This window comes from Saccopteryx bilineata, chromosome 6 (assembly GCF_036850765.1).
Source record: "Saccopteryx bilineata isolate mSacBil1 chromosome 6, mSacBil1_pri_phased_curated, whole genome shotgun sequence".
Lineage (NCBI taxonomy): Eukaryota > Metazoa > Chordata > Mammalia > Chiroptera > Emballonuridae > Saccopteryx > Saccopteryx bilineata.
In genome coordinates, this window is record NC_089495.1 from 128,183,941 (window position 1) to 128,292,181 (window position 108,241).

The window sequence follows — 108,241 nt, forward strand, 5'->3', positions numbered from 1 at the left end:
TGGGACTGAGAACCTGAGAGTCAGAACCCCTCTGCTCTTAGGGGTAAGAACTCCCAGAGCTGTGGTAGAAGCTGAGTCTTAGATGCTCTGGTCACTCTACTGAGACCACCCCCCTGGCCAGTGAATGGAAGACCAGGGTGGAGTTTTCTGGCCCCAGACTCAATCCCTGGGGGTCTTTACCTCATTAGTCATTAGGCAGGACCTGTCCACCTCTCAGCACCTCTGCCTCATCCCACCCTCCCCATGCTGAAGGGCCTTCCTAGGTGCTGGCCTGCAGCTGACTTGAGGTGCCTGAAGTGTCAGGGACCCTCAGGACTGGCCACATTCCAGAGCTGGGAGAAGGAATGGCATGAGGACAGAAAGGCTTTCTTGCATTTGGAGGATATGGGGCCTCTGGGTGTCACAGGAGCATTCCGAACATGCCAGCATACGCTTGCTGTTCACAGTATAGGTGAGGGAGTGTAAGGGAAAGGTCAAGTTGCTCCAGACCCTCGGGTAGGCCAGCATCAGCTCCTCTTCAGCTCTCCCAGCTGCTGGCTTGGCTACGCCCTAATGAGCTCCAAGACTGCTGGTCCCCATCTGTGCAGCCTGCTGGTCCCCAGCACCCACTGCAATAGTGATTTCAGGCCAGCGTGACCAGCCTGCCATGTGACCTTGGGCCCACCCTCCCTCCCTCCCTCCCTCCGACCCTGTGATCCGGGCACGTGGCCTCTGGGGAGGCAGAAACAAACCCTCAGATCTCGCCCCTGGGAACCTGTCAGCGCCAGTGACATCAAAGGGGGCAGCAGGCCCGCGGGGCACGAATGCTTCTCTTAAAGGACCACGCCATGTTTTAATTCAAAGCAGATCCTGGGAACAGCTGTCAAAACTCTCGCTTGGAGAAAGGACGAGGCAGGCAGAGCTGGAAGGTGGCTGTTCCTGCCCTCTCCAGACCCCACTGCATTTGCTTCTCAGAGCTGATAGGAGGTCAGGTGGGGACTGAGCTGAGTGTGGTATGGCAGAGGAACCATTGCCCTCTACCTGGGAGTCATGGTCCATTTCTCAGAGGAGAACACTCAGGGCTGAGCAGGAGCCCCAGTCAAGGACATTGATAGTTCTGCCCACTGTTGGGGAAATCAATAGTGTGATCTATCTTACATATGTGAGTGTGAGTTTGAAATTCTTATCTGCCCAGGTGTCTGTCCTCCCTACAGACCACCAACTGAGACCTGATGTAGGACAGATCCATGCACAGGAGTGGGGTGGGGAGGTATGAGGGTCACTGACCATCATAAATTTACTTGATGGTGTCCTGGCATTGTGACACCAGGACTAGACAGCAGGTTTGTCTTGGGTGGGAGGAAGAGGGCAGATGAAGAAAACAACTGCCTGAGGAGCCTTGTGACATGATGTCAAGAGGGGGACAGAACAGGCTCAGGGCTCAGAACTGGGGGAATGGCTGCCTGTGATGTCCTGCATGGCTCCAGCTCCCTAGGAAGTCAGAATGTGGCTGCTCTGATTTTCAGATGAAGAACAGAGGGCCAGGCAGGCAGGAGGTATTAAAGCTTAGTTTGGTGCAGGTAAGGAAGCCTAGACCTCATGCCCTGACCACACCTTAGGGTACTGGACACTGCAACATCCTACATTACCTCCCATAGGGGATACTGTGTTTAGAGGTAGTGTGTTGTGGGGTAGGGAGTGGAGTTGGAAGTGGTCCTGAGCGGAGTCGTGGGGGCTGCAGTGAAAAGAACAAACAAGGGTACATCCAATGTCACCTGTTGTGTAAGAAGAAAAGAGGAAGAATCTACATCTGTGTCCCTGTAACATCCTGAGCATCTGTTCATCTTTATAAGAACAAAGGCAGGAAGGCCCTGAAAGAAGATGGTTTCCTGGGGTGAGTGGGAATGGGCAAGGAGGGGGTGATCTTTTCCTGCTACATCTCATCTTGTACTGATCACTTTTGAATCAAATAAATATTTTACATAATCACAATATAACATTAAATCAAGAAGAATGAAAAAGATCTAAATTCAGTAATAAGTGAACCTAACTGTTCAGAAATAAATTAACCTATATATCAAAATAACATGACCATACAGAAAAAGAAAATAATTCAAATAACTTTTGAATGCAATACCCTGATTTTCTTCAGTGGGGTATATTCTGAGGACAAAAATAACTACCAAGAGATCCTGACATTTCCTTAGTAGGTCTGTGGTTAGTAGTGGGATTGCTGTAGTAATTCCAAATTCTGAAGCTATTTGGAGGGTATTTGGGAATAGAGCAAATAAATATATTCATGTTACTGAAAACAAGGGTTCTCACTGTGGGGAAAGGGATATTTGGATGAACTGTGTAAATTTGCCATTTTTTAATATAAAAAATGGTGGAATATTGACAATTTCATGCAATTCAACCAAATACAGATATGGAATGAGGGAAGCTTGAAGTGAAAGATATTCTGGGTCAGTGGTCCCCAACCCCTGGGCCACGGACCAGTACCGGTACGTGGGCCATTTGGTACTGGTCCGCAGAGAAAGAATAAATAACTTACATTATTTCCGTTTTATTTATATTTAAGTCTGAACGATGTTTTATTTTTATTTTTATTTTTTTCGATGTTTTATTTTTAAAAAATGACCAGATTCCCTCTGTTACATCCGTCTAAGACTCAGTCTTGACGCTTGTCTCGGTCACGTGATACATTTATCCATCCCACCCTAAAGGCCGGTCAATGAAAATATTTTCTGACATTAAACCGGTCCGTGTCCCAAAAAAGGTTGAGGACCACTGTTCTGGGACATTCAGGATATTGGTTTGTCCCTAGGTGGGCCTGGGAAGCAGAGGCATCCCAGCAGCCTTGAGCATGCTCAGCTCCAGACTTTAGCTTCTAAATCCCACTACCCTCTAAAGGGATGAGGGATGGGATAGGGAACCTCCTCCAGGATGCAGAAGTGAGAAAGTGCTCAGAGTATAAAAGAAACATGCCAGAAGTGTGGATGAAACCCAACAAGCTCAGGGGTGTCCTTGCAAACTCAGAGACTGAGCATAACCATACAGGATTGTCTGAACATAAAAATTCCTAATGAAAAGTGAGTCATGCCTGACTAGGCGGTGGCGCAGTGGATAGAGCGTTGGACTGGGATGCAGAAGGACCGAGGTTCGAGACCTCGAGGTCTCCAGCTTGAGCATGGGCTCATTTGGTTTAAGCAAAAAAGCTCACCAGCTTGGACCCAAGGTTGCTGGCTTGAGCAAGGGGTTGGTTACTCGGTCTGCTGAAGGCCCGCAGTCAAGGCACATATGAGAAAGCAATCAATGAACAACTAAGGTGTCGCAACAAAAAACTGATGATTAATGCTTCTCATCTCTCTCCCTTCCTGTCTATCTGTCCCTGTCTATCCCCCTCCTCTCTCCTCTCTCTCTCTGTCCCTGTAAAAAAAAAAAAAAGTGAGTCATGGCAGGTAGTCACATGCTAGGTCTATAGCTTCCTTGACAAAAGTCAGTGTTTACGTCAAGTGAGCCTGGCTATGGTCTTTGTGCATCTAAGATAACATATCTTTGAAATTGTCTACTGGCTTGTGCATCTAGGGTAGCATACCTTCGAAATGTCAGAGTGATCTCCTTTTCCAGATCCTCAGGGCACACCCAGAGCAGAAGACCACAGAATACGTCATTGTCATCTTGCTGCCCACATACCATCTCTATGTGCTGTAAAGGTTATTAACCATCCTGTACCCACCAGTGTAAAAGTATGTCTCTCTTTATCCAATTCTAGAAATTTCCTCTCTTTGCTTCCTCCTGCCTTCTTAGTCTACTATTGATGGATTTCATGTAGCCTTTCTTGTGTCTCCTTCTTGATTCTGATGTATAAAATAAGCTATAAAACTGCCAGTCTCGCCTGACCAGGTGGTGGCGCAGTGGATAGAGCGTCGGACTGGGATGCGGAAGGACCAGGGTTCGAGACCCCGAGGTCGCCAGCTTGAGCACGGGCTCATCTGGCTTGAGCAAAGAGCTCACCAGCTTGGACCCAAGGTCGCTGGCTCCAGCAGGGGGTTACTCGGTCTGCTGAAGGCCCACAGTCAAGGCACATGTGAGAAAGCAATCAATGAACAACTAAGAAGTCGCAACGCACAATGAGAATGTGATGATTGATGCTTCTCATCTCTCTCCGTTCCTGTCTGTCTGTCCCTGTCTATCTGCCTCTGTAAAAATAAATAAATAAATAAAATAAAATAAAAATAAAAAAAATAAAAAAAACTGCCAGTCTCAGGCCTGACCAGGCGGTGGCACAGTACATAGAGCATCAGACTGGGACACAGACAACCCCAGTTTAAGACCCCAAGGTCACTGCCTTGAGCGTGGGCTCATCTGGTTTGAGCAAAGCTCACCAGCTTGAGCCCAATGTCGCTGGCTTAAGCAAGGGGTCACTTGGTCTGCTGTAGCCCCACGGTCAAGGCACATATAAGAAAGCAATCAATGAACAACTAAGGTGTCACAACGAAGAATTGATGCTTCTCATCTGTCTCCCTTCTTTTCTGTCTGTCCCTATTTGTCCCTCTCTCTCTGTCTCTCTCTCCCTTTGTCACAAAACAAAAAATAACTGCCAGTCTCCAGGGCATTTTCTCCACCCACTGAGACTTTTCTTCTTGTCAATTGTCATCAGTTTGGTGCAAATACACTCATAAAAATTATTTTTGGACATTTCTTATATCGACAAAAGGAGCAGGAAAGGAAAGAGTGAAGAGGGGGGAATATTAGCTCAGAATGTGATATCAGTGTTAGATTTCCTAATGTTGTGTGACAGTTTGGTGGTTGTATGAGAGCATGGCCTTGTTCTTAGGAAATGCACATTAAAATATTAATTGGAAAAAAATTAATTGGCCATCTGACCTGTGCTAGCTCAGTGGATAAAGTGTCAACCTGGAATGCTGAGGTTGCCTGTTCAAAACCCAGGGCTTGCCTGGTTAATGCATACATGGAAGTTGATGTTTCCTGCTCCTCCCCATTTCTCTCTCTCTCTCTCTCTTTCCCTTCTCTAAAATGAATAATAAAAATCTAAAAAAAAAAGAAGGCCCTGGCCAGTGTGCTCAGTGGTAGAGCATTGGCCCAGCATGTTGATGTCCCAGGTTTGATTACCGGCCAGGGCACACAGGGGGAAGTGCCCATCTGCTTCTCCACCATTACCCCTCTTTTTTCTATCTCTCTTTTCTCCTTCCGCAGCGAAGGCTCCTCTGGAGCAAAGTTGGCCTGGGCACTGAGGATGGCTTCATGGCCTCCACCTCAGGCACTAAAATGGCTCTGCCCCAGGTGAGCAGAGCATCGTCCCCTGGTGGGCATGCTAGGTGGATCCTGGTTGGGCACATGGTCTGTCTCTCTGCCTCCCCACTTCTTGCTTCAGAAAAAGACAAAAAATAATAATAATAAAAGAAAAAAGAAGTAAGATGGTTGTTTAAAAAAATTATTGGACAAGGCATATGTATCTAACTTACTCTGAAACTGTTCAGGAAAACGTTACATATACGTGGAGAGGGAGATGAAAAGCAAATGAAGCATCAGGTAAATGATGGTGAGTCTATCCCAAAGATACACAGGAGTTCCTGGTACAGCTCTTCTAAGTTTGAAATAACACAAAAATAAAAGTCACCTGCCCCAGCCTGACCTGTGGTGGCGCAGTGGATAAAGCGTCGACCTGGAAATGCTGAGGTCGCCGGTTCGAAACCCTGGGCTTGCCTGGTCAAGGCACATATGGGAGTTGATGCTTCCAGCTCCTCTCCCCTTCTCTCTCTCTCTCTTTCTCTCTCTCTCTCCCTCTCTCTCTCCTCTCTAAAATGAATAAAAAAAAAAAAAAAAAAAGTCACCTGCCCCATAAAAGGAATACAGGAACCAGCTCAAAGAGGGGCTCACTGGCTAAATTTGGATCAATTTGAGCATCAAAAAGAATAATTGAATGGAAAAGAACCTATGAATTCATATGTTTTTTATTGATTGATTTTAGAGAGACAGAGCAGTATTTCATTAGTTGTCCAACTTAGTTGTGTATTCCATGAATTAATACTAATATTTAAGAATTCCATGAATTCATATTACCATTAAAGGAGGGAAAGCATTTCTTCATCTTTTTTTACTGAATTTATTGGGGTGACACTGATTAATAAAATTATGTAGGTTTCAGGTGTACAATTCTATGCTACATTGTTTCTATATTAGCATTTCTTGACCCCAAAAAAGCCTATTAAATATAGAAGGAATGATAAAATTGGAAAGTCATGATTTTTTTTTGCAACCATAAATGTAATGATGAATTCAGGCAAGGACCATGCATTAATAAATCTGTTGGGTAAGTAGTTACTGAGAAAACATCGTATTAATGGCTTATTCACTCTACACAGGGGACTTTGACCCTGGAAGAATCTGTTAGACCAAGTGTTTAGACTTCAACTCATCTGCACCCACCAATGAGACAAACTGATCTCCTAGGTCTCCTGACAGGTTGTCAGCTGTGCCGCTTCACCACCCTAGATGTTTAACCCCAGAATAGGGTCAGACAGATTTAGCCTGCAGAAGATTCTGGAGGAAACAGGTCTGGACTCTCCAAAAATGCCAGTGTTGTGAAAAATGAAAACAAACCCAAGATAGACAGACTGAGGCCAATTAAAAGAGTATAAAACCGATGGCCAACAAACCAATGTGACAACCAGCTCTAAAGGACCAGTGGGGACAAGGGAACTTCTAATGCAGGGTGTGTATTAGATATTATTTTTATATCCACGACTGTTTGGTTGTTGGGCATGGGGAAGGGTTACAATTACCTTGTTGGGTGTAGGAGGAGGTCTTCATGTTAGGAGGTGCTTCACTGTTTGGAGGGAAAGTGCCTGGACCTTTTCAACATTTTTTTTTTTTTTTTTACAGAGGCAGAGATAGACAGGGACAGACAGACAGGAACGGAGAGAGATGAGAAGCATCAATCATCACTTTCTCGTTGTGCGTTGCGACACCTTAGTTGTTCATTGATTGCTTTCTCACATGTGCCTTGACTGTGGGCCTTCAGCAGACCGAGTAACCCCCTGCTGGAGCCAGCGACCTTGGGTCCAAGCTGGTGAGCTCTTTGCTCAAGCCAGATGAGCCCGTGCTCAAGCTGGCGACCTCGGGGTCTCGAACCTGGGTCTTTCCTCATCCCAGTCCGACGCTCTATCCACTGCGCCACCACCTGGTCAGGCTTCAACATATTTTAAATAAATATACGTACAAATAGAGATATGGAAAGAGAAGCAAATGTGACAAGATATTGACAGTGCATTTCATGAAGGTGCAGAGATGAGTTGAAATATTGGAGTTTATTGTATTAAATTTTAGCTTGTGCCTTACCTGTGGTGGTGCGGTGGATAAAGCATCAGGTTGGAATGCTGAGGTTGCAGGTTCTAAACCCCAGGCTTGCCCAGTCAAGACACATAGGAGAAGCAAATACTGTGAGTTGATACTTTCCTGTTCTTCCTCCCACCTCTAAAATCATCAATAAAATCTTAAAAAAAAATTTTTTTTAGCCTGTTTGTAGGTTCTATTGCTTAATTGAATTTTTTTTTGTATTTTTCCAAAGTTAGAAGTGGGGAGGCAGTCAGACAGACTCCTGTATGAGCCCGACTGGAATCTACCCAGCATGCCCACTAGGGGGAGATGCTCTGCCCATCTGGGGCATTGCTCCATTGTGGTTGGAGCCATTTTAGTGCCTGAGGTGGAGGCCATGGAGCCATCTTCAGTGCCCAAGCCAACTTTGCTCCAATGGAGCCTTGGCTGTAGGAGGGGAAGAGAGAGAGAGAGAGAGGAAGGAGAGGAGGTAGGGTGGAGAAGCACATGGGTGCTTCTTCTCCTGTGTGCCCTGACCAGGAATCAAACCCAGGACTGCCACATCCTGGGCCTACACTCTACCGCTGAGCCAACTGGCCAGGGCCGCTTAATTGAAATTTTTATTGTGATGATTGTAGAATCACATATTCATATGCAGAGTGACACCTTCTGTACTTTGCCCACTTTCCATACAACAGTAACATTTGGCAAAAGTATAACACAATCTCACAACCAGGATGGTGATGTGAAGATAGTCCACCATCCTCTTCCTAGTTATCCAGTTCACTTGTCCTCACTTGTGTGTGCAGAGTTGTACACAGTCTTACCATGACTGGGTTGCTGTGTCAGACCCTGAGAGGCCTCATCTCCACCAGAGTCCCTGGTATTGTCCTTGGTGGAACCACATCTGCTTCACTCCCTCCCCTAACCCTACCATCAGGATGGGCTTCTCAGTCCGCACACTTCCCAGGTGCTGTGTCTGTGCTCCGCTCCTCTTGCTGGCTGAGTGCTGTTCCATGTGTGGGTGGGCCATGCTCACCTGCTAGAGCATAGCTGGACTTACTTCAATTTGGGGCTGTTACAAATAGAGCTGCTATAAACATTAATGTAGAGATCGTCTGCTTTTTTCTTTTTTTTTTAAGATATCAGATTTGGAAAGAAAAACATGAGCTGCATAAAGAGCTGAGTTGCACAAGCACTCAGGTAGATTCCCTTTTATGGCCTTGCAAACCTGCTGAAGATGAATTATGATCTCAGAGTCACCTCCAGGGTCTCTGCTGTGATCATGGCCTGGAACCCAGGCAGCTCAAGCCTGGAATGAAGCCCTGAGCAAAGGTGTCAAGTTGCAGGGAGGGCTGGGGAAAGCAAACCCAGAGAGGTAGCTTTCCAACAAGAGTGAACACATGGTCCCCAACTTGCAGGTTCTAGCTGCAGTTAGAAGGTTAACTTGTCAAGGGGCAGGCGAGGGACCTTCCTGATGTTGTGGGGTGAAAGTAGTGCTGGTGTGCCCAGCCACCTGAATTTTTGGCTCTAGCCTGAAATAAAAACCTGTCCAGGCCCTGGCCGGTTGACTCAGTGATAGAGCGTCGGCCTAGCGTGCGGAGGACTCGGGTTCGATTCCCGGCCAGGGCACACAGGAGAAGCGCCCATTTGCTTCTCCACCCCTCCGCCGCGCTTTCCTCTCTGTCTCTCTCTTCCCCTCCTGCAGCCAAGACTCCATTGGAGCAAAGATGGCCCGGGCGCTGGGGATGGCTCTGTGGCCTCTGCCTCAGGCGCTAGAGTGGCTCTGGTCGCAACATGGTGACGCCCAGGATGGGCAGAGCATCACCCCCTGGTGGGCAGAGCGTTGCCCCTGGTGGGCGTGCCGGGTGGATCCCGGTCGGGCACATGCGGGAGTCTGTCTGACTGTCTCTCCCTGTTTCCAGCTTCAGAAAAATGAAAAAAAACAAAAAAAAACAACAAAAAACAAAAACAAAACAAAAAAAACCCTGTCCAAGGGAGACCTCAGAGAAATTTATAGTTGTTTCCTGCCTCTGGTGGCTTGTCAAGCTGTGTGTCAAGCACACACAAGTCCCCATATTCATCCAGAGGTCGTCTCTAGACTGGTTTCCACAGGCACCTCACGGGGTCTGGGTCTGTCCTGCCTGGTCTTCACCAGCTCTGGCCCAGCCCAAAGGATACCAAGGGGAGGCAGGTCTGCCCTGCCTCTCCCACCTCCCACTGCTGGGGTGCCCTGCAGCCACCCAGCAAGACCCAGCACCAGGAGATGACAGTGCATTTGTGGGGACTGAGTGTCGTCTCCCCATCAAGGGTCATTATTATTATTATTTTTGGTAGTTTTCCGAAGTTAGAAGCAGGGAGGCATACTCCCTCATGTGCCCGACTGGGATCTACCCAGCATGCCCATTAGGAGGCGATGCTCTGCCTATCTGGAGTGTTGTTCCGCTGCGACCATAGCCATTCTAGCGCCTGAGGCGGAGGCCATGTAGCTGTCCTCAGGGCCCAGGCCAACTTTGTTTGCTCCAATGGAGCCTTGGCTGTGGGAGGGGAAGAGAGAGATAGAGAGGAAGGAGAGGGAGGAGGTTGGAGAAGCAGATGTGTGCTTCTCCTGTATGCCCTGACCGGGAATCAAACCTGGGACTTCCATACGCTGGGCCGACCAGACAGGGCCCAAGGGTTGTTCTTGTGACATATGTTTGGTAAGCACCTGTCCTATGCCAGGCTCTGCTCTGAATGTCAGTATGGTGGAGGGCCAGGCAGATGGGCATGTTGGAGTGGAGACAGCCAGTAAACAAGTGAGCAGGCATGAAAGGCCTGTCCCAGTGCAGATGAGGCTCTGGGGAAACACCCACAGGCCGGTGTGCTCAAGAGGCTGGGCTGGGGGCAACTTGGCGTGCAGGGGAGCCTGACTGCCACAGAATGACTTATGGGGTCCTGATGGGTTTGAAGGATGGGGTTGGAAAGCTTGACCAGTCACTAGTCAGAAATGCCCCAAGGGTGTCTGCTTCAAGGCCCTCTGTGTCCCGCTAGACATATGTGAGCAGGTAGGAGTAGACAGGAACAGGCAATGCAAGAAGGGGCAGGCAGGTCAGTGGGTCCTGTTTCTGAGCTGGTGCAGATCTGGTAATTGTCAGTGAGGGAGCTTGACCAGATGACCTCCACAGTGCCCCCCACATGAAATCTCTATCATGCATGAGGGAGTCTGTGCTTGTCAGTATGTGGGTGCCCATGAGGTAGATGTGTCACCTACACGAAGGCAAATCAGCACTCACACAGGAGGGCTGGTAGGATCCCATACACGCCTCCTCCCGCCCTCTTACAAGCAAGTTTCGCCAAAGGGTTTAAGATCAGGGGTCTCAAACTCGTGGTGCGGCCCACCGAACAATTTTGTGCGGTCCGCAGACTAATCCACGAAGTTCAAAATATTTTGGATAAAATTAAGTAAGCCTAGGGGCCTACTTGTATTTTTCATTTCTCTAGTATCCTAGCTAGATATTAGCTTAGTTAACAGCAGTTGTGATGCGAACTACAGTTTCTGGTCGTTTTGTGACACTGAGTAAACTGCATGTACGATTGTGCTTGTTGTACTGATTTTTTTTTGTTTTCAACTGCAGTGAGAAAAGTGTTGCGTAACAGTCGCCTTTTGTAGACCTAGTGCGGCCCGCCGAACGGCTGTGATCTTGCTCTGCGGCCCACATGCTGAGTTGAGTTTGAGACCCCCTGGTTTAGATGCTGGTAGAGTGAGCCCGGAACTAACAGTGTAGAACGCTCATCTCAGACTTTCGCTGAATCTGCACCCCCCCCCCCCTCCGTCTGGGGCTATCCCTTCACCTTCACACCACCCCAGGTACCAAGGTGACTACAGGGGACTGGGAGCACGAGAAAAAAGAGGGTAGGGAGACGGACAGTGCAACTCAGGACAGGCCGGTAGCAGTGGCCTGAAAGAGACAGGGAGTCCACGCTCGGTGCGCTCGAGTCCTGCACAGCCTTCTTCCTCTCCCGGCCGTCGGTTCCCCGAGGTGGTGCAAGGGCAGCGGGCCGGGACCTGAGGTCGTGCGCGGACAATTGAGCAAGGGTTCAGGCCCCTGCTGCTGCGCCGGGGTCGCAGCTAGGACAGGGGCGGAGCCTGGAATCAATGGGACGGGGGCGGGGCCCGGGCGTGCCCGGAAGTGCACGCCAGACCTGCTCCCGGACCCGCCCCGCGACCGCGTGGTTGTGCGTTCCGGCTGTTGTGCATAAAGTTGTTTGAAGGTGAGCCGCCTCTGGCGGGTCACGTGAGCGGAACATGGCGGCCCCAGGAGGCGGCGGTGGCTCTGCGGTGTCGGTGCTGGCCCCGAACGGGCGGCGCCACACGGTGAAGGTGACGCCGAGCACCGTGCTTTTGCAGGTGCGGCTGCGGGCGGCTGGCGGGGGCTGCGGCTGTGGACCGGGGCGCTGCGCCGGTCCGCTCCTGCGGTTGGCCCGGGGTGGAGGGGGGCTCGGGGCGGGGCCTCGGCGGAGCCCGAGGCGGCCAATGAGCGGCCTTCTGGCGAGGCGGGTCTTCCCACTTCCGGGATTGTGTCTTGCTTCCCGGGTCCCTGCGTGGCAGGGGGCGGGCTGGCGAGTCGGCTTGGCACTTACGCCACCCCCATCGAGTCCGCGGCCGGCTCGAACCTGCTTCCAGGGTCCCCGGCCGGAGTCCCCATCCCGGTGCGTCCTCTGGCCGATGTCCGCAGTGGTTGGGTGTGCCGGTCTTTGCGCTTGCAAATTAACTTGCTGAGTCACTGTGCACTTTCACTGGGGCAGGTGGTTGAGCCCGAATCCATTATATTAAAAAAGTTGATTGGGCTTTGCTGTTTCGGGGACAGTGTTCACAATAGAGTCTGCGTGAAGGACACAGAAACGCGGCTCCCGGGACCCGCTTGAGCTCGCAGTGTGGAGTTGGCTCTCAGGGAAGAGGGTGAAACCCTGCAGGCGCGGAGCCCAAGTTTGGACTTTTCTCTGTGGATGGGAGTGGGGTCTGGAGTGTGTGTAAGAAGATGTATGTGGTGATGGTATGTTGGGGATTGGCCTGGAGGCTATCCAGCAGAGCTGGGGTGACAAGTCAGGCTCAGTGGGGGTGGGGACAGTGAACAGGATTTGTGGATGAGGCATGTGGAGTTGTTGAGGTCCATCATGTGGCCTTACTAGTCTTTGTTCTACAGAGCCAACTGGCCCTCTGAGAGATGGACTCTTGTTAGCTGCCTCAGTACCATTGTGCCTGGCAGCCCAGCAACCAGCCCAGCCATAGTGGCTCACACATCCTCTCATCTCACCTCTAGGTTCTGGAGGACACGTGCCAACGGCAGGACTTCAACCCCAGCGAATATGATCTGAAGTGAGTTTGCTCTGGCCAGGCTTCTAAGTCCATTCGCGTACCTCCCCCAGGGGCTTAAACCTATAAAAGTTTGTCTTCTCACAGTTAAATGCCACAAGCCCCAGTCAAGCTGTTGAATTGCTGAATTCTCTGGAGCAGGGGTAGTCAACCTTTTTATACCTACTGCCCACTTTTGTATCTCTGTTAGTAGTAAAATTTTCTAACCTCCCACCGGTTCCACAGTAATGGTGATTTATAAAATAGGGAAGTAACTTTACTTTATAAAATTTATAAAGCAGAGTTACAGCAAGTTAAAGCATATAATAATAATTACTTACCAAGTACTTTATGTCAGATTTTCGCTAAGTTTGGCAGAATAAATCTTTTTTTTTAAAGGTTGAATTGTTTAATTTTATTTATTTTTTACAGAGACAGAGAGTAAGTCAGAGAGAGGGATAGATAGGGACAGACAGACAGGAACGGAGAGAGATGAGAAGCATCAATCATTAGTTTTTCATTGCGCGTTGCAACACCCTATTCATTGATTGCTTTCTCATGTGTGCCTTGACCGCGGGCCTTCAGCAGACCGAGTAACACCTTGCTGGAGCCAGTGACCTTGGGTTCAAGTTGGTGGGCTTTTTTTCCTCAAACCAGATGAGCCCACGCTCAAGCTGGCGACCTCGGGGTCTTGAACCTGGGTCTTCTGCATCCCAGTCTGATGCTCTATCCGCTGCGCCATTGCCTGGTCAGGCGGCAGAATAAATCTTTATAAAACAACTTACTATAGTTAAATCTATCTTTTTATTTATACTTTGGTTGCTCCACTACTGTTCACCATGAAAGCTGGAACGCCCACTAGTGGGCGGTAGGGACCAGGTTGACTACCACTACTTTAGAGGTTTAGTGGAGGACACTTCCTGCTTGTTCTAGCATCTAGTGGGCCCAGCATCCCTTGGCTTGTAGCCACTCATCCCAAACTCTACCTCCTCCTCACATAGTCTTCTCCATGTGTGTTCTCTGTTCTCTCCTCTCTCTTACAAGGACTGGTGGTCTTGATTCAGGATGATGTCATCAATTAAATCTTAAAAGTCACTGTTTCTGAATAAGGTCACAGTCATGAGTTCTGGGGGTTAGGATATAAGTGTATTTTTTTTTTTTTTTTTTTTGCATTTTTCTGAAGCTGGAAACGGGGAGAGACAGTCAGACAGACTCCCGCATGCGCCCGACCGGGATCCACCTGGCACGCCCGCCAGGGGCGATGCTCTGCCCAACAGGGGGCGATGCTCTGCCCCTCCGAGGGGTCGCTCCCCTGCGACCAGAGCCACTTCAGCGCCTCGGGCAGAGGCCAAGGAGCCATCCCCAGCGCCCGGTCCATCTTTGCTCCAATGGAGCCTTGGCTGCGGGAGGGGAAGAGAGAGACAGAGAGGAAGGGGGGGAGAAGGAAATGGGCGCTTCTCCTATGTGCCCTGGCCGGGAATCTAACCCGGGTCCCCCGCACACCAGGCCGACGCTCTACTGCTGAGCCAACCGGCCAGGGCCATAAGTGTATTTTTTTTAAGGGCCACCATTCAGCTCATTGCACAGGGTTTTCATACATTTGGTTGTGTAAGTTCCTGGTGGAGTTCTTAGGGCAAGAGGAAGTTGTCATGGAGGAAGTGGTCATGGAGAAATGGTGAGAAACCTGCACTCTGGCTGGAACCTGGCAGCCTCACAGCCCCTGGAGCTACTTGCATGGGTCTCTTCCTATAGGCATTTTCCCTATAGAGAGGGCAGACACAGATTCTCAAGGGTTTAAAATAAAGAAAGGATTGGAACTTCGCATTGGTGGGTGGGGTCTTCTGTCCCACAGGAGGAGCTTTTCACCTTAGTGGTATGTCTTCACAGTATGACTATCCTCACGTTGGGTACAGAAAAACTTGTAGTGTCGGAACCTGCTTTCTTGGTCCTTGCCTGTGCTATGTCTTGCACGGAGCTTTTGTAGAGGCAATTTTAAGTAGAGATGCCCTTATGTCACCCCAGCTCCTTGCCTCCTGCCTGACCCCTAGGAATCTCAGGGCCCATGTTCCATGCTAGGTCATCCTCTGGCTTCCTGTTACAGGGTATACCTTGTCCTCCCTCCACCTGTCTGAATCCTTGGCTGGTTTTTGGTTGTAGCCATCAGAATATTGGGTCTCTTGCAGCCTTATCCATCTTTCTCCCGTCCCTCTGCTGATTGTACAGCTAACTCTTGAAGAGCGTGGGTCCACTTACACAAGGATGTTTTTCAATAAATGCCTGTGCTGTTTTTTTTTTCATGGTTGAGAGTCCGCAGATGTGGAGAGCCTGCTGCATTGATCTGTGCCACTTCATAAAAGGGACTTGAGCATCTGTGGGGGTCCTGGAACCAATCCCTATCAGATACAGACAGGCAACTGTAGTGAAGTGTTTGGAGAGTCAAAATTTATACGTGAGATTTTTGACCAGGCACCTCTAGCCCTTTTGTTGTTCAAGGGTCAACTGTAATTTGTTTAGAAAGTGCTGCCACTGCCAGGGAAGGCAGCCTCATGTGTGTTTGCATGCCTGCGCCACCTTCCCCTCTTCTTTAGGTGCCCAGCCCTCCTGCCATAGATCTGCCATCCTGCTTTGCACTTGGCATTGACATTGTTGTGTGAGTTCCTGGCCACATATCAAAACTGCCTCTTTCTCACTCTTCTGACTGCTTGTGCCTTATAAACAGTTCATGTTCAGAAAACCACGTTTACAGCAGTGTGCTGGCCTGCATGACACCAGGTGACGACTCTGTATTCAAATCTCCAACGATCTCTTGGTAGCGCCATAGTTTTTCCTTAAACTTCCATAAAAAATAGAGCTCAAATCTGACTTTTGAGCAGCATAATTCCCTTTTTCACTCCTCTTGTGATTCACTTTCTGTGTCCTTCATAAGCAAGGCCACACTGTGGTGGTGGTCTTACAGACACCTGCACACAGCATTTCTCAGACCTAGTGCTCTGTAGGGTAAATGGTGGTGGTTCTCTTGGGGGTTCTGGGAGAAAAGGGGTTTGGGTGGAGAGGGACCATGGTCAGGAAGACTCCAGGGTCGCCTGGCCCAACCCTCCCTGCCCATAGGTGAGGCATTGTTTGGATCTTTGAGTCCTGACCTCTCTCCTATCTCTCTTCATCTCAGGAGCAGCAGTCTGACTCCTTGTTGGTCCACAACCAACATGTGATCCAAGCTGGACATCAGGTCCCAGTTTTGCCTTTGGGTGACTAGGCTACCTGTTGGTTTTTCTCACCTGAGTTTCTTGTTGTGAAGCAGGCTGAGCATGACCCTGGCCTGGCCTTCTGGGAGTGCAGGCTGCCCATAAAGACCTGTAGCCGAAAGTAAGTAAATTAAAAAAAACAACCCATAGGTCTCAGGAAGGCCCAGGGATTCTTGCCCTTCTTTCCTGCCCTCAGATGTTACCTGTCCTGACTCATCTGACCTCATCTTCCCAGTTTTTTTTTTTTGTGTTTTTTTTTTTTGAGAAACTACTGGTTTGGACCCAGGATCTCTGGGCACAGGGATCAGAGGAATGCTGTAGGCCACCCTATTGTCTGAAGGCCCACGCTGGCCTTTTTCTGATTGGTTGGGAGACTCAAAGCTGCCAGATCCCTGTGCAGCGGCTAATATGTGCAGGACATGGGCAGAGAGACTAAGGGTCTGCTCTGGGTCGAGGACCTAGCTTTGTAAACTGGGTATGGCAGTTTCAGCCCACATTCCCAGATCCCAGCTGTGTGGCAGCCTGTTACACTGAGGATTTCAGGACAGTCGTTCTATGGTTCTCTGGGACCTATGCCTCCTGTCATGGGGGTTGTGGCCCTGCCTCTTGGTAGCTGGAAGCAGGAGTGATGGGAGCTCGTCCCTTTGGAAGAGTGAATGTGATGGCTAGACTGCTTCTGGGGTGCAGCTCTGGTCGGTTAGTTTCCTCTCCTCCTGTGTACAGACCTGTGTCTGCTCACTAGTTCTTTCCCTTGCAAGATCTGCTATAGTCAGGGACTCTCTTCTGTCTTTAGGCCGTATCCCCATTTTTGTAGTCGGAGGGGCATTGGCCGGGGATGCTGCAGATAGCACTAGACAGGCTGCGTTAGGACCCAAGAGGCAGCTATAGGCTGTGGTCTGTGTTGCAGGTTTCAGAGGAACGTGCTTGACCTCTCTCTGCAGTGGAGGTTCGCCAACCTGCCCAATAATGCCAAGCTGGAGATGGTGCCTGCATCCCGTAGCCGCAAGGGGACTGGGAACATGGTAGGTATCCAAGGCAAGGAGGTGGTACCGCTGCTCTTGCCCCTTTCATGTAGGCTACAGACTGTAGGGTGCTGCACCAGCTGGGCTGCTGGGGGCTGGACGGTGTACCCCACACCCTAATTGCCTCCTCTGGGTCGGGAGAGCCACTTTCTACTTTGGTGATTGGAATGAGACTTCATTCTTGAGGCTGAGGTTATTATTGGAGGTTAATTGTGCTGCATCCATCTCAGTGTGTGAGCAGCGTTTGCCCAGCCTGATGGTTCTGGCCATAAAGTTGTCACGAGTGTGGGAGCCTGCAGAGCTTGGTAAGGCCTTGAGTATAGTCTCTGTTTGGGAGGAACCCCAGGTTGCTCTGACCAACCTTGCTGGGACATCCTCAGCACCAGCCTTCCAGCAGATCACAGAACGAGGCTCCAGAGACCGAGGGAGACCAGCGCAGAGAGCCACCCTCTCTGCTCTGCCAGTCCTCACTCAAGTGATTCCTGTTGAGCCAACCACGAGGGAGGTGATACGCGTTTAACTGAGGGACAAGGAGGCTTGGGCCCTGGGGCGCTGGTCAGCTCTCTAGAGTTGAGGGACTGACCCTAACACACCTTTTTCCATTACAACCACGGTTCTCAAATTTTTGTGTAGAAGGAACCCTGACCTTGAGAGGAGGGTGGAATTGGGAGACATAGTTCACACAGGGCAGCTCCCCTTTGTTTTAAGGGGGTTTTTTTTGTTTGTTTTTTTTTGAGAAACCCCAAGTTTATTTGTTCATTTCTTGCATTTGAAATACTCCTCGATGACATCCTTTGCCTGAGATTCTTTGCCATAGTCCTTATCAACCACACAACTGCAACCAGCCACTTTACGGGGTTTTCCCTTTCTGTCGATTTTACAGAGGCCTACCCATTCCCCTAGTTTCTTGTTGTCAACCTTAATTAGGTTGAGCTGGTGCTCAGCACAAAGGGCCTCTACCAACTCGACATGCATAGGCTCATCACAGTTGGATGATCACATAGGCTCATCACAAAGGTGGGCTTGGCGCTTGTCTAAGGCTTTGGCAGCTTCACGAATTCCGCGGGTTAGGCCATCGTGGATGAGGGCGGTCTTCAGCACCGCTTGTAAAGCAGTATAAACGTCCATTACACCTCCAGCAGCAATGCCTTTCTCACCATGGTGGTGGGTTATGGGTGGAGCCGAATCTTGAAAGCACCCAAGCTTCCCCCTCCGCGCAGCTCCGCGGCAGCAGGGAAAGAGCTGTTTTAGGTTTTAATGTAAATGTGTACTTGTAGGAGAGGCCCTTGACCCAAGTAACAGGCCTCACCACGACTTAGTGAAAGATGGGCCGAGCCATCGTGAGTGGGCCAGCAGAGTGCTCTGGTCGGACACTTGCCTCTGGGGTCAGCATGCTAGTGTGTCGTCACTTGGCAGAGGGACCAGAAAGGAATTTTTCCCCTTTTGGGTTATAGACTTGTGTCCCAAGTCTACATGTATAGTATTAGGGGCATAATTATTACAAATGGACTTACAGCAGCAATGGGCTTATTAATGAAAAAATGTTTATAGCCTGACCAAGCGGTGGCACAGTGGATAGAGCATCAGACTGGGATGCGGAGGACCCAGGTTCGAGACCCCAAGGTCGCCAGCTTGAGCACGGGCTCATCTGGTTTGAGCAAAAGCTCACCAACTTAGACCCAAGGTTGCTGGCTTGAGCAAGGGTTACTTGGTCTGCTGAAGGCCCACGGTCAAGGCACATATGAGAAAGCAATCAATGAACAGCTAAGGTGTCGCAACAAAAAACTGATGATTAATGCTTCTCATCTCTCTTCGTTTCCGTCTGTCTGTCCCTATCTATCCCTCTCTCTATAAATAAAAATAAACTTAGTATTTAAAAAAAAATGTTTATAAAACACAACGTATTAGTATTTTATGACTGTGTAACAAAGTGTCCCAAACCTAGCTTCTTGAAATACAACATTCAAATGTGTGCAGAAGGGACAGCACTGTCTTGCAGCGGTCTGTCTTCCATGCACCTCCAAGACCCTGGGAGCGCTCCTGCCCCTGCCAGGTCATACCTGGGCCCAGCGTGGAGCACTGCTCCCCGCACCTCAGCCTCTCTGTCTTGCTCCTCAGGTTCGCATCGCTCTGCAGCTGGATGATGGTTCCAGGTTGCAGGACATTTTCTGTTCAGGCCAGACGCTCTGGGAGCTTCTCAGCCATTTTGCACAGACAAGGTGAGTGTTGGGGAGTGGCTTCCAGCTGTGCCTGCCACTGCATGGTGACTCTGTGGTTCTGGTGCAGGATTGGTCTGAGAGTAGGGGCTACCTGTTTGTTGTCCATGCCTGGCAGGTGCTGGTTGCCAGCAGTGCATCTTTCTGACTGGTTTTCCTGGTGTGACTGCTTGGCATTTCTCCTTGCACCTTGTGGGGGACCTGAGAGGCTCTTGAGCTGTGAGGGAAGTGGGTGGTAGGTGTGACCAGTGGTGTCACAGTAAATAGAACCTTGACCTGGGATGCTGAGGACCCAGATTCAATACCCTGAGGTAACAGGCTTGAGTGCAGGCTCACCAGCTTGAGTGTGGTGTTGCAGGCCCTGCAGGATCATCGACATGATCCCAGAGGTTGCTGGGTTGAAGGCCAAAGGTTACTGGCTTGAGCCCAAGGTTGCTGGCTTGGCTTAAGATCCCCAGTCAAGGCATGTATGAAAGGAAAACAGTGAACAGCTAAAGTGACATAGCTATGAGTTGATGCTCCTCTCCCTCTCTATCTCCCTTCCTGTTTTTTTTTTTTTTTAATTTCTGAAAAAAAAGAAAGAAATGGCAGGAGAGTGGGGATAGCTCTTAAAGGAAAGTGAGTGACTGCAAGAGGAAGTGACTAGGGAGTGTTTATAAAGCACAAGGCTCCACACCCCATAGGTTGGACAACCACGTGAATGTTTGTCATTAACATAGGAGTGTTGTGCCCAAAGTCCCCTGCTTCCTTTCTTTTTTTTTACAGGGACAGAGAGTGAGTCAGAGAGAGGGATAGACAGGGACAGACAGACAGGAACGGAGAGAGATAAGAAGCATCAATCATTAGTTTTTCATTGCGCGTTGCAACACCTTAGTTGTTCATTGATTGCTTTCTCATATATGTGCCTTGACCGTGGGCCTTCAGCAAACCGAGTAGCCCCTTGCTGGAGCCAGCGACCTTGGGTTCAAGCTGGTGGGCTTTTGCTCAAACCAGATGAGCCCATGCTCAAGCTGGCGACCTCGGGGTCTCGAACCTGGGTCCTCTGCATCCCAGTCCGACACTCTTTCCACTGTGCCACCGCCTGTTCAGGCTCTTTTTTTCTTATAAATAGGTCATATACCTCCCTAGAAAGTCCCTCAGTGTGGTTTCTGTAGCCATGCAGGCGGATTGTGTGGGGGCTGCTCAGCTGTGTACCCAGTCACCAGTTCTGTCTGTCACTCCACAGACAGGGTCTGTGTGTACCCCAGTTCCTCCCTGGGGAATAAATCCTGGAGGCAGAATTGCTGGCCCAGCAGTGAGGGGCGTCCCAAAGTTTCAGCTACCAAAATTCCAAGCCCAGCCTTTCTTTGGAATTTGCTATTTGGTAGAGTTCACTAACTGTGAGGCATGTTCCCATGAGGATGGGCAGGTGACATCAGCCCCATAGTGATGGCCAGGTGCCCGATTGGCTGGTGGTACTTTGTTGGGGCCAGGCAAGAGCTGGTCAGCTGCCTGCCGCTGCAGGGACCCCACTGGTGGGGGGGTACAGGGGGCTAGCTTTTCTTTCTTGGTATTTGGGGAAGAAGTGAGCATCCCAGAGCAAGTGGTGTGCAGATCTTGGTGTGAGTCATTGCAGGCAAGCAGGGCACCCGGGTCCACTGTTGCTCAGGGTGAGTCCTTTGCACAGGGCTCAGGGTGGGTGAATGGTGGTCTAGCCCTGACCCCTGCATTTGGGCTACTGATTGGCCACTTGACATACCACGTGAGCCACATGTGCATGCTTTAGAGGTAGTTAAGAATTTTCTAGGCCCTGGCAGGCAGCTCAGCAGTAGAGCGTCAGCCTGGCATGTGGAAGTCCCGGGTTAGATTCCTGGCCAGGGCACACAGGAGAAGTGCCCATCTGCTTCTCCACCCTTCCCCCTCTCCTTTCTCTCTCTCTCTCTCTCTCTCTTTCTCTTCCCCTCCCTCAGCCAAGGTTCCATTGGAGCAAGTTGGCCCTGGCCCTGAGGATGGCTCCATTGGCCTCTGCCTCAGGGGCTAGAATGGCTGCGGTTGCAACAGAGCAACACCCCAGATGGGCAGAGCCTCGCCCCCTGGTGGGCATGCCGGGTGGATCCGGGTTGGGGGCATGCAGGAGTCTGTCTCTCTGCCTCCCCACTTCTCACTTCAGAAAAATACAAACAAAACAAAAAAAGAATTTTCTAATAGCTACATCTAAGGAGAGTAAAAACATGGGCAATTTATTTTAGGAATTTGATCGACTCAATATATCCAAAATATTACTCTGTGAACATATACATAAACAGAAAAGATGAGATATTCTGCATTTTTTGTGGTAGTTTTTGAAATCTGCATTCGTCTTATCTAGAGGAGGCCCCACCTTGTAGGTTGCCATACATGAGCTCAGTGTCCATGTAGAGCTGGCAGCCACTTCAGATGGCATTGGCCTGGACCTGGACTGGCCAGTCCTCTCCTTCTCGGGTGTTTACTGCAGGGAGGGCCACCAGGCAAGGGACTCTGGACAAGCAACCGCAGGCTGCATTGTCTCTGAAGCTCTAGGCCCCCTGCTCTCAGCCCAGATCCACAGCCAAGCCCATGCTTAATCTCACCACTATTCATCCACTGAGTAAAATCAGGGATTCGAGTGTCCCTGGGAAGGGTAGCCCATGCTCATTCTCCCCTGGGATCACACTGAGGTGGGTTTGTGTGCCCATCTAGGGCCTTGTAAGAGGCCAGAGGTATAGATGTCAGGGTGTCCACTCAGAGTTCCTCTTCTTTCCTTGGGAATGCCAGAGGCCACTTTCTGTCTGAAACTGTCCCCACTCTGTTTGCCTTGGAGGAGAAAGCTGGCTCTGCAGGCCTCGACTTTGCTCCCTTAACGTTATCTCATCTTCTCTTTATGGATGGGCTGCTGTGTGGTGGTGGGTGAGTCACCTGGCCCCTTGGGATGTGGCCTCACCTGAGGTGGGCCTCTCTGTGGCAGCAGGAGTCCCTCTTGAACCTGAAGTCACAGCTTTGGGTTTGGGTTGGTTCTTGGTCAGACCCAAATAGGTGACAGGAACAGAAGGGGCTCCAGATACTGGTTTGCCCCCAGATGGCCCGAGTGAACAATGGCCCACACTCATGGGGACAACATGTTTTGTGGTGAGTGAAGAACATCTCTAAAGCCATCAGCAGCAGCTCTGCCCTGCCTGGCCGTCCCTGTTGCCCCCGCCTGACCAGGGAGTACATCTGCTGACTGTAGACAGAGCAAGACCATGCTTGTCCTCGCCAGCCATTGTTCCACCAGGCTGGGTGGTATCTGGGGAGTGGGGGCAGGTAGGCTCCCACAGAAGCTCCTACAGAAGCTTCTCATGATGCCTGGGGCTCTGTCTGGGTCCAGGGCACAGGGCTCCTTAAGAGGCCCAGCTCAGCCCCCTTGGAGACATTTGGGACTTTAGTGAGGGTACGTGAGGAATGGCTCCTTGATGAGCTGGAATGTCCCCTGGGTCCACTGTACTGAGCTGGAGAGTTCTGCTAATTGGCCAGGAAGGTCTGGAAGTGATTGCGGCCTCCCCTCCCCTCGCTTGTTTACAGGCTCTCCCTCAGATCTACTAGGAATCTGATCCCTCTAGAGGAGCCGCACATCAAAGCCAGGCTGGTGTTTGATGTCCAAAGGCCTCTGAGGGCAGGAGGCAAGCAAGGGCAGGAGGCAAGTGAATCTTTGCCCTGTTTGTGATTTGTGGTCCTGCTGGCATTGGGTCCCTGGGGAAGGATTGCAGTGGGGTGTCACTCTGGCACTTTGAGGTCTTGTACTTCCCTGAGACCTGGGGTCCCAGGCCCTTTCGGGAGTGCCCTGACCTGCTGTTGCTCTAGTTGAAGCTATCAGCCCAGATCTCTCACTTCTATGGGGACCTCCAGAGGTCATGAGGCTAGTAGTGCCAGGGCCCCAGCAGGAGTAAGGCCACACCTCTCCCTGGGGCCCCACAATTGGCTCTGGATTGTGGGTCTCAGCCCTGTACAACATATGTAAGCAAAAGTTAAAAGCAAACAAGAAACAGCAGAACCCACGCGAGAATATCGCAGAGACCTGTCAGGTTCTCAGGAAGCCCAGTGCACAGTGTATTATAGTCAGCCAGGGGTGTTGTGCTTCTGGTCTCCAGGTTCGTCCATGTCCCCGCGTCCCAACCACATCCACATGGGCATTTGAGCCATGAAGACATGAGACAGGGCAGCGCTTCGTGGCCTGAGGCCATCCCCAGCCTCCTGTTCTATGGGCTCAGCCCCTGGGACTCGCCTCTGGAGGAGAAGGGCTGGTTGATGATTGTATGTCAGGAAATGAAGGAGTAAACTACCCCTGTGGTTGCAGGACTTGGCCCACTTGCAGCTGGTAACCTGGTGGTTGGTGTGAGCCTGAGTAGTGCAAGTTGGTGTTGGGCATTGTGCAGTGTGTGCATTTGCACAAATATATGTGTGAGTCTGCACGTATATATGCATGTATGTGTGTGCAGATGTGCACCTGCACACTCACCATCCTTTGAGCTCATCCAGCTGTGCTCTGGGGGGCTGCTCTGCCCCATCTTGGGGTCCAGTTTACGAGAGGAGAGGATGTCGGTGGCTGGTATGGTGTGGATAGATAGATGCCCGCTGCCTTCTTACTGGAGAACATGGCTTCCAGGGTAAGAAGTAGGACCATCTGGCTCTTGGTGACCTGGGTGACAGCGTGGAGGGCTGTAGAGGTGGGGCACTGGCTGTGTTTGCTGTTTCCCAGACAACAGAAAAGTCTGTGGTACATCTGTGGTTTTTCCTGCCCATTTGGCCCACATGGCCCCTATGTCCAGCCTATGTGTGACTCAGTGCTGAGGTGCTCAGATGGCCTGGCTGCACCAGCATCTTGAGCCCTGCATGGACTTTGGTTTTGCTTTTCTTGTTTATTGGTGACAGTGATTTTAGGGGCACTTGAGAACCCTCTTTGTGGCCCTGTCCTGTTTGACCATGTAGGCATCTGGACACGGTTCACAAGGAGGTACCAGCAGCACCCTCCCCAGGTCACAGCTCTTCAGGTCTCCCAGCCTGGGTGCAGGTAGCAGGCGCAGTCCCAACATGAGGCTTCTAGGGAAGACTTTAGCCCCGTTTGTCCTAGGGTTGCCCGTGGGGTCTGGTGGGAGGGGATGACACTTGGGGTATTTATGGCCTCCAGGGTCTGGGCCTCTGTCCTCAGTCACTTAGTGGATCAAACCCTGAGCTGCTCCTGACACTTCTAGCCTCATAAAGGATGGCTTCATATAAAAGCCCAGATATCTATTTATCTTTCTCTCTCTCTCTCTCTCTCTCTCTCTCACACACACACACACACACACACACACACACACACACACATGGACTCTCATTCCTGACCCTGGGCAGAGGTGACAGTGACCTGAGGCTCATTCCCCCTTCTCTGTGTCCTCCCTGCATTTCATGACTGGAGGCCGCAGGCCGGTAGGAGACTCCTAGGCTGTGTGCTGATGGCCCATGGAAAAGGCCTCTGTGGTGACTGTGTGGTACTTGGGGTGCCTTCCTGAGAGCATGGTGTCCCGCACACCAGCGACTGGCTTGTGATGTCCTTTCCTTTCCTGCAGGGCATGTCTGGAGCAGCTGTGGGAGGCCAGCCCAGTCTGCGTGTACATGAGGGATGAGGTAGGCACTGTGGCCCCACCCGCCTGGCCTGGGCCCACTGCCTGCTCCCATCACTACGCCAACCTAGCCCGTTTTCCATTCTGGAAAACTCACTCTCCCTCTACCCGCCTTCAAAGCAGCGAGTGGGGAGGGATGCTCTGAAAGCATGATGTGTTTCATGGAAAAAAGCAGAACTCTGGCTCTGCTGGAACTAACCACGGCTGCCGACTGCTCCCAGAACCTCCCTCAACGCCCTGTTTGTCTTCTCAGCTTCTCTCAAAGCCCAAGAGTCACAAAAGTGGTTTCATTTTAATAAATATTTGCTTTGCTCTGTTTTGATCTTTTTCAAAACTGAGTGCAGCATGGTGTAGGCCCAGCCTGGCAGAGGCCTTGCCTGTCCCCGCCTGCCTGCCTGTGATGGGGACCCTCCTGGCACTTGGTCCCCTAGCTCACAGGGGCTTTTTGTTTCGACCCTGGCCCAGTGCCCTTTCCTGGCCTGGGTTGGCCACTGTCCCCAAGGGGCCCCGGGAAGCCTTGGTATAGGTGAAACATGCCCACCAGGGCTGTGAGTGGAAGGGACTGGGGGGAACATATCCTCCCATAGAGGACACAGACACCTGGGCCTGAATGAGGGCCATTATGGTCAGTGCAGCCATCAGAAGGCTGGTCAGTTGGCCAGATGCAGCTAACCTACACCTGAACCCTGCCTGTTCAGGCCTCGGATGGGTCGGGTCCAGCAGACAGATCCAGATCTGGGAACAGGTGCTCAGGTGTAGGTTAGGCTTCAGGAAGCGGGACTAAGACTTCAGGAACCAGCTGTGTGAACCTCTGGTGTCAGTGCTCAGGCTAGGTGCGGTGGGGTAGGTGGGTTTGGCTGGTAGGCAGGGCCTGTGTTGCCTTCCCATGGATCAGTACGAGGCCTTGGCCCAGGCAAGGCGGGAGAGCTTTGTTAGTAAGGGGTCAGCAGATGTCCTGGGCACTCCTGTCCTATTTCCTTTTCACAGGTGACTGGCAGAGCCGCCTTGCAGAGCACAACGCTGCAGTCCCTAGGCCTCACTGGGGGCAGCGCCATCATCAGGTGGGAGCCTCTGAGTCTTGTTTTGTAAAAGACATTGGGTCTCAAAGGAAAAGAACAGGAAGTGTGGGATAGTGAAGGACATGTGGCCTTAGGGTCTTGCTCCTTGACCTGAGGCCACTGCTGGGGTCCTCCCACCTGTGGGGATGGTGGGGGATTTTGAGATACATGTGTGGAGTTTCACTCTCCTTTGGGCCCCTCAGGTTTGCCATGAGACGATGCGACTCCACTGTCAAGCAGGAGCCTGGGGTCTCCTGGAGCAAAAGTCCAGGAATCCCAACCTCCTCCCTTTCGGCTGAGCAGGCAGCTGGTAGCCCTCTGCTTCCCTTGGATTCTGCAGGACTCAGCCGGGGCGATGTGAGCCGTCAGGACGAAGCGGTCTCCTTAGAGGCTGGCTGTGTGGATGGCCTGGGCCCAAAGCCAGCAGATGCCTGGGCAAACCAGATCTCAAAGGAGCCCACACCTGGCCCCTTTGTGCCTTTCTCTGGAGGGGGCCAGCGCCTGGGGGGCCCCTGCGGGTCTGTGAGGTGTCAGATACCACTGGCAGCCAAATTGCCTAAGTCCTTCTCCAGCCCCGGAGGCCCCTCCAAGCCGAAGAAGTTGAGGCCTGGCCAGAAACCCCTGCCAGAACCAGAGCCAGAGCCAGAGCCGGTAAGTGGTGAGCTGGGCATGGGCGGGGGGGTCCTTCCTCAACCACACCTGATCTCTAGGCCGTCAGCCTGAGCGCAGCAGGCTCACTGGGCATGGTTTTCATCTTCTTAGGGAAGTGATCTTTTGTTTTTGTTTTGTCTTTTTTTTTAATAACTGATTTTAGAGAGAAATGAAGGGGGAGAGAAAGAGAGGAGAGAGCGAGAAACATCAATTTGTTGTTCCATCCACTTTTAGGCACTCATTAGTTTCCTTTTGTATGTGCCCCAACTGGGGATTGAACTTGGAACCTTGGCGTATTGGGACAGTGTGCCATCCAACTGAGCTACCTAGCCAGGGTTTGTTTTGTCTTAAATCAACTTTATAGTGGCACCATTTTAGGTGTAGTTTGATGGGTTTTAACACATTTATGTGCCCCTGTGACCCCTGCCTACCTGATGGCCCTCTGCATTGGTGTGGGGACTCAGAACACTCCTGTCCCAGGTGGTGCCTTGGAGCTGTTGTTCCTTGTCTCTGCCAGAGTTACTGGTTTTGACATGAAGGTGGCTTGGGCACTGGCTGTCCCATGCCACCTTTACTCCTGAGCCACATGTCCCTACAGATTGTCTGCTATCTCCACTGCTAGCTGATGGGTGTGTGGGCAGGCAGAGCAAGTCCGACCCAAGCAGAGGGAGGTGGAGAGCACAAGCTGGTAGGGGGCATTTACTGTCCACCTTTGCATGGAAATCTCTGACTGCCTACCGTGCAGCACACAGGCCTGTTGCCTCCTGTCTCATCAGCTTTTAGGGTATAAGTTACTGCATAAACACAGCTGCCAGCAGTGAGTGTTAGGCCAGTTTAGTTTTTTAAATTATTTATTGACTTAGAGAGAGAGACATCAATTTGTTGTTCCACTTATTTATGCATAATTGGTTGTTTTTGTGTGTACCCTGACTGGGGATGGAACCTGTAACCTTGGCATATCGGGATAATACTCCAAGCAGCTGAGCTACCTGGCCTGGGTGCACTGAGCTAGTTTTTTAGGCTGCATATTGTCTTCTTCTTTTTTTCTAAGTGAGAGAGAGGAACAGATAGGGACAGATGGACAGGAAGGGATAGAGATGAGAAACACCAGTTCTTCGTTGCAGCACCTTAATTGTTCATTGATTGCTTTCTTTTTTTTTTTTTTTTTTTTTTTAAATTTTTATTTGTATTTTTTTGTGTGGCAGAGACAGGGAGAGTCAGACAGAGGGATAGATAGGGACAGACAGACAGGAAGGGAGAGAGATGAGAAACACCAATTCTTCGTTGTGGCTCCTTAGTTGTTCATTGATTGCTTTCCCACATGTGCCCTGACCAGGGGGCTACAGCAAACCAAGTAACCCCCTGCTTGAGCCAGTGACCTTGGGCTCAAGCTGGTGAGCCTTGCTCAAACCCGATCAGCCCGCACTCAAGCTGGCGACCTCAGGGTCTCGAACCTGGGTCCTTCACATCCCAGTCCGACGCTCCATCCACTGCGCCACCACCTGGTCAGGCGATTGCTTTCTTATATGTGCCTTGGCTGGGGGGCTCCAGCCAAGCCAGTGACCCTTTGCTCAAGCCAGTGACTGTGGCTCAAGCCAGCGACCTTGGGCCTCAAGTCAGCAACCTCTGAGCTCAAGCCAGCGACCATGGGGTCATGTCTATAATCCCATGCTCAAGCTGGTATATCCGTGCTCAAGCTGGAGACCTCAGGGTTTTGAGCCTGGGTCCTCTGTGTCCCAGTCTCAAGCTGGTATATCCGTGCTCAAGCTGGAGACCTCAGAGTTTTGAGCCTGGGTCCTCTGCGTCCCAGTCTCAAGCTGGTATATCCGTGCTCAAGCTGGAGACCTCAGGGTTCCTCTGCGTCTCAGTCTGATGCTCTTATCCACTGAGCCACTGCCTGGTCCAGTAGCATATTACCTTTTTGATACCAGATCAGTCTTTTTTTTTTTTCTTTTTTTCTACAGAGAGAGAGAGTCAGATAGAGGGATAGATAGGGACAGTCAGACAGGAATGGAGAGAGATGAGAAGCATCAATCATCAGTTTTTCGTTGAGACACCTTAGTTCATTTTTTTTTTTTTTTTCATTTTTCTGAAGCTGGAAACAGGGAGAGACAGACAGACTCCCGCATGCGCCTGACCAGGATCCACCTGGCATGCCCACCAGGGGGCGATGCTCTGCCCATCCTGGGTGTCGCCATGTTGCGACCAGAGCCACTCTAGCACCTGAGGCAGAGGCCACAGAGCCATCCCCAGCGCCCAGGCCATCTTTGCTCCAATGGAGCCTTGGCTGCGGGAGGGGAAGAGAGAGACAGAGAGGAAAGTGCGGCGGAGGGGTGGAGAAGCAAATGGGTGCTTTTCCTGTGTGCCCTGGCCGGGAATCGAACCCGGGTCCTCCGCACGCTAGGCCGACGCTCTACCACTGAGCCAACTGGCCAGGGCCAGTTGTTCATTGATTGCTTTCTCATATGTGCCTTGACCGCGGACCTTCAGCAGACCAAGTAACTCCTTGCTTGAGCCAGCGACCTTGGGTCCAAGCTGGTGAGCTTTGCTCAAACTAGATTAGCCCGCGCTGAAGCTGGCGACTTTGGGGTCTCGAACCTGGGTCCTTCCGCATCTCAGTCTGATGCTTTATCCACTGTGCCACCACCTGGTCAGGTGATACCAGATCAGTCTTTGAGCGCTTTTGACTCTCTTGTCACCCACTTATCCTCAAGTCTCACATCACCCTCTCCACTTCTCTTACCGCACACCAACTAGGGTGGTGGATGGTGATGCTGAGCAGGCAATAACAGGTTAGGGGAGCATAGCCCCCAGAGCAATAGGACCTCTAAGTGCGCTGCTTGAGTGGACTGTCAGTATCCAATGGCACAGCCCCTAAGGCCATCTCTGGTCCATTGTGGGTCAGACCAGCTTCCCCCAGCACCTGCTCTGGCCAGCTGCAGCCATGTGGGAACTCCCGAGAGGGGACAGGGCTATTGGGTCCGTCCTCACCCTGGGCGGTGGTGCTGGTCTTTCTCCCCAGAGCACTCTGGAGCTTTCTCCATTGGTTTCCATGAGTCACACAGCAGAGTGTCTGTGGGCTTCTTTGGGAACATGCAACCTAGAAGTCGTGCTTTTGGGGACCCTCTGTCTGTTTCCTCAGCAGCTCACAGATTCACCTTGTTATAAATAAAGACTCAGTACGATTTCCCTCCCTGGGCAGCCCTGAGCTCCACTGCCTCCCACCCAGAGTCCAGCTTAGCAGGCCTCTGCTCAGCCTCTGGCTTGTGGCTGGCTCTAAGCATTGGGAACACCAAGAAAGAGACCTTACCATGGGACCAGCCTAGCTTTCCAGCCTGGGCTACATGTCATCACCTGAGCAGTCCCTAGAAGATGCACAGGTGTGGGTCGGCATCACCCTGAGACCCTGCTGCTGTGTCTGTGCCTAGGGCTCAGGCTCACCACCTTCCTATGTGTGCCCTTCCAACCACAGTGGCTCCACCCTCTGCATTGTAGCATTCTTAGAGTGACATGAAAGCTGGTTAGAATAGCCTAGCCCTACAGTGGTGGGGGAGCTTATCTGAGATGCTGTTGGTTTATACTCGCAGCCTTGCTCATCTCCCTTATTACCATTAGGAGCTTCTCAGTTTCAGCTGTGACCCCTGCAAATACTGTCAGTTTTGTCTTTATGTCTTTCTCAATTTTTTTCTTGTTCTCTGATGTTTGTTGAATAGCACTTATTTTAATGGGCATCCTTGTCTTTTTTTCCATCAGTCATTTTTAAATTATTTTATTAAAAACACTTTTTTCCATTGATTTGAGAGAGAGGAGAGAAGAGACAAAGGGGGGAGGATAAAGGGAGAGATAGAGAGGAGCATCAACTCATTGTTTCACTTAGTTCCATTTAGTTGTGTACTCACTGGTTGCTTCTCATACATGCCCTGGCCAGGGATCCAACCCAGCTATGCTCTGTCTACTTAGCTACCTAGCCAGGGCATGGGCCTCCTTGGCTTAACCTTGATGTTAAAGGGAGTAGCCAGTAATTTTTTTACTGATTTTAATTTATTATGTTTTCTTTGGGGGGGGTTGTATTTTTCTGAAGCTGGAAATGGGGAGAGACAGTCAGACAGACTCCCGCATGCGCCGACCGGGATCCACCCGGCACACCCACCAAGGGGCAACGCTCTGCCCACCAGGGGGCGATGCTCTGCCCCTCCGGGGTGTCGCTCTGCTGCGACCAGAGCCACTCTAGCACCTGGGGCAGAGGCCAAGGAGCCATCCTCCGCACCCCAGCCATCCTTGCTCCAATGGAACCTCGCTGCGGGAGGGGAAGAGAGAGACAGAGAGGAAGGAGAGGGGGAGGGGTGGAGAAGCAGATGGGCGCTTCTCCTGTGTGCCCTGGCCAGGAATCGAACCCAGGACTTCTGCACGCCAGTCCGATGCTCTACCACTGAGCCAACCGGCCAGGGCAATTTATTATGTTTACATAGATTCTAGTGTTGCCCCGAATGCATTCCCCCCCCCCCCCCCCCGTATTCCCCTCAACATCTCCCTTGTCCACCTCCCCAGGTAGCCAGTAATTTATCTTTGAAGGATTATATGAGCTATGAAAAGCTTTTTTTTGTTGTTGTTTTTTGTTTTTTGTATTTTTCTGAAGCTGGAAACAGGGAGGCAGTCAGACAGACTCCCGCATGCGCCGGACCGGGATCCACCCGGCATGCCCACCAGGGGGCGATGCTCTGCCCATCCGGGGCTTCGCTCTGTTGTGACCAGAGCCACTCTAGCGCCTGAGGCAGAGGCCAAGGAGCCATCCCCAGCGCCTGGGCCATCTTTTGCTCCAATGGAGCCTTGGCTGCGGGAGGGGAAGAGAGAGACAGAGAGGAAGGAGAGGGGGAGGGGTGGAGAAGCAGATGGGCACCTCTCCTGTGTGCCCTGGCCAGTAATCAAACCCGGGACTTCCGCATGCCAGGCCGACGCTCTACCACCGAGCCAACCGGCCAGGGCCTGAGCTATGAAAAGCTTTTACCAACCTGTTTCTATTCCTAGTTTTCAAAATTGTTTTTATCATAAGTAGGTGTTGAGCTTTATAAACTGCTTTTTCTACATGGAGATAATTTTATGCCTTCTCTCCTCTTAATGAGTTAATGTGGTGAGGTTTGAGCCATTCTTGCATTCCAGGGGTTAGTTCAGGTTCAATGTATGCTTCCTTTTTTAGCTACATTGTTGGTCTTGGTTAACTAATGTTTCAGTTCAGAGTCTTGCCATGTTTATAAGTGAAACAGACTACAGAGGTCACAGTGCTAAAGCCTGCTCACCTGCTCACACACCTGGGGAGGCTAGAGGGTCCAGCACAGGGGTACCTGTGCCAGCTGGGGTGGGGGACTCAGCTATGGAGTGGAACCTGGGTCTCTGCAGAGGGGCAGGTGGCCAGACTTGTTCACTCCTGCTCCCCACACTACCGTTGGTATCCCTTGCTTGAAGGACACAGGGGAGGCATGGGGGTGAAGCCAGTCCTGAGTTCCATGACCATTTATCCTGGTGTGGTGGTGGCAGTTTTGTCCTAGCTCTTTGGGGATGCTACTGTCTTCTTTGCTGATGCTTGGTCCACATTAGAAATTAGTATGCATCCCCAATTCTATGGTCTTTGTCATTTGGGCTCAGAATCAGTAGCTGAAAGTAAACCCATGTGGTGAGGTGAGCTATGCTGGGGAACTGACTCCGTCTGGGCTTGTTCTTCCTGGGGGGCCCTGGGGCTAGGACTGGCTGTCTCTTCTCTAATCGAAAGGCACAGGGGTTTAATGGAGTGGGGCCCTGGCTCCCCCTGACCCAGGCAGGCCCTGGTCTGCATCTCTTGGGAACCTGCTTGTGGCCCTATAGGCATCTGGGGGTAGCCTGAGCTTGTGCTCAGCAACCAGTGGATGGTTGCTGTCAGGGCCCAGGATCCCAGTGCATCCCTTAGCAGTGACCCGGGGCCCCAGGCAGGAGGTGGTCTGCCTGGCTGCCAGCAGCACTGCCTTTGATCTGGGAGCCCCAGCAGCTGGTTGGTAGTGGAGCATCCCCCACCCGCCTCCTCGTGCCTCCTGTCACTAACAGCCACACACCCAGAGGGCCGGCTGGCCACATGGTGTCTGCTTTGTGTCCCTTTTCAGTGCTGGGGGAGGGGAGCAGGGGACAGAACAGAACTTTTGGGGGAACTTCAAAGGTACACTTTAGTAATCAAAGAGTTCCTAAGTTTCCCATTAATGTTCTGCCTGTGTGTGGTGTTTGGATTTAAATAAAGAGTCTAAAGAGACAGGATAAAATATAGACAGGTCCTCAGCTGAGGCCCAGGATGGTTTACAGACCCAGGCGGCTCTTGCCTTTGATGTCAGAACATTAATTATTAGAAGGTAGTTTAACTGGCCATCAGAACCCAGGCTTGGGAGAAGCTGGGGCTGCCTGGCGGCCCCTGGCCTGTCCTTTGAAGTCCTTCCCTGGCCCAGGAGGCTGCCCCGCAGCTCTGTGTACACCAGGGTAACCATCCCAGCAGGCGCTCCTTACACAGCTGGCACAGGGTCCCTGATCAAAGGCCCTGTTCTCCTGGGCAGGACTGGTGGCTGACAGTGGTCTCTCTGCGCCTGTCACCCTCCAGGGGGTGGTCTCCCCACCCTCTCAAGACCTGGACCGGGGCACTTCCTCTGCACCTTGTACTCTGTATTAGTACAGTTGTCAGCCTTACCTCTGGCCGTCCACTCCCTGGTTCACAGGCAGGGGCTGGGAGGAGCTGGCCAGACCAAGAGTAGTTCTCGCTGCCTGGCTGCCCTCCTCCTCTCACCAGGCCACCTGCCATGACATCCCCTGGCCCTCAAGAGCAAACCCCACTGCCCATCACCTGTCAGCACGGGATTTTTGTGGGTGCCCTGGGCTCTGGTCACGGTCCAAGCAATCCGGGGCACAGCATGACCTCAGTCGAAATGCCCACTGGGGTTTGTTGGCAGACAAGACAGCATTTTTTGAAGCCCAGTGACAGGCAGGTACCCTCCAACCATCTGTCCTCCTCTCTCTCAGATGTGACTGAGCTTGGGGAGAGACGACATCCAGCCTGCCACCACAATGGAGAATGGGCATGCATGGTACCCCTGGAACCACCAAGCTGCCTACACAGGGCCAGGTGGCTTTCTGCAGATGGGGCAGGGAGTCCTGGTTTGCAGGCCCCCATCCTGACTGGGTCTGAGGGGTTCTCTGCAGTACTTGCACACCTGTGGTCTGGTGTGAGTGGGCTTACTAACCTTGGACTCTCATCACAGCTCTCCAGGGGCAACTGCCAGACCTGTGGATGGGGAGACCCTGCCCTTCACTTCTTTGCGGGTGTATGACCTTGATCCACAGTGGCACGCCCAGCCACACCACAGGCATGTGGAAACTTCACATGGGCCACTGTTGTAGCCAGTGTTTAGCTACTCTGTGCTCTTCTTTTTCCAAAACTTCTCTCATTTATTCTGCTTGGGAGGGTGGGTGAGCCACTTAGTGCTGGCTGTGGCTGGGGGGCCTGTGTGTGTTTTTGAGCTTTGTGTCAGAGCCTTATATCCAGGGCAGTCCACCTGCGTGCTATCTTGAGCTCTAGTGCCTGTCCCTGCCCGCTCACCATGGACTGTGTAGTGTCTACTCTCCGGCACACCCTCCAGGAGCGGCTGGCTCTGGGAGTACTGGGAGGTTTGGCCTGTGTCCCTTATGTAGTGATTCAGTTAAGCTCCAAGCCTCAAGGGGAAACACTTAGCATTCCCTGTTAACCAAACCATTGTCAGAGGATAGTCTGGCTGGAGAGAAGGAACAGGAACTCTCACAAGGAAGCTGGAAAATCTGGGCTTGAGGTTACCTCCAAATAGTTTTTACATTTTTTCTCTGGGTATCATTACGTCCTGGAAAGTTACTGTTAAGAAAATGAAACCTCAGTGGGCAGCAAGGCCACCTCTGACATGAGAGACCCCTGTGTGCCCAAGTGGGTTTTCAGCCACTCGTGTGGTGGCTGCTGGAGTGTGCCCACCTGACTGTTCAGAGACCGTTAGGCCCACATCTCAGCCTGGTGCCCTGTCCCTCGTCCCCTTCGTGTCTGGCCCCAGCTGTGCCTTCAGCACAACGAGCATGCTGTAGGGCTATAGTAGCCAGTGCTCTCATGCTGTGCTCCCTTCAGGTCTCCCCCGGGGCACAGTCAGCGTGGCAGGGACTCTTTCTAAAGGCACCTGTGGCCGTCTACAGCTGGAAGTTGGTCACTGAGCCCCCACCTCTAAATGGCCTGGGTGTTAGTCCAGCGTTTGTCCAGTGCTGACCCATCACTCAGTGTCTTCTGTGAACATCAGCAAGGAAGATGTTCCTGTCTCTCCTGTTTGCCCCTGAGCCCCTGGCTGTGTTCATCTAGGTGCAGATGGCCGTCCACTGAGGAGGTGATGTCAGGTTCTCAGTAGAGGTACTGTGCTCTGTGTGCTGCACTAGCAGTCGCTGGAGTGGACCTGCAGATTTTAGGCTGCAAGGGTCAGCTGTTGGGAGTGCCGAGAAGGTTCTGGGCTCCATCATCATTCAGAGCATGCAACCCCCAGCAGCCCTGGGCACCAGCCACAGTGCTCATCCTGGGGCCCTTCCCAGATCCCAGGGCCATGGCCCTTGGCCAGCACACAGGAGCTCACTCCTGGTGGTGAGGGCTCAGGCTGTGGCTTTCCCTCATGGTTGCTGCTTTTTGCATTCTTTTTTGTTAATGATGTCTCATCTAAGACCTCTGTTCTCCAGCCAAAAGCATCTCTGTAAATTCACCTTGATGGGAGCCACGTAACCCTGCCTATGACCAGGGAGCGGCTGTTACAGAGGTGGCACATGGGGCCAGTTTGCAGGCAATTTGGCCCGGCAGAGACAGTAAGCAGGGCCTGGGCTTGACCTCCTGCACCCTGTGTGAAGCTGTCGGACCAACCCTGCCTCCCTCACCTCTCACTGCCATTGCAGTGGAAGCGCTATCTCCTGGGAAGGCCAAGGTGAGGGTATGAAGTTTCCTGGCTTCTCCCTTGTCATTTGGTGGTACGGTGACATATCCTGCCAGCTTAGGCACTGAGTCACATCTGTCCGTGAGTTCTTGTGGGACAGGGGCCTGATTGGGGCCAGGACATGTCAGCAGCTCTGGGACTCGGCTGTGCCCTGCAAGTGCCTGGGAAAGGGTGAGGCCAGAGTTACCATGTGATCCCTGGGCCTGGCTCCACTGGCCGTGTCCTGGGGTCGAGGATCTATTTGCATGGACAGGCTCCACTTGATACCTTGGGCTGCTCATCACCCAATTGCTATCCTTGGGGTGACTCATGGGCCTGGAACTTTCTGCTAGAGCACCCGGGGCTTGGCACTCATGTACACAGCTGTTCCCAGCTCAGGCACATCCACGTCCTGCCCTCGCCCTCCCCCGGGAGCCCAGGCATGCTCTTGGCCCTTCTGGAATGTAGGCGCCGTGGCTGTCGGGGGCAGCCCGGCGCCTGGCATCTTGTTATAAAAAGCTCCGGTGTAGACTGCCCATGGCGGCTGCAGAAAGGTTGTGGCTTTTAAGGGGCAGCCTTAAAAGGCCTTGGCCAGCCATCTACATGTTCTGCTGCCCAGGCCTCAGCCAGCTCTTCCTGGTGACTATGACATAGCACTCTGAGACCAGAGGGGCTTCCTGGCTGAGCCCACCTCCCTTCACCCAGGGAGAGTGCTTATGAAGCATGATACCCTATGTGCTTGGTCACTGCAGGGACCTGCCAGAGTGCAGTCAAGACATTGGGTGTGGCTGGGTGAAGGGAAGCCCTGGAGACCCCTGGCGGGTGCATTGGGATCCCTAAACACTGAGTTGCTTGGGCCTGGCTATCCTAGGGCAGTAAGTGACCTTGAGTGCTGGTGGAGCTATGGCCAGGCCACGCTGCATGAGAAGGGATGATCCAAGAGCCTGCCAACCCCATCCTGTTCCCCCATGTGAGAAACAGGAGGTGAGATGACCATGCTGTGGCGAGGGCGGGGCCGGCAGGGACGGAGGACAGGACAGCATCCTGCATGGCCCTTCCCATGATGGCTGTCAGCCCTTCTGTGTGAGTGAGGGCAGGACCTGGTCTGGACACTTCCATCAGGCCAGCCCCAAGGGCAGCCTTAGTGCTGCGGAGGTGCCCCCATGCTCGGTACAGTTACCCACCTGGAGGCACCACAGGCAAAGCAAGCCCTGCCTTATTGTTTCCATTGACTTTGCTGCCAATTAGGAGTGACGCTGTCCCTCCCTGTGTCCCCAGGGTGGGCAGATGCAGGGCCAGGCGGCTCCCCTGGGGAGGGGAGGTAGGGTCAGCCTGGCTGTGGGGCCAGCAGCTGGCAGGTTTTTGCCAAACCTCTAATTTGGGGGCTGCCATTTCCTGTGCCCTCCCTTGGAGCCCCTGATGTGGCCTCAATCAGGGCACTGTTCCCTAAGCTTTTGGGAACCCTGATGGCAGGCACATCTCATGGAGACAGGAAGTGAGCAAGTTGCTGCTGGGGGAGGCTGGCCCTGCCGACCTGCCACTCACCCTACTTCCCACCCAGTAGGGATAGAGCCAAGACTTGAGGGTCAGGTGCCCTGCTGGGGAGTGAGGGTCCAGCATCAGTGCCACTGAGCAGCAGGCACAAGGGAGAGCCTCCAGTGCTGGACAGCCTACTGTCCATGCTCCATGCTGGAGACCTGGCCTTGGCCATAGACTGATGGGTGGGGCCTGGGCTTGGCTCAGGGGTCTATATAGCTGCTCCAACTTCAGGGACTGGGTGACCCAACCCCAGGTAGCCGGGCAACTGGGCCCCTTCTGGGACCTCAGCCATGCCCTCTGCCCAGCAGCCAGTGGACCGGGACCCCGTGGTGTGCCACCCTGACCTGGAGGAGCTGCTCCAGGTCTGGCCTGCAGAGCCACCTGAAGAGTTCTTCGAGGTGACCGTGGACGATGTGAGAAGACGCTTGGCCCAGCTCAAGAGTGAGCGGTGGGTGTGCCCCCAGCCCCTCTAGTGTCTCCCTGCTTCTACTTTAGGTCCTCAGTGCCCACACCCATGGTAGCACCTTGGTGGGTGCAAAGCCCAGGCAAGGGTGCAGAGTCCTGCCCTGTCCAGCTCATATGGGGCCTCCACTCTGGCTAGCGAGACCCAGGACCTTGACCCAACCCTTCCACAGGAAGTGCCTGGAAGAAGCCCCCTTAGTGACCAAGGCCTTCAGGGAAGCTCAGAAGAAGGCGAAGCTGGAGCAATACCCTAAGGTACTGGAGGGCCTGGGGTGTCTGTGTGGTTGTGAGCTGGAGCCTCTCATGGCGACTGCAGTGCACATGCCACTGAATGTGCTCACTTGTGCTTCACCTGTGCCTGCACATCCTCGGTACATTTCATCACTTAAATGATGAAAACGAAGGTCAATATGTTTTTACAAATGCACGTGGGGGATACATGACTGGTCCTCACACCCAGCCTGTGCTCACAGCTCTTGCCAGGAGTGTGGGGGGACGGCAAACACCAGGGCAGCTGGCACTTCTACTTGCTCTAGTTCTGGCGTCTGCCTCCCGGGATGGGGCCCTGGTATGCAGTGGTCTCCCAGAGCCTGGCCCCAGCTCTGGATGTCCTGGTGACAACTCCACTTCTCCTGGCCTAGGTGGTCCTGAGGGTCCTGTTCCCTGACCGCTACATCCTGCAGGGCTTTTTCCGCCCCAGTGAGACAGGTAAGAGGCCTCATTTGGGTGTCCAGGAGGGCTGGGGACCCTTCTGAGCCCCTCCTGATCTTTCAAAGCTATAGACTCCCACTAGCTGGCCCCTGGGCTCAGGGAGGTGTTTTTGTTTTCTTACAGAGACAGAGAGTCAGAGAGCGGGATAGATAGGGACAGACAGACAGGAATGGAGAGAGATAAGAAGCATCAATCATCAGTTTTTTGTTGTGACACCTTAGTTGTTCATTGATTGCTTTCTCATACGTGCCTTGACTGCGGGCCTTCAGACCGAGGAACCCCTTGCTCGAGCCAGCGACCTTGGGTCCAAGCTGGTGAGCTTTGCTCAAACTAGATGAGCCTGCGCTCAAGCTGGCGACCTTGGGGTCTCAAACCTGGGTCCTCCACATCCCAATCTGACGCTCTATCCACTGCGCCACCGCTTGGTCAGGCAGGAGGTGGATGTTTTGATGTTGCTGTTACTGTCTGTGGAGCAGGTAGCATACTCTGAGCTTGGGTGTGCACAGGGCCAGGGCCAGCTCATATCAGATGCTCATTAGCCCAGCCGGGCAGTGACTGGCCCTGTCCACCCAGAGGGAGGTGGACCGAGAGCACCTCACATCCAACTGCAGAGGCTTTGTCCTGAGGTTATAGCTCACCTGGAAGAAAAAGACCAATATCCCCAATTCTGGCAGGGCAAAAGGCAAAGGGAATGATGTTTCTGTAGGGTGGGACCCTGTGGATGTCCTGTCACGGGTATTATAGAACAAACTTGAATTCTCATTCCCAGAGCTTGGATTGGCCTGAGAGTGGGAGTAGTATTCCAAATGCCTTAGACCAGGGTTCTCAAACTCGCGGGCCGCATGCGGCCCGCCAAACAATTTTGTGCAGCCCGCAGACGAATCCACGAAGTTCAAAATATTTTGGATAAAATTAAGTAAGCCTAGGGGCCTACTTGTATTTTTCATTTCTCTAGCATCCTAGCTAGATATTAGCTTAGTTAACAGCAGTTGTGATGCGAACTACAGTTTCTGGTCGTTTTGTGACACTGAGTAAACTGCATGTACGATTGTGCTTGTTGTACTGATTTTTTTTTGTTTTCGACTGCAGTGAGAAAAGTGTTGCGTAACAGTTGCCTTTTGTAGACCTAGTGCGGCCCGCCGAACGGCTGTGATCTTGCTCTGTGGCCCACATGCTGAGTTGAGTTTGAGACCCCTGCCTTAGACTGAGGCGGCCAGACTGGCCCGGGCTGGCTGCAAGGCCCCCAGGCTGGCTGGGCCTACAGGGTAGAGGGCACCTGCACAGATGTTGGACCCAGCCTGTCCCATCCCACAGTAGGCCAGTTCTGGAGCGCATCTGTATGGAGCCCCTGGGAACCCTGTTAGCCCTGTCTTTTCTCTGCAGTGAGGAACTTGCGGAACTTTGTGAGGAGTCACCTGGGGAACCCTGAGCTGCCCTTCCACCTGTGTGAGTGCTGCTCCTATACCTGCTCATGCTTCCCAGTTCCGAGCTTTTCCTATAAAAACAGCATGGGGCAGGATGAGTCTGGGGATGAGGGGAGTTGGGGAAGGTAGTGGCTTTTGCCCCAATTTGGTGTCCCTGCAGCCTCTGCTTCCAGTCTGGCCTCCCAGCCTCTGAGAGCTCTCGGGTAGGGGGTGCTGGTCTTTCTTGGAGAGCATCTGGGGGTGAGGGCTAGGGTCCCTGCATGAGTCTGCTCCAGGTCACTTCCCGCACCCAAACCCCTCACCAGGGTTTTTGCCACAGCAGAGAGGTGGGCAGAGGGTTGTGGGCTGAAGGTTCTTCCAAAATACCCCCAGCTGAGGCTGTATGGGCCTTGAGGCCTCTCTTCTCTGGGGAGCAGGGGCAAGGCCTTCCTCATGAAGACAATGATCTCTTCACAGTCATCACTCCTCCAAAAACCATCCTGGATGACCACACACTGACCCTCTTTCAGGTACTGGCTGTCTTGCTTTTGTGGGGGCTGGGCTACTGGGGCCACTCTGCAGGGTGAGGTCAATGTCAGAAGATGGATGCTTTGTGGATGCCGACTGAGGGTACACAGTGCCTCTAAAGTTGGCCCTGCGACTTCCCAGCCTCCTCTGCTTCCTGCCCTGAGGGGGTGGGCTCAGGGGCTGCTAAGCTCCCTACCCTGGGTCTGGGTGAGCAGGAGCCCAGAGGCAGGGCAGCTGGGGCAGTTACTGAAGGGTCATGGGTCAGAGACCTCACTATAAGTGGCTGGCTATCCACGAGGCCCCTGGGATGCCAGCTGCTGGGAAGGTGTGGCCCTGGGTTCAAGTGTCTGCAACTGACCTGGTTCCCTGCCTTTCCTGTGCTGGGCCCTTTCACATTGGGCCCTCCTGACCCCCCTGTCAGCCCCGGAACTCCTGGTGAGGGTAAGGATGAGGGTTAGGAGTGTTGATCCAGCACCCTGCTGGGCTGCCTTCCAGAGCCAGGAGGAATGTCCTGTCCCTTTGCCTGGGAGGGCAGCCTGGGGCCTCCCCAGCCCCAGGCCTAATGGTTTCCTCTTCAAAGTCTCTTCAGATATTTTAATTACTAACAGAGGCCAGCCCTTGTTAAGTGGCCCGCAGGCCCTGCAAGGTCTGAGTTGGGGCTGTCCAGTTGTGGGGAGATGGGACAAGACCAGGCAGAGAGCTGGATGCTCACCAAGGAATAAAGTCAAAGTGGCGGGAGCCCAGCCTGGGCCCCTCCTCAGCCCCAGGATCCCTGAAGGTACTGAGTCTCTTTCCTCCCTCCCCACCATTTTCCTCCCAGCCAGTCTGTTGATGCACACTGGATTTGGAAGGTGCTTTGGGATGGAGGGGGACCAGCTCCCTGACCTCTTGCAATTAGGAGCCCTGGGTGCTGCCTGTCCCGCCCATTCGGCCTGATTCCTAGTGACACTCTGCCCTAAGCTACCGGCAGCCGTCTCCTTTCATCCATCAGCTTGGCCTGTAGCTGCAGGGCCTCCAAGAGGGGTGGCAACACTACCCAAGATCACAGCTGGCAGGACTCAGAAAAGGAAGCCTCCCACCCTCCCTCGGGTGAGCAGCGCGGAAGCTCCGCTTTCATGTCCCTTGGCAGGGCTGCCCTTTGGCTGCCGCCTGCCTGGGAGGCTGCCTGGGGGCCTGCCCCATGTTCTAGAGAGTGACAGCTCAGGGTAGGTGTAGGGGATGGCAGCCCAGCTGCCCTGTCTATAGGACCAGGAGTGTTTGGTGGGAGAAGCTGGGGGTGTGGAGGAGTCGTCAGTGGGCAAAAAGTCCCCCAGTATCCCATATCAAGCCTACTTCCTGGGCCTGAGCCCTCTTTGGTGCTGGTGCTGCCCCCACCCACCACCTTGTTCTGGACCTAGGCATCATTCTGAATGGCTCCTGAAGACCCCATCACAAACTGTGCTGATCCCCTCGGCCTGAGCAGAGGGGTAGACCCTTCCTGCTCATGGTCCTAATGGTCTGTGCTGTTCAGTCACCACTGTTTGGTTGGGATCTCAGAGATGCAGACCAGTGGGGAGGGGACTTTTGACAGGTGCCAAGAGGAGGCATCAAGCCTTGCAGCCCCCAGATGGCCCTGCCCCACTGGGAGGGATTAGATGAGGTCCTGTGAAATAGCAACATGTCATCACATGAGGTGCTGTGAGGGTGGTCCCAGCACCTGGTAGTTCTGGCCGTTCCGCTGAGTCAGGGTCTGGCCACACTGGGAACGGTTGGGCACTGTCCTCCCCATGCCCTCTTCCTGCTCCCCCCTAGCCATCCCCCAAGGGATTTAGGGCAGCACGTACCAGTGAGGCTTTGACTGCAGTGTCACAGTTGGGTTTTCAGGGTGTTACAGCCCTTGTTTGTGTCCCTCAGTTTTGGCTGTGGTCTGTGTTCCTGGGCCTGGCATTTGAAGTTTCTATTAATACTCCTTATTGCGACTCCCAGAGCTCAGAATTGGATCCGGAGCTCGGAGTTGCTCAGTTGACAGCTATGGCCCCTGCACTGAGGGCTAAGAACACAGATCCTCAGGTGGGGTCATTGCCCTGCCTTGGCCAGCTTTGGGACTGCAGCCATGGTCCTCAGGTGCAGAAGTCGATTGGGGGCAGGTTGCAGGATGTTGACACTGAGGGCTGTGGGGCATTACCTGCAGCCCTGATTCTGTACCACAGTCCAGTCTTCTGCCCTGGGGGCCTCCAGAGGTGTGTCTGGGCTGGGTGACCCAGCCTCATCACATACCTGTGCAGGTGTGGTCAGTTTCTGAGCAGAAACCCCTTGCCACCCCACCCCCCCCACCCTCCCACAGATGGGGGCTTAGGAGAGATGCAGTTTCTGGACTTCCAGGGAGGGATGTGGCACCCTGATGCAGAGCCCATCTGGCAGGAGGGGCCGGCCCAGTCAGGGAACCTGTGTATGGCTTTTGGGGTCTTGGCTGGTGTACTCATAAAGGCAGCAGACCTGGGCAGTACCTCTCAACGCAGGACTCCCAGTGCAACTTGGTTCCAGGAGCCCCCACTGCACATGCTAAGAGTCCCTCAGAGCTGGTCTCCATCTAGCTGCTCTGTAGGTCTAGGTTCTTCCCCTCAGCCTGAGGGCAGCCCACCTGGCTGCCCCTACAGACCCCCAAGCCCTATGTTCTTTAGGCAGTACAGTTGAGGGAGAGGAGTGCAAGGTTCCCTGAGTAAGGGCTGGTGGCCACCCTTGCCTCATAGGCCCCTTTGGCCATCTTCTTTTCCTGTACCCACACCATGCAGTTCTGACCTGTGGGCCTACTGCAATCTCTTAAGATGTGGGGTTGGGGGGTATCCAGGCCTAATTGCTATCTTCAGGAGGGGGAAGAGATGATTAAAATGCCAGTGCACGCAGTACAAAAGCTTCCTGTTCAGCTGGTGCTTGGGGCTGGCCCGAGAAGTCCCCTGTGGTCCAATACCCCAACCTGGGCTTGGTGCCATAAGAGGGGCCACAGCCTGACCTGTGCTGGGGCAGTGGATAAAGCGTCAACCTGGAACACTGAAGTCACTGGTTTGAAACCATGGGCTTGCCTGGTCCTGGTACATATGGGAGTTGATGCCTCCTGCTTCTCCTTTTCTCTTTCCTCTCTAAAATAAATCAAGTCTTAAAAAAAAGAGGGGCCAGAGCTTCTGGGGGTTGGGCAGTGGAATCCACTGTTGGGAGGGGTTGCTGAGTGCCTCCAGGTGCAGCCTGCACAAGGCCACCATGGAAGTGGGGTGCAGCCCACCCTGCCCCTCCTACGGGTCTCTGCCTGTGGTATTCACCTGGCTCCTGAGCTCCCCTCTGCCCTCCCTGCAGGCAAATCTCTTCCCTGCTGCTCTGGTGCACTTTGGAGCTGAGGAGCCAACAGGTGAGCAGGAACCCCTAACTCTGCTGATCACTACCAGCCCCCAGGGTACCAGCAGAGCAGCCTCAGGGAAGCCCAGAGGAAGCCGAAGCTTCCTCTGATCTGGAAGGGAGACCCGGGGCCTGACACCCCCTCCACATACACACTACTCCTGGGGGGCTTCAAGACAGCCTCCTGCCCAGTTCATGCCCCCTCCCAGAGCAGAGCAGTTGTGGGTGGATTCCCCTTTTCTTCCTCCATGACCTGAAGGTGGGCTGGGCCTCCTGTAGGCCTCTACCTGGAGCCCAAGCTACTGGAACATACCGTCTCCCCATCTGCGGCCAACGTCCTGGTGGCCAGGTGAGTGCCTGAGGCAGGTGGGAATGCCCAGGGGTTTGGGACAGCTCACGGCTGCAGTGCCTGCAATCGTGTGCCTTGGCCTCTACCTGCAGGTGCATGTCCAGGGCCACCATGACCCCACCCTCACTGCCAGTTTCTGACCCTGCACCCCTTGAGTCTGAGGCAGCTGCTGAGCAGGATGCAATGGGGCCCCCTGAGCCCAGCTGTGGGACAGCCCAGCCCTTGAGAAGGGATCTGGGCAAGGTGCCTAAATGGTTAAAGCTGCCAGGTACTAGGGGTGGTGTGTGTGTGTGGGTGTCTCAATGGGAGGGGCTATTGGGCAGGATCCCAGGGTCCCCAGTTCACCCTAGTATGTTGCATTGCAGCCAGCAAAAGGTGAGAGCTGTCAACAGAGCTGCACACTCGGCAAGTGACAGGACCGCTCCCTGAGTGCAAATAAAGACTTGAGCCATCATCTGAGACCCTCCTGTTGTCTTTCTCCAGAAAAGGGCCCCTATAATCCTGTCCTGGCCACCTGCTTACCCAGAGATCCCAGGCACAGGCCTCCAGTCCTTCCTGATCCCGGAACTGGCCAATCCTGCAGCCTGGCTGGACCTTCGTGTGGCCAGGATCCCCTTGCTGCAACCGTGTTCTCATTAACAAGGGCAGGGCACAGGTGTCCTCTCGTGGCTGCTTCCTCTGAGAACACAGTGTGGGGACAAGAGCCTCCAGGCATGGCCTGACACAGGAGGGCACCCTAGCCCCTAGCATGGAGGGGAGGAAGGTGTTCCCCATCCTATAGGGTGGGGCTGGCAGGGCCTAGCCTGGGGTTTCCTGCATGCCCTCACCATCTGAGGCACTTCAAAGTGGCTGTGGGGCACGGTTTCTGGCACTTGTCACCAGCGTCTCTCTTCAGGTCTAATTATCTCCACATGTTCCCAGCGCTTTGAAGCCCAGAGACTCCCTGAGGGTGTGAGGGAGGAGGGGGGGGGGCAGAGGCATGGAAGGGGTACAGGAACGGGCCAGCGTGCCAAATTAGGAATGGAGGGCTTGTCTCCCAACCCATGCCATCCTCGGGTGTGGGACGGGTGATCCTGGCAGATATAAGGGCTGAGGCTGCCTCACAGGTCTTTCCAAGGCTTTTCTAGTCCCCACGGCAAGTGAGAATGGGCTCAGTGCAGGGTAGCTTGTCCCACCTGGATGTACCTTTCCAGAGGGCCATGGGCTGTGGTTGTGTGTCCACAGTTGCTTGGCCCAGAGCCCTTTAGGTGTTTTCCATTTTGGGTACTGTTGAAGCAGCTTTTGGGTAAAGGGATGTGGGTGCTGCAGGGTGGGGTGAAGTTGGGGGTTGGGTGAGCCCTGGAAGCCCCGAGCACAGCCAGACCTAAACCCTGCTTCTAGTGGGTCCCAGGCAGCAGTCTCCAAGGTGAGTGTGGCTGACCTGCCAGTCCCTAGCACTGCTATTGGTCAAGGATGGGCCTGGCAGCTGGTCTCCAGGTCCCACCCACCCAAGCATCCGCCACCAGCAGGCCCTTCCCACAGATATTTCTGGGCTTGCCTGCCAGCCAGTGGCAGCCCCACAACCAGGCTGCCCCAAGACAGGAGCACCATCTCCAGGCCGGTGGCCATGTGCATGTGCTTGGATCTCACCAGCCTAGGGCAGAGAGCACACAAATGCTGTTCTGTCCTTTCTCAGCTTTGTGTTCTTCCTACCAAAATGGATGGGGGCCTTGGCCGGCTAGCTCAGCGGTAGACCGTTGGCCTGGCATGTAGAAGTCCTGGGTTACATTCCTGGCCAGGGCACACAGGAGAAGCACCTATCTGCTTCTCCACCCTTTCCCCTCTCCTTTCTCTCTCTCTCCCCCTCCCACAGCCAAGGCTCCATTGGAGCAAAGTTGGCCCAGGTGCTGAGGATGGCTCCATGGCCTCCATGTCAGGCACTAGAATGGCTCAGGTTGCAACAGAGCATTGCCCCCTGGTGGGCATGCTGGGTGGATCTGGGTCAGGTGCATGCTGGAGTCTATCTGCCTCCCTTCTCACTTCAGAAAAATACAAAAAATAAAACAAAAAAAGATGGATAGGGGGATTTGGCTTTGAAGCAATTTGACTTTGGGTGATTGAAGGCAACATGGAGGCTTCTCCTGAGAGAGACTGCTTTGAATTTATTGGTGTTGCTCTGTAAAAACAAACTTACAGCTCAGGGAGGCATCTTCTGACAGAGCATTGCATGGTTAGGAGGTTACACACCAGCTTTGAAGTTATTGGCAGGACTGTGCAGCTCGGCTTGTCAGTAGAGAACATGGCCCCCACTTCTGCCACACCATGGTCCCTCCAGGCCATCAGCAGAGCAGAGGAGGGCCTGAGATACAACAGCACATTTGCTGGGACCTGGCCCAGGTTTAGGGCAGGAGGAGCACCTTGGGGATCAGCAGCGTCTTCCCTGTCTATAGCCAGAGGCCACAGAAGACACAGGGCTGGGTTGTGAGACAGGTGGCCTTGGTGAAGGTGGAAACCCCTAGAAGTCCAGAAGCTGTGGGGAGAGGAGCACTCAGCCTGAGTGTCAGCTCACCCTCACACCTCAACCTGACCCTGCTCCCAGAGGGTTGGGCAGGGGACAGACACCACCAGGGCCACCTACCAGCTGAGGCAGCACCTTCTCCAGCTGGTTCACATCTACACAGGCCAGGTCCTCTGCCTGGGACTGCTGGACACTGCGGATAGCTGCTTCTAGCATGACACAAGGAAAGTGAGAGGTGTATGAGGCTGGAGGGCCTCAGCTGCAGCTGTTCCCCTATGTGTGCCAGCAGCTCAGAAAGCCAGTGGGGCCTCTGAAACGGAGCTTTCCAAGGACACAGCCTAAAAGGCGCTTGTGGGAAAATGGGAAAAACATACATCCTGGTTTTCCCACTGGGAAGTGAAATGCAAAAGGGACCACTCACCCAAGACGAAGATCTTCAGCAACTCCGCCATGAGCAGCAGTGCATCCCCGCTGACTGCAGGGTGGAGGGGAACAGATCAGGGCACCTGCTCCAGCAACCTTGGCCAAGGGCTGCTATCTCCCCCACCCCACCCTACCCCCACTTCCTTCTTGGCTCATTCTTACACCCAGGCCCCCATAGAGCTGGCAGCCCCAGCCACCCTGTCCTGCCCCCAGGCTGGTGCCCACACCTTTGGTCTTGTCGTCCTTGAAATGTAGGTGCAGCAGCTTGCTCACCAGTTCCTGAGGGACCAACAGGACAGTGACTCACAGGCCCTGACCCTACCCCTACCAGACTGCTACAGATCCCTTAGGCATTTAGTTCTGGATGAGTAGTAGTTGTGATTTCTGGCATAAACACCCCGTTTCCTAGGGCCTCTCCCAAGGTGCGAAACTGGGTAGATGGTGGGAAAACCTCCCTGTGGATGCCTCTAAGACCAGAAGTTAGACACAGGTGATAGACAGGTGGGAGCAGCCCAGGTGCCAGCCAGCCCATCCCTCTGGGACTGCAGTCTTCCAGGATTCCAGGGTAGTCTGTGCTCCACCTCAACCCTAGGCCAAGACACCACCACCCTCACTGTGGCCTCCTCATAAGTCTGTCCATGCCAACAGCACCAAATAGTTTGTGGCAGACCCTGCTCTGGGTGCTGGGTCAGCTCTATCTGCGATCTCTCCCTGCAGCCTATGACTGTAACAGGATGGGCACTGTGAGTTTGGGGCCAAGGAACAGAGCTCGGGTGTATTTGTGGGGCTTCCTGACACACATGAATGGGACATGGGTGGTTCCAGGCCAAAACTCAAGGCAGGGGCTTAAGCCCCCAAAGGATGAGGCTAATCTGCAGAGATGGCAGCTATGGACAGAGATGGATTCTGGGGATCAGGGACTCAGGAGCTCAGGTTGGCACATGTTGAATGAGGGACACACATCAGACACCCAAACAGTGCAGCCAGGTAGGGGGGCTGGAAGTGAGAGAAAGGCCTTCCAGAAGGTTGGAACTGGCCATGAGGATTTGAGACATAGCCAGGTTGCCCACAATAAGGGCCAGCAGGAAGAGGCTGCAAATCAGAGGCTAGCAGAGTACCAAGAGAAGTGGGAGGACAGTTGTAGCAGGCACCCAGGAGCTCAGAAATGGGGTGTCTTATAGTAATGGTGAGAAGGAACCACCAGACCTCCAGTCTTAGCCACCGGAGGTCACAGAGCTTCACCCAGCATGGCTCAGCAGAGGCCAGGATAAGAGTGGAGTGGACACCAATGATGCCAAAGTTCAAAGGATAAGAACCTCAACCAGCCTGATCTGTGGTGGCACAGTGGATAAAGCATCAACCTGGAAATGCTGAGGTCGCCGGTTCGAAACCCTGGGCTTGCCTGATCAAGGCACATATGGGAGTTGATGCTTCCAGCTCCTCCCCCCTGTCTCTCTCTCCTCTCTCTCTCTCCTCTCTAAAATGAATTAAAAAACAAAACAACAAAAAAAAACCTTAACCAGTCTCTAGGGGAAGCCATAACAGCCTCACTCTCCAAGTGGAGACCATGTAAGCTTGGTGCCACCTGCTGGTCTTGCTGCTTACCAGGTAGGTACCAGGAAAGGCCCAAAAGGCTCTACTGCAGTGGTTCTCAACCTGTGGGTTGCGACCCCAGCGGAGGTCGAACGACCTAAACACAGGGGTCGCCTAAAGCCATAGGAAATACATATTTTAAAAATGTATGGGTCGCAACCCATAGGTTGAGAACCGCTGCTCTACTGCCTGACTTGCTCCAGTCCAGGAAGTGCTAAATCAGCCTCTGTTGCATAGGGGGCTGCTGCATGGAGCTGTCCCAACCACTAAAGGGGTTAGCACCAACAGGGACTGATAGTTCCCTAAATAAGTGACACAAACAGGAGGGCAGGATGGGACCTAAAATGCATTCAGCCTTTGCCCCACTTTGAGTGAGCACACAGCCCTTCCCTCTGTTACCGTCACCTGAAATAGCCCTGTTCGTGGGCAGTGACCACAATCCCAGCGCTAGCCAGAGTCCTTGACTCGACTCTAGAGCTATCCAGGTTGGCATGATGGAGAGCAGCCTGCCCCCCTCTCCAGTTGTTATAATGGGGGGATTCTCACAACCACCCTGCTAGGTCATCCCTGCCTCCATGACTTTCACTTTTAGATGATTAACACCTCTGGGCCAGGGCATAGCTGCAACTCTGGGTGATAAGGGGGACTGAGGCAGGTGAACCAGAGAGAAGTCCCCCATGCCTCTGCAAGGCTGAACCCCCCACTAGGGGCTGGGGAAAAACAAAAAGTACTCATAAGGGTCTGAGATCCTCTCTCCCTCTCTTCCCAGGTCACAGAGGCCCACAGATCCTCCTAGTGTACCTTTCTGATTCAAGGGCTCAGTGCCTCCTCACCTTAAGGCAGGGCAACAAAGCGAGAGTCCCAAGTGACTCCCATTCGCCATCCGCTTTTGCCAGGTGCAGAGCAATGCGTGAGGCCCGTCTTCCTCTGTTCCTCCCCAGTAACTACACTCGAGTTTAGCCAAAAGTCAGAGAAACGATGTTTCTCCACTGTCATTGGGGGGGGGGGGGTACTAGAACCCATCTCCTAAGGTGGTTGGGTACTATTATATATAGGTTAGTGTCTGTATCGAGAGCATATAACAATGCCCGACTGTGCCAGGTGTTACTAAAGAAGAACTTATAGAGCTCCACACCAGACTGAACCTATACAAACACGTGCTGTTCAGACATGCAATTTCAGCTGGGCTTCTTCAGCTTGGCTCAGGTTTGAAGGAAGCACAGGCTCGCATAATAAGAAACAAGCAGGGAGAGAAGCTTTAGGGCCTAAAGTTTAGGCTGTGCAGCGACGTGACAGTATCCGCGAGCTGGGCGGACCCGTGCCCTACACCAAACGGTTTAGGGAAAGTCCCACCAACTCCCCAACATCAGGGCGGGCGGGGAACGAGGCCCAGGCTCATCTCCGAGGCCTCCTGCATTTCCGCCCGCACGGCGCCCACCTCTTCCGGGCCTCTCCTCCTCTTCCGCTACCCGGCCGCGAGACCCCACCCGGAGAGCAAAGGGCGCGCGGGTTGCCGTAGGAGACGGATTCCTGCGCCCAAAAGACACACGGGTGCAGCGCTGGGGCTGGCCATGCGTTCGCATGTAGGTCAAGCGTGGGGACCAGCCGTAATAACCACCGCCGCACGCCCTGGGTAACCCCGCACTGCGGACCTCCGTGCAACCACCGCCCACCCTCTTTCACCTTGCGGAAGCAGGCACCGGCTTCCTCCATGACCGCCGCCGTGGCGCGCGCTTTTCGGAGTCCCCCACCTCCAGCCACAGCCACCCCACAGCCCCGCCTCTGCCCCTCCTAATGAGTCTGGAGCGCGTTGCCTCGGCTCCTCGGGCTGGCAGCCCGCGGCTGCACGCGCCCGGCCCTTCGCCCTCATTGGCCAGTGTCGAGTGCTTTCCTCCGCAAAGCTTTCTGGGAGTTGTAGTTTCCGTTGTCTTTCCCGGCGCGCCCTGCGCTTCCTGGATACTGAGGCACAGCGGGGGCTGTGTAGATCACAGCCGGCTGTGAGGGTGTGGTATGTGAGGGCTGGAGCCTGGCATACGCTCGGCCCCCGGACTCCCCGGGCGCAGGCCGCATGCTTGGGAGAGTCCTTGGCCACCCCACCGTCCTGGGGTCTCCCACCTGTAGAACCCACTCAGTTTGCTACTGGTTCTTCAGCTGTCGAAGTCGGACCTGGGGTCGTGCCCTACACGGAGCAGCCCGGCCTCTCTGTCGGCCCCTAGGGATAGGAGCCCCGCGCCCCCTGGCGCACGGTGAGGCCTGGCTCTAGGGGTGCGCGGAGGCAGCTCTACTGGCAGCCCAGGGACATGGAGGAGTTCCGGCGGTCCTACAGCCGGCTGTGTAAGGAGAGTGGGGCTGAGCCCCAGGAGACCGTGCTGCAGCAATTGCACGAGCTGCCATGGGGCCGGATGGACCTGGCTACGCAGAGCCTGACCCTGGACACCTGCAGGGCCCTGGGCAACCTGCTGCAAAAAGAGACACAGCTGACGGAACTGATCCTGAGCGACTGTATGCTGAGCGAGGAAGGTGGGCGCGAGGGCGGCAGGGCCTGGGAGCCCTGGACACCTGAGTCAGGGTTGGCGTCGAGCCCTGTGCCTCAGGGCGGGCTCTCCTCGCTTTGTCTGCTCACTGATCCATTGCCGCACACTCTCAGATCCTCAGTCCTCTATGAAGAACTCCGTCTCGCCTGTCTCCTCTTGGGCTCTGTAGTTCAAGCAGCAGTCTTTTTTTTTTTCTCATAATTTTATTTATTGACTCGTGAGAGAGGACAGAAAAGAAAGAACAATATCAATTTATTATTAGACCTTTCTGTGCACTCACTGGTTGATTTTTGTATGTACCCTGACCTGGGATGGAACCTGCAACCTTGGTGTTTCGGGACAATGCTCTAACCAACTGAGCTACCCGGTCAGGGCATCAGGGTCGCTTATTGAAGCCTGGGAGCAAAGGGCAATGTCTCTTTGTAACAGAGAAACCTTAGGAGTGTCCCATGGTGCTGGTGAGCATGAGCATTGGTGGCCTGGCTTCACACTGGGCAGCAGAGGTTGTAGATGTTTCAAATGTGGCACAGTGAGGAGGTGACTTGCTTATGTCATGACTAGTGTGTTTGGGTAGGTGTCCTAAGATGGGGTTCATAGGATGAGCCCAGGACCCCAGGGGCAGAAAGTGACTGCCCTACCTCCTTACAGGGGCCACATTACTGCTCCAGGGGCTGTGTACCAACACTGTCCTGCGGTTTCTGGATCTGAAGGTGAGGGAATGTACCCTGTGAGGGGGAGGCCGTGAGTGTTCCTGGGACCTGGGGCCTGGGCACTGGCTGGAGACAACATTGGGAAGTACTTTTGGCGCACATTACTTTGCACTGTTTTCTGGTGGTCTCAGGCGTGTGTGTATGTGTGTGTTCTGAGGGTGGGAATGTGAGTTCCAGAGCATTCCCATAAGTAAACTGAGTGAGTCTGCACCAGGAGGTCCACCTGCCCAGAGCCTGGCCTCATCCACTGCCTGACCAAGGCCCTGCGGGGTGTGCATGAGCCCAGGATGAGGGGTCTGCCTCATCCTGTCCTAGGGCAACAATCTTCAGGCCACAGGGGCCAAAACTTTGGGGAAACTCCTCCGACAGAACAAGTCCATTCAGAGGTAAGGTGGTGTCCCGGCCCCTGCCCTCCCCTAGCTCCCTCTTTCTCTGCATGGGTCAGCGCTGGCCCCTGAGGACTGGATTTTGCCACCTCAGCATTCATTCCTTCCCACTGGTTGTGCATGTTTCCCGTCCATTTGTTGGGATTAGTCAGGTACAAGTTACTTACGTGGCTCCAAACTTCTTGCTGGAGACCCCCTTCAGGCCTATGATGCCCTCCTCAAGACCCCCCTGGACCCTGTGGGAGCAGGGTGCTCTTTGGCCTGTGCACCTTAGCTCTACCTTCCCACAGCCTTACCCTGGAGTGGAACAACCTGGGAACTTGGGAAGATGCTTTTGCCACCTTCTGCCGGGCCCTAGTGGGCAATGACGCCCTGCGCCAGCTGGACCTCCGTAACAACCAGATTAGCCACCAGGGCACAGAGGAGCTGGCCCTAGCCCTAAAAAGCAACACTGGTCTCCAGCAGCTAGGTGAGGCCAGGCAACTTGCCACCCTAGCCTTTCTACTACTTCTCTTGTCCTATCCTGGAAGCTGGGGGTCAGGTGGGGGAAGTGGGATAGGGGAGATGGGGTGAGCCACACTGGGGTGCTGCTCTATTGTTGATCCCCCAAAGGAAGTATCCGGACTAGGCCAGTTCCCAAGATGATAAGAGATTTCCTTCCAGACCTCCGCTGGAATAACATTGGCCTCCTGGGGGGCCAGGCCCTGGTGAACTGTCTTCCCAGCAACAGAACCTTGCGGAGACTGGAGCTGGTTGGGAACAACATCCCTAGTGACGTTCTCAGAGCTGTGGGTATGGGTACACTGTTTTGAGCAGGGCATGAAGCTGATTCTCTATGACAGGCCCAGTTTCTGAGGGAGGGGATGTCCCAATGGCAGCCTTGATGGAGCCTGGTTGATGGTGGCACAGTGGATAGAGCATAGACCTGAGACGCTGAGGACCTAGGTTCAACCCTCAAATAAATAAATAAATACAAATGGAGAATGATGGCCCTGGCTGGATAGCTCAGTTGGTAGAGCATTGTCCTGGTACACAAAGGTTGCAGGTTCAATCCCCAGTCAGGGCACATACAGGAACAGATCGATGTTTTTGTCTCTCTTTCTCTCTAAAATCAAATAAAAAATAAATGTTTTAAAAATAAAATAATAATTTTAAAAAGACAGTAAAGAGTGAGAGCCACCAATCCTGGAACCTACTCTTTTGATTCTTAGATCCCCTGAGGGTAGTTACCCATTTCACAGATGAGGAAGTTGAGGCTGTGTGGCTTGGGGCCTTGCTCTGATGGCTGTGCTGCTGCTTCAGGTAGCATCAGCCCTCATCACCCCCGATTTCATGGCTGTGCACATGAGCTATGTGAGAGCAGCACCATTAAGCCAAGCCATAACCTACATGGTCACCTCCCATTGGCGATGCCAGTATCTCAGCCCCAGATCTAGCAGAATACTCTGTCACTCCTGGTAGCTCCTTGTCCTGCCAGCCACTTGAGGGACCGAGCTTGGGCTAGAACCCTGCACAGCTCACCACCTCCTGCTGGGTCTGCCTCACCTGTGTCATCTCCAGCTTTGTTCTTGGCCTGCCTCTGGGGTTACCTCAGCTATTGTAATCACTTCTGACACCACAGCTGCTTTTGGCTGGTCCCTCTGCAAATGCTGTTTGGATCTTCCCAGAATACAGGAGCTAAACATAGTATTCACCTCTTAAAAGTTATACAGTGGCCTTTGACCTTTGGGATGGAAGGCAGATGACCCTCTCCATGTGTGTCCACCACCACATACCTGGCACCTCTTGGGCTCTTGGCCCTATTGTTGCCCCCACACCCACACTGAAGCTTTCACCCCTGGTGTCCTAGAGTCTACATGTTTTGTGGGGTGAGATACTGCTTTGCACAGTTCTCATTCTTAGACTGCTGGCTTCTAGGCACAGGTCTGGGCTGCCTATTGGCCACTCCCAAGGCTGAATAGCCCCTGGTGGGTAACTCAGTTTCTTCTGACAGAGCAAGCCATGGTCTACAACCAGGACCGGGAGGCCACCTTCCGGGAGAACCAAGCCCGCATCCATGTGCTCAGCAAGGAGGTGCAGCACCTCTGGGAAGAGAAGTCCAAGCAGGTGAGGATGGTGCCACCTCTGACACACAGCCTTGTCTTACCCCAGCCTGGCTGTGTGGTTGAAGGGCACTCTATTCTTAGCTTCTGTTCCCTGGTCACCTTTCCTTCCTCTGGGCTCTGGACCCTCTCCAAGAAGTTAACACCAGGCTCAGCACTTGGTTTTATGATTTGACCCCATTTGGCCAAGTGAGCAGACTTACCCTGTGCAGGAGCCATGCTCCCCCTGCAGTCATGTGCCTGGGTGGATGTTGCATCATCACTGCCCTGTCTGCCTGACGGGAGTGGGCCCTGACAGGGCTCTGGCCATCTCTGTTCCAAGTTTTTGGACCCGGTGGAGACAACTGATAAGCAGCAAGAGGAGATGGTCCAGAGCAGCAGGTGAGAGCAGCCGTGGACAGAGCTGGGGCTTGGGTGGGGTACCCCAGGTCCTGATTGTGGCTCTGGCCTTGGGGGTGGCCTAAACTGAGTCTTATTACCTGCGTACAGATAAGGTTGTAGCATGTGCTTTCTGAGGACGTTGGCTCAAGGTTGCAGGCAGGGCAGGGTGCTGCTCCAGGGCCAGAGAGCCGGGAGAGGGGTCCTCTGGCGGTGGGTTCCTCAGACTCTCCTCTCTGCCCACAGGACATCAACAGCACGTGTGGGGCAGCTTCAGGAAGCTCTAAATGAGAGGCACTCCATCATCAATACCCTCAAAGCCAAGTGAGTGGATGGAGGGCAGGAGGCTGCACGGCTGCAAGGGTGACTTCAGAGCACTTTAGAGACATGGCCACAGGACAGAGGAGAGTGGTTACAAACAAGGACCCGACTTGTGGTGTATAAAGAGGGGGGAAACAGCTGGGTGAGAACCCTAGGAGGTTTTTTGGAAGAGGTGAATAGCAAGCAGCCTGGCAAAAGTGAAAACAGGAGGTCTTTGCTAGGCAAGGTGGGGCTCATGGAGGAGTCGGGGCAGACCTGGCCCTTCCCTCCTTGCAGGCTGCAGATGACTGAGGCTGCTCTGGCTCTGTCAGAGCAGAAGGCACTAGACCTGCGGGAGCTCCTGACCACTACAGACCAGGAGCATCGGAGCCTGGTTCAGAAGCAGGCCAAGGATCATAGGCTGGAGCAGCAGGTGAGTGGGCAGGGAACCAGGTGCAGATGAGCAGGCAGTATCTGGTGGCAGGTAGCCAACATGTGGTGCCCTTCCCCATCTCACCCCTAGGAAGCTGCAGAGCGGGAGTCTAAGTTGCTCAAAGACTTAATTGCTGCCAACGAAAAGAACCTGCTTCTGCGAAACCAGGTTATGGGAGTGTGGGGTCAGGCCCCTGGGAGCACGGGGTGGGCATGGGGCTGGGCCAGAAGTTCCCTCTTGCTGTGCTGACTTTCCAGGTGGATGAGCTGGAGCAGAAGGTGAAGTCACAGCAGGAACAGCTTTTCCTGACCAGGGAGGAACTGACTAACACATCGGCTGAGCTGAAGATGCGGGTTGTCCAAGCCGAGGGTGGGCATGTGCAGGCCTTGGGATCTTGAGATGGGAGTCCAGGGACGGGCCAGTGAGAGTCCTGGGAAGAATGGACCCCAGAGGAGCCACTTCACAACTTCCCCTGTGCTTCTAGAGCGCCTGGAACTGGAGAAGAGAAGGTCGCGGCAGAGCCTGGAGTACTTGGAGCAGCTGCGCAGCAAAGAGGTACTTCCTTCATGGCATCATCTGGCTTCATGCTCTCCCCACTGTCCTCCCTGGGCCTGTAAATGCCTTAATGTTGCCTGGTGTCCCCAAAGCATACCTCTGGCCAGCATCCCTTACCCTCCTGTGCTGGGTGGCAGCCTTCCACCAGCCCCAGCAGATGCCAGACCCAGAACTTCCTGATAAGTCTCTAGAAGGGACCCCAACCGCACTGGAATCCTAACTGTTCTGGGATGTGCCCTCCATCTTTGCTTCCTGAGAAGCCACTCGGGGCAGCCCCTTGGAAGGAACAGGGTGCCCAAGATTTGCCTGCTCTCCAGAGTCAGGATCCCATGTAGGGAAGGCTAGCCATTCTGACAGCCCTGTCACTGCCCTGCCCCTGGACAGGTGGAGCACATGACTCGCCACCTGGAGGAGAACGAGAGGGCCATGGTAGAGAGGATACAGAGATTAGAGGCTGCACGGCTGGCCTTGGAGGAGGTGAGCACATGCTGGGCTGTCTGAGTGTCCCGTCTGTGTTCTTGGCCTCATCGGGCTTGCCTTAAAGATACACCCATAAGACCAGAGGGACTTAGTAAGGTGGCATGGGGGTCCCTTGGGTGTAGAATCCTTGCGTACTGAGCAAAGCTTTTGGGGTTGGTGGAGGGGCCAGAAGCACAGGCTCTCTGGGTCTCTGCAATACAGGAGCTGAGCCGAGTGAAGACGGTGGCACTCAGTGAGCGCATCCAGGCTGAGGAGGAGCTCATCAAGGCCAAGAGCCAAGTTCGCCTGGAGGAGGTATGTCTATACCAGGGGTCCCCAAACTTTTTACACAGGGGGCCAGTTCACTGTCCCTCAGACCGTTGGAGGGCCAGACTATAAAAAAAACTATGAACAAATCCCTATGCACACTGCACAAATCTTATTTTAAAGTAAAAAAAACAAAATGGGAGCAAATACAATATTTAAAATAAAGAACAAGTAAATTTAAATGAACAAACTGACCAGTATTTCAATGGGAACTATGCTCCCCTCACTAACCATCAATGAAAGAGGTGCCCCTTCCGGAAGTGCAACGGGGGCCGGATAAATGGACTCAGGGGGCTGCATGTGGCCCGCGGGCCATAGTTTGGGGACCCCTGGTCTATACTCTATAGCCGTGGCCAAAAAAGAACCCAGCCCATTGCTCGCAGCACCCACCAAGGGGTAGGGCCTGAGGTGGCAAGACTGGTGCTATTTCCTGGCTCTACAGAGGGAGATGGGAGTTGAGGGGGTGCGAGGGGACAGGTACAGAGGGTAGGAAGAGTCAGAGAAGAACGTTTGTCCTATCAGCACATCTGGCCCCCTCCTTGTTTGACCCTCCACAAAGAGCTATTGCTGTCCACCTCCAAGTGGGGAAGGGTTTGACCATCCATGCTACAGAGGATGGAGTCAGCCTGCGAGATAAGGGCAAGGAGTAGGAGGGGGTGCCCCCCAAGGTGCATTCAAGTTGGGCCCCTTCAGAATAAATGTAATGACAGGGAAGGTGTGCTTTCCACATTGCAGTTGAAAGCCCCCCTGGTTGGAAGGGTGGCACTCTTCACAAGCATGTCACTGCATGTTGAACTCATGGCCACACCCCAAAAACAGCAGGCAGGTTTCGCACCCTGATGCTTACCAGACTCTCGGTGCCCACAGCAGCAGCACCTGGCTCACCTGGAGGAGAAGCTGCGGCTGCTGGCTCTGGCCCGGGACGAGGCGCAGAGCACCTGCCTGCAGCAGAGGCAGATGGTGGCCGAAGCCCAGACGCAGGCCAGCCAGCTGGGCCTGCAGGTAGAGGGCCTGAAGCGGCGCCTAGAGAAGCTGCAGCAGGTAGCTGGGGCTTTAAGGGCCCTCGGGGGTGCCTCTGGCCCCCAGCTGCCATCTCACCCACCATGCCTGGCAGGAGCTGAGTAACAAGGACCAAGAAAAGGTGGCTGAGGTGACTAGGGTGCGGGTGGAGCTCCAGGAGCAGAAGGGCCACCTGCAGGCTGAGCTGACAGCCCAGGAAGCATTGAAAGAGAAGATGGCAGCCCTGGAGCGCCAGCTGAAAAGTAAGCTGAGCCCCAATCCCCGACACCAGCTCTGCAGGACCTTTTCTCACTGGGTCATCAACGGGCAGCTGGGCTGGAGAGCTGAGGTTGGCCTAGGTCTCAACTCAGAGGTGCTGATGGGAGGCTGTGTCCAGGGGACCCTGAGCAAACCTCATCTGTCCTCTGGATGCCCAGACAGCACCTAGTGTTCCTCACTGAACTTCCTCCTCTGCAGTGATGGCAAATGACCACCGGGAGGCACTGCTGGACAGGGAGAGTGAGAACGCCTCTCTCCAGGAGAAGCTGCGGCTCAAGGAGGCAGAGGTTGCTCGGATCAGGGATGAGGAGGCCCAGAGGGCCCGCTTCCTACAAAATGCTGTCCTGGCTTATGTGCAGGGGTCCTCTCTGAGGGCCCTGAATCCCCAAAAGTGAAGGGAGGCAGAGAGACTCCAGGAGTGGCAGGGAGGTGACTCTCTGCCACTAGGGACAGGCTACCTGGGTCTGGGTGTACTTGGACAGAGTGTACAGCTGGTAACTTGAAAAATAAAATCAGTGCCAAGATGGGTTGACTTCTGGTTGTTGCAGCTCATCACCCAGGTACCTGACCAGGTGATTGCTGAGCCTGACTGAGCAAGAGGACTGGAGTAGCAAGTTCCCCAGCCCCTGCCCCACTCCTTCCTCCCAACCTGATATACATGTGCCTGAGAAAACATGCCTATGATTGTAGGAACTCGTGGGAGCAGAGCCTGAGCTTGCCCAGCCCTTCAGGTGTTTCACAATCACCTTTTACAATGTAACCATGAACAGAACCTGTTTTGAAATAAAGAACTTTTGCACTTTGTGATACATTTTGGGCTCTGGGACTTTCTTCCATAGCAGCCTGTGTTTCCAACTTCAGCAAGGCCTCAGGAGACCTGCCCAGCCCTACAGAAAAGATCCTCCAGGGTACTGCTGGTCTGTCCCTCCTAAGGGATGGCTGTCAGGTGAGGACACTCTAGCAAGGCAGGAGAGCCTGACCAGGCAGTGGCACAGTGGATAGAGCGTGGACTGGGATGCCAAGCACCCAGGTTCAAGACCCCGAGGTCGCCAGCTTGAGCGCGGGCTCATCTGGCTTGAGCAAAAAGCTCACCAGCTTGGACCCAAGGTCACTGGCTCGAGCAAGGGGTTACTCGGTCTGCTGAAGGCCCATGGTGAAGGAACATATGAGAAAGCAATCAATGAACAACTAACGTGTATTAAAAAAACTCATGACTGATGCTTCTCATCTCTCTCCGTACCAGTCTGTCCCCATCTATCTCTCTCTGTCCCTGTAAAACTAAAAAAATTAAAAGGCAGGAGAAGCTGGGAACACAGGCTGGAGCTGCCGACTTTCCGGGGACCCTGATGATTGCAAACACCCAAGTTTTCACCAGCTGTCTCCTGGCTGAAGGGTGGGCAGGCCCTGGGAGAGGTCTCCCTAAAAGCAACCACGTGCACACAGGCCACCCTATGCATGTGCAGGTAGGTGGGAATAGCCTGCTTGCTGTTGTCCGTTGCCCGGGTTCACCGGAAGCCACCGTGCACCCAGCCTTGCACCTAACCAGAGCAGGGTGGGGAGGCCCTGGGCGCAAAGAAAGGTCCTGCTCTCACCAGATTTCACTGGAAAGCCCGCGCCTGCCACCAGCCGCGCTCGGCTGTCTCCGCTCCCGGCGCTCGGCGGCGCTCGGCCGTCTCCGGCCTCTCGGCTTGGCGATCGGCTCGGGTCCGCTGCCGCTGCGGTGCGGGCATTTCTCCGCAGATCACTGGCGGCCGTGCCCGCCCGGCCCGCGCCCATGCAGGCCATCAAGTGCGTAGTGGTCGGCGATGGGTGAGTGCATGGCGCAGAGCCGCGAGGCAAGGGTCCCTGCCCCGGCCGGGCACAAGGCTTGGGAGTGCGGCTGGGCAGAAAGCGCGGTGGGGTGGGGTCCTGGCTGGTCACGGCTAGGTCTCCAGCCAGGCCCACCTGATGCTGCGGGGCCCAGGCCCGGTAGCCCCTTGGCCTCTCATCTGGGCTGAACTCTCAGCTGGCCCCTCCCTCCCTGCCATCCTCCCAGGGTGGTGGGAACTCTGCTCTACCCAGCTGGCACCCACCTCTCTGCCCTCGGAGCCAGAGCCGTGAAGCCCACCTGCCCTAGCCTTCCTCCCCCCAGCCCTAGGTTGCTGGGGATCTGCTGCCCTGGGACCCCAGTACCCACCCCACCCACAGCACCCTAACTTGGCTGTGGCTCTGTGGGAGGGGACCATCCTTACTGGGCAGAGGGGCTGAGGCGGCCTGGGAGCAACGTGGGCTTGCCCTCCATCCACAGCGCCGTGGGGAAGACCTGCTTGCTGATCAGCTACACGACCAACGCCTTCCCTGGAGAGTACATCCCCACCGTGTGAGAGAGGCTGGTAGGAGGTCTGGTGCCAGGCCCCAGTGACAGTGTGGTCTGGGCTTGCGGATGGATTGGAGATGTGACAGAGCTCCAGTCCTGTGTGGGCCTAAAACCCCAAGGTATATACTGACCCTTCCTCCCACCCCTGCAGTTTTGACAACTACTCAGCCAATGTGATGGTGGACGGGAAGCCTGTCAACCTGGGGTTGTGGGACACTGCTGGGCAGGAAGACTACGACAGGCTTCGACCACTCTCCTACCCCCAAACAGTAGGTGGTAATGGGCCAGTACCAGAAGCTGGGTGGCTTGGGGGTCCCTGAGATCCTGTGACGGGTGGGGGAACACAGGGGCCTCCTTGACCGCTTCCACCTGGGCCCTCTCCCCCTTCTCCCTAAGGATGTCTTCCTGATCTGCTTCTCTTTGGTGAGCCCAGCCTCCTTTGAGAATGTTCGAGCCAAGGTAGGGCAGGGCTATGGGGAGGTGTCCAAGGGGGAAGGGAATGCCTAGAGAACTTGCCCTGACAGGTTGGCTAGATCTTGCATAGACAAATTGTACTTTGGAGGCAAAGGAGATGCCTGTTCTATTTGGTGTGGGGTCTACAGGTGGGAGGGGTGGGAAGAGGGTAGGGCTGGGGCAGAGGTGGTGAGTAAGGCTCTCAGAGAAGGAAAGGGCTCTGGCTGGGGGGCCTTGAAGCTTCCTGGCTGGGTATTCTTGTCCCCAACCAAACCTAGTGGTCACCTGTGAAGCAGGAAGGGCTAAGCATAGGTCTAGGAGGCATGAGGAAGGGGCTCTGGGATAACCACAGCCTGCTCCAGGACAGGCTCAGGGAAGAAGTCCCTGAGGGATAGAGGTCAGAGCCTCCATCCCCACAGTGGTACCCAGAGGTGCGGCATCATTGCCCCCACACGCCCATCCTCCTGGTGGGCACCAAGCTGGACCTTCGGGATGACAAGGACACCTTCGAGCGGCTGCGAGACAAGAAGCTGGCACCCATCACATACCCCCAGGGCCTGGCCATGGCCCGAGAGATAGGTGAATGAGCTGGGCCAGGGCTGTGCTGATCCCCCCACTTGCACTTTGACCCCCTCACTGCCCCCCTCACTCTCCTCCCCCTTGATTCCCCCAGGTTCGGTCAAGTACCTGGAGTGCTCAGCCCTTACTCAGCGGGGCCTGAAGACCGTATTTGACGAGGCCATCAGAGCTGTGCTCTGCCCACCCCCTGTGAAAAAGCCAGGGAAGAAATGCACAGTTTTCTAGAGCCCAGTGTCTGGGGACAGCCCTGCCCCTGCCTATTTGATGTTGTGTTGAACTGTCCTGTGTCTGAGTCTGCTATGGGAGTGCTATGGGTGGGGAGGGGAAAGAAACATGGCATGGGCTGGGGCAGTAGGGTCCTGGCCACTGCCTCCCCTATGGGGGCATAACTCCAGCCTGCCCTGGCCCCTATGGGAGGCCAGGAGGGAGCAGGGTCTCCCTCAGGCTTCAGGGGTGGGTCCAGGGCAGCCCCAGGATGGGCTTCCCTGACAGGGGGTGGGGGGTGTTCTGTCCATGTGCCCGGGATGGGGTACCCGTTCTTATTTTATAAATAAACATTCTCTACTAACATCTCCTGCTTGCCCCTAAACCCCCAGCCATGGTCCAGAGGCGGTGAACTTGCCCCAACACTCTGGGCAAAAGGAGAGAAAAGAGCCTGCTGAGTTGTCTCCATCACCAAAGTAGGTGGCCCAGATTGAAGTTGGGGGCAAGTGTATTTAGTCCCTTTTGGAGGAAGAAAGCCCAGCATGCTGACTTTGGGCATTTGGAAGGGGCACACACAGAGGATCAAGGTGGTTCCGCTCCAGCCCTCCTAGGTGTGGTAGGGTACAGTCAGCACTCAGGCCATGGAGCTGTCTGTCTAGGCAGCCTCCTCCACAGCTCACCCCACCACCCAGGGTGGAGAACACTGAACTGAGTCTGCAGAAGGACCAGGGCAGACAAAGGTATGGAGATCAGGATAGTGTGGTGGAGAGGAGGGATGGTAGATGGGCATTGCTGAAATCAGAAACAGTGGGGGATGAGAGGGCACCCAGTGGTGACTTGGGAGAGCCCAGGAGTCATGGTACAGGGACTTGGACTTCACCCTCCAGGTTACAGTGCACCAAAACAAACAGACACATGATTAGAAGGCCATTCTTAGAGAGTGCTCACTGGTCTACAGAGCCAACTGCAAGGCTTTCAGGAATTTTGCTACCCAGTTGTTAAATAGCCATTATTAATAACTATAGAATCTTAGGATGTCTGGAAGGTCCCGCCTCCTAGCCTCTACCAGAAAGTTGGCATGTCTGAAAATAAAAGCCAGGTTGTCACCTGGCCTGGGACATGCAATTAGTGGCTATCTCCCCACCTGGGACTCATTTCCACACCCAAGCCTGATCTCTGCATCTTCTGGTCACTTACCGGCAGCCTAGGAGTCAGTGTGCAGGCTGAACAGAAGAATAGTGTTTATTGGAGGGATGGGCATAAGAGATGGACAGGGCTCAGCATAGAGTAGGGCTATGTGTGGGTGGAGGGGGTTCAGGTGGCCAGAAAGCCCCCATCCACCGGAATAGTAGAGCCTGTGGTCATACTGCTCTGGTCACTCAGCAGGAAGAGGATGCTGTCCACCACGTTCTCCACCTCTGCAGGCAGGGTAGGGGTCAGAGAGTGGAGGAAGAGGGCTGCCCTACATCCTTCCCTCCTTCCCCTTATGCAGGCAGGTATAGGAGCTCCTGGTGCAACTCCAGTAGGCCTCTCAGCTGACTCACCAGCAAACCTGCCCAGTGGGATACGGTCCAGCATGGTCTTGGCCTTCTGGGGGTCACTCCAGTTAGCCTTGCCCATGGGTGTCATCACTACTGTGGGGTTCACTGCATTCACACGGATCTGTGCATGGGACACATGGGGGTCAGCTAGGTGGGCTGGGGAGCCCTGGGCACACTGGCTGTGTGACGGGAGGCACCCCAGCGGGCTCACCTTGTGTGGCCCAAGCTCCAGAGCCAACACTTTGGTCAGCATGTCCATGGCACCCTTAGTGGCACCTGTAAGGAGGGTCAGTATAAGTGGAGCCTGGGCTGGCTATAAGCTGGGGTTGGGGTTGGAGTAGGGGCTGGGCTCACTCACAGTATATGCTGTGGTTAGTCAGTGCACGCTGTGAGGCCTGACTGGACACATTCACGATGGACCCTGGGGTTCCACGAGCAATCAAGCCCCGGGCCACGATCTGGAATTACAGAGGGAAAATGAGGCAGAACTAGTGTCATCAACCCAGTTCCACTTCTGACCTGAAGGCAGCTCACCTGGGACACCTGGATAACAGCCCGCATGTTCACATTGAAGGAGCTGGAGGCAGATGGATGAACCCTGGTCAGTGACGGGGGCTTGCTGCAGCAGGGGACAACCCTCCCACCCAGGGTTCCCCCACCTCCACTGGCTCACATGTCACACGCCTCTTTGGTGACCTCCAGGAAGGGCTGCAGCAGCGCCACGGCAGCATTGTTTACCAGCAGGTCTATAGGGCCCACGCCAGCCAGCGCCCTCTCTGTGGCCTCCCAGTCACCCAGGTCCACGCACACGGGCTTTACACCAGGGCACTGTGTGTACATATTGGGTGGTGGGAGCACAGCCACCAGAGTCTCCATGACTGAGCAGGGGCACAGCAGGTCTCTGCCCCACGAGGGAGAGGGGCTGGGTGTAGATGAACTTTCAGACCAACAGGGAGAGGGATCAGGGGTCCCAGAGGTGCCAGCCACTTTTTGGGGGCTCAGAAACCCAGGCTGCTGAGGAAGACAGAAGGGGAGTTAATGTGGTCTCTGAGCCAATGAACAACTCAAGAGCTTCCGGCCAGGAACCTCTGGACAGTCCACTTCCTCCCTGCCCCCAGCGCCTCTGGCAGGCCTGCAAAGCAGCCATTTCTGCTTCCTTTCAAGCCCAGGGGGCGTTGCCATTCTCTCGGCCACTCGGTAGCCCACGGCGTCCGCGTGCCCTGAGAGGGGTTGCTGAGGGTCTTTGGTCAGCCCCGGGACCTGGCGCTGGCATCTCCGGCCCATCCCCGGGCCCGCCCGCTGCACGCTGGGCCAGAACAGGGCGGCGCCTACCTCGCGGACCAGACTGTCCAGGTCGCTCTGAGTCCGGCTCACGGCCACCACCTGCACACCCGCGGCGTGCAGCGCCTGGACCGTGCTGCGCCCGATGCCTGCGGGGAGTGTAGCTCAATAAGGGCCCCCCGCCGCCAGCAGCCATCCCCGGCCACCCCTGGCCGCCCCAGGGTGCCGGCCCACCTTTGCCCGCCCCGGTGACGAGCGCACGGCGGCCTGCGAGCCCAAGCTCCATAGCGGCGTAGCTCACTGTGCTTGCGGTCGCCCAACTGCGAGAGAGACCGGAGGGCTTAGGCTCTGGAAAGAGCGGAGCGGGGCGGGGCCGGGCGGGACAAGCTGAGGACGGGGACATTCAAACAGCGGTCTCTGCGTGGCGATTGGCCAAAAGGAGTGGGTGAAGCCGGGGCGGGGCCGGGCCCTGGGGACCAGTTTTGCCAACTGCCCAGTGGCGACCCATTCCAGGGGGGTGGAGGCGGTTTAGCGGGTCCCTGCCAGCATTTTTTTCCCTGACAAGAGGATTACAGTATTACGTAGAACCAGATGTCGTAATTAATAACACGGAGAACTCAGGGATAATATTTATTATTTTGTTTCTGAGAAGAAAAGTTTGGCAAAACGGACCGCATGTCCGCCCTCCCCAGAGCTCGGAGTGACTCACTCGTGATGCTCAGAGGGAAAGGGTTTGGACAACCAATAAACCTAGAGAAGAATCCAATGCCGACGAAGTTTCACTTTAGCCTCAAAGGGTATTGAACCCCAAAATCAGCCCAGCCAACCCACAGAAGGCCACCCATACTTTATTTTTATTTATTTAATTATTATTATTCTTATTTTAGAAAGAGACAGAAAGAGGAAGGGAGAAAAGCATTTATTTATTCCACTTATTTATGCACTCATTGGTTGCTTCCCATACGTGCCCTGATTGGGGATCCAACGCACAACCTTGGCATTTTGAGACAACCGACTGAGCAAGGGGCGGAGCGGAGGAGGAGAGGACCAGGGGCTGCCAATAGTTAAGATACCAGGGGACTTTTTTGTGTGGGCGTGGTCACGTTATGGAAGCTGGTCAGGGGCGGGGCCCGGCGTGGTGGCCTTACCATGCTGGAGCTTTAGGAGGCCAGGTATCCCGTGTCCACCAGGATGCTCGAGCCGCTGGTGGAGGAGCTGCAGTCGCTGAGCAAGAACAGGATGCTGTTGCCCTGGCTGGTTGGCTCAGTGGTAGAGCGTCGGCCTGGCGAGCAGGAGTCCTGGGTTCGATTCCCGGCCAGGGCACACAGGAGAAGCGCCCATCTGCTTCTCCACCCCTCCCCCTCTCCTTCCTCTCTGTCTCTCTCTTCCCCTCCCCGCAGCTGAGGCTCCATTGGAGCAAAGATGGCCTGGGCGCTGGGGATGGCTCTGTGGCCTCTGCCTCAGGCGCTAGAGTGGCTCTGGTTGCAACAGAGCGACGCCCCAGATGGGCAGAGCATCGCCCCCTGGTGGGCATGCCGGGTGGATCCCGGTCAGGCGCATGCGGGAGTCTGTCTAACTGCCTCCCCGTTTCCAACTTCAGAAAAATACAAAAAATAAAAAATAAAAAAGAACAGGATGCTGTTGACCAAGTTCTCCAGCTCTACAGCGAGCAGCTGGCGGGGTCAGCGCCGCCCTCTAGGCCGCCCCAGCTGCGCTTGCCGGTCCCCTGCAGTCCCGCTAACCTGCAAATCTCCTCAGTGATGCACCTTCAGCTTCCAGATTAAAAACCGGATCACTCAAGCTTTGCTGGCTCATGCCAGTCCTGGGGCCTTTGAATGTGCTCATGGGGACTGGGAAATTCTCACCCTTTCAGGAAGGATGTCAAGAGATACCTCACACCATATATATATTTTCCTGGAGAATGGGGATTGAAAAGACTTAAGACTGGCAGCCCTACCTTCCCTGGACACTGTGCTGGTCCATCTGGTCTCTGGACTATCCTTGTATGGCCAGCAGTTGGTGGGAGCCAGCATCCTGAGCTGACCACATGGAGGACAGGGTACTCCAGGTCAGATCCTGCCTGGGACTCCCCACTCCCCACAGGGAGTCCAGTGCAGAAGCAGGCACAAGGAGGTCCTTGCCTCTGGGGTGCCTGTGGGTTCAGCACCAGGCTCTTTCTGCCAAAAGCAATTTCTCTGTGGTGGGGCACTTGAGCTGGTGGACACCACAGAGGAGGGGTCCTGCAGAGTGTTCTTTGAGGAGCTAGGGGCCAACACCTGCATACCACTTTCCTCAAGTCTTGTGGGATGCACTGCCCTGAGTGGGAATGTAGAATCCCAAACCACAATCTTTCTAGTTATTTCCGAGTTGTTTCTTTTTTTATTTATTTTTTATTGATTGATTTTGGAGAGAGAGAAGGGGAGGGAGAGAGAAACATAGACTTGTTGTTCCACTTATTTATGCATTCATTGGTTGATTCTTGTATGTTCCCTGAGTGGGGGTTGAACAGGCAACCTTGGCACATTCAGCTGATGCTCTAACCAGCTGAACTCCTGGCCAGGGCACTGAGTTGGTTTATTGATTCTTTTCTTCACTGGTGAGTTGGCCATGCTGCAGGGGCCCAGAGTCTCCTGAATACCCTGCCCCCACAGAACAGAATTAAAGTTTATGAGTGGGGGTAGGAGAGGGCCTGTATGTGCATTTCCCCTCTGCCAAGAACTAAGTTCTTCTGGGTCAGGAAGTGCTCCTCCAAGCATAAAGGCTATGTGGGTAAGTATAAGGTGATGCCCTTGGGAAAAGCCACTCCACCTCCTCCCTGGGTTAGGAGTGGGCAGGAAGATGGGCAGGGAGGCAGAGGTAGAGAGGGGCACCAAGCATTCTGACCATAAATTGTCACCCTGTGCCCCACCCCCCCCATCCTCACCATGGGATACTGAGGCCCCATACCGCTCATGGATCAGTACTCAAGGGGGAATTTCTCCCAGCTTGCAGACACAGCCTCGTGCACTAAGTCCCAGAGCTGAGGACCAGGTGGTGGATCCAGGCTAACTTTCTAGGGGTAAGGACTGTTTCCTTTTCTGCAGGCCAGGTCACTGGATGCTCAGCTTCTTCTGTCTACTGCTCCCATGCCCCAGTCTCTCTGTCACATGGAGAGGGTGAGCCTTCCTCCAGCATGAAGGTATCTCTGAGGAATCCAATGACCCTTCATCCTCGGGAGTTGGTTCAGATACAGTTCTGTCTTCTCAGGTCCCACTGAACCCTTCCACCAGCTAGTGCCTCCTTGTGGAGCTGGCCCCTTGGAACAGGGTGGAACTGTTGTAAAGTACTGCAATCCGCGGGTTACATAGAGACACCAGGCAGATTACAGAAGAAATTTGAGGAGTTTATTAATTATCCAGCTAGCTAGCTACACGGGGCACAATCCCAAATCATAGAAAGTCCCTACAGTTCTGTGGCTGATTTTATAGACCAAATCACATACCAGTTGGGGTGGGTAAGGAGGGGCTCATGATCCCCTTGTCTAGAGGTATACCTTACTCTCATGACTTTAAGGTGGGAGGGTTAGTCAGATTGTAGGAATTCTTTTTTTTTTTTTTTTTTTTTTTTGTATTTTTCTGAAGCTGGAAATGGGGAGAGACAGTCAGCCAGACTCCCGCATGCGCCCGACCGGGATCCACCCGGCACGCCCACCAGGGGCGATGCTCTGCCCCTCCGGGGCGTTGCTCTGTTGTGACCAGAGCCACTCTAGCGCCTGGGGCAGAGGCCAAGGAGCCATCCCCAGCGCCCGGGCCATCTTTGCTCCAATGGAGCCTCGGCTGCGAAAGGGGAAGAGGGAGACAGAGAGGAAGGAGGGGGGTGGGGGGTGGAGAAGCAAAAAGGCGCTTCTCCTGTGTGCCCTGGTCGGGAATCGAACCCAGGTCCCCCCGCACACCAGGCCGATGCTCTACCGCTGAGCCAACCAGCCAGGGCCAGAGTGTAGGAATTCTTAATTAAGGTACATAAACATTCTTTTCTAAAGGCTTTTAAGAAAAAAGAAGTGAAAGGATTCTTAGATAAGTTCTATTTTCCTTGCTCTGTAGTTAAATTATGACTTATCTGACCCAGTTGTCTTCGCAAGCCAGGAAGCTCCCGCATTCTTCTCTTTCCTTTCTCCACAGAAAGAGGGGGTAAGAGGCCTGACTTTTCCTCTCTAAAATGTCATTGCTGGCCTGACCTGTGGTGGCGCAGTGGATAAAGTGGATAAAGCGTCGACCTGGAAATGCTGAGTTGCCGGTTCGAAACCCTGGGCTTGCCTGGTCAAGGCACATATGGGAGTTGATGCTTCCAGCTCCTCCCCCCTTCTCTCTCTCTGTCTCTTCTCTCTCTCTCTCCCGCTGTCTCTCCCTCTCCTCTTATTTATAAATGAATAAATAAATAAATAATTTTTAAAAAGATTTAAAAATAAAATAAAAAATAAAATGTCATTGCTAGTACTAAGTTTTACAGTTCCTTGACACCTTATCACAGAACAAGTTAAAAAACAGACTGAGATGTACAACACACTGTCCTTTCCATTAACTAGAAATGTGTGCGCTATCACGACACTTGCTTCCACTGGTGACGATGTAACTGGTACCTAGACTAGCACTCCCACTGTAAGTGCTCATAGCGCACAATTGACAAATGTACTGGTAATTGTCTTCAGGAAATGGATAATCAGCAGCATGAGACTTTCTTTTCTGAAGGATGGCTGTAGGAAAATGGCCGGAGATCATGCTGTCCTGAGACAAGTCTTTGATGTGGACTCTAGAACACCAAGTCTTGCGGGAGCAGAACACTGCCCTGGCAAGCACTGATAAGATTATTTAAAGGAAGCAGCTGATCCTTATAGCCTTTTCCCTGCATACCTGAGAGGTATTAGTTCTGCACCTGAATCCATTCTAGACTAATTTGACCTAGGCTCTGCTAATTTGCTTGATGAGTAAAGAAACAAATGAATAGGATGAGGCTGCAGAGATCTGGGTTCTCAGTCCTAGAGGCTGGGAGTCCTCTGCACCCATCTTTTCTCTGTTGTGTCTTGTGTTTTTTAACTCCTACAGCGCCTTCCTTTCATGCATACCCATTGCCAAGCTAGTCTTAGCAGATGGCAACCCCTGAGATGAGACACTCAGACATCCTACTTGAGATAACACCTCCACTCAGGGGCCGGAAGCCAGTGTCCAAGCAGAACCCATGGTCCTTCCAAGCAGGGGAAGCAGATCAGGGTTTGGGGCAGCCACAGGGTCAGGAATCTTTAGGGCACAGCATTGGAGAGGAGGAGGTTGTGTCCATCCATGCTGCTGCCCCTCGCCAGATCTATGGTAACCTGAGCCTGGGTCTCTTCCAGATATGAAAGTCAAGACTGGCTTCTTCTGGGAACATTTATTTATTTATTTATTTATTTATTTATTTATTTATTTTCTGAAGCTGGAAACGGGGAGAGATGGCCCAGGCCATCTTTGCTCCAATGGAGCCTTGGCTGCGGGAGGGGAAGAGTGAGATAGAGAGGAAGGGGGGTGGGGTGGAGAAGCAAACAGGCGCTTCTCCTACGTGCCCTGGCCGGAAATCGAACCTGGGTCCCCCGCACGCCAGGTCGACGCTCTACCGCTGAGCCAACCGGCCAGGGCTGGGAACAATTATTTGAATCAAAGTGGAAAATTAATGGTTTGAGAGTTTATAATCAGAATCCAATGATATAAAAGGGTAGTGGTGTGACTGCTTACTTAGGAGAAAAAAGCTCTAAGACCTGAGTAAATGTACATGAACTTAGACCAGAAGAGATAAATGTAACAGGCTTAGCTCATAAACCCATGGCAAAACCTAGCCTCAATACTGAGAGGTACCATTTCGTATCTAAAAGTGCACTTGATGGCGCTGGATGTGGTAAGGCCAGTTGACAGAATGGACAGAGGACAGACACAATTCCCCTCCCAGAGGCCTAGCCAGAAATAAGTCCTTGAAGAAGAGGCCGTGTGTGAAGAACCAGGTTCTGAATAATAACCCAAACACACTTTCTGTTGGACACAAGATCCTCCATGTGCCCTGCCATCTAGGACACTGTGTCACGGGCAGGGCCTGCGATAGGCCCAGAAGAAGGGAAATCTTTATGTGACATTAAGGGGACAGGACATAAAGCCCCACTTGGCCATGAATGGGAGAGCCAAGTGAACCACAGGGCCACGTGGACGCGGGATGCAGGCTGTGGGGAGAAGCTGACAGCTGATGCACCCTTGTGCCACAATCACCTTTCCTTGTGGGTTCTGTTATTGTTGCAGTGATGTTTCTCCAAAAAGTTTTAAGACCGCATTCTTAGAACTATTGTTGAGATGAGGCTTTGGGCTTGCTAAGACTCACTGCCCTTTACACATCTTGACCTCCGCTGTGGGAGACTGCAAGCTGGCAGTTTAAGGCTTAGCCAAAGGCTAAGTTCTTGCCCTACCCCTCCACATTGGCTATGAAGCTGAGTATTTTTTTTTGAAGCTGAGTATTTGTATTCATCCCATCCCCCCAATTTACTTGCTTGTTTAAATTGCTAGAAACAATTTACATGCCCTTCTTATCACCCTTTGTTCTGATGTTGGTTGATTTTAGTTATGCAGGGTGGAGGGTTTTCTGCACTTGGGAGAATTCTTGGGTTGCCTTGGAGATGTGTGACTTTGTATCGGAGAATTCCTTATTTGCATATGGCTCTGCACTATATAATAAAGCAGAGGGGTGGGGTAGGCTTTGCTTTGGCTCTTAGGAGCTAGCTGCCTGCATTGCAAAGAGACCTCCTGATCCCATCCTTTTTCTCTTTGAGTTTATTTCTTCATTCAGCACCATTCTCATGCAGGACCTAGACAATTACTAGCTGCGCTGGTCCGTGGCACTCCACAATTTCTCTTTCAGCCCAGAGCCTGACAGAGCAGAGTCAGAGGCCTTTCCTGTGCTCCCACAGCTCTCCGCCCAGTACCCCATGTGCTCTTGGGGCGCTTCTTCCTCCTGACTAGAGCGGTGAGTCAGACAGAAACCAGCAACGTGGATGCCAACCTGCTGACTTTTTTGCCCAACCTGCACTCCACACACATATCTGCACACGTTTACAGCCATACACACACGGCTACAGCAATACACAAACAGAGCCATGTACACACCCTCATCTATATACACAGCCCTACTCACGCCTGCGCATGCCTACATGACCATGCATATGTGTACACATGCACACCCACATACACAGCTTACACACCCATATATACACATGTATACATACCCATATCCATAGACATGCAGTGTACACAGACATGCATACCCACATATATAGCTGCTTGCACACATTTGTACAGCCACACACACGTGCAACCCCCTGCACATATACATATGCACGCATGCACACACACATACAAAGTTCTGCGACATGTTGAAAAAGCAAGCCTAATACATAGGAAAGCCACCTCCAGGAACAAGGTTGGCCCTGGTTCCTCACTTCCTGCAGGACCTCCCTGGCTTTGTGCTTCAGCTTACACAGAAGACCCCAGGCTGAGTTAGGCTGAGCTGGCAGGGCTAGAGCCTTCCAGTGAAGGAGCTGGGTGCTGGTGGTCTGTCCATAGCTGAGAGGCCAGGAGCTCTTTGGTCCATTGAGACAAGCCAAACAGAAAGTAACAAACAAACTTTTATTCACTTATTGCAACAGTTTAGCAAGAGGCCAGGGAGGGGCTGCAGGCCCATCCACTCCTACCTCCCTAGCAAGGCACAGGCAGGTGGGTCAGCACAGGTGAAGAGGGCTGGTTCCGCTGCAGGGGGCAGGGGTCACACAAAAGGCAACTGTTTTGTAGGCTTGGAACCAGGGAGAGAAGACCAGTACTGAAAACTGAGTCAGGATGGAGAAGAGTGTCTTAAAGGGCCCAGTAAAAAGGTCTGGCTGAGGAACCTGAGAGGGCCTTGGCCGAGGGGTCCCCCAACAAGGTGGCCTCCACATAGAGACAACCAAAAGCATGATGGCCTGGAGGCCTATTCTCAAGTATTGCTGCCCAGTGACCAAGTTGCCCAACATGGAACGAAGCCAGGTGTGGGGAGGGAAGTTCCCCCAAGAAGCCTACAGGTAAAGTCCCTGAGAAGGATCTCATGTAGGACCCTGGCCTGGACCCCACTCCTCAGGGCTTGGTCTGCCTGGAGTCCCCTCTCCAGCAGTATGAGCCCTGGGCACTGGATGTCAGCACCCCCCTCCCCAGCCCCAGACCTGAGAGGAGACCTTCCCAGTGGAGGCAAGCCTCTGGGATTGGACTTGGGAGGAGGGGCAGCCTGCATACTGGTTTGGGCAAGGCAGACAGTGCTGTCCTTGCTCCCCAAAGTGCCTGGTCACCTGGGCCCACCAGGGGCTGTGTGGGAGCCTGTAGGCCAGACCTTGTCTGTTGGCTGCCACATTTCCCTGGATGTGGCTGTGACCGCTTGAGAGTCAACTGAAGCCAGGCGGGGGCAGGCTTGTTCAAGAGCCACCCCTGGGTCAGGGGTTGAAGGTCACTGATAGGCGAGGTCACCCTGCTTCTGCACAGGACACCAGTTCGTGTCCGGGTAGAGAAGACAGTGGACAGACTTAAACCTGAGAAGGGGGATGTGGAGTCAGGGCCATGGGAGGGGCAGGCTGGCTCCAGAGCTCCCCACAGCTCACTCACCGTGTGGGGTCCTGTTGCAGGCTGAAGCCTCCGGCCATGTTTACCACATTACGTGGGTTCTCAGGACCCCCATAGCTCAAGGTCACCTAACGGGAGAGGAGAGTGACTCACTCTCTAGCTACCACCCATTCACCTTAGGATCTAGCCAGGAGAGGTCCTCTGGGTCCCCTGAGTCAGGTCTGAATAGCAATGAAGGATGACAGGCTAAGCAGCATGGCTAGCATAGAAGCTACCACAGGAGAGCAGCTGGTGCTCACTGCCACAAACTGACTCAAACTGATTCACTGTACCAGCAGCTTGGTCTGTGACTCCCACCACCACCCAGACCACTGCCCACTGCCTGGCTGCCCTGGGCCCATCCACCTGGGAAAGCACAGTGGCTGCCCTTTGTAATTGAGCCTCCACATGAGACTGGGTGACCCTACCACACTTGGAACCCATCCCAGCCACTTGTGAATCCCTCTGAGCCCTTATTCAGCTGGGAGACCTTCTGGCCCAGGCCACTTGGACAACTGCTGAAATGCCAGGGAATGCTGGGGCCGCACCTGCTGGAGCACAGTGTTGGGTGGCAGCCGCCGCAGGTTCTCCAGGTGAGAGTGAAACAGTGAGCTGTGCCTCAGGCGAGCACCCAGCAGCCCTTCCACAATGTAGCCCACCGTGCAGTCATCCGGCAGCCGCACCCGTTCGGCTGTGCTCATGAAGCTGCCCAGGCTAAAGAGTGGGTACTGATCAGTGCCTCTTCAGTGTTCAGTAGCCCCTCCTCAGGCAGCCAGCACCCCTGCAGTCCCCCTCACCTGGCCCATGGACTCATCTTGAGAGCAAGGCCTCTGCTTAGGCAGAACCCAGCTCCGCCGGTAGCAAACCAGAACTTGACAGTGGTCACCTGGGGAGAAGGGAGCTGCCAGTCAGAGCTCCTCACCCTGACTCTTGGTCTGGACACCCCAAGTATCGTCCATAAGCCACTCCTTAGCAGCTCCTGGTCCAAGCAGCAGAAGCTCTCTGGGGTATAAGGGATGACAGGGCTGCTGCCACCTGTGATCCTAACCCTTCCTGTAGAGCCTCCTGACCAAGGTCCTGAAATGCCCCATCTGCGTGGATCAAGCACCTGCCCCTCCCCAGCCCCAGTGCTCACGGTTCCACCTCCCTGGACCCTCTCAGTGGCCTCAATGGGGTGGTCCAGGCTGGGACGCCCCAGGTAGACATCCTGGCTGGGTGAGAAGGTGGATAGCAGCTGCAGCAGGCTCTCAACATTCACATAGTTGTCATCGTCAACGTGGCAGAACCACCTAGGGGTAGGGGCAGTATCAGCATTGGCAGGCTGACTCAGGTGTGTGGCCCTGGGTTCCCCAAGGGGGTGCAGACACCACATACTTGCGTCCAGACTCGATGAACTTGTCATACTCCACTGACATCTTGCAACACAGAGCCTGCCGGGTGTGCACAGCTGAGCAATTGGTGTTGATAACATGATTGCCTGCCAAGTCAGAGGAATGGGAGACACATGAGGACCTGGGTGAGACTTGCCGCCAGCCCACCCCGCTGAGGTCAGGGCAAAATGTGGCTGTCTGGTAGGCTCCGGCCGCCTTGCTCTGCTCAAGGCCCCAAAGCCAGGTCCAACCACAGCCCTGGTGTGGCCTCACCAGCTGAATCAGTTGCTGACCTCTATGGCCCAGGCAAATAACAATGCCTGGAATACCATGAGTAGACACCCACCAGGAAACTGGCCTGAGGTGTAACCGACCTGACCGGTGGGGCTTCTTCAGTGTACATGGAAAGGTAAGACCCTTGAAGTCTGCCGGTGGCCAAGGGAGGTAGAGCATACCTGGCAGGGTAGGGCCCCGGATGCTGCCCTCTACCAGCAGGTTACCTTCAGCAGATGACTTAGCTCGCTTGAGCCTTTGTAAGCAGTAGGGGAATGTGTGGTACTGAAACGAGGACTGTATGAAGAGGCCGTTGGGCACACTAGCTGGGCTGGGGGACATTTACCTCCCTGGAGCTGCAGGTCAGGGTCTTCCTCATCCGTGAAGATGAAAGTCTGGGGAGAGACCACCTGTAAGGCGTAAAGAAGGGCTAGGCCCCAGAGGGGGAGTGCGGCTGCAGGGGACTGCAGGATGAGTGTTCCCAGGCCATGCCTGGGTTTGGACGTGCAGTCCGGTGGGAGGCAAGGAGAGGGTAGTGTCCCAGCTCCAGCCTGCTGTCACCCTCAGCATGTCCAGTGCGGTCGGGCCCCGGCCTGCGATCACAGAAGTTTCTGGTCTCGGCCCATGGCAGCTAGGAGGATCACCCGCCTGGAGCCCAGGAAGGAGTAAGAGGGGGTGGGCGCTCGGGTCCCCGGGACTCTGTACCGGGCCTGGCCACATCCTGGGGACGCAGGCATGGGTAGGGGTCCTGAGGCGGGGCCCACCTGCCGGCGGGCCCGTGAGATCCAGGTGCGCAGCAGCAGCCCCAGGCGCGGCCTGTGGTTCTTCCGGGTGGTTTTGACGGCGATGAAGACGTCCTCCGGTCTCAGGCGGGGGTCGGCGGCGCGGGCCAGGGGAGCGCGCGGGTCGGGACCGGGAGTCGACAAGCCCGCGTGGGCAGGGGTGGGCGCGCGGGGCAGCGGCAGCGGCAGCAGCAGCAGAGCTGCCAAGGCCACGGCCAGCACGAAGCAGGTCCCACACAGCGCTCCCCGCGCACGACTCATACGGCCGCCGACCGGCCGGTAGAGCCCCGGCTAGGCACGCGCCGCGGCCCCTTTAAGAGCTGCCCGCCCGCGCCGTGACCCGGAAGTGGCGGCCGCGCTGCCCCGGAAGAGAACGGCACACCGCAACAGGGTGGGCGAAGATGCCGTTGCCGGTTCAGGTGTTTAACTTGCAGGTAACGAGCGGCGGCCGGCGGCCCCTCCGTGCTCCCGCCACTGGGCCGGAGTCGAGGCCGAGGCCGAGCGGCCCGCGCCCCCCGCCCCGAGCTCCGCACGTCGGCGCCGGCAGGCCCGCCGCGCTAACGCTCTTTTTCCTCGCAGCTACTAGCTAGCTGCGTCGTGTGTGTGTGTGTGTGTGTGTGTGTGTGTGCGCGTGCGCGCGCGCGTGCAGAGTCAGGATAGAATGAAGGATAGCCCGGCCCCCAGCGCAGCCGCCGCGTCAGTGACAGCGCTGTGCCCCGCCCTTCCCAGCAGTAAGGCAGACGTCTTCCTGCCGGGCACGGCCTGGGACTGCAGCCTGAGCGCCTGCCTGTCGGCCTGTACACTGCTCTATGAGGTACCGTCCAGGACAGGGGCCCGGGACCGCCAGCCAACCAGCGCGCGGGCAGGGACCGCCCGCCGCCGGGGCCCCTCCTGCCCGCGATCGGCGCCCGGCCCCCCGCGGCACTGTCCCGCACGGCTGCTGTAGCTGCTCGGGGCGCTCCAGGTTGAAGTCGCGCCCGCTTCTTCCCTGTGGTTTGGAGGAAGCTGCGTTAGGACAGTGACTGGGAACGTGTAGGGGCCTTCGGAGCTGCCCCGCTCCGAAGACGGGCGGTCAGAATGGGCCGAGGCTTCTGCTTGGGAGCCGCTAGTCCTGCAAAGAGCCCTCCTGACTGGCGGCGGTACTGGATTCAGGGATAGGGAGGGCCTGCGGGGTTGAGCTCAGAGCACAGTGGGGTCTCTCGCCCGCATTGGGCGGTCCCCTGCTCCAGGTGAAAGGCACTATGTTGCAGGGGGCCGTGGAGCCCATGCAGATTGACGTGGACCCCCAGGAGGACCCGCAGAACGCACCCGATGTCAACTACGTGGTGGAAAACCCCACACTGGTAGGATCCTTTGTGGGGTGTCATGCTGTTGGGGGTTCAGACTGGGTGCTCCGCTTGGGCCAGATCTTGTTCTGACCCAGAAACCTTTAGGATTTCTTTGTTAAAGTTATTTTTATTGCTTTTAAAGAGAGAGAAAAGGGGAGAGAGAGAGAGAGAAAAGTATCCATTTGTTTGCTTGGTTATGCATTTTTTGTTCCACTTAGTTGTGCATTCGTTGATTGCTTCCTGTACATGTCCTGATCAGGAATCAAATTTGTGACCTTGTTGTTTCAGGATGAGGCTCTAGCCTAATGAACTATCTGACCAGTTCCTGACTTTAGCCATTTGTGATGGCTGTCCCTGTGTGGGACAGCCAGGTCCCAGGCCACTTGCACACTAAGTTTTCCAGCCCAACCTCCTAGGTGTGCTCTACTCTGGAGGCTCCTGCACTAGCCATCCTACGCGGCCTCTCAGACACAGGGAAGGGTCAGCATTCAAGCCACTGCTCCTGACTCAGTATCCGGGGTATAGAGCCAGGTTCCCACCTTGTAGTCTTCCTTCCCCCAGGACCTGGAGCAGTATGCAGCCAGCTATAGCGGTCTGATGCGCATTGAGCGCCTGCAGTTTATTGCTGACCACTGTCCCCCGCTGAGGGTCGAAGCCCTGAAGATGGCCCTGTCCTTCGTGCAGAGGACCTTCAATGTGGACATGTATGAGGAGATCCACCGGAAACTCTCAGAGGCCACCAGGTGAGGCCAGGGCCTTGGCCAGAGGTAGGCCAGGCCGCTGTGTCCCCTCTGGGGGCCTTTCTGTGTTGCTCTGACGTCCCTGCCCCCCACTACGTGAGATCACTTATAGCAGTACCTCTACAGCACAGTGGGTGTCCCAGCCTGCCTTGTTGAAAAGGAGAAGGTGCTATAAAAGGCAGGACTGGGTGCTCACCTTTCCAGCTGGGATAATTCAGAATTCAGACTTTCTCTGCACATGTGGGCTTCTGCCATCACTGACACCAAGCAGAGCTTGTGCAAATGGTAACTTGCTTCCCGTTCTCAGTGCAGCTGCAGCACATTTCCTACTGGGTGGCCCATGTCTCTTGCCGATTCCATGCTCTCAACAGGGGCCATAGCTAGGCACGGATTCCTGGTAGGGGTGTTCCTGTGTCACATCAGCCCTGATGGCCAGGTCCTCTCTCAGGGACCTGCAGAGTGCTCCAGAGGCCGTCCCTGACAGTGGTGTGGAGCCACCGCCCCTAGATACAGCCTGGGTGGAGGCAACACGAAAGAAGGCCCTGCTGAAGCTCGAGAAGCTGGACACAGACCTGAAAAACTACAAGGGCAACTCCATCAAGGAGAGCATCAGGTGCCACCTGGGGCAGGAATGGCAGAGGTGACAGCAGGGATGGCCAGACCCACACTAGGTGGTGTCCACTCACAGTCTGGCCCACAGGCGGGGCCATGATGACCTAGGTGACCACTACCTCGATTGTGGGGATCTCAGCAACGCCCTCAAGTGTTATTCTCGGGCCCGGGACTATTGCACGAGCGCCAAGCATGTCATCAATATGTGCCTCAACGTCATCAAGGTGGGTCCTACAGTGGGTAGGTGGGGGCACAGGTGGGAGTAGCTGTGCCCTGGGCCAGTAGGGGGTGCCATAGACTGAGCCTACCCCCTGCCCGCCTACCAGGTCAGCGTCTACTTGCAGAATTGGTCTCACGTGCTGAGCTATGTCAGCAAGGCTGAGTCCACTCCAGAGATTGCCGAGGTAACCTGTGTCTGGCCTGCCTCCTCCAACTTCTGGCCCCAGTCTGCCTCTGCTGGTTTCAGGCTGGGGCTGGGGGTTGATCCAGCTATTGGGGAGGGTGTGACAGGTGCCAGTTGCTCACATGTGCCACCTTCCCTTGCAGCAGCGTGGGGAGCGAGACAGCCAGACCCAGGCCATCCTCACCAAGCTCAAGTGTGCTGCAGGTGAGGGCCCTGGGGTCCAGGGTGGGAGGACATCACAGCTGACTCCATGTGGGTGGCCTGTGAACACTGTCCTGTCGCCCCTCACAGCCAGGGTAAACTCTAGCCTCATACCCATAGGTGGCCCTTCCTGGCTCAGGTCTCACATGAAGGTCAGTGTCTGATCAGTGGTTAGGATTGCAGACATTGCCTCTTGATAGTCACTGTCAACACCAGTCCCCCACCTGTAAGTCCCCAGTAGTAGTAACAGCAGCTGTGTTGGCTTCTTGGGCACCTGACCCTGTGGGTGCTCTTGGATGTCACTCACCTTGATCACCAGAATTTATGTCACTGAGGCTGAGGAGCCCCTTGGGCGAGCCGGACCTCACCTTCCCTCCCCATCAGGGCTGGCAGAGTTGGCTGCTCGCAAGTACAAGCAAGCAGCCAAGTGCTTCTTGCTGGCTTCCTTCGACCACTGTGACTTCCCTGAGGTGAGTGGCATCAGGGAGGAATTCTCACTGGGACTTGGAAGTGGGGAGGGTTGGGCTCTTTGTTGGGGTGTAGTCTCTTCTGGGGGGGGCCTAGGCCTTCTGAGTGGGGTGTTAGGGGGGAACCAGCTCCAGCTCTTGGCTCCCTCCCTGGCTTCTGTCCAGACTAGCAGTGACCCCAGGTCTCTGTCCCTCAGCTGCTGTCCCCCAGCAACGTGGCAGTGTATGGTGGCCTGTGCGCCTTGGCCACCTTTGATCGGCAGGAGCTGCAGCGTAATGTCATCTCCAGCAGGTGGGGGTGGGGGGAAAGGGGACCTGGTGTCCCTGGCCACTATCCCCCAGGGCATGTGCAGTGTGGGCACATGCAATGTGGGCACGCGCAGGGCGGGCAGGCACAGAGCAGCTCTGAGGAGTGTGGTCCTGCAGCTCCTTCAAGCTGTTCCTGGAGCTGGAACCACAGGTTCGCGATGTCATCTTCAAGTTCTACGAGTCCAAGTATGCTTCCTGTTTGCGGATGCTGGATGAGATGAAGGTGAGGCCTGGCCTGGCTGCCAGGTGGGGGTGTGGGAGGCTGAGGGCTGGGGGTGCAGGCCCTCACCAGCTCTCCTTACCAGGACAATCTACTCTTGGACATGTACCTGGCCCCCCACGTCAGGACGCTGTACACCCAGATTCGCAACCGTGCCCTCATCCAGGTAAGTTGGGAGGGTGTGTACAGACTGAGGTGGGGCTTTGTGGATATGGCTAGAGACTGTGGTAGCTAACGCTCCCTCTGCCCTGCAGTATTTCAGTCCCTACGTGTCAGCCGACATGCGCAGAATGGCCACAGCCTTCAACACCACAGTGGCAGCACTGGAGGACGAGCTGACGCAGCTTATCCTGGAGGGGCTCATCAGTGCCCGCATTGATTCCCACAGCAAGGTGGCTGCTGGGCCAGGGCGGGGGTATGGGAGTGCCTGGCCCCGCTGACCCTGCTGCCCTTATAGATCCTGTATGCCCGGGACGTGGACCAGCGCAGCACCACCTTTGAGAAGTCTCTGCTCATGGGCAAGGAATTTCAGCGACGTGCCAAAGCCATGATCCTACGAGCAGCTGTTCTGCGCAACCAGATCCACGTCAAGGTAAGGGCAGGGGCAGCACTGGGGATGAAAGTCTGAATTCTGAATTATCCCTCTAGACCAACAACTGTGTCTCCACTGCAGTCCCCTCCCCGAGAAGGGAGTCAGGGGGAGCTGACGCCAGCCAACAGCCAATCCCGGATGAGCACCAACATGTGAGGGTACCTGTCTGCCCACCTCCAGGAAGACTTATACACCCTATCCCCACCCCTCAGACTTGAGCACCTGGGCCCAGTACTTCTGGAGGTGCTTCCTGTGGCACACCTATAGGGGCCCCACTGCTGGGTTCCAGCCCTTAGCCCCATCTAGGCTTCTGTGTGTCCTATCTCTTCCCTCCCCCACTGTGTCCCAGGGAGGAGGTGGGCTGCTGGGAAGGAGAGGCCTGCAGACCCAACTGCAGCATGGCCTCCTAGCCTCCCTGTTCTCACATCATCTGGGGTTACAGACAATTGTGAATCTTAGTCCATTAAATGGTGGCCTGACACTACACCCCTTGCACTGTTCCTTCTGTGGCTAGCTCCCTAGGGTTAGGCTTTAGGGCAGGACCTGGTGCTTGTCCCCTGGGCCCTTCACATTCAGTGAGGTCCCCAGCCTGTGCAGGGCAGAAGCTCACACCTTCACTGGCGCTGGTCTAGGGAAGTCAAGGCAAGAAGTTCTCTTCCTGTTTCCCTTGTTTTGCCAGCTCCACAGGCCCAGCTCTGTATACATTTCTGAAGAGATTTATTCACATTTGAACACACACAGTTGCAAGGACAGGGCAGCTCCAGCCTGGGAGCCTGCTCACTGGGCCTAGTACAGCCAAGAGGACCATGAACTTGTCCTTCCATGTGAAGGAACAGGAGGTTCCCTGAGTAAAGGTGTCTCCTTAAGGGGACTTGGAAGCTTCAGCAGCAGTCGTGGTGCATCAGGCTCCATTAGCCCCTCAGACCAGGACATTGCTCATGACCTCAGAGAAGCCACCTAGGTCCCTAGGCCCTGCCTCCTGAAGCTCTTGCTGCTGGGGCGGGGCCCCCTTCCAGGCCAGAGACTTCTCCAGTTTGGTTTTAAAAAGCAATCCATGACCTAGCAGAGAGTTGGGAAGGAAATGGGGTTCAGAATGCCAAAGATCCCACTGCCCACAGGGGCCTGTTGAGGGCGGTGGTGAGGGCAAGGGTGGCAGGCGCCTCTTACCTGGGCAGTCTGCAGTCTCTTTGAATGCTCGCTTCTTGCAGCAGCCCCGGCACAGGTTAAACACACACCTGTTGCCCTGGACACAGAAAAGCTAGTGAGCCTGTGCCTGGATGGGCTGTACCCCATCAGACAGGAAAGGACATCTCCCATGGGTCCTGGGCAGGCCAGGGGCCACCCTGCTTGCCACCCCTGGGACAGAGCTCTGCCCCAGGCAGCATAGCAGAAAGGCCAGCTCACCTTTGGGTTTCCACACTGGTCACACTTGGCGTACTTTGCTAGGAAAACAAGACAAAGGGGTCCTAAGTGAACAAGGTGAGCCCCCACCACACCTATCCCCCATGTGGAGCCTAGTGGGTATCCTGCTCACTGTGGCCAGCCAGGCCACTTGGGGGAGGGCAGAGGATACAGCTGACTGTCCAGAATGTGCAGGACCCATAGGACCGTGAACCCAACCCGAGGGCTCATGGACTCTGCAGCCATGGCTTCATCTCCTGTGTCCTCAGGAAGGCTACCCCAAGTCCCACGCCTCTCTGGCTGCCTCAGGGCAGCAACGGCAGCAGCTTACGCTTCAGTGAGGGGTCAAAGGTCTTGTGGGGGTTCCTCAGCTGTTTCTTTTGTTTGTTCTTGGACAGGATGTCCATGCTGCCCTCTTCCTCCTCCAGGGCCCGCTTACTGCAGGCACCCATGTTCTCCTTGCTCCCTTCCTTGGGTCTGAAAGGGAAGGGCAATGGGCAGAGCTGGGGACACCCATGAAAGATGACCCACCAGCCAAGATCCCAGCAGCTCAGCTCTCAAGCCACTGGGCCTGGGCCAGGTTAGTGGCCAGGACACTGGAACCGGGGCTCTGAGCCTCTGAGCCCCAGGCAGAGCTGGCCACAGATGACGGTCTGGCTTTGCCTCTGAGAACCCAGAGGAAACCAACCCAGGAACAGAGAGAAAGAAGGAAAAGATTCAAAACCGCCTTGGTAGCACATATACTAAAACCTAAGTACCCACAAGTGGGGGAGACAAGCTGGGTACCTGGAGGGATGGGGCCCAGAGGCCTGTGCCCCCCAACCCATACCCAAGCCCACTGACACTCACCCTGGACGGAAATAGGGCTGACAGATCCAGTGGAAGAAAGGTATACCACCTGAAGGCTCCTCCCCCTCCTGCCTGGACATATCCTCCTGCAAAAGCCCAGAGGGTCCTTGGTCACCAGCCAGGCCCCCATCTGATGTGCTGAGTGGCTCCCAGTCCCTGCACATGCCTCACACCGAAGCTTCAGCTCCTGGCTCACAGCGGCAATGCCCTCAAGGGTCTTCACTTTGGCAAGCTCCTCTCGAAGCTGCTGGTGCACCTGCAGCCTGACACAGATGCCCTGTCACAGCAGGGCCACCACCCTCCTCCCAACTGCCAAACCCGAGTCCTGGGCAGAGGGGAGCTGCCTTGCTCTAACAATCCAGGCTTCCTGCCTGACTTTATCATCACTCAGCCCTTTAAGACCAGGCCTGGTGGCAAACAAGCTTGGTAAATGTTTCCAGAGACCTCTGTCTTAAAACCCCCGATGCCCTAAGTGGGGCTCAGACCAGATAGCATCTGCTTGGGAAGGCAACTCACGTGTGGTACCACAACTTGAAGAGGTGCGCCCGGACGTAAGACAGGGGACAGGGGTGCTGGCGCACGAGGTCCAGGTACTCCTCGGCCAGCTCCCACACGGCAGGACTGCGGCCCTCAAACAGGGCGGGGTTGTGCAGGTTGCCCTCTGTGGGGGGAAGGAGGCTCAAGGCTGAGGGCACTCATGTCCCCAGGGGGATACCCCCACCTCATGCCGTGTCACACCCAGGGCAAGGCGGCCTCCTGGCTCCCAGACCAGCCCCGGGCTGAGGGTTCAGAGGGTTCAGAGCCTGAATGAGGACAGCAAGAGGCCTGAGGCTGTTCACCTCTGCTGCCCTCCAGTGCAGGTGGTGGCATGGCCTCACCTGCACTCATGACCCCTTGCACCCCTGTGTCCTGGATGCAGCGCTCTACGTCCCGCAAGCACTGAATGTTCCCATTGGCAAACACGGGGATGGTCACGGCCTTCCTGTTGGGGAGCAGGATGGGCAGTTAGGAAAGAGGAACACTCTCCTCCACCCCCAGGGCAGTGCCACGCTCCCAGACTCCATCTTGGCAGGCACTTCTCTTTCCCATTGCCCAGAGGGCTGCAGGCTGTGTCCTGGGGCCAGACTGCCTCCATGTCCACTCACTGCACAGCTTTGATGTGCTCCCAGGATGCAGTGCCCGACAGAAGCCCCTTCTGTTCCTTGGTGCGCCCGTGTACTGTCAGCAGCTAGGACATAGCAGTGCCGGCTCAGCCCCCAAACTGACCCCAAGGGACCCTCTTCCTTTGACTTCTGATGATCAGCCTCCATGCAGAGTGGAAGATAGGCTGCACTAGGTCTGGCTCTCTCAGTCCCTGCCCCCCACCAGACCCTGGGCCCCTGGGCTGCACCTGAGGCTAGCTGATGCCCTAGGGTGCAGCCAGGGTGCAGGTAAGAAGCCTAGTCCTGTTCAAGGGCCAGTGCTCCTAGAAGTAGCAGTACCCCCACTGCCCAAGACCAAAGGCGTGAGGGAGGGATGGGTACCCACCTGACCCTAGGGCTGGTGGTGGGGTAGGGAGAAGGCCTGGCATCTTCCCATTGCCTAATACCTCCCCTCATGCAAGTAAAAACAGCACTTGCCTCAATGTCACTGTTACTCCTGTCTACCACCAGAGAATAAGCTGCTCCAGGGGCACTTCTGGGAGCAGGGCTCCTCCAGGCCTGGCTCAGTGCGTGAAGGGCCCTATAAGCCCCCAGCCTCCTCACCTGGCAGCCAGCCTTCTCCAGCATCTGGGCGTACCTCACAGTCTTATCAATCTCTGGGAAGACACGAATTTTGCAAGTGACTGGGACAGAGAGCTTCTCATGGGCCAGCTGAACTGGGGAAAAGGAGAGTGGGCTTCTGAGAACCATGGCGTTCATTCTCAGGCAGGCAGTTGGGCCCACAGCACAGCCCCCAAATGAGTACAGGCCCCGCACAGACAGCCCCCACTTGATGGCAGCTGAGAGATCTGCCTCTGTCTCTGAAGGCATTAGAGGGACTGGCACTGGGCAAAGACACTGCCCTCTGCATACAACAGGTAACTGTCCACAGCCACTTTCTACAATAAGAAGAGTATAGCAGCCAGGAGATCTCTGCCGGCCACTATCCTCTTCTTTGCCCAATTACATGTGCCCCTGTCCCCTACACATGGCCGACTCACTCATTCTCTGGAGCAGGTCCCACTCCTCTTGTAGGAAGGCTCCATAGTGACCTGCAGGGACAAGCATGGTCCTCTGTACTTCTCTTCCCATGTCCACACAGGACATGAGCTGACGTGCCAGGCTGGCCCCAAGCACTCATCCACAGAGCCCTTGGGCTGGGGCCTTCCTGAGTGGGTGTCTCCAGGATAATAGTCCCTGAACGTTATCTCAGTGTCAGAATTAGGGCCTACGCTTGCCCAGCTGCCAGAGGCCAAGGGTGCTGAATGGCTGGTCCACCCACACAGTCTTTGACCACCCAGCAGCTCCTCAGTTCCCATAAGAAAGAAAGGTTGAACCCCATATAAGGGGAATGGCCATTAGGGCCATGGCAACACATGGGTGTGAAAGGGACGTCCTGTCAACAAAACACTTTTACACAGATGGAGTCTGACAACTTCTCAGGCGCTAGGGCAAGTGATGGGCCTCTGAGGGTCAGTAGAACTCTGTCCGCACCTGGAGTCTCACCCCAGCCTAAAGCCACTGTGGCTGCTAGACAACACCAGACCTGAACTCACCCCGCTTGGCTATCATTTGTGGGCAACCCAAATTCAGGTCGATGGCATCACAATAGTCCTGAGCCAGGAGTGCTGCCTGGACAAACACCTCCGGGTCATTGGCGCAGAACTGGAAGACACAGGACAGTCACAAGGAAGCCAAAGCAGGCCCTGGTCTCTTGGCCGCCCACAAGAGTTCACGCGTGACCCAGTGAAGGTGTGGTCCCATGGGCTGACTATAGGATGGTCTTCTGTCCTAAACGCTGACAAAACAACTAAGTTAGGACTTGTCCCCATGCCACCAGATTCACAGAATTTCTCCTGATTGTAAAAGAAAGCCAAGGTCACTGACTGCTTAGAGTAGAGCCATTCGTTTTAATCATTCTGATAAAGAGGCAGCATGAGATGATATGTGGGGGATCTCATGGGGCTATGGACCTTTCTCGGCAGACAAGCTATCCATTCACCAAGGTCTGAGCCAGCTCCCAGGAAGTAGTCAAGCTCTGGGAAAAGCAGCTACAGATGCGCCTGGCTTCCATGGCCCCCTGCCCCATGCCCTCCGCTCCACTCCAAACAAGGGGAAGAAAAAGGTGCTTCCAGAGCCCAGACCCACACGCACCTGCACAATGAGGGGCCGGTCCTCAGGGCACACCTCACAGTACAGGTTCTCCTTCCGGTAGTTGGCATCACGGACAAATACCTGGGCGTGCAGCATGGGGGTGTAGCAGAGCTGGGCCCCATGGCGGCGACTCAGCAGTCTCCAGGCCAGCTCGCTCTGGTCCACCATGGGGGCAACCACGTGGCGGGCCCCCCCCAAGGTGCGGCTCCAGAACTCGAAGCCCTGCAGCTTGGGCATCTCTCCACACTGTGGGGTAGACCAGGGGCTTAGCCATGTGACCAGAGCCACATGGGCAGAAGATCAAACTGTCCCTGAGGCCATGCCAATGCTGTACCGTGGTCACAAGTGTGGACACGAACAGTATCGATTGGTATGGGACACAAAATGAAACCCAGTGCCGTCACCTTCCAGTGGAGACCCTGGGCAAGTCACTCATCATCTGAGCCTAGACCCCTCACTTGTTCGCGGGATTAATATCTGCCAGACCAGACTGGTGTTGAGAATAAATAAAATCGTGGAAGCAGCATCCCAGGTGGCACCTGGCCACGGCAGGCCACCAAGAAAAGAAGCTGTAACTACAAGGCAGGGGACCCCCAAGGCCGAACCACCAGTGGGGACATCACTGGAGATGCGATCAGGCTGGGCAAGAAGGCCAGACACCAGGTTCTGCCTGGTGTCAGGCGGAACCAAGCCACGTAACTGGTGAACTCAAGGTGCAGCACTCTGCTGCCCACCTGGAGGAAACCGTTCTCCCTACCCCAACCGGGATGGCGGACCGAATGGGGACCGCTCCCAGACAGCTCCTGCTCCAGCAGCCTGCACCTGCCATCGCTGAGCACTGCTGTCACCTCAATGACTGAGTACCCAGCTGTGCGTTGGGTGTTTCTGAAAACTGAAATTACATATAAAAACCATCTAAGTACCCTGTGGTGCCTAAGCGCGTAGGACACGCGCGGCCCACGTGAAAGAGACTGGCGGTGGCAGCGCACGTCAGAGACCCGCGGGAAACGCACCTGAGTTGGCCGAGCCTGGGTGCCCACCGGCGGGGACCTCTGGGGCGGCGTGCAGGACTCCGTACTCACGTAGGAATGAGGTGTGCCGCTAGGCCGCAGCCAGGCCACCGCCGAGCCCAGGGCTCCGCGCCGGGGCCGCCGGAAAGTGCTTCCACCAGGGCAGTCCGGGCGGCCCGCGGTGCAGCGGGAAATGCGTTCCCGGAAAACTGCGCCTGACCGAGGAGGGTTCCGCCGGCGACGGAGGGCCCGCGCGGGGTCAGAGGTCAGAGGACAAGGTCGGTGCGGCGGGAGCTGTGGGGACCTGCTGGTACCCGCTGCAGGTCGCTCACACCGGTATCCGTGGGATGTCACACTCGGGCATGTCTCCCAGAGGCCGAGGTGCCCTGCTGGGGCTGAGACTTCTTTAAGGCATAATGAACAGCTGAAAACTGCACAAAGTGATAATGACGTAATTCTCTACATAAATATACACGCCAGGGACCCTATCACAATCAAAATAATGAAAACAGCCCTGGCCAGGAGGCTCAGTTGGTTAGAGCGGCGTACCCATACACCAACCTTGCAGGTTCAATCCCCGCTCAGGACTCATACAAGACTCAACCAAGTAATGCATAAATAAGTGGAACAACAAATCAATAAAATCAACCAATAAATAAAAAGATATTTTATTTATTGCTTTTAGAAAGAGGCTAGAGAGAAAAAGGTGGAAGCAGAAGTGGGAAGCATCAGCTCCTAGAAGTTGCTTCTTATATGTGCCTTAATCAGGCAAGCCCAGGGTTTCAAACTGGCGACCTTAATGTTCAAGGTCAATGCTTTATTCACTGCACCAGCACAGGTCAGGCCACAGTGTGTTTCTGCCGGGGTCCAGCCCCGGGGGGAATCCAGGGGTCCCACAGGAAGAGACGCGTCGGCACGAATCAAGTGAGAAAGCCGGATTCCTTTTTCTCTTTAGCATTTACTGCCAGGCATTTCTGCCAAATGCTGGTCTAGCTTTATTTTTATACACATACACTAAGTTACAATCACATGGTATTTTGAATACATTGATTAATAATTGTTTTTGTTCCACTATGGTTACATATTTCTAGGCAACAGTTAATTCATTTCTATAAGCTATAAATCAGGTGGTAAGTCATTCAAAGTACAGTTATACAATAACTTGAACAGCAATAACAATATTGGTACAAACTTCTAAAATGTCAGTACTGATTAATAACTCTACCTTACCTAATGTCTTATTGTCTAGTCAAATTTTATTTATCTACTAATTATACACTAGTTAAGTTCTAACTTTATTTTTCTCAGAGTGTTCCACCACCTGCAGGTCAGGTATGCAAGAAGAAAGGAAAGTTTCTTTACTCTACCACATGAAAAGGCTAGGGAGGTAAAGTAATGAATTAAGTAAAGGCTGAAAGGTGCTTCTGTGTATAGTTACTGTTTCCTACCTATTTATAAGTCACAATCTATTTTTTCTAACATGATTAATAAGAAGGAATTCTACAAACTTAACCCTTTTCGAGGGACATCATAGCCAGCCTCTTATATCTATGAGCCCAGGCAAAGGGGCTTACAGGCTTTTCTGTGGAACTCACACCCTCTGTCTCATTTCCAAAGAAATTACTATGAATCTACAGGGAAAGCACGGTACTATTATCCCTGTGCCATAAATGATAGCACACACCCAGAAAAGGGGGGATATAAGGCCAAATTAATTCAAAAGGTCAAAGAGGGAAGTATCATTGTGCCTTTTCTCTGCGGTGACTTTGTCAATCAGCAGCCATTGGTCTTCTCTGCTGTGACTTTGTCAATCAGCAGTTTTGGATCTTCTTCTGCTGTGACCTTGTCAGCCAGCAGTCGTTGATCGGCTTTGACATGTTTCAAAGAGTAGAAATTATTTGATGAAATACGTTTTAACAATTTATACTCTTATCAATTGTTTTGGGTGTCATAGTTAAGAAATATTTATGTAGCTCAAGTCCACATATTTATTTGTAGAAGTTTTATAGTTTTAGAATGTACATTTAGAATCCTTTTTTGTGTGTGTGTGTATTTTTCCGAAGCTGGAAACGGGGAGACAGTCAGACAGACTGCCACATGCGCCCGACCGGGATCCACCCGGCATGCCCATCAGGGGGCGATGCTCTGCCCATCTGGGGCGTCGCTCTGCCGCAATCAGAGCCATTCTAACACCTGAGGCAGAAGCCACAGAGCCATCCTCAGCGCCCAGGCAAACTTTGCTCCAATGGAGCCTTGGCTGCAGGAGGGGAAGAGAGAGACAGAGAGGAAGGAAAGGGGGAGGGGTGGAGAAGCAGATGGGCGTTTCTCCTGTGTGACCTGGCCGGGAATCAAACCCGGGACTCCTGCACGCCAGGCCGATGCTCTACCACTGAGCCAACCGGCCAGGGCCTTGAATGTACATTTAAGATCCATTTTGAGTTAAATTTTGTGTGTGTTGTGAGATAGGTATCTAAGTTACATTTTTCTTTCTTTTCTTTTTATTTTTGCATATGGACATCCAATAATTCCAGAACCATTTATTGAAAAGACAATCCTTTCTCCATGGAATTGTCTTGGCAATTGTTCAGAATCAGTGGTCCACACACATGTAAATCTGCTTCTTTTTTTTAATTTTTATGTTTTCGTATATTTCTGAAGTGAGAAGCGGGAAGCAGAGAGACAGACTCCTGCATGCGCCAGAACGGGATTGGATCGACCCTAAAGCGGTGCTCCACCATCTGGGGTGTTGCTCCATTGTAACTGGAGCCATTCTCGCGCCTGAGTCAGAGGCCATAGAGCCATCCTCAGTGCCTGGGCCAACTTTGCTCCCATGGAGCCTTGGCTGCATGGAAGAGAGAGACAGAGAGAAAGGAGAGGGGTAAGGGTGAAGAAGCAGATGGGCGCTTCTCCTGTGTGACCTGGCCGGGAACCCGGGAATTCCTCATGCTAGGCCTACTCTACTGCTGAACCAACTGGCCAGGGTCTTAAATCTGCTTCTTGATTCATTATTTTGTTCCATCCATCTAGTTATGTATCTTCATGTCAACAACACAGTCTTGATTACTATAGCTTTTTAAAATAATTAATTAATTAATTAATTTTTTGGCAGAGAACAGACAGACAAGGAAGGGAGAGAGATGAGAAACATCAATTCTTCGTTGCGGCTTCTTAGTTGTTCATTGATTGATTCCTCATATGTGCTTTGACTGGGGGGCTAAAGCAGACCGAGTGACCCCTTGCTCAAGCCGGTGACCTTGGGCTCAAGCTGCTGAGCCTTGCTCAAACCAGATGAGCCTGCACTCAAGCTGGCAACCTCGGGGTCTCGAGCCTGGGTCCTTCGCATCCCAGTCCAACACTCTATCCACTGCGCCACTGCCTGGTCAGGTGATCAGTGTAGCTTTTTAATAAATCTTTAAAAGTCTTGAAACAACAACATAAAAATAAAAGCCTTGAAACAAGTAATGTCACTTTTCAAACTTGGTCTTGATCGCTCAACATCAAATTGAGTTGGTGGCCCTGGCCAGTTGGCTAAGTGGCTAGAGCATCAGCCAAGTGTGCAGATGTTCCGGGTGTCAATCCTGGTCAGGGCACACAGGAGAAACGACCATCTGCTTCTCTTGCCATCCCTCTCCCCCTTTTCTCTCTCTTCCCTTTTTGCAGCCAGTGGCTCCATTGGTTCAAGCATTGGCCCTGGGCACTGAGGATAGTTAAGTTGGTCCAAGAGTCGGCTCCAGACAGGGGTTTGCTGGTTGGATGCTGGTTGGATCCTGGTCCGGCGCATGCAGGAGTCGGTCTTACTATCTCCCCTCCTCTCACTTAAAAAAAAAATTACATTGGTGGTTGTAGGCCTTTTCCTTGTCAGTTCCCACAGAAAGTCTGATGGCATTTGGATAGGATTGCCTTGAATCTATAGATCAACTTAACTATATCTCAATACTGAGTCTTCTAATCCATGAACACGGACTTTCTCTCCATGTAGGCCTTCTTTCATTTACTTTAGCAATGTATTCTAGTTTTCAGTGGATAGTTTTTTTTTTGTTTTTTTTAATTTTTTTCTTTTAATTATTTTTTTTATTTATTCATTTTTTTTTTTTTTTAGAGAGGAGAGGGAGAGAGAGAGAGAGAGAGAGAGGAAACAGAGAGAGAGAAGGGGGGAAGGAGCTGGAAGCATCAACTCCCATATGTGCCTTGACCAGGCAAGCCCAGGGTTTCGAACCAGCGACCTCAGCATTTCCAGGTCGATGCTTTATCCACTGCGCCACCACAGGTCAGGCCAGTGGATAGTTTTGATGCTATTGTAAATGCTATTGATTTTTCAATACCCATATCTGCTTGTTTACTACTTAACCATACAATTGGGTTTTTAATCTTTTTAAAATTTTTTGTTGCCTGACCGGGCGGTGGCGCAGTGGATGTAGCATCTGGACTGGGATGCAGAGGGCCCGAGTTCGAGACCCCAATGTCACCAGCTTGAGCGTAGGCTCATCTGGTTTGGGCAAGGGTCACCAGCTTGAGCCCAGGGTCACTGGCTCGAGCAAGGGGTCACTCGGTTTGCTGTAGCCCCCCGGTCAAAGCACATGTGAGAAAGCAATCAATGAACAACTAAAGTGTTGCAATGAAAAACTGATGATGGATGCTTCTCATCTCTCTCTGTTCCTGTCTGTCTGTCCCTATCTGATTCTCTTTCCGTCTCTGTAAAAAAAAAAAAAAAAAAATTGTTTAGGCCTGACCGGGCAGTGGCACAGTGAATAGAGCATCAGACTGGGATGCGGAAAACCCAGGTTCGAGACCCCGAGGTTGCCAGCTTGAGCGAGGGCTCATCTGGTTTGAGCAAAAAGCTCACCAGCTTGAGCCCAAGCTCACTGGCTCGAGCAAGGGGTTACTTGGTCTGCTGAAGGCTCATGGTCTCAAGGCGCGTATGAAAAAGCAATCAATGAACAATTAAGGTGTTGCAACGTGCAATGAAAAACTAATGATTGGTGCTTCTCATTTCTCCGTTACTGTCTGTCTGTCCCTCCCTGACTCTCTCTCTGTAAAAAAAAAAAAATTTTTGTTTAGCCTGACCAGGCAGTGGCGCAGTGGATAAAGCATTGGACTGGGATGCAGAAGACCCAGGTTCAAGACCCCGAGGTCACCAGCTTGAGCGCGGGCTCATCTGGTCTGAGCAAAAGCCCACCAGCTTGAGCCCAAGGTCGCTGGCTCAAGCAAGAGGTTACTCGGTCTGCTGAAGGCCCATGGTCAAGGCACATATGAGAAAGCAATCAATGAACAACTAAGGTGTCGCAATGCGCAATGGAAAACTAATGATTGATGCTTCTCATCTCTCCGTTCCTGTCTGTCTGTCCCTGTCTATCCCTCACTCTGACTCTCTCTCTGTCTCTGTAAAAAAATAAAATTAAATTAAAATAAAAAATAAAGGCCCTGGCCGGTTTGCTCAGTGGTAGAGCGTCGGCCTGGCGTGCGGAAGTCCCGGGTTTGAATCCCAGCCAGAGCACACAGGAGAAGCGCCCATCTGCTTCTCCACCCCTCCCCCTCTCCTTCCTCTCTGTCTCTCTCTTCCCCTCCCGCAGCCAAGGGTCCATTGGAGCAAAGTTGCCTTGGGCGCTGAGGATGGCCCTGTGGCCTCTGCCTCAGGCGCTAGAATGGTATGCTGGGTGGATCCCAGTCAGGCGCAAGCGGGAGTTTGTCTGACTGCCTCTCGGTTTCCAACTTCAGAAAAATACAAAAAAAAAAAAATTTAAAAATGTTAGGAAGCATTGTTATTGGTTCCAGCCATAAGGAAAAGCTGCTTTAAGTTTGAAAACATGGAATATGTAATGATAGCTTTTTTTTAAATTTTTATTTATTTATTTATTCATTTTAGAGAGGAGGGGGAGAGAGAGAGAGAAAGAGAGAGAGAGAGAGAGAGAGAGAGAGAGAGAGAGAAGGGGGAGGAGCAGGAAGCATCAACTCCCATATGTGCCTTGACCAGGCAAGCCCAGGGTTTTGAACTGGCAACTCAGTGTTTCCAGGTTGACGCTTTATCCACTGCACTACCACAGGTCAGGCCTGGAATGATAGCTTTAAGGTGAGCTCATCAACAGGGGGACACTATTCCTCTTTCTGTTTGGTCTCTTTGTAATTCAATTTCCTTGGCTTTGCAACCATTACAGTCTGATTCTGAATCCTCACGGTCTCCAGCTTGTGAAGTAATGTGTGATGTTGATAATGGTTAAGTAAAAACCAATATGGGTTGAGCAGTGGCCACTAAAAGGAGAGAAGCTTGAAGCTTTACATCAGTTGGTACAGACTCAATTAGAATTAGGACATATAGAGGAATCACAAAGTCCTTAGAATTCTAACAGTCTTTGTAATAAAGAAAAAATCTGGAATATGGAGAGTGCTTACTGGTTTTCTTTAGTGTTTTAGCTACAATCCTCTGAACTATCATTTTGTTTCTTTCTTATTCTTTGCCTGGATATTTAGACGGAGGACTCTTGATGGATCCAATTACAAAATCTCCCAGCAGCCACAAGTTTCTTTTCTTTGGGAGATTTTGCTTAGTTCCATCCATTGTTAGTCTCTCTGAAAATGCCCTAAGATTAGGCAGGCATCTTTCTAGTCTGATTGTGCTCTGAAATCCTGGGTTTTTCTCTGGTTTGTCTGATTCTAGTTTCTGTTTAGTTTTTGTTTGATATTGTCTAAAATGTGATTTTTTAAAGGCCTGAATTAAGTTCTTGCATGCAAAAATCGGAAATGCTAGTTCTTTTATTGTAAAAATAGTTTCATCTCTACATTTTTTTTTTTTGTATTTTTCTGAAGCTGGAAATGGGGAGGCAGTCAGACAGACTCCTGCACATGCCCGACCGAGATCCACCTGGCACGCCCACCAGGGGGTGATGCTCTGCCCATCTGGGGCGTCACTCTGCCGCAACCAGAGCCATTCTAGCGCCTGAGGCAGAGGCCATAGAGCCATCCCCAGCGCCCGGGCCAACCTTGCTCCAATGGAGCCCTGGCTGCGGGAGGGGAAGAGAGAGACAGAGAGGAAGGAGAGGGGGAGGGGTGGAGAAGCAGATGGGAGCTTCTCCTGTGTGCCCTGGCCGGGAATTGAACCCGGGACTCCTGCACGCCAGGCCGACGCTCTACCACTGAGCCAACCGGCCAGGGCCTACACTTTTTGCTTTAAAGTTGGAACTTGTAAGGAGCGCTCATTTAAATTTTAATTGAATGTAATATGGATCCTAAAGACTTGTTAATTTGGTTAGTACATTGTAAGGTACATTTGGAGTTAGAAGCCAAATAGTAATTCAAGTATTAGGATTAATCAAAGTTATGTATTATACTTATGTTACTGTGCTGAAAATTGCCTTGTTTGTGTGTAAATATATGCTTAGATATGTAAACAAAGGAATTAAGCAAAATTAAGCAGGGCCCTGATAAGTCATTTTAAGAATTTGTCTCAAACTGCTTCAGACAGTTGGCTGCTTGTCAGGACACATCCTGTAAAAGGGGCCCCAAGGAAAGTGGAAATTTGGCTCCTCTGATGCCCTATAATAGACTTAACAATACAAGAGATGTTTAAATATAGAAACTAATGCATCTGTTATTGCTAAGCAACATTAGTTTTCTTTCTGGCCCACTTATACAGTGGTCACTAAGCTGCCAAGGCTTAGGGCAAAGTCCCTAACAAAGCTCTAAGTCAGGAGTCCCTAAACTACTGCCTGCGGGTTGCATCCCCTGAGGCCATTTATCCGGCCCCTGCCGCACTTCCGGAAGGGGCACCTCTTTCATTGGTGGTCAGTGAGAGCAGCACATTGACTATCTCATTAGCCAAAAGCAGGCCCATAGTTCCCATTGAAATACTGGTCAGTTTGTTAATTTAAATTTACTTGTTCTTTATTTTAAATATTGTATTTGTTCCCATTTTGTTTTTTTACTTCAAAATAAGATATGTGCAGTGTGCATAGGGATTTGTTCATAGTTTGGTTTTTTGGGGGGGTTTTGGGTTTTCTTTTGGCAGAGGCAGAGAGAGTCAGAGAGAAGGACAGATAGACAGGAAGGGAGAGAGATGAGAAACATCAATTCTTCATTGCAGCTCCTTAGTTGTTCATTGATTGATTTCTCATATGTGCCATGACTGGGGGGTTACAGCAGAGCAAGTGACCGCTTTCTCAAGCCAGCGACCTTGGGCTCAAGCTGGTGAGCCTTGCTCAAACCAGATGAGCCCACACTCAAGCCAGCAACCTCGGGGTCTCAAACCTGTGTCTTCCACATCCCAGTCTGACACTCTATCCACAGTGCCACCACCTGGTCAGGCACTGTTCATAGTTTTTTTTTATAGTCCTGTCCTCCAACGGTCTGAGGGACAGTTAACTGGCCCCCATGTAAAAAGTTTGGGGACCTCTGCTCTAAGTGTTTTTACAATAGGTAGATAATAAGGGTCATTTGGCCTCTGATGAAGAAAAACATTTATCTTCTAAACAATTAAATGAGCAGCTTTTTAAAAAAATTTTATTTTATTTATTCATTTTAGAAAGGAGAGAGAGAGAGAGACAGAGAGAGAGAAGGGGGGGAGGAGCAGGAAGCATCAACTCCCATATGTGCCTTGACCAGGCAAGCCTAGGGTCTCAAACCGGTGACCTCAGCATTTCCAGGTCGACGTTTTATCCACTGCGCCACCACAGGTCAGGCTTAAATGAGCAACTTTTTGAATTACAGTCTAAACTTTCTGACTCTGAGGTTTAAATTTTATTTTTATTTTTTTTATTTATTCATTTTTTTTAGAGAGGAGAGAGAGAGGAGAGAGAGACAGAGAGAGAGAAGTGGGGAGGAGCTGGAAGCATCAACTCCCATATGTGCCTTGACAGGCAAGCCCAGGGTTTCGAACCGGCAACCTCAGCATTTCCAGGTCGACGCTTTATCCACTGCGCCACCACAGGTCAGGCCTGACTCTGAGGTTTGACATAGTACTAACCCTTTCAAAACTGATCGAGATAATTAATCTCCACCTCCTCCTTCTGTTGCTCCCTCTGCTCCTCCACCACTGTTTTCCTTGTATCCAGCCCTACCTACAGAAGCCCCCTCTGCTAATCCATTTGTAGATTCAGTACCTACTGTTGTAACTGAAAAACAAGCTAAGGGACCTATTCTTACACCTCTTATGAAAGGAATAATGCAGGCTAGACAAGAAGGGGATTTAAAATTCATAAGTCCTGCATTAGAAGCTTTTGCTGTTTTACTCACTCCATTTGGACCTAATCCACAATTCCCCCAACAAGGTTTTTATGCTCAATATGACCAATCTCTGTCAAAAATCTTAAAGAGTTAAAAACGGCTTGCTCCCAGTATAGAACTAACTCTCCTTATACGCAGGAACTACTATCCTCCCTCACGTACTCTGAACATTTTATCTCAAAAAATTTAGAGATGTTAGCTCAGACTGTTCTTTCAAAAGTGGAATAGTTACAATTTATGACTTAGTAGGAGGATCAGGCTCATATTCAAGCTAATCGGAATGCTAACACTAACCCCCCTGTTAGTATTACACAAGATGAACTTTTTAGACAGGGACAGTTTGCTGATTTACAACAGCAATGTAGGCAAAATATAGGGGCAAGGATTTGCTCTTATCTCCACAGATATGGAGACCAGTGTATATCTTCCAGAAGATTGAAGCCTCGGCATGAGTCAGAAATAGAAGAAAGGGAGATTTGACATCTTTGAGCCGCCAGAAGAAGAAATAAAGAGACTGAGCCTAGAGCCAAAGGTTATTAGAGAAATAAAGATAAAGGCAACTACAACACAAAATGCTGAACTGCCTACTTAGGGGCAACTGAAGAAACTTATCCAGGAGGCAAAAAATGTTTAAATTAGGACTAAGACTTCAAAAACATCCTTGACTCTGTTTCTGGCAATATTGGCTGTTGTGTCTGTAACAATAAGCAGAACTAACTATTCTCACTAAATTAATATTCCTTCCACAAAAAAATGTTGAATAGCCTGACATTGTGTCAAAATTATGTAAATCAACATTTAGAAAAAATTCATCAGAAATATTCTCAATCTTTGATAATCCATTATATAGATGACATACTGATAGCTTGTGAAAATAATGCTGAACATTCAGTCATTCTTAAAGATGCTTCTGAAACCTTGAGCCAATACAGTTTAATCATAACTGAAGACAAAATTCAAACATCTTGTCCTTTTGAGTATTTAGGGCATATAATTTAAAAATCAAAAAATGATTCCTCAAAAAGTCAATTTATAAACTGACTCCTTAAAAACCTTAAATTACTTTCAAAAATTATTGAGTGATATTAATTGGTTGAGATCCTCCCTAGGAATCCCTACTTATGCACTAACAAATTTATTGATAATATCCTTCAAGGAGATTCTGATTTAAGCAGTCCTAGACACTTAACAGAAATAGCAAAACAAAAGCTATCACTTATCAAAAAAAATTATGCATACTGCTTATTTATTTGTTTTGTTTGTTTGTTTTGTTTTTTTGTATTTTTCTGAAGTTGGAAACAGGCAGGCAGTCAGACAGACTGCCACATGCGCCCGACCGGGATCCACCTGGCATGCCAACCAGGGGGTTGATGCTCTGCCCATCTGGGGCATTGCTCTGTTGCGACCAGAGCCATTCTAGCACCTGAGGCAGAGGCCACAGAGCCATCCTCAGCAACCAGGCCAACTTTGCTCCAATGGAGCCTCGGCTGCGGGAGAGGAAGAGAGAGACAGAGAGGAAGGAGAGGGGGAGGGGTGGAGAAGCAGATGGGTGCTTCTCCTGTGTGCCCTGGCCGGGAATCAAACCCGGGACTTCTGCATGCCAGGCCGATGCTCTACCACTGAGCCAACTGGCCAGGACCTCATACTGCTTATTTAGATCAAATTAATATACATCAACTTATTCAATTAATTATTTTTCCCTCAGAACATTCTCCTTCTGGCATCATATGGCAAAAAAACGAAGATATTAGAATGGCAATTTCTGCCACATAAGACTTAAAAGAAATTATGTACCTACTTAGAGAAAATCTGTACTGTAATTACTAAAAGTAGACAAGATAAGACAACTGACTAGAAATGATCCAAATAAAATTATTGTACCCTTAACATGTAATCACATTTCAGAACAAATGTGAACAATCAATATCCTATAGATAAAAGAATTCAATTTTTTAAAAAAGAACACAATGGGCCCTGGCCGGTTGGCTCAGTGGTAGAGCATTGACCTGGCGTACAGGAGTCCCGGGTTCGATTCTTGGCCAGGACACACAGGAGAAGCGCCCATGTGCTTCTCTACCCCTCCCCCTCTCCTTCCTCTCTGTCTCTCTCTTCCTCTTCCACAGCCAAGGCTCCATTTGAGCAAAGTTGGCCGGGTGCTGAGGATGGCTCTGTGGCCTCTGCCTCAGGTGCTAGAATGGCTCTGGTTGCAACAGAGCAACGCCCCAGATGGGCAGAGCATCGCCCCCTGGTGGGTGTGCTGGGTGGATCCCAGTCGGGCGCATGTGGGAGCCTGTCTGACTGCCTCCCGTTTCCAACTTCAGAAAAATACAAAAAAAAAAAAAAAAAAAAAAAAAAAAGAACACAATGGATTCTGCTGACTAAAGTATTGGCTCAGCCTATTCAAAAGGCTTCTACTATTTTTAAAATTTTTATTTATTTATTTATTCATTTTAGAGAAGAGAGACAGAGACAGAGAGAGAGAGAGAAAGGGGGGAGGAGCAGGAAGCATCAACTCCCATATATGCCTTGATCAGGCAAGCCCTGTATTTTGAACCTGCGACCTCAGCATTCTAGGTCAACACTTGATCCACTGCACCACCACAGGTCAGGCCAGCTTCTACTTTTTATACTGATACAAATAAATTAGGTATAGGTGGGTATACTGGGCCAGCGACAAAAGTAATAAAAACTCCATATACATCAGTTCAAAAAGCAGAGTTATCTGCTGTATTATTACTTTTTAATGAGTTTCCTTGCCCTATTAACATTGTTACTGATTCACAATATGTAGAACATACAGTTAAACTTATAGAAACTGTTTACATTTCAAATGATGGTTCTGAATTACACAAATTGTTTCAAGAGTTACAACTTTTATTGTGGGAATGAAATTCGCCTGTCTATATAACTCACATTCGTTATCATACAGCTTTACCAGGCCCTATGTCTAATACAAATAATGAAATTGATCAATTACTTATTGGATCTGTAGAAACAGCTGCTAAATTTCATGCAGAGACTCATACAAATAGAAAAGGTTTAAAACAAAAATTTAAGATAACCATGCAAAAGGCTCAAAATATTGTTAGAAAATGTCCTCAGTGCAGTATTATAAATGCTCCTCCATTACCAGGAGGAATGAATCCTAGAGGACAACTCAGTAATGACCTGTGGCAAATGGACGTAACTCATATTTCTTCCTCTGGAAAACTATCTTATGTACACTGTTCTATTGATACTTATTCTTCCTTTCGGTGGGCCACACTTTTGACTGGAGGAAGGGTTAATTGTGTCATTCAACATCTCATAGAAGCTTTTTCCCCCTTGGCATGAAAGCATTCAATTTCTTTAGGAGGTCTAACACATGAGCCTCCACAGAATTCATAAAATGCCAGCTTTTTTAGAATATGGGTTGCTGTTATGGGAGAACTAGTAGGCTCTCTGATTAATGGCTCTGTTGTGGCAAGGTACCAAAGAACTGTAAAACTTAGTATTGGCAATGCCATTCTAAAGAGGGAAAAGTCAGGCTTCTTGCCCCCTCCATTCTGTGGAAAATGGAGGGAGAAGAATACAGGAGCTTTCTGGCTTACAAAGACAAATGGGTCATCTAGTCATAATTTAACTATAGTTCTCCGGAAGGACTGAGGCCACTACTTGCTAGACAACAAAGAAGATAAAGGTTATCTAAAAACTTCCTTTCGCCTGACCTGTGGTGGCGCAGTGGGTAAATGCGTCGACCTGGAATGCTGAGGTCGCCAGTTCGAAACCCCAGGCTTGCCTGGTCAAGGCACATACAGGAGTTGATGCTTTCTGCTCCTCCCTCTGTTCTTTTTATCTCTTTCTCTCTCTGTGTCTTCTCTCTCTAAAGAAATGAATAAATAAAATGTAAAAAGAAAATAAATAAATAAATAAATAAAAACTTCCTTTCCCTTTCAATAAGAGACAATATTTACATACCCTACACTGCTGATTTTAATTCTTCCTCCCTTCCTGGAGTCCTGAGAGTAACATGTACCTCTAGACAAAGGGATGGGAGATAGACACTAAAATATTTGTGAATGTCTTTGATATGTAAAATGACATCACTATTGTGTTACCTTGTAAGTTTTAATATGTAGGAATGTTTTTTATAGATCCTATAGATGAATGTTGTAAGCTTGTTAATGATTAATTATTGTGTCCTGCTTCCCCTCCTTTTCTCCCAACCTATATGTGATCAAGTCTATATAACTAGCTTCAAGGCTATTTTGCACACACACGATTTGGGTTAGCTATACTCCGTGTAAGTCATATGCAGCCGGCTTATTAATAAATCTCCTCCTAAGAATTCTTCTGTATCCTGCCTTGGTGTCTCTACATAAACCGTGGAATTAAGGTACGCTACTTTACAACACTGTGACCCCATTTTACTGTTTGTTTCTTGCACAGAAAGTCACAGTGATTTAAGGACTTTTTGAAGCTGTTAATTATAATTATACTTTTTTATTATATTTTATTTATTGATTTTTAGAGAGAGAGGAGTGAGAGAGAGAGAAGGAGGAGGAGCAGGAAGCATCAACTCCCATATGTGCCTTGACCAGGCAAGCCCAAGGTTTCGAACCGGCGACCTCAGTGTCCAAGTCAAGGCTTTATCCCATTGCACCACCACAGGTCAGGCCAGATTATACTTTTTATTCTTTTGTTAACCTGTTGAAACATTATTGTTTTATGAATATAATAAGGTATATATATGTATAGATCTTTTTCTATTGAAATCTTAAGCTTTAAAAGAGCTCCAACAATTTTGATCTGGCAATCAAATTTCTGGAAGTTAAGTTAAGCTATTTCAGCACAAGGAACCAGAGCACTTAAAAAGAATTAAAGAGTGTCCCCTTATCCATGGTTTTGCTCTTGTAGTTTCAGTTATCCACAGTTAACCATGGTCCAAAAATATTAAATGGAAAATTTAAGAAATAAACAATTCATATGCTTTAAATGGAAAAAAAATCTTATAGAAGCTTTTTTTTTTTTTTTTTTTTTTTTTTTTTTTTTTACAGTTTAATGTATTTTAATAGCAAACTTACAGGAACAGCACAGAAGACAGACAACATTAAAAACATACTTGCATGTAGGACAACTCAGTTAGAAAAGTATAGTGAATGGATGGAATCTACTGTATGATAAAAATGCTACAAACACCATTTAGTTGCCATCAATAAGAAATTTACTTGTTTTAAAAAAATCCAAATGCTGGCATTGTCCAGAAAAATTTAACAGGTTTATTTATATTGTTATAAAGTTGAACTGCTGAAACTTGTTCACTGAAACATTTTGACTTGCATTAATACTTTATGTCCCCACATTTATATTAAAAAAATTCACACATAAATGAAAATGGAAAAACCGCCAATACCTGATTTCTGTCCCCTATTTTCAACTTGCAATCATATACTTAGGTACCTTTTGACCCCATGGAAAAAAAATATCTAATGTTCAGAACTACCAATAACAGGAAGAAGAGAATTTTTTTTTTAAAGAATGAAATGTTTCCCATCATAGTGGATTCTTAAGCACGTTCTCCACGTATGCGGCGTGCTAGCTGGATGTCTTTGGCATAATTGTTACACGTTTGGCATGGATAGCACACAGGTTGGTGTCTTCAAAAAGGCCAACCAGATAGGCCTCACTTGCCTCCTGCAAAGCACCAATGGCTGCACTCTGGAAGCGCAGATCTGTTTTGAAGTCCTGAGCAATTTCTCGCACCAGGCGCTGGAAGGGAAGTTTGCGAATCAGAAGTTCAGTGGACTTCTGATAACGTCTAATTTCACGAAGTGCCACAGTACCAGCCTGTAACGATGAGGTTTCTTCACCCCTCCAGTAGAGGGCGCACTCTTGCGAGCGGCTTTGGTGGCCAGTTGCTTCCTCGGTGCTTTACCACCGGTCGATTTGCGGGCAGTCTGCTTGGTACGAGCCATGGTATAGAGACCTCTTTACTTACCCCCCTTCTCCTTCGGCTGGAGCTCGACGAGCTAGAGGCGGCGCTGGCGTTAGAGAGCGATGGCGGCGCGGCGGCGGCTGCGAACACAATTCTAGAAGCTTTTAATATTATGGGCATTCCTAAAGCAATTAAAACTGACAATGGCCTGACCAGGCGGTGGCACAGTGGATAGAGCATCGGACTGGGATGCAGAAGACCCAGGTTCGAGACCCTGAGATCGCCAGCTTGAGTGCGGGCTCATCTGGTTTGAGCAAGGCTCACCAGCTTGAACCCAAGGTCGCTGGTTCCAGCAAGGGTTTACTCGGTCTGCTGAAGGCCCGTGGTCAAGGCACATGTGAGAAAGCAATCAATGAACAACTAAGGTGTTGCAATGCGCAATGAAAAACTAATGATTGATGCTTCTTTTTTTTTATTTATTTATTCATTTTTAGAGAGGAGAAAGAGACAGAGAGAGAGAAGAGGGGCAGGAACTGGAAGCATTAACTCCCATATGTGCCTGACCAGGCAAGCCCAGGGCTTTGAACCGGCAACCTCAGTGTTTCCAGGTTGACGCTTTACCCGCTGCGCCACCACAGGTCAGGCTGATTGATGCTTCTTATCTCTCTCTGTTACTGTCTGTCTGTCCCTGTCTATCTCTCTCTCTGACTCACTCTCTGTCTCTGTAATAAATAAATAAATAAATAAATAAATAAATAAATAAAAAAAAAAAATTAGGAAAAAAAAACTGACAATGGTCCTGCCTATACCTCTACTGAGTTTCAACAATTCTTAGCATTTTGGAATATTAAACACACTACTGGAATTCCATATAATCTACAAGGACAGGCAATTTTATTGAACATTAAAAATATGTTATTTAAACAAAAGAGGGGAGAAGGAAGGAGATTATCCCCTAGAATTATGTTACACAAAGCTTTATTTATTTTAAATTTCTTTTTTTTTTTTCAAGGCAGAGAGAGAGTCAGAGAGAGGGATAGATAGGGACAGACAGGCAGGAAAGGAGAGAGATGAGAAGCATCAATCATTAGTTTTTCGTTGCGACACCTTAGTTGTTCATTGATTGCTTTCTCATATGTGCCTTGACCGTGGGCCTTCAGCAGACCGAGTAACCCCTTGCTCAAGCCAGCAACCTTGGGTCCAAGCTGGTGAGCTTTTTGCTCAAACCAGATGAGCCCGCGCTCAAGCTGGCGACCTCGGGGTCTTGAACCTGGATCCTTCGCATCCCAGTGGATACTCTATCCACTGCACCACCGCCTGGCCAGACAATTTACTTTAAATTTCTTAAATACAGGAGAGGATAATTTGACTGCTGCAGGCAGACATTGGACAAAAAATAATAGTTCTAAGATTAATCAACCTGTGCATTATAAAAATAAATTGGATCAACGGGTACCTGGAGTAGTGCAACATTGGGGAAGAGGGTTTGCTTGTGTCATTTCAGAATCTGGCAAAGTCCTTTGGATTCCTGCTTGCAGAATTAAACTAACAACATGAGTAAGAGAAATAGATTCTCTCTATATCCGCCCATTGCCGAGATGGAAGAATTGAACCTTGGAAGAAAAACCTTAAAGGTGCTGCTGCCTAGTACTGAGAAGGCTAAAATATAAAATACCAAGATGGGGTCAACTTAAAAAGATGACCTTTGAGGGTAAAAAGATGCTACAAGCTACTGGAAAAGAACAAAAGGCTACTAATCTGTTCTTAGCAATGATTGCTTTGGTAACAATTCCAGTAAGTATGGCTGAAATTTTAGTTACTGGGCATACGTCCCTAATCCTACATTAAGTAGAGCTATACATTGGGAAGATAGTGCCGTTCCTTTTTTTTTTTTTTTACAGAGATAGAGAGTCAGAGAGAGGGATAGACAGGGACAGACAGACAGGAATGGAGAGAGATGAGAAGCAACAATCATCAGTTTTTCATTGCGGCACTTTAGTTGTTCATTGATTACTTTCTCATATGTGCCTTGATCGTGGGGGCTACAACAGATGGAGTAACCCCTTGCTCAAGCCAGCGACCTTGAGTCCAAGCTGGTGAGCTTTGCTCAAACCAGGTGAGCCCACGCTCAAGCTGGCGACCTCGGGGTCTCGAACCTGGGTCTTCTGCATCTCAGTCTGATGCTCTATCCACTGCACCACCACCCGGTCAGGCACCGTTCCTATTTTTGTTAATAATTCTAATTGGCTTCCAGGACCTTTTTTTTTTTTTAATTTTATTTATTTATTTATTTTTTTACAGAGACAGAGTGAATCAGAGAGAGGGATAGACAGGGACAGACAGACAGGAAAGGAGAGAGATGAGAAGCATCAATCATTAGTTTTTCATTGCGCGTTGCAACAGCTAGTTGTTCAGTGATTGCTTTCTCATACGTGCCTTGACCATGGGCCTTCAGCAGACCGAGTAACCCCTTGCTGGAGCCAGCGACCTTGGGTTCAAGCTGGTGGGCTTTTGCTCAAACCAGATGAGCCCGCACTCAAGCTGGCGACCTCGGGGTCTCAAACCTGGGTCTTCTGCATCCCAGTCCGATGCTCTATCCACTGTGCCACCACCTGGTCAGGCAAAGACCTTTTGATGATAGAGGCCCCTTAGTACTTTTGGAAGAAGAAATAAGATTAGAAAATTATACAACAGGAGTTGAGGGATTACCTATATGCATAGGATATGAGCCACAATGTTTAAAAATAGAAGCTCAAGCTTGGCTCTTTATTGTAAAAAATAACAGTAAAGGAGAAGGAAAAAACAAAAAAAAGTTTGTTTTTGTTACAAGGATACAGATTTAAAGGTAATACATCTGTACACGGTCCTGAACCTCCACCTGATTTACCACCCTGTCAAACTGCAATTGTTAATCAGCTAAGTGAATGGGTACATTGGGAAAATTGCAGAGGAGAAACTGTTCGGGTTTTACTTAATGTTTCCTATGGAAACGTCATAGATTGGAGCCCTCATGGTTCCACCCGAGTTAAAGGTCAGGGTGCTGATTTAAAGTGGCATAAGGACAATGGTTCAATTACAGCTGATGGTCAAGGTAATCATACTATCATATGGCATGGAGGAGTGATGTCACCTCCAGCTCCTCACATAAAATTTGGCCCTATACCAGGGGTTGGGAACCTTTTTGCCTGAGAGAGCCATGAACGTCATATATTTTAAAATGTAATTCCGTGAGAGCCATACAATATGTTTAACACTAAATACAAGTAAATGTGTGCATTTTATGTAATATCAACACTTTTAAAGTACAGTAAGTGTCTGAATTCTTTTTTTTTTTTTGTATTTTTCTGAAGTTGGAAATGGGGAGGCAGTCAGACAGACTCCCGCATGTGCCCGACTGGGATCTACCTGGCATGCCCACCAGGGGGCGATGCTCTGCCCATCTGGGGCATTGCTACGCTGCAACCAGAGCCATTCTAGCGCCTGAGGCAGAGGCCACAGAGCCATCCTCAGCGCCCAGGCCAACTTTGCTCCAATGGAGTCTTGGCTGCGGGAGGGGAAGAGAGAGACAGAGAGGAAGGAGGGAGGGGTGGAGAAGCAGATGGGCGCTTCTCCTGTGTGCCCTGGCTGGGAATCGAACCCCGGACTCCTACATGCCAGGCCGACGCTCTACCACTGAGCCAACCAACCAGGGCTGAATTCTTTTTAATAACGTTGTTATGCTATTGCTAACCAATGATGAATAAAGTACTTCTTACCATTAATGTGACTTCTGCTGCTGCATGGTTTTGCTGATGGCTTTGTAGTCTGGTTGATACGTGGTGAGGTTAAGCTTCATGCAGGTGTTGAGACTTCCATCCATTAAATGTGATCATAGGTTGGTCTTAACGTTCTTTAGATGTGAGAAAGACTGCTCACACGCATACGTAGAGCCATACATTGTCAGTACAGCAATACTCACACACTGCAGTGTGTGGTATGTGATGGGAAGCACGTTCCAAGTTTTGACAACCAGCTGGTCCACGGGTTGAAGTTTTTCATTTCTCCCCATTTGTGTTTGCTCACCAACTCTGCTTGCTGTTGTGCAAGTCTTTCCAAATCTTCATTCAGTGACTTGAACTTATTTACCCACATGTCTGAGACCTTCAGGTCAGCAGCTTATATATAGCTCAAGATCTTTGATGGAGACACCAGGGATGTAACTCAGGTCAGCGCTGTCCACTGCACACTCGTGTGGATGGGTGATGAACTTAAAAAGACGAGTGCGCTCACGAAATTCTCCAAAGAGCACTTTGAATGACTGCAGGAGATTAGATGTGAAGCCTGCTAGCTGCTGGAGATCAAGATGTTGAGCAGGGTCACTTGCTGTGCATGCATCTTTAAACTCTCCCAGTTTTTCAAAGTGTAGTAAATGACCTGTTTCAATGTCGGGGATGAAGAGTTCCAGCTTGTTTTCAAACGCAAACTGCTTCTTGAAGGGATAAGACTGCATTTCAAATGCCTTGCATTTTCACATTGAGCTGGTTCAGATGTTCAGTCATGTCCAGGAGATGGTAGAACTTCAGGAGCCACTCAGTGTTAGCTAACTCAGGATGTTCAACGTTTTCATTTCAAGGAAAGTCCGTTGGCTCAGTGGTAGAGCGTCAGCCTGGCGTGCGGAAGTCCCAGGTTCGATTCCCGACCAGGGCACACAGGAGAGGCGCCCGTCTGCTTCTCCACCCCTCCCCCTCTCCTTCCTCTCTGTCTCTCTCTTCCCCTCCCGCAGCCAAGGCTCCACTGGAGCAAAGTTGGCCTGGGTGCTGGGGGTGGCTCTATGGCCTCTGCCTCAGGCGCTAGAATGGCTCTGGTTGCAACAGAGTGACGCCCCAGATGGGCAGGGCATCGCCCCCTGGTGGGCGTGCCGGGTGGATCCCAGTCGGGCACATGCGGGAGTCTGTCTGACTGCTTCCCCGTTTCCAGCTTCAGAAAAGTACAAAAAAAAAAAGAAAGAAAGAAAAAGAAAAGTCCAGATTTCGCTCAGACAAGCCACGAAATGGCTGAACACCTTCCTTCTTGACAACCAATGCACATTGCTGTGCAGAAGCAGACCAGGATAATTATTCCCAACTTCATTCAGCAGTGTTTTAAACTGGCGATCATTTAAAACTCAGGCAACAATAAAGTTGTCCACCTGAATGACTAGTGACATCACCTCACCAAGCTGCTTGCCACACATCTGAGCACAAAGCGCCTCCTGATGTAGGATGCAGTGAAAACTTAGGATGGGGCTCTTTTAATGTTCACAAAGAAGCACTACGAATCCTCTGTTTTTCCCCACCATGCACAGATCACCATCAGTACATACTGAAATAAGTTTATCCATCAGTAGATTTTTTTTCTTTAGCAAACTCAGTGGAAGACTTGAATAAATCCTCCCCTCTTGTTGTCTCTTTCATAGGCAAAACAGCAAGACTTTCCTCATGTAGTGTGTCACCGACAGCATACCTTGCAATCACGCTAAACCGGGATAAATGGTTTGTGTCTGTTGACTCATCCAAAGTGAGAGAAAAGAATGGTGCTGCATTTATGTCCTTCACTTGTGTTGCCTCAATTTGATTTGCCATCATGATGGTACAATCGTGAACAGTTCTTGCCGACAGAGGCATGTCTTTTATTTGTTTGATTATCTTGTCTTTATCTGAAAAGTCATCAAAAAGTTCATTGGCAACATCAAGCATGAATGTTTTGGCATACTCACCATCTGTGAATGGCTTTCCGTCTCTCACAATTGCTAAAGCACCAGCAAAGCTAGCCGAATTCCAGTCACCTTGTTGGGTCCAAACACAGAGTTGCTGCTGACTAGCTTGCACTCTGCACAGTAGCTCTTGACATGCTTTCTTCCTGCTGTCCCCTGCTAGATATTTTGATGCAAATGTAGTATGGCGTGTGTCGAAGTGCCACTTTATATTTGACCATTTCATCAATGCAATTTTATCATTGCATATTAGACACACTGCAGAACCTGCTCTCTCCACAAAGGCGAATTCCTCTGTTCATTCCTGCTGAAAAGTATGATACTCCTCATCTTTTTTTTTCTTTTAGCCATCTTCTTCGTCAAAAAGGTTTCTGCATTTAGCTAGCTGATTACTTGATTAAAAGGAGGGAAGTTTACTTCCTGACCTCACAATGACCCATGTATGTTATACATTATCCAATAAAAATTTGGTGTTGTCCCGGAGGACAACTGTGATTGGCTCCAGCCACCCGCAACCATAAACATGAGCGGTAGAAAATGGATTGTAATACATGAGAATGTTTTATATTTTTAACTTTATTATTATTTTTTATTAAATATTTGTCTGCGAGCCAGATGCAACCATCAAAAGAGCCACA

General features: G+C 52.3%; 8 protein-coding genes and 2 pseudogenes across 35 annotated transcripts; 4 read left to right on the top strand and 6 right to left on the bottom strand.

The window, feature by feature from the left end:
• Nucleotides 1-11,552: 11,552 nt before the first annotated feature.
• Nucleotides 11,553-44,252, top strand: ASPSCR1 (ASPSCR1 tether for SLC2A4, UBX domain containing). 12 transcript variants are annotated; one of them, XM_066234243.1, is made up of 17 exons: nucleotides 11,626-11,707; nucleotides 12,621-12,676; nucleotides 15,951-16,015; nucleotides 16,802-16,916; nucleotides 19,035-19,135; nucleotides 24,712-24,769; nucleotides 25,753-25,826; nucleotides 26,027-26,474; nucleotides 37,285-37,427; nucleotides 37,615-37,696; nucleotides 38,083-38,149; nucleotides 39,536-39,598; nucleotides 40,033-40,085; nucleotides 43,411-43,462; nucleotides 43,729-43,798; nucleotides 43,891-44,066; nucleotides 44,164-44,252. In XM_066234243.1, exons 4-17 carry the CDS (start codon nucleotides 16,875-16,877, stop codon nucleotides 44,175-44,177), a joined length of 1,443 nt encoding a protein of 480 aa, XP_066090340.1. In that variant the 5' UTR covers nucleotides 11,626-11,707; nucleotides 12,621-12,676; nucleotides 15,951-16,015; nucleotides 16,802-16,874; the 3' UTR covers nucleotides 44,178-44,252. The 12 variants fall into 12 exon arrangements, with proteins under 12 accessions (XP_066090331.1, XP_066090332.1, XP_066090343.1 ...); XM_066234245.1 differs by having other exon boundaries at nucleotides 11,645-11,707; nucleotides 15,948-16,015; XM_066234242.1 differs by lacking the exon at nucleotides 11,626-11,707 and adding an exon at nucleotides 11,860-12,009 and having other exon boundaries at nucleotides 15,948-16,015.
• Nucleotides 17,673-18,974, bottom strand: LOC136308361 (small ribosomal subunit protein eS12-like; annotated as a pseudogene).
• A 1,667-nt stretch (nucleotides 44,253-45,919) lies between the features above and the next one.
• On the bottom strand, nucleotides 45,920-50,197 carry CENPX (centromere protein X). Of its 5 annotated transcripts, none has more exons than XM_066238086.1 (5): nucleotides 49,995-50,150; nucleotides 46,946-46,997; nucleotides 46,717-46,770; nucleotides 46,416-46,501; nucleotides 45,920-46,136 (listed from the first exon to the last, which is right to left on the bottom strand). In XM_066238086.1, exons 1-5 carry the CDS (start codon nucleotides 50,022-50,024, stop codon nucleotides 46,065-46,067), a joined length of 294 nt encoding a protein of 97 aa, XP_066094183.1. In that variant the 5' UTR covers nucleotides 50,025-50,150; the 3' UTR covers nucleotides 45,920-46,064. The 5 variants fall into 5 exon arrangements, with proteins under 5 accessions (XP_066094183.1, XP_066094182.1, XP_066094179.1 ...); XM_066238085.1 differs by having other exon boundaries at nucleotides 46,416-46,504; nucleotides 49,995-50,149; XM_066238082.1 differs by lacking the exon at nucleotides 46,946-46,997 and having other exon boundaries at nucleotides 49,995-50,197.
• Nucleotides 50,198-50,611: 414 nt separating this feature from the next.
• On the top strand, nucleotides 50,612-59,129 carry LRRC45 (leucine rich repeat containing 45). Of its 3 annotated transcripts, none has more exons than XM_066238077.1 (18): nucleotides 50,612-50,831; nucleotides 51,494-51,555; nucleotides 51,871-51,941; nucleotides 52,232-52,410; nucleotides 52,605-52,733; nucleotides 53,935-54,047; nucleotides 54,342-54,424; nucleotides 54,668-54,745; nucleotides 55,019-55,154; nucleotides 55,245-55,322; nucleotides 55,412-55,523; nucleotides 55,639-55,709; nucleotides 56,094-56,186; nucleotides 56,391-56,483; nucleotides 57,363-57,536; nucleotides 57,610-57,757; nucleotides 57,972-58,719; nucleotides 59,017-59,129. In XM_066238077.1, exons 1-17 carry the CDS (start codon nucleotides 50,612-50,614, stop codon nucleotides 58,166-58,168), a joined length of 2,037 nt encoding a protein of 678 aa, XP_066094174.1. In that variant the 3' UTR covers nucleotides 58,169-58,719; nucleotides 59,017-59,129. The 3 variants fall into 3 exon arrangements, with proteins under 3 accessions (XP_066094174.1, XP_066094175.1, XP_066094176.1); XM_066238078.1 differs by having other exon boundaries at nucleotides 54,366-54,424; XM_066238079.1 differs by lacking the exon at nucleotides 52,605-52,733.
• Nucleotides 59,130-59,382: 253 nt separating this feature from the next.
• On the top strand, nucleotides 59,383-61,724 carry RAC3 (Rac family small GTPase 3). 2 transcript variants are annotated; one of them, XM_066238081.1, is made up of 6 exons: nucleotides 59,383-59,561; nucleotides 60,061-60,132; nucleotides 60,281-60,398; nucleotides 60,526-60,588; nucleotides 61,002-61,161; nucleotides 61,256-61,724. In XM_066238081.1, exons 1-6 carry the CDS (start codon nucleotides 59,548-59,550, stop codon nucleotides 61,384-61,386), a joined length of 558 nt encoding a protein of 185 aa, XP_066094178.1. In that variant the 5' UTR covers nucleotides 59,383-59,547; the 3' UTR covers nucleotides 61,387-61,724. The 2 variants fall into 2 exon arrangements, with proteins under 2 accessions (XP_066094178.1, XP_066094177.1); XM_066238080.1 differs by having other exon boundaries at nucleotides 59,385-59,582.
• An 858-nt stretch (nucleotides 61,725-62,582) lies between these two features.
• Nucleotides 62,583-64,580, bottom strand: DCXR (dicarbonyl and L-xylulose reductase). 2 transcript variants are annotated; one of them, XM_066234773.1, is made up of 8 exons: nucleotides 64,422-64,579; nucleotides 64,239-64,336; nucleotides 63,580-63,734; nucleotides 63,441-63,483; nucleotides 63,265-63,364; nucleotides 63,118-63,182; nucleotides 62,910-63,027; nucleotides 62,583-62,783 (listed from the first exon to the last, which is right to left on the bottom strand). In XM_066234773.1, exons 1-8 carry the CDS (start codon nucleotides 64,471-64,473, stop codon nucleotides 62,680-62,682), a joined length of 735 nt encoding a protein of 244 aa, XP_066090870.1. In that variant the 5' UTR covers nucleotides 64,474-64,579; the 3' UTR covers nucleotides 62,583-62,679. The 2 variants fall into 2 exon arrangements, with proteins under 2 accessions (XP_066090870.1, XP_066090869.1); XM_066234772.1 differs by having other exon boundaries at nucleotides 62,910-63,182; nucleotides 64,422-64,580.
• A 7,263-nt stretch (nucleotides 64,581-71,843) lies between these two features.
• Nucleotides 71,844-75,562, bottom strand: RFNG (RFNG O-fucosylpeptide 3-beta-N-acetylglucosaminyltransferase). 2 transcript variants are annotated; one of them, XM_066233999.1, is made up of 8 exons: nucleotides 75,261-75,562; nucleotides 74,843-74,891; nucleotides 74,228-74,330; nucleotides 73,989-74,142; nucleotides 73,651-73,739; nucleotides 73,402-73,567; nucleotides 72,857-72,942; nucleotides 71,844-72,783 (listed from the first exon to the last, which is right to left on the bottom strand). In XM_066233999.1, exons 1-8 carry the CDS (start codon nucleotides 75,537-75,539, stop codon nucleotides 72,702-72,704), a joined length of 1,008 nt encoding a protein of 335 aa, XP_066090096.1. In that variant the 5' UTR covers nucleotides 75,540-75,562; the 3' UTR covers nucleotides 71,844-72,701. The 2 variants fall into 2 exon arrangements, with proteins under 2 accessions (XP_066090096.1, XP_066090095.1); XM_066233998.1 differs by having other exon boundaries at nucleotides 74,843-74,906.
• GPS1 (G protein pathway suppressor 1) lies at nucleotides 74,835-80,634 on the top strand. Of its 6 annotated transcripts, none has more exons than XM_066233995.1 (14): nucleotides 74,835-74,858; nucleotides 76,529-76,621; nucleotides 77,168-77,349; nucleotides 77,795-77,959; nucleotides 78,047-78,182; nucleotides 78,285-78,362; nucleotides 78,505-78,565; nucleotides 78,947-79,032; nucleotides 79,227-79,321; nucleotides 79,456-79,561; nucleotides 79,644-79,724; nucleotides 79,813-79,950; nucleotides 80,016-80,150; nucleotides 80,232-80,634. In XM_066233995.1, the coding sequence occupies exons 2-14, from the start codon at nucleotides 76,544-76,546 to the stop codon at nucleotides 80,304-80,306; spliced, it is 1,416 nt and encodes a 471-aa protein (XP_066090092.1). In that variant the 5' UTR covers nucleotides 74,835-74,858; nucleotides 76,529-76,543; the 3' UTR covers nucleotides 80,307-80,634. The 6 variants fall into 6 exon arrangements, with proteins under 6 accessions (XP_066090092.1, XP_066090091.1, XP_066090094.1 ...); XM_066233994.1 differs by lacking the exon at nucleotides 74,835-74,858 and adding an exon at nucleotides 75,623-75,712 and having other exon boundaries at nucleotides 78,508-78,565; XM_066233997.1 differs by lacking the exon at nucleotides 74,835-74,858 and adding an exon at nucleotides 75,657-75,712.
• Nucleotides 80,635-80,850: 216 nt separating this feature from the next.
• On the bottom strand, nucleotides 80,851-86,898 carry DUS1L (dihydrouridine synthase 1 like). Of its 3 annotated transcripts, none has more exons than XM_066236229.1 (14): nucleotides 86,749-86,898; nucleotides 85,817-85,981; nucleotides 85,138-85,246; nucleotides 84,583-84,633; nucleotides 84,146-84,258; nucleotides 83,546-83,628; nucleotides 83,279-83,382; nucleotides 82,917-83,061; nucleotides 82,567-82,663; nucleotides 82,401-82,486; nucleotides 81,883-82,028; nucleotides 81,555-81,592; nucleotides 81,318-81,393; nucleotides 80,851-81,209 (listed from the first exon to the last, which is right to left on the bottom strand). In XM_066236229.1, the coding sequence occupies exons 2-14, from the start codon at nucleotides 85,970-85,972 to the stop codon at nucleotides 81,070-81,072; spliced, it is 1,344 nt and encodes a 447-aa protein (XP_066092326.1). In that variant the 5' UTR covers nucleotides 85,973-85,981; nucleotides 86,749-86,898; the 3' UTR covers nucleotides 80,851-81,069. The 3 variants fall into 3 exon arrangements, with proteins under 3 accessions (XP_066092326.1, XP_066092325.1, XP_066092323.1); XM_066236228.1 differs by having other exon boundaries at nucleotides 84,146-84,198; nucleotides 85,736-85,981; XM_066236226.1 differs by having other exon boundaries at nucleotides 85,736-85,981.
• A 14,257-nt stretch (nucleotides 86,899-101,155) lies between these two features.
• Nucleotides 101,156-102,019, bottom strand: LOC136308982 (histone H3.3A-like; annotated as a pseudogene).
• Between the last annotated feature and the right edge of the window lie 6,222 nt (nucleotides 102,020-108,241).

Coding starts and splice junctions, on each gene's coding strand:
- ASPSCR1 (XM_066234234.1), top strand. CDS start 11,606: ATGGCGGCCCCAGGAGGCGGCGGTGGCTCTGCGGTGTCGGTGCTGGCC. Junction 12,677..16,801: donor CCCAGCGAATATGATCTGAA/GTGAGTTTGCTC, acceptor TCTGTGTTGCAG/GTTTCAGAGGAACGTGCTTG. Junction 43,799..43,890: donor GCCAACGTCCTGGTGGCCAG/GTGAGTGCCTGA, acceptor CTCTACCTGCAG/GTGCATGTCCAGGGCCACCA.
- CENPX (XM_066238082.1), bottom strand. CDS start 50,181: ATGAGGGCGAAGGGCCGGGCGCGTGCAGCCGCGGGCTGCCAGCCCGAG. Junction 46,771..49,994: donor CCGGTGCCTGCTTCCGCAAG/GTGAAAGAGGGT, acceptor TCCACCCTGCAG/TCAGCGGGGATGCACTGCTG. Junction 46,502..46,716: donor GCTGAAGATCTTCGTCTTGG/GTGAGTGGTCCC, acceptor TCATGCTAGAAG/CAGCTATCCGCAGTGTCCAG.
- LRRC45 (XM_066238077.1), top strand. CDS start 50,612: ATGGAGGAGTTCCGGCGGTCCTACAGCCGGCTGTGTAAGGAGAGTGGG. Junction 51,556..51,870: donor TGCGGTTTCTGGATCTGAAG/GTGAGGGAATGT, acceptor ATCCTGTCCTAG/GGCAACAATCTTCAGGCCAC. Junction 57,537..57,609: donor GCCTAGAGAAGCTGCAGCAG/GTAGCTGGGGCT, acceptor CATGCCTGGCAG/GAGCTGAGTAACAAGGACCA.
- RAC3 (XM_066238080.1), top strand. CDS start 59,548: ATGCAGGCCATCAAGTGCGTAGTGGTCGGCGATGG. Junction 60,399..60,525: donor CACTCTCCTACCCCCAAACA/GTAGGTGGTAAT, acceptor CTTCTCCCTAAG/GATGTCTTCCTGATCTGCTT. Junction 61,162..61,255: donor GGCCATGGCCCGAGAGATAG/GTGAATGAGCTG, acceptor TGATTCCCCCAG/GTTCGGTCAAGTACCTGGAG.
- DCXR (XM_066234772.1), bottom strand. CDS start 64,473: ATGGAGCTTGGGCTCGCAGGCCGCCGTGCGCTCGTCACCGGGGCGGGC. Junction 63,484..63,579: donor ACCAAAGAGGCGTGTGACAT/GTGAGCCAGTGG, acceptor ATCTGCCTCCAG/CTCCTTCAATGTGAACATGC. Junction 62,784..62,909: donor CCCACTGGGCAGGTTTGCTG/GTGAGTCAGCTG, acceptor CCCTGCCTGCAG/AGGTGGAGAACGTGGTGGAC.
- RFNG (XM_066233998.1), bottom strand. CDS start 75,539: ATGAGTCGTGCGCGGGGAGCGCTGTGTGGGACCTGCTTCGTGCTGGCC. Junction 74,331..74,842: donor TGACCTGCAGCTCCAGGGAG/GTAAATGTCCCC, acceptor CTGACTTGGCAG/GCAATCATGTTATCAACACC. Junction 73,740..73,988: donor GGGTCCAGGGAGGTGGAACC/GTGAGCACTGGG, acceptor CCTTCTCCCCAG/GTGACCACTGTCAAGTTCTG.
- GPS1 (XM_066233991.1), top strand. CDS start 75,940: ATGAAGGATAGCCCGGCCCCCAGCGCAGCCGCCGCGTCAGTGACAGCG. Junction 77,350..77,794: donor AAACTCTCAGAGGCCACCAG/GTGAGGCCAGGG, acceptor GTCCTCTCTCAG/GGACCTGCAGAGTGCTCCAG. Junction 79,562..79,643: donor GGATGCTGGATGAGATGAAG/GTGAGGCCTGGC, acceptor TCTCCTTACCAG/GACAATCTACTCTTGGACAT.
- DUS1L (XM_066236226.1), bottom strand. CDS start 85,972: ATGCCCAAGCTGCAGGGCTTCGAGTTCTGGAGCCGCACCTTGGGGGGG. Junction 85,247..85,735: donor ACCGGCCCCTCATTGTGCAG/GTGCGTGTGGGT, acceptor TGTGTCTTCCAG/TTCTGCGCCAATGACCCGGA. Junction 81,210..81,317: donor AGAGACTGCAGACTGCCCAG/GTAAGAGGCGCC, acceptor ACTCTCTGCTAG/GTCATGGATTGCTTTTTAAA.